General features: G+C 38.0%; 5 protein-coding genes and 1 long non-coding RNA gene across 15 annotated transcripts; 3 read left to right on the top strand and 3 right to left on the bottom strand.

Annotated features, from left to right (window-relative positions):
- The first annotated feature begins 12,931 nt into the window (after nt 1-12,931).
- LOC114281112 (serine/threonine-protein kinase KIPK2) lies at nt 12,932-25,922 on the top strand. Of its 2 annotated transcripts, XM_028223561.2 has the most exons (4): nt 12,932-13,082; nt 14,599-16,774; nt 23,815-24,679; nt 25,344-25,922. In XM_028223561.2, the coding sequence occupies exons 2-3, from the start codon at nt 14,820-14,822 to the stop codon at nt 24,659-24,661; spliced, it is 2,802 nt and encodes a 933-aa protein (XP_028079362.2). In that variant the 5' UTR covers nt 12,932-13,082; nt 14,599-14,819; the 3' UTR covers nt 24,662-24,679; nt 25,344-25,922. The 2 variants fall into 2 exon arrangements, with proteins under 2 accessions (XP_028079362.2, XP_028079354.2); XM_028223553.2 differs by lacking the exon at nt 25,344-25,922 and having other exon boundaries at nt 23,815-24,841.
- LOC145801200 (uncharacterized) lies at nt 23,749-25,943 on the bottom strand. The gene is made up of 2 exons (XR_014342300.1): nt 25,645-25,943; nt 23,749-25,561 (listed from the first exon to the last, which is right to left on the bottom strand). It is a non-coding gene; the product is annotated as an uncharacterized LOC145801200 (long non-coding RNA).
- Nucleotides 25,944-42,250: 16,307 nt separating this feature from the next.
- LOC145800537 (uncharacterized) lies at nt 42,251-47,991 on the top strand. Its single transcript, XM_082890226.1, has 4 exons — nt 42,251-42,467; nt 45,412-45,675; nt 46,421-46,841; nt 47,901-47,991. Exons 1-4 carry the CDS (start codon nt 42,251-42,253, stop codon nt 47,989-47,991), a joined length of 993 nt encoding a protein of 330 aa, XP_082746352.1.
- Nucleotides 47,992-48,420: 429 nt separating this feature from the next.
- Nucleotides 48,421-50,105, bottom strand: LOC145801673 (uncharacterized). Its single transcript, XM_082893409.1, has 6 exons — nt 49,812-50,105; nt 49,632-49,716; nt 49,454-49,543; nt 49,079-49,330; nt 48,824-48,963; nt 48,421-48,743 (listed from the first exon to the last, which is right to left on the bottom strand). The coding sequence occupies exons 1-6, from the start codon at nt 50,093-50,095 to the stop codon at nt 48,557-48,559; spliced, it is 1,038 nt and encodes a 345-aa protein (XP_082749535.1). The 5' UTR covers nt 50,096-50,105; the 3' UTR covers nt 48,421-48,556.
- A 283-nt stretch (nt 50,106-50,388) lies between these two features.
- On the bottom strand, nt 50,389-52,126 carry LOC145801672 (uncharacterized). Its single transcript, XM_082893408.1, has 3 exons — nt 51,956-52,126; nt 51,726-51,866; nt 50,389-51,279 (listed from the first exon to the last, which is right to left on the bottom strand). Exons 1-3 carry the CDS (start codon nt 52,061-52,063, stop codon nt 50,506-50,508), a joined length of 1,023 nt encoding a protein of 340 aa, XP_082749534.1. The 5' UTR covers nt 52,064-52,126; the 3' UTR covers nt 50,389-50,505.
- Nucleotides 52,127-60,452: 8,326 nt separating this feature from the next.
- LOC114281080 (ubiquitin-protein ligase) lies at nt 60,453-128,653 on the top strand. 9 transcript variants are annotated; one of them, XR_014342296.1, is made up of 19 exons: nt 60,454-60,713; nt 60,800-60,850; nt 62,533-62,653; nt 66,123-66,264; nt 66,399-66,448; nt 85,678-85,766; nt 85,849-85,954; nt 91,070-91,106; nt 91,216-91,367; nt 95,657-96,215; nt 98,899-99,180; nt 117,350-117,495; nt 120,878-121,228; nt 121,799-122,042; nt 122,384-122,439; nt 124,408-124,488; nt 127,192-127,314; nt 127,522-127,590; nt 128,099-128,653. XR_014342296.1 is itself a non-coding variant. In XM_082891771.1 (19 exons), exons 1-19 carry the CDS (start codon nt 60,490-60,492, stop codon nt 128,264-128,266), a joined length of 2,973 nt encoding a protein of 990 aa, XP_082747897.1. In that variant the 5' UTR covers nt 60,466-60,489; the 3' UTR covers nt 128,267-128,653. The 9 variants fall into 9 exon arrangements, 6 of the variants coding, with proteins under 6 accessions (XP_082747901.1, XP_082747900.1, XP_082747898.1 ...); XR_014342297.1 differs by having other exon boundaries at nt 122,384-122,464; nt 127,270-127,314; XR_014342298.1 differs by having other exon boundaries at nt 122,384-122,464.
- The last annotated feature ends 15,526 nt before the right edge of the window (nt 128,654-144,179 follow it).

The raw sequence follows: 144,179 nt of genomic DNA, 5'->3' as shown, positions 1-144,179 counted from the left end.
CTGCTTTCTTTGTGCAATCTTCTCGGGGTTACATACTTCGGGTATAACTGCAAAGCTTTTACTTCGGCAAGATACTGACCTGCAAACCTTGTATAAATTTTGATAAGCACAAAACATATACTACTCAATGTATACTTTTGCCATCTTTTTTTTTTTTTTTTGTAAGTTTTCAACAAGTATTTAAATAATGATTTCATTCTAATCTACTTGTAAATTGCTACAAATTTCAACAAGCGTCTAAATAATATACTTAACCTTTGCTTCAACCCGTTAATTTTCTGTATACCTTAGTGGGTGATCATACGTCGGCTTAACATAAACTTGTAAATTGCTACAAATTTCAACAAGTGTTAAGCATCTTCTCTAGGGTTTAAACAACCCACATATTGCTATGAAAACTTAAGCAATAACCTCGGCCTATCTTCGACTTGTAAATTGCTACAAATTTCAACAAGTGAAGATAAGGAATCAGCTTAATTCCAACTTGTAAATTGCTACAAATTTCAACAAGTGAATTAAGGAATAACGTCGGCTTATCTTCAACTTGTAAATTGCTACAAATTTCAACAAGTGAAGATAAGGAATCAGCTTGATTCCAACTTGTAAATTGCTACAAATTTCAACAAGTGGATCAAGGAATAACATCGGCTTATCTTCAACTTGTAAATTGCTACAAATTTCAACAAGTGAAGATAAGGAATCAGCTTGATTCCAACTTGTAAATTGCTACAAATTTCAACAAGTGGATCAAGGAATAACATCGGCTTATCTTCAACTTGTAAATTGCTACAAATTTCAACAAGTGAAGATAAGGAATCAGCTTGATTCCAACTTGTAAATTGCTACAAATTTCAACAAGTGGATCAAGGAATAACATCGGCTTATCTTCAACTTGTAAATTGCTACAAATTTCAACAAGTGAAGATAAGGAATCAGCTTGATTCCAACTTGTAAATTGCTACAAATTTCAACAAGTGGATCAAGGAATAACATCGGCTTATCTTCAACTTGTAAATTGCTACAAATTTCAACAAGTGAAGATAAGGAATCAGCTTAATTCCAACTTGTAAATTGCTACAAATTTCAACAAGTGGATTAAGGAATAATATCGGCTTAACTTTGAGTTTGATATGCCTTCAAAAACATCCATGCATAACTTTATCAATCGATCATGTTGAAAGGATTCTGAAAAGATTTTATTGATAACATCGGCCAAACAATGATGTTTTTCTAATGATAGAAAAATTTCAAATTACAAGTATTCCAAGGTCTGGGCAATGCTTTGCCCTCGTTGTCTTCAAGCCGATATGCTCCATTGCCTAATACTGAAGTAACTCTGTAGGGTCCTTCCCAGTTTGGGCCAAGCTTGCCCTCCCTGGGATCCTTCTTGTTCCCGACGACTTTTCTTAGGACTAAGTCGCCGACTTGAAAATCCCTTGGATTAACTTTCTTGTTGTAAGCTCTGGCAAGCTGTTGCTGGTATACTGCAAGCTGAATTGCAGCCTTCTCTCTTCGTTCTTCTAGTAAATCCAGGTCTCGGGCTAAGAGTATGTCATTGGTGCCATTCTCTACTCCCTGGGTTCTGATCCCTGGGATGCCGATCTCTAATGGGATGACTGCTTCTGTGCCATAGGCCATGGCAAAGGGGGATTCTCCTGTTGATCTTCTCGGCGTAGTCCGATATGCCCAAAGTACGTTGGGTAGCTCGTCCACCCACTTTCCTTTTGCTGCCTGGAGCCTCTTCTTTATTCCATCCAGGATTACTTTGTTGGACGCCTCTGCTTGCCCATTGCTTTGAGGAAAACTTGGTGTTGAGAAATAATTCTTGATCTTGAATTTTGCACAAAAGTTTTTGATGAGTTTGCTGTCGAATTGTGTTCCGTTGTCGGCAACTATAGCTCTTGGAATCCCAAATCTGGTGATTATGTTTTTCCAAATAAAATTCTTGACATCCACATCTCGAATTTTGGCAAGAGGTTCTGCCTCTATCCATTTTGTGAAGTAGTCTGTTGCTACCAACAAGTATTTTCTCTGCCCAGTTGCCTGGGGAAGTTGTCCAACCAGATCCATGCCCCATTGGGCAAACGGCCAAGGGCTGGATACTGGGTTTAGGTCGGCAGCTGGCTGATGTATCAGAGGTGCAAACTTTTGACATTGCTCACACTTCTTTACATAAGCTTCGGCATCCTTTTGCATGTAGGGCCACCAATACCCTTGGGTAATGGCCCTATGAGCTAACGATCTGCCCCCAGTATGGCTTCCACAAATTCCTTCATGAATCTCATAAAGAAAATCTTCAACCTGTAAAGGGTGTACGCACCTTAAAAGTGGTCCAGTGAAGGACCTTCTGTAGAGCTGGCCTTCCGCTGTTAGACTGAATCTGGCCGATTTCAACCTAATTTTATGTGCTTCTTTATGGTCTGCTGGCAGCTTCCCCTCTTTTAGGAATGCAATGATTGCATCCATCCAACTTGGTCCAAAGCCCACGCACATTGCTTCTTGTTCGATGTTCTGTTTATCTATGCTCGGGGCCGACATGTAGTCGATCATAATTGTCCTTGTTTTTCCAGTTTGAATTGAGCTGGCCAGGTTGGCTAACGCGTCGGCGTGGGTGTTGTCATCTCGGCTTACTTGGAGTAATCTGCAGTTCTGGAATAGGGCCGCCAGTCGGATGACTTCCTTTGCATATGCCGACATTCTTTCGTCTCTGGCTGCAAATTCTCCTGTTGACTGGTTAATAATTAATTGTGAATCACAAAAAACAATTACCTCGTCTGCCTCTGCTGCTGCTGCTAGCTTTAGTCCTGCAATTAACGCCTCATATTCCGCTTTATTATTGGAGGCTTTGAACCCCAGCCGGATGGACTGTTCTACAATTTCTCCATCTGGAGATATCAGCAGTACTCCTGCTCCTGCTCCCTGGCGGTTTGAACTTCCACCGACAAATAGTCTGAATGAATCGCCGATGTAGATGCTGCATGGTCTGAGCTTTTCTTTCTCTTGCTGTTTTGTCTTTGACTGGGTTTCTTTTTGTTTGTCGGGGTGATGCTTATCTCGGCTCGACGGAGCCTGAGGTGTGATGGCTTCAGGTGTGAGTTCTGCGACGAAGTCGGCCAAAACTTGGCCTTTTATTGCTGTTCTTGGCCTGAATTCCAGGTCAAACTGGCCCAGTGTTACTGCCCATTTTGCTATCCTTCCTGTTAAGTCTCCTTGATGTAATAAGGACTTCAATGGGTGCTCTGTTAGAATCATAATCTTGTGTGCCTGAAAGTAATGGCTCAATTTCTTTGAGGCCATTACCAAGGCTAGCATTAATTTTTCCAGTGGAAGGTACCTTGTTTCCGCGTTAGCCAAAGTCTTGCTTACATAATAGACAACCTTCTGCTCCCCTTTTTCCTCTCGGATTAGCACTGCACTGACTGCGTGCTCAGAGACTGCTAAGTATAAAAATAATTCCTCCCCTGGGACTGGGTTAGAAAGGACTGGGGTTGTGGTCAGGTACTTTTTCAGGTCGGCTAAGGCAGCTTCACATTCTTCCGTCCACAGGAAGTCTGTGGCTTTTTTCACCAGGTTAAAGAAGGGTCTGCACTTGTCTGCGCTTCTGCTGATGAATCGGTTCAGGGCTGCGGCCCTTCCAGTGAGCACTTGAACATGTTTTGCCGATGTTGGACTCTGTAGTTCCAGGATGGCCTTGATTTGGTCTGGGCTGGCTTCAATGCCCTTTCTTGTTACCAGGTACCCTAGAAATTTACCTGACCCAACTCCGAAGGCACACTTCGAGGCGTTGAGTCGGAGCCGATATCGTTTGAGTATGTCAAAGACTTCTTTTAGGTCGGCAAGATGACCTTCTGATTTCTTGGTCTTTACGACCATGTCATCGATGTAAACTTCCACCGTTTTGCCAATCAGGTGTTTAAACATCTTTGTCACTAACCTCTGATAGGTTGCTCCTGCGTTTTTCAGCCCGAAAGGCATTACCCTGTAACAGTACAGGCCTTTCGGGGTGATGAACGCGGTTTTCTCCTCATCTGGAGGGTACATAGCAATCTGGTGGTACCCTCTGTACGCATCTAAAAAACTCATCCTTTCATGTCCCGAGGTGGCGTCTACCAGTTGGTCGATTTTGGGTAGAGGAAAGCTGTCTTTTGGGCAAGCCTTGTTGAGGCTGGTAAAATCTACACAAACCCTCCACTTGCCATTCTTCTTTTTTACTACTACTGTGTTGGACAGCCATGTCGGGTACTGAACTTCTCGGATGGCCCTTGCTTCAAGGAGTCTGTCTACCTCCTCTTCCACTGCTTCGACGTGCAATAACGTCGGCCTTCTGGCTCGTTGAATCACTGGTTTTGCCGATCTGTCGACGTTCAGACTGTGGCAAGTGACCTCGGGGTCAATGCCAGGCATTTCATAGGGTGTCCAGGCGAACGCCTCTATGTTTGCCCTTAAAAAATCTTCCAGTTCCTTTTCCTCTTCTCTGGCTAAGCCGGAGCCGAGAAGAAAAAATCGTTCTTCGTCGCCCTCCTGGACGAGGATTTTCTTTAGCGCCTCTTCGCTTTTCTCGGCTGGTTCTTTCCCAACATCTTCCAGGACTTCTATGTCCTCATCTTCAACTTCTGCTTTCTTTGGCTCCCGTATACTACAGGTGGACTTTATTGCTGCCATGGAGCAATTTTTGGCTTGTAGTTGGTCCCCTCTGACTTCTTCAATTCCATGCTCTGTTGGGAACCGGAGTAGTTGATGCAACGTCGAGGGAACTGCCCCCATTGCATGCAACCACGGTCTTCCAAGGATGATGTTGTATGGTGAGGGTGTGTCAATGACCAGGAATTCTGTCCTGATCTTCTTAGTGCCGGCTTGTACCTCCAAGTTTGTTGCACCCAGTGGCCATGTCGGCGTTCCATTAAAGCCGACCATCGGGCCGCTGGATTGCTCTAGGTCATCGGGGTGAAGTCCTAGCTCTTTGTAACATCTGACGTACATGATATCACAGGAGCTGCCTTGGTCTATTAGGATGCGTTTTACTTGGCACTCCCCAACCTGGAGGGATACTACCAAGGCATCATTATGCGGATGTTGGACCAATTCTAGGTTGGCTTCGGTAAAGGCTATCATTGGCCCTTGGCATTCTTCTGGCCGATGTCTCTTGTCCCCAACTTGGTAGATATGCTGTAAATGTCTTACCCTCTGGGTTTCTCCTCTGACTTCGTTTTCGTTGACCCTTGAGTGGATCACATTGACCACCCTTGGTTCTCCTGCCTGTGGTAGCTGTGCTGGGGGAGAGGGGGCTGCTGGTGCTTGAGGCAACCTTGCCTGTTCTTCCCTTGTTCTGGCCTCATCGACCAGGTCCCTCAGGAGGCCTTGCCTTACTAGGTCCTCCAAGTGTGCTTTTAAGGCTCTGCAACCTTGAGTTGGATGTCCTTCTTCATTGTGGTAGGCGCAACGTCTGCCGACGTTTCTTCCCATGTATTCCCCTGGTGCTCTTTCCGGAACCCTGAAATATGGTTGATTTCGAATCCGATCCAAGATTTTATGGATTGGGATCCGGAATACCGTGGTTACCGCCTGTTTATTTCTTAATTCTATTTCTTGCCTGGTGGGTCCATTGTTGACTCGGCCACGCTTTGGCGAGCCGTTTCCCTTTTCTTGCTTCACCTCTTTGTTTCCCGACGTATCTTCCTCGGCCCTGGCGTATTTCTCAATTCTTGCCATGAGTTCTTCCATGCTTTTTGGCAATATTTTTGCCAAAGACTTCCGTAGTGGGCAGTCATCTTTCAGGCCGTTCTTGAAGGATACGACTGCTACTTCCTGGTTGCATTCAGGTATTCGGTTGAACACCTCGTAGTACCTCTTCGCATAGGCCCTGAGGCCTTCTTCTTTGGTGATTCGTAGAGCCATCAAAGCATCAACCCTCAGGGGTTGCAGCTTGTTGGTCACGAATCTGGCCACAAACATCTCGGCCAAGCCTTCCCATGTCTTTATACTTCCTTTTGGTAACTTGTGGAACCAATCAGATGCAATTTCCCCAAAGGACGAGGGGAATACTTTGCAGAGTAACGGCTCGTTTCCGCTATATAGTGCCATTGAATTTAGGTACAACCCAACATGAAAGTTCGGATCTGATTTACCGTCATAGATTTGAAACCTCGGCATACTGAATCTTTTGGGTGGTTCAAATTTGTCCAGTTCCGCCGAGAAGGCTGTCTTTGGTTTCACTGGGGAGTTTACCTCGGCTTCTCCATTCTGTTGCCTCCTCTTGAGGTAGTCCCTTAGGTCTTCCTTGCTCCTCCCTGGAGCTCGGCTGTCTCTGGATTTTAATCTTTTTGGCACACTGCTTTCGGCCTCGAGGTGGGTCCGTTTGGGTCTTTCTTCATGGGTTGTGTCAAAGTGGAGTATTTGTCCCTGAACATGTCGATGTTCTTTGGGGTCTGGATTCTTCATGTGTTGCGTCCTTCGGGACTCTTCTTGCCTCGGCTTTTCTCGCCCGACTTCCCTGGAAGGCCGGTGAGAGTGCCTTCCGCTCCTGGTATGCTGAGGAACCTCGGGGATTGTTTTTCTTCCGCCCTTTTGGGTATTGGTCGCTGGTATCGGCGTATCTTGCAGCGGGTATGGTGGCTGCATTACATTGTTTTGCATCATGAAGTTGACGACTGACTGAAGGTCTGCCAACTTGTCCGCCAATTCTTTTACTTCCTCATCCCTCCGTAGGCACCTGTCCCTCCATGTCTGGAGGTTATCTTCATTGTAGTACGTTCCTTGGTTTGTTCTTTTTGACGTGTCGCCTTCCAGGTTTACGTCGTTTTCCCTGTGGCCCTGGCCACAGGCTTCTGAATTGTGGTTGTCTCCTTCAATGTCGAGGCCAATTGGTCTGCCACTCCCAGTGGGAGCGTCATCCCCAATATTTTCCTGTTGTCCGTTAGTGGCCATCTATTCTTCCTTCGTTCCCACAGACGGCGCCAAATTGTGTGGGTAAAAATCTGACCACACTGCCCGTTTAGTGATCAGCAGCAAAGCACCGGCAGAATAGATGGCTCCAACAACCTGTAACAGAAAGGAAAAGCTCCGGCGGTGGTTCTTCCACCCGGGGGCACTCCGACGATCAAGTCAGTATGTTTCTCAAGGATAATCAAGTATTAAACTGAATACTCAAAGTGTGAATTACATACCTTAGACCCACGGGGGTGCCTCTCTTTTATAATATACTTAATCCAAGTCCAACTAGAAATATGATTTCTGTGTACCCCAATCTTAGTACTTACTCTGGACTCTTTAGGAGATAGAGATAAACTCCCTAAGAGGTTTATCCTTATCTTAATTAAGTCCCCTCTTTGCTTCAGGACTCTTGTCCCTTATCTTCGGATTCCGACATCTTCGGAGATGACCTCGGCTCATCCGAGATTACCTCGGCTTAACTACCAGGGCACGTGGCACCTCGGCTGACACGCCGGCGTCACCATGCCACGTGTTGGTATTCAGAAAATATGTCCCCACATGTTCTAATCAAATATTTGCATACAGAAAAATCTCTTTAATAATATTTATGATGGATCTAAAAATATATGTCCTCTTTAAAATATTGTATATATTGTAGAGATTTTAAACTAAATATATCCTACCACTACATTTAGATATATCACTTTTGTCAAAAGAAGACAACTCATTAATATCACATTTGTCAAAATAATACAACCAATCAATCATTTTTGTCAAAATAATATAATTAATCAATTTTAATTTTGTCAAAAAGTGAATAGTGATCAGCTTAAATTTTCAAAAAGTAAATAGTAAAGTTTTCAAAAATATTTTTATTTAAATAATATTTAACAAATATATATATTTTAAAAAGATAATATTTTGTGTCAAATAAATATGTATATTAAAAGAATCTAAATTGTTACAAATAATATTTTAGACATCATCAAAATTAAATAATATGATTAACATTTTTCTTCCATGGTTTGGATTTGTGTATGTGAATTGGGTTTGTATATGATGAAGAAAATTGGGTTTGATATGTATATATGTATATGTATGTATAAAATGTGGGTATGAAGGAATAAGAAGAGAAGGAAGAGAGAGAGAGAGAGAGAAGGGTATAACTGTCAATTTATAATTTCTATTAACAGAAGTTAGTGTGCATTTTAATCCACAAACCACGTTGGGGTTATATGGTGATTTCCAAATGTCAGGGGATAAACCGCACCCGGTCCAAATCACAAGGGGTAAAGTGCAGTTTGCCCTAAGAACAATAACATATAATCAAATCCATAAATATGTAAATTAAGATATGATGTGCACATAGATTAAAAGGTGTGTAGAAATAGAATTTTCCTAACATTAGTGAAATATAATTAACTGATATATGAACCTTATTGGGCAATCTTGATTTTTAGCTAAAAAAATTAAAAGACCTGATTGAGACCCCCACTTCCCCACCGCCCCCAGCACCTCCACACACACGTGGGGATTGGTGATTGGAGAAGAAAGAAGAAAAAAAAATCTGGCTAATCACAGCCCACTAGGGTTCCAGATCATTTTTCAAAAATTAAAAAGCCATTATAAATTATTGAATTTATTTATTTATTTATTGTCTTTTTATAAAAAAATTTACTAAAAGAGTCAATTTTTAAAGGGGGCTTTTTTTAATAAATCCTTTTTCTAAGAGTTTTATTCCATCTAACTCATATTCTTTTTTACTATTCCATTAGGTCCTATTTGAGGTAAGAAGACCAAAACACCCTCTATCTCTCATGCCCCTATTATATTCTGAAATGAAAACCGATCATATTCTATCGTCGTTCTATATTTCACTCCCCAAATCATTCCTTCCCAAAACTGTCGCTGTTGCAGCAAAAACTCCCAAACCCTAACCCTAGGTTTTACATCGCTTCATCACCATCGCCCACAGTCACCGGTGCTGGTATTCTATTTCGATCCACCATTGCGAACGTTTACATTGATTCAATATTACCAACTATGGTTTGTTCATGGCTAGCCACAATGAGAAGCAAATGTAAGCACGCATCCTTCCACTCTTTGTTTTTTTTTTTCCTTTCGATTGAATCTAAATAACTGATATAAGCATTTACATTACCTAGTTATTATTGTTATGTTTTGTTGTCATATGCTATTGTTTTGTAATAAATTCCCTATTTTCCCCCCTTCTTTGAATGTGTTGGAACAATCTTCTGTGTAAATAAAATAAATGAAAACTAAACCAAACAAAATAAATAAATAACGTACCAAATTTATTTATTGAACCAAAATAGAAGAAAATTCAAAGACCAAATCGAGTGTGTGACACTCTGTTCTTAAGACAGATTCGCCTCGCTACGGTGCTTACGGTTGAGTGGCATCTATCTCCCAAGATATAATGATCTTCACAAAATTGTTGTAGCACACCAAACTAATTTGTATGGCGAACCAAACCTTATGTTCTATACTCTTTTTGACTTTTCCTAAAACTAGAATGAAGATTAAAAATGCAAAATAAAATCTGGACAGCAAAGATGGGATTTGCAGACTGATTTTCGGATCCTTAGACTGCTGGAAATGTCAAGTATTTATAGGCAAAAAATGCTAACCCGAACAGGTACCATTTTGAATTGAACATGTGTGTTTTGAATTGAACAAATACAAGTTTAAATTCAAACAAATCTCAACATATGTTTGAATCTGTAACTGCCGTGTTGAAACTGTAACTGCCAGGGCAGTTTCTGTTTGAATCTGTTCAGCAGATTCTGTAAGGAATTTCGGACAGAGGAGATTTAAATGTTGGACAAAAAATTGGAATTCAAATTTGAATTATATTCCTGCAATATTTTTTTTTGAAAAAATTCAAATGAATTTTGTCCAAAAAATTAATACAAGAACCGACCCGACTCCCGACCCACAACCGCGCCCGGACGGACGACCACAGTACGCGTGTGTTGGTTTGAGCTAAGGTTCACTTTGTCCATAATTCCTCCCTTCTACAAATTTGTGGTGCCCCTTGAGGCCCAACCAAAGTGTTGTAGGCTATAGCTTATATACACAAATAAACTCTCTTAAAGTTTCAATGTAGGACAACCATTTCCAAGGAAACCCACATTTACTTCCTTAAATTTCCTATTCCACGAACCCGAAAACGACGTCATGTTCCCATTCACTTATAAATGGTTTTAACGAACCGTCTTCACCGTGTGACTTGCTACGCAGCAAGGAACACTTTACCTCTTCGGACCCGCCCCAAAAGACGTTCGGGGCCCACTCAATTTTGGGCTCAAAGTCGGCCCAAAATAAGCCTATATAAACCATTTTTTCCAACAGAATGTTGGTGTTGTTGATTGTTGATGGTAATCAAATAATTAGAACCCCCAATTTCTATGTTTTCTCCCTCATATTTTGGTCTTTTTGATTTTTGATGGTGATCAAATAATTAGAACCCCCCACTTTCTTATTATTTTTCCCCATATTTTGGTTCAATGTGAATTCTTTTTACATCATATGGTTATATTTGTTATTGTGTAACCCCTAATGTAAACATTCACATCAAGTACCTAACTGATGTAAACATTTACATGATCTGGTTATTGTTATTAGTTTTTTTTTTTTTTTTTTGGTCATTTGCTATTGTTTGGTAATAAGCTCCATATTTTCCCCATTCTATCAATGTTGGATTTGTTGGTCTTGTTAATTGTTGATAGTGATCAAATAATCAGAACCTCTCAATTTTTGATTATTTTCCTCCCTCTTTTGGTTCAATGTGAATTTCTACACAGACGATGTAAATATTTACATCATCTGGTTATCATTGTTGTTGAGTAACAATCTATGTGAATATTTACACCATGTATCTAACTTTGTCCATTGTTGTTTTATCATGTGAAATAATGTGTTTATGTGAACAATCATATTACCCACTATCTTTTGGTTTAATGTGCATTTGGAAAGAAATAATTAGAACCCTCAATTATTGTCCCCCCCTCTATTTGGTTCAATATGAATCAAATTATAATTTGTTACTGTGAATATTCATATTGGACATATATTACGTGAATGTTCACACCATGTACTTGACTTCTTGTTTATCCATAATTTTGTAATGTCTCCATGTAAATACTTGCATCGACTATTCACACCCACATTCACCATAATTATTTCACTATTCACATGACATATAGTTTGTCCTTGTTATCATTTACCATTTGCGACCATTAACAGTAAATTTGTTTTCAATTGAACAAACAGATGTTGCTTATAGATTTCATGGCAAAAGAAAAAGAGAACAGTTCCACGTTAAAGACGAACTTGAACAAATAGCTAGCCCTTCAAAAGGTGAACGTGAAAAAGGTTAACTACCGATCTAACATCATTGGGTTGGTAAAACTAATGACAAGCACCAAGTTCTCAAATCCTCAGTTGGATTGTTTGAAGGAAACGTCATTTTGGCAGTTGTTTGATGTGTTGTGGACCGGTAAAGTTGACCTCGACAAATGCATAAAGTTTAATGATATCATCGTATACGTGATAGGGATGTATAAGGCATCCAAAGACACATTTTACATTGGCAAGAAAAAGATGAATATGAATCTCACATTCTTTGCAATTTTGTCAACATTAGAATACATTTGACAAAAGAATCATAATTAATTATTTTGATTGTGCTTAATAAAATATAATGGTATGTTGCCATAATATTTGCTATTACAAAGTCAATGATAATATTCATATTGATTTATGTTGTTTGATAATTATGACGGTGTTTGGGAACTGTGACTACAAGCTATTTTAGCCTCAAAGTGTGAAAAAAGTTTTTAGCCTCCAAAGTAGCTGCCTAACCCATTGATTTAAAAAAAAAAAAGATGGCTGGGCCGCACAGATAACCTACACTGTCACCAACACAATGTAGGCTGAGCCTATGACTGCCTTCCTACAACAGTTAAATAACCATTTTGCCCTTGTAGATCAATTTTGAAAAAAATAAGGTTACGGGCAAATTTGTCATTTCAATCTTAAATATCATTTCAAACACATTTTTCAATACAACAATCAATCAAAAAATTTAACCCAACTTTCCAAACACAAATTAAAATAGCCTACTAAAATAGCCAAAAAGCCTCTAAAATAGCTACTTCCTAAACACCCACTATGTACACATAACTATTGGCTTAATGTTACTAAATTAATTTATTTGATGTTTTATTCGTGATATTGATATTTACATCAATAATCTATATTCCAGAATCATCTGAACATTCACATTCGTAAGTTTAAGTGTGAACATTCCCATCATATTTGTATTCAAAATGAAAATTGAGGCTTGTGTTTGTATAATTTGATACAATATTGATGTGAATCTTAACATTACCTTTATCACAATAGTAATGAACACAGTGAAAACGTATTCACCATTCAATATTATATGAGTGTGTGAATAATATTAATACCAATTGACAACACAATAACAAAATTTCATTTCAAATTAATGTAAATATAATGACAATCAACATCCAAATATATGATAACTACTAAAATATAATGACAGTCAATATAGAACCATTGTTTATTTTTGTGTGTAATAAATATCAATATTAAATATAAAAATATAAGAGTCTAAGAAATGGTGTAAATCAAAAAAAAAAAAAGACCTTATACAATAAAAATATAAATACATAAAATTAAGTGAATTATAAATTTCCTTTCATAAACTTCATGGATTAAAACACCCATAAATAGAATTTATCACTAAAAATCGCTACCCCATATTTGAACCTTATTTTAATATTTTTTTATTTACTTTTTAGTATTTTAAAAAAAATAAAAAATTTAGAACTAATCTTATCAATTCTAAAAATCAATTCGAATCCCAAATAGGCGCGACCGACAACCATCCGTGGGCCCCGGTGTCGACACGTACACGTACCTATACTGAAAAACGCACCGGGTATAGAGTGAGAAACACTGAAACATTCGTATCTCTCTCCCTCTGTTTCTCTCTCCATCAACCACTGTTCCTGAAACCCCAGCCTACGGTTTTCGAGTTCCATAGCCGACATTGCCTCAAATTCAAAAATAGATCACTGAATCTAAAGCTCTGTTTCGAGGTAACTTTTTCCTGTTTCTATTCTCACGTTACTTGCTTTATATCCTCCTTTTTTCTTTTTTTCTTTCTGATTTTTGTGCTATGTTTGAACTCGTGTCATTGCACTTTTGTTTGTTCAACTCTTTCGAAAATTATGTTCTTGATCTAATTTTGCTTTCTGTTTTAATATATATATATATATATATAAATGCTCAAGCGATTCCGTGGTTAGTGTATTTCCATTCGTGAATTCACTATTTTCGATTTTTTTTTTTTTTTTAATCCGAGTTGGTTGCACAGAAAATGTGGGACAAGGAAAAAAAGAAAATTGTTTGAATTTGGGTATTGAAAAGTGAAAATCTCGGTCTAGGTGCAGTGGGATCGGGGCTTTTGGATTCTTGGTTCTCATTTGATGAAAAATCTGAGCTGCCAATACTATAATATATGTTGTGTTTTCTACACTTTTTTCCTGAGCAACCAAATATGGGTTTCTGATTTTTATTTTTATTTTTTAATGGTTGATCTTGTAATTTGAACTTCTTAACTTGGGTTTGTTTTATTGGTTGGTCGATTTTTAGAAATCCATAATCATCATTTCTTGCCTTCAACAATGAATTGGAACTGAGTAGGATTTGCATCTGGGTTTCTTCTTCTCATTGTATGTCAATGTCATCCTACATCACAAAAGGAAGGATTTATAAAATGTTTCAAATTTATGTTCGTTTTTTGTGTGAATGCATATTTAGGCACCGTTTGGGAAGATGAGTTTGTGGCTTTTTTGGCTATTTTATCCACAAAAAACAAAATAGACTATTTTAACCACAACAAACAAAACATCACATCCAACCCATAATCATTAAATTATTCTCTCACAAAAAAAGCTAAAAAAGTCAAAAAGCCAAAAAACCCTTTCAAAACCAAGCTTTTTAGCCTAGACTAAAATAGCCAAAAAGCCAACCAACTTCCCAGGTTGCTCTATAGTTAATAAAATATGTATCATACTAATAACAAAATGCATATTTGAATAACTGTTGGAAATTTTATTTTTTATTTTTTATTTTTTATAGCAAAAGTGCAACTAGAATACTGTTACCTCACCCTGACTATTGGTAAATGTCAGATGGTAAAGGAACTATCCTTTGAATCATAATTTTTTCATTGGATGCAACTGAAGAACCAAAAAAAGATTGGCATTCTTATTCTATTCAACGTTTTCTTTCCTTTTGTCAGTTTATTACAAGACATAACCAGAGCCCCTAACATCAGTAATATTCATCGTTCATCCTTCTATGACAACTTTGGGCAAAAGCTCATTTTGGTATCAGGAACATATTAATTCAGTCTCTTAATATGCTATAGAGCAACCTCCTTGGCTTAAGAGATTCATGTTCTTGATGAATCAGAGAATTCAATATTGTGAATTTTCGTGAAATATGCTTCCTTGGCTTGGCATGATTTTCCTTTTAATTTTGTTATTGGGTGGTGGGTTTGAGAAGAGATGGTTTTCTCACATTATCTGCACTTCATTGACATTTCAGGATCTTGATGGTGCATGTCAAGTGATTGAAGGTCTTCAAAGGAGTTGATAAATTATGTAAGAATATTGCTTATGTGTGATCAAAGAAAGCTCTGGAATGCATCTGCTGCATTTATATCTAATTCTATACATCAAAATAAGTTTCTGAAAAAAGGAATAATTTGGATTTGATAAGGCTGTATTCGACCATTATGCCTTGAATCATCCCCCAGTAGCCAAGTGATGGGTTCATTTTCCGGCATATGTGAAATCGTAGAAGCAAAGGAAGAGCTGAATTCAGTTCAAAATTCCAATGGAATTCATCAAGCAATATCACAAGACAAAAGTCGAAAGTCTCCTTTTCTGAAATTGGGTTCTGATGATTCTCTAGAAGATGATATCAATAACCTTTTTAAGGCAATTAACATCAAAACTTCGTCCAAGGCTTTGAGTTTGTCAGACCAAGCAGTCACAGGCCCCACAAGGAAAAATGCATTAAAGAAACCAATTGGGGTGGGTTTGCCTCGCTCACCAGGATTTGGTTCCTTGGAACCAGTGTCGCTGAAGCAGGCACTAAGGGGGCTATGTATTTCCCAGGCATCAGAAATGGCTGCCATGAAACGGTTATCAAAGGCAGCATGTTCTCCTAGGGTCTCAGAAGCAGGTAAGATCGCAAGTTTGTACAGGTCCGTTGTAGTTGAAGCTGGTGAATCTAGTGGTTCTCTAAATGAAGTTAACAGGGGAGGGCTTGGAATATCTCTCATGCCAAAAGAAAGTACATCAAAATCCTCCGAAAAATTACGTCAGTACCTGTTAGCACCCAAGACGAAGTCATCCAACCAAAGTGCCCATTCTTCTCCAAGATTTGCAGGGTCTGCTCTAATGAAGAATGAAATTACACCTGTAACAAGAGAAGTTTGGAGTCAAACATCGAAGACAAAATCAGCACAGGACAAAAAACATGCAACAAGTCCTATATCTTGCCAAAATAGTGGTGATTACATACTAGTGCCCAGGATGAAAATGTCAAATCGAAGTGCCAATTCTTCTCCTCGGTTTGCTTTGGCAACAACAGATAACAGTACAAGGTCAACATTGAGAAAAAATGAGGTATCTACATCAACAAAAGTTTCAAGTTCAACACCATCAGAGCTGTTGCATGAGGAAAAGCATTTGGGGATTTCTTCTCTTTCTTGTCGTAGTACTGGTGGTACAGCAGAGCTAGGTAATATTCCTGCCTCAGTTAGGTTAGGGAACAAGGTCCCAGCAACAAAGTTAAGACAGAAAGGCAGGCTGCAGTCTTTACCTTCTTCATCTAATGCAATCAAGAGCAACAAGGGAAGCAAGTCAACAAGAAATGCTCCAGATTTGGCCAAGCCAGGCAAGAACAAACCGATTGTTAAGAATAATTTAAAGAAGGATTCAACTTCTGCTGGCTCCACTTCTAATACCAATAATGAAATTACTAGTCCCTTGGATCTTGCCAATGGCCAATTACTTTGCCAGAGATGCCATTGTACTTTGACCAACATGAGGAACGAGACCAATAGAGATCCTCCAGCGTCCAACTGTGCAAGTGTCTGTGCTGAGGTCAGCTCAAGTAATATGAACTCTGGTGCCAGTAAACCGGAGCTTGCTTCAAATAACTCTAGCAAAAGCAGAGCTATGGTTGAAAAACCTAACAAGAACTCAAAAACTGGGGAAAAGGGACATTTCTCTCAAAGTTCAAAAAGTAGCCTTGGAGAGTATAGTAGTAGCACTAGCATCAGTGAGGAGAGCAACCTAACTGGGTCTAGTTGTGGCAACAGACCTCACATGTCAAAGGACTTGAGGTGGGAAGCCATCCATCACGTTAGGAAACATGATGGATTCATAGGTTTGAGACATTTCAATCTGTTAAAGAAGCTTGGTTTTGGAGATATTGGCACAGTATATCTCGCTGAACTAATTGGAACGAACTGCTTATTTGCCATAAAGGTCATGGACAATGAGTTTTTGGCTAGGAGAAAGAAGATGTCAAGGGCCCAAACTGAAAGAGAAATACTGAGAATTCTGGATCATCCTTTTCTCCCAACGCTATTTGTACAGTTTACATCAGATAACTTATCATGCTTAGTTATGGAGTACTGTCCAGGTGGAGATCTGCACGTCCTCCGGCAGAAGCAGCCTGGAAGATATTTTCATGAACAAACGGCAAGGTAAAAGAATTAATTGAAAGATCCATTTTGGCAGTTTTTTGCTATCTTTTTCAGCTTATGTACAATTGAAAAACATATTTGAAAAAGAAATAGAAAGGAAAAAGATAGAGAAAACAAACCTAATTAGGAATTCATCTTGGACGCACATATTCAACATTAGCTGATTTTGTCTATTAACTCCTGAATTGATCATGCACGGGAAATAAAGATTCATACACTAAAGGGTTGAAACTATAATTATATCTAAAGAGAAAATAATATGTTAAAAGTGCCATTAATAGAGTTACAAAATTTTACTTTATTCCTTCTTTCAAAGCTATAAAATTATTTTATTTAGAATGACAGATAAGACTTTATTAAAACAATGTGTTGCAATGTTGAAGGGTATCTGTCAATGTATATATAGGTTTTATCTAACCTTCATAAACTGTGTGCTCCCATACAGTAGCTCTATCTCTCTCCCTGATTGAAGCTCCTATAGTTCAGTTAATTTTGGTTGATTTCATAATTAGTCATTTTTTTATAAATCTCCAATCAATCATTTTAAGAGTACATATTTTTTATTCAAGATAATTGAATTTGATGGTCCTATTCTTTTATATTTAGTTAGAATGTATAGTATGAGAATTAGGGTTAGGGCAAGAGGAGAGGAAGAAGAGAGACTTAAACGAATAGGTTTAGATTGTCTGACTAACCTACACCTTTACCTCATATTTATATGAAAACAAATAAAGGATGCAAACGACAAGAGTACCTTATCAGTAAAAACAAAACATAACATGGCATATCAACTAAGACTATTTATGAGGCTGTTGCCACATTGTCTGTCAAATTTTGAAGATCTAAAGTCGTAATTTCCCACAATGAGGACATGGTTGAAGGTCATCAAATTTGGAAACTGGCTGGCAACTGTTTGTTTTAGTCACCAAAAATGAAGCTTTGGACACGTGTTGGGTCTGTTAGGTGCATTGTGACGTTGAAAATCTACTAGAGCTTTGTTATCATGAGCCCATGAGGGCTTTGTCCTTTCTCAAACTAAAAGGTTGACATAAACACCACAAATTGTTTGTTAAATCAAACAAACATACAGGGGCTCAATGTTAAAAAGGACAAGCTTTTGAAAGTAGTAATCTAATGAGTGCATGGATCAAATCTCATGTCATTCATGAAAATGATCAGTTAAGTTGTTTCTGGTAAACAACCACCATACTCTTTTCACTTGGCAAAATCACTATTATTGATGCCTCTACCACCACCATGTCCATTGCAACACCAGTCTACCACCACTCCACCCTTGGTAGGTAAACTGTCCATCCTCTATCCATACCACTAAACCATTCATTAATAACTCTGCAATCCGCAATCAGCTAGTAATAAATGTTGAGGTGGGAGAGGGGTGTATACCAGTTGTGTAGATGTATAAAGAGAGGAAATAAATTGAATAAACACTCATTTTATTCAAACTCAAACAAATTATACAAAACAAAGTTATCTCTCTGTTAACTCTCAAACTCTCTACTCTCTAGAAATCTCTCACTCTTGGAGATGTTATTTTTCTCCCACTCTATCTAAAACAATCTCACAACTCTTTATTTATAGACTCCACAATCATGTACAAACCGTGTGTGCACAATGTTTCTTCATCCTTAAGCTTTTGACCATGGCAACCTTATGGAAGCTTTCTCTTTGTTCTCTCATCTTCTAGTAACTTCAAGTCTTCATCAACTTGGACTCTTCTCCTTTATTCTTTAATCTTCTGGTAGTTTCTTCTTCAAACTCAAATTGAGTTTGCACTTCCAATATCCCCCTCAAACTCAATTTGTTGGATTCTGTACACGATGCCTCATATCTGCTGACCTCTTCACGGTCTTTGTAATCATTCCTCTATTGACTTCTATCTCTTTTTGAACAACCTCTTGTTGTTCGGTGCTGTCAACCTCCTGTTGATGTCTTCTCTCTTGCCCATGACCTCTTCCTTGCAGTACATGTCCTTTGTCAAGATCTCTTCCTCGCAATATGTCCTATTTTAGGACCTTTTCCATGTGGAACAACCGTCTATTGTCCTCTCTTGTCAATCCTTTGTTGATGTATGTCTCTTAGAACAACCACCTGTTGTTCTTTGTCTCTAGAAACAACCATCTGTTGTTTATCTTGCGGAACAACCACATGTTGTCCATTTCTGTCAACTGTCTGTTGACTCATCTCTCTTCAATGTCTTAGAGCAACCACATCTTTGCTTGTCTCATCTACGATATCTAGGACGTCTTTTATCACCTTTCTGTGATGTCTTCTTTGTTGTATTCTTCGAATCCCGCTTTGAAGAATATTTTTCTTACTTTATCTCTTACCTTTTTGTGATGCCTAATTTGTTGTAATCTTTGACTCCCGCTTCGAAGAATATTTTTCTTACTTCATCTCTTCAAATAAAATTTGCAAATTTTTGATATGGAATTTGCAACATATGACCATACAGATGTGTCCAGAATGCTCCAAATAGTTGAAAAATACTATTGGATCATCAAAATCGGACCTCATATGGCTCAAATCTAGCCAAAACAACCTGGACGGTTCAAATTGACGATTGCAACTTAACTACGAAACACTGGATAATTTCTTTTATTTTGTTGCCACTCTGGTTCGTCTTCTTCGGCACGCCTTTTTTCCGACAAACTTTGATTCGGCAATTGTGGCTTCGTTTTAGCTCTGATTTCAACGCGATTTTTTGCGTTAGAATCCTCTTGATGAGTGCTTCAATCTTCTATACTCAAAAATGGATTTCAAAAACTTCGAAAAGTTTTGTTTCCGGATGTCGCGTTTATCGACGAACTTCAGATACTTCTTGGCTCTTCTGGTTAATGGTTCTGGACTCCTCTAATCGACACGAACCCTCTTGTATATTCAGAAATTGATTTCGACACCTTCGAAAGCTAGGAAAATTTGAAAACTCTCTGTTTCTCCTCTGTTTCTTCGAAATTTTGGCCCAAACTGGCTCTTCTAGTCTGATACCACTGTTGAGGTAAGAGAGGGGTGTATACTTGTTGTGTAGATATACAAAGAGAGGAACTAAATTGAATATACACTCCTTTTATTCAAACTCAAACAAATTATACAAAACAGAGCTCTCTCTCTGTTAACTCTTAAACGCTCTACTCTTTAGAAATCTCCCACCCTTTGTTCTCTCATCTTCTAGCAACTTCAGGTCTTCATCAACTTGGACTCTTCTTCTTTATTCTTTAATCTTCTGGCAGCTTCTTCTTCAAACTCAAATTGAGTTTGTACTTCCAACAATAAACCACTATATGAGTTAAACCATTGTCACTATGGATATCTCTGATCTCTTCACATGAGTTGCACATATGGCCTATTAAGTTTGTGTGCTTATCAGATTAAAGATTAACATCTGGCCCACTCGTGTCCATACTTTATGAAGACACTTGTCTAAGTGACTTACTTAGGAAAGAAGACTTGTCCCACCAGGGAATCTATGATGGCTGGAATGATGCTCAAACTATGCGATCCGGACGACTTGTTTAACTATAACTCACCACAGCGTGTTTATACTGTGGGATCTCCATGCCTGCAGTAGGATTAACTGCGCTAGTCTATAAAGCACGGACACGTCTCTGGAGGCAGCGTATGGGTGTCGGACACGTGTCGGACACGGACACGCGTCGGACACGCGGTAGACACATGTCCAACACTCGACCTAACGTGTCCCTGTTTTTTTTTTGAATTTTTGCAGGCGAACACTCTTTCAGACACGTTTGACACGTCGTGGACACGTTGGAAACAGAAATAAACCCTAACCAGGAGACAGAGAAACCCTAACCATTGAAGATAGAGAGATAGAGAGAGAGAGAGAAAGAGAAAGAGAGAAAGAGGAAGAACCTGTTGAAGCCTAGATCGAGGCCTCTTCGTCTCTGATCGAGGTATTGCTTTCGCGTCTCTGTTCGTCTCCTCTCTCTCTGTGTTCGTCTCTCATCGTCATCTCCTCTCTCTCTGTTCTCGCCTCTCGCTCTCTGATCATCGTCTCTGATCGAGTCCTCTTCCTCTCGTCTCCCATCTCCTCGCTCTCTGTTCTCGCCTCTTCCTCTCTCCCATTTTTTTTGTTTGACTCTCTTCACTTTTTCTCCCCTCTTCCTTTATTACCGTCACTCCCTCTTTTATTCTTTTTTCTTTTTTATACCTTTTTTTTTTGTAAATAAATAATATAAATAAATACAAATAATATATTTATTTTTTAATTTTACATATAATAAATAAAATAAATGAATAAAAATAGTATATATTTTTTAATTTCACATATAATAAATAAATAAAAATAAATAAATATAGTATATATTTTTTAATTTTACATATAATATATATAAAAAATTATATATATTAAACGTGGCCCTAGCGTGTCGTGTCTCCTAGTTTTTAAAAATTTGCGTTTTTACGTGTCTGTGTCGTGTCCCGTGTCCGTGTCCGTGCTACATAGGCGCTGGTCTTTCAATACCTAAGTTGAAAAGGTATGAAGGACTATGGTATGCTGTGCTCTTCAGCATAATGCTGCAAAACTCTGGAATCACGTGGCTTGGTGGCTAGAGACAAAGGTGTCGCTTGTTATGTTGCGGGAGACATTGCCTTTGGCCAGTCCATTTGAGAGAGACCACAGCATGAAGTTTCTTGTTTCAATGCTAGGAGTAAATCCTAACAGATTGATATGCACTGATACATTAGTTGACATATGCTAACAGAATTCCAGAATAAATAAATCCGTTACGGACATAATTAAGAGGTAATCTAAGCTCCAAAGTCTTGCATTTAAAGGGAGAAAAGCCAAAAAAAACAAGTTCTCATTTGGAAAGAATGACTTGTAAGTTCAAGAGAGGGAAGTTGAATTTACTTCTTTTTATAGCTTTCCAATCTCTAAGTACAGGACTTTAGATTTGATTTTGGGATATGTCTTTCAATTTAGGATTTTTCTGCGAACTGGAGGCGAAGTAATTTCACAGATTAATGCTGCTAGCCAATTCTCTAAACACCCACCCCCCCCCCCCCCCTCTCTCTCTCTAATAGTTAGACTTGACTTTATGGGTTCCTAGAATACCTGGTTGAGAGCAAGTCTGATCCAATTGATCTCAATGATTTTATTAACGGAAAATTGCTTTCATAAAAAAAGGTCTCTCACCCGAACATTCCGTTTTTCCTTGACATTTGTGACCTGTGGTTCTACTTCTTAATAACCCTTTTGACCTCTGGTCAAGTATTACCTACAGTTAACCCCATCATAAGCTCATCAAATGTGTTCACCATCAGTTTCAAATGTTGTATTGATGCTCATTACCAGTTTCAAATGTTTCCTTGTTTTTTAAATTAGCTTCCTAACTTGAAATGATAGGAACATCTAACATGAGATACGCCCAAATGGCCATAGAGTGGACTCTGTTATTAAATTTAAGGATGAATTACACTATTAGTCCTTGTAGTTTCAATTTGAACCTTACCCTTGCAATTTTGTTGCATTGTGGTCTCTCCATTATGTGTCGTTAACGTTTTAAACAGAAAAAGACCACCTGCAAAACTAGAAGGACCAAAGTGCAATTCAAAAGAAACTATAGGGACTACTGTTGTAATGAATAAATTACACCAGAGGTCCCTATAGTTTCTTTTGAATACCGCTTTGGTCCCTTTAATTTTGAACGTAATCTTTTTCCATTCAAAATTCTAACAGTAAATGATAGAAGGACCACATTGCGATAAAACTAAAAGTGTAAGGTTCAAATTGTTTAAATTGAAACCACAAGAACCAAAGTAAAACTTTGCTCAGGTTACCCTAAATTTAATTGATGAAAGGGGTTGGTTAAGATTAGAAAAAGGGTAAATTTCACAAATGGTCTCTAAAGTATAGCACCTATTTCATTTTGGTCCCTAATCTTTAATTTATATCAATTGTATCCTTGAACTTCACACATTAATTCAATGTAGTCCTTCCCCTAATTGTTGTCTAAAACACATACGAAAAATGCTTACATCTGTCTCACACCAAGTATTTGAAGGGTGTTAGGAGAAATCTATCTCATTTCCCGCCTAAATGAACTGTGAAACGTTGTGAAAGGCACTCCAGGCCTTTCATAGTGTGTCTGGTTCTTTAATTGATAGTATTTTGCATAAGTAGATGTGTTAAAATGTCCTTACTGCATTTCGATACTTGATGTAAGGCTGATGCAAGCATTTTTCATATGTTTTTTAGACGACAATTAGTGGGAGTGACTATGTTGAATTAATGTGTAAAGTTTAAGAATGCAATTGATACAAATTAAAAATTAGGGACTAAAATGAAATAGATGCTATACTTTTGGGACCATTTGTGCAATCTACCCTTAAAAAAAGGATCCTCTTAGACAGGAGAAGCTTATGAGAGATGGACTTTCTAGATCTATAATTAGCACTGATTTATTTTTATTTTTGTAAAGGGCCATCATGGATGTTGAATTCATGGCTCAATCAAACCGAGGCCTATATATGATTATTCCTAGCTTCTTTTTACTTCTGGTTATGAAGTACAACTATTTGGCTATTTTTTGGTGGTGTTCATTGATTGCATGACCTAGGTTCATGTACAGAAATTCTAGCCGTGAAATCTTTGACAGTTGTCTTTTTAGTAATTTGCATTGCATTAAACCATTTTTAGTATTTATAATTTGTTGTATCAATCTTATTTTGTGTAATCTTATTCAAATTTAATAATCAAATAGATGGGTTCAAAGTGGTCAATGGTTACTCAGTTTTAATTATCTCTAAAACAAAAACAAATCTGATCAAACTATTACAGATAACCATTACATGCTCAAGCATAGCATTTAAACTTCTGCCCTGAAATCAATTTTGTCCCCCTTTCTCCAACACAAATGATCTCTTCATTCTTGTTTCATAATTAAAATAGGTGATGGGATCTAAATCTAAATAAATTTAAGCATTCATAGGAATTCTTTTCTTTTCATTTGTTTTGCTTATTGATTAATCTTTAAACTGATTAATCCACATTGCATTTTCAGGTTTTATGTAGCAGAAGTCCTCCTTGCTTTGGAGTATTTGCATATGCTTGGAGTTATCTATCGCGATTTGAAACCAGAAAACATTCTGGTCCGAGAAGATGGTCACATCATGCTTACAGATTTTGACCTGTCGCTTAGGTGCACTGTAAGCCCAACGCTTCTGAAATCATCTTCATTGAGTATGGATCCCCCAAAGATGTCAGGTCCATGCACAGGGTCCAGCTGCATCGATCCTTTCTGCATGGAACCATCCTATCAAGTTGCATGCTTCAGCCCTAGGCTTTTACCTGCCGCTGCAAAAGCAAGGAAAGTAAAAGCCGAACATGCAGCCAAGGTCAGATCATTGCCACAGCTTGTGGCTGAGCCGACAGATGCTCGATCTAACTCCTTTGTTGGGACCCATGAGTACTTGGCTCCTGAGATCATCAAAGGAGAGGGTCATGGGAGTGCTGTTGATTGGTGGACGTTTGGTATCTTTCTTTATGAGCTTTTATATGGTAGAACACCCTTTAAAGGTTCTGGGAACGAAGAGACGTTAGCTAATGTGGTGTTGCAGACACTCATGTTTCCAGAAAGCCCACTGGTTAGTTTCCAGGCTAGGGATCTCATCCAAGGGCTGTTAGTAAAGGAGCCAGAGAATCGGTTGGGATCAGAGAGAGGGGCAGCTGAGATCAAGCAACACCCCTTCTTTGATGGCTTGAATTGGGCGCTGATACGTTGTGCCATTCCACCTCAACTGCCTGATTTCTGTGATGTTGGAATTGTAAATGTGGCATCTCAGGAGATGTGGGGGAAGTATCTGGAGTGTGGGGCTGCAGGGGAGCACCTAGAATTCGATTTGTTCTAGGAAAAAAGTCTACTTCAGGTATTTACCTTCATATCCTCCCTTCTTGTAAGTTGTAACTGATATTTAGCCTATAATGTAAATTTGGTATGAAGAATGTTGTGGGAGGGCTGTTGTGTACGATATCTGAAAATTACATTGGTCGCTATGACCTTAATAAAATGTACTGAAAGATTGGTCCAATGGTGAGAGGTGACTGTTTAAACATGGGTTCGAGCTTGTCTGTTGCGTTGTGTTTTAAGTCAAATTTATAAGCTCATGAGAACTGGATTTTGTAATTTGGATATATCCTTTGTCCTGGAAGAAGAAACTGTAGGAATGGATATTCCATTTTTGAATTATTGTATATATGAATGAGTAACTGTAGATTCTGTTTGGATAAATGGATTTGAAATGAGAATATTTGAGGTTTAACTTCATGAAAATATAGGAGATTGGCTATTATTATAGATAGAGAAACTAAAGGTGAAAATAGAGTAGAGTTCGAAGAGAAATATTTTAATATTATCTTTGTTCATCAATAATCTTTAAGATGAAGGATTTCGAATAACTACTTTTTCATTGTTATTTCAAATTCATCATAATTTATCATGTTAAAATTCTCAAATCAATCTTGAAATCCATAGTTCAAGTATGATATCTAAATTCAAATTATTCCTTTTTTTTAATTAATTTTTTTTTTTAGGTACGAAGCTGATCATATATTAGATAGTAAAGGTTTTAGGGTAAGAAATACTCCTAGCATCATCATACAATTGGGATGCAGTACAAGAAGGAAAAGCGATAAAAAAATGCAGTCCCTCCATGGCAACACTGCCTTGATTTGCTAATATATCCGCGCACTTGTTGGTTTCTCGGTAGATATGCTCAACAGCCGCTACCTCCAGTTGACTCATAAGGTACCTGAAATCAGAGATAAGATTGCTAAGATGATGATTTTCGGATGAGTTTTGCATGATAGTAATTATTTGAGCATCAGTTTCTACTTGAATTCCTTTAAGATCCAGCTCCGAGGCCAATCGCCATCCCGTAGAGCCCAAAATTTTGCTTCTACAGCCGATGCAGTCCCAATATTCCTGAAAAAGCATTTGATCCAGTTTTGTTTTCTTTTAACTAGTTTGGAGAATAAAATGAAAAAATTAGTTTAAAAGACTCATAATTTTCTTTTTTCAAGAAAATTATATAATTCTGTTTTCTCTTTTTTCAAGAAAAAAATAATTTTTGAAAATTTTAAATATATTTTTGTTTGTTTATTTTGATCAAACTTGTTTCTATTCACCCACCCAAAAGAAACTTGTTTCTATTCTTTGAATTTTTATTTTATTTTTATTTTTTTGTTGAAGACATCGGGGTATGCCCAATGGTCTAATAGTTACACCTTAGAGTATAGTGAATGGAAGGTCAAGGGTTCAAGTTGATAGAGCAACGGCGGCCCTTTAGTTGTAATCTAACTATACTGACTTATTTTTATAAGGCCTTACTTTTTTCCAAGAGAGTCACGCCAGCATGTATTTTCTTAATTAAATATAGAATTTTACACAAACTCAAATTTAATTTAAATTATACTAATTTTACCTATTTTATATGGACTCTATTTGACAAATAATTTTTTTTATATATTTTTCATGATAAATTGAGATAATCTACAAACTCAATATCAATTTTGCGTTTCCCGTTTTTATTCTTATTTCTTTCAAGGGTATTAGGATTTTTTTTTAATGCTAAATTTCCTTTCTTTTTTCTTTTATTTTTCCGTGCATTATTCTGTATCCAATACCAATTTTGTATTATGGATTTATCGTTTAAATTATATAGTAATTCTATATATGAAATTATACTTCATTTCTTACATTATTTTATATAATCACAACTCACTGGAGGAAAAATCTGCATAACAATTGTGGGAGCCGAATAAATAGAAGAGTCGGAGGATGCGCGCTCCAGAAATTAGATACTATCCGGCTTCATATTGCGTGACCAGGACGCCAAATACGTGAGTAAAGCCGAATAGACGGAGATCAGTAGCTCCGAATGAAAGAAAGGGCAATGATAAAAAAGTACGCCCTGGCCCCGAGGATCAAAAAGAACAGGTATAAATACAGGAACAACGGTTATAGAAAGATATGTAAGAATCACTTCACAAGACTTAGAAAGTAAGCTATCCTGAGTGTCTGAACTAACTTGTCCGTCGGAGTGCTAATTCCGGCACCCCCGACCGGAGTGCTTGTATCTTTTCAGGTGACTAGCTGAGGATCACTAGCGTCTCCCAAGATCCGAAGAGTATTTCCAAACCACTTCTCCACAATTGGCGCCGTCTGTGGGAATACTCAAACATATCCATGGCAGGCGTGACTGCAGATCCTCCGCTAGCCACTGATGAGACCGCACAGAGAATTGACCTCATTCCAGCAAACTCGCTTGGACCAAAAACCATCGTGGCAAGACTTGCCTCGGACCTCTGCTCATCTTCAAACCCAACGTAAACGACAATACAAGCGACCATGGCACAAGCTAGGCAAACCCAACAGAGGTTGGCCAACATCATCGCTGAGAACGAACGCCTTCGTCGCGATCTAGCCTCGGAAATCGTAAAATCCAAACAAACGGTGCCCAAGGCTTCTGAGCGACCCCTGAGGGCAGATCATCTCGAGGAGTTGGCAAAGGACGAACGTCTCCACCAATGCGTGCGGAGGAGTATGGTCGAAACACCTGCCCGTCCGGATGATGCATCTCCGCTCAACACCCTTCACATGATATACAGCTTTCCAGCAGCCCCAGCCGTGCATGCGATCCAATCACATCCAGGCCCAACAGCAACTCACGCCAGCAAAGCGGCCCCGAGAAACGCCAAGTATCACCTTCGACGATTCTGACTTGATCGGTGTAACACTCCCCCACATCGATCCGCTAGTTGTTGAGCTGCGCGTAAATCGGTTCACCGTCGAACGCGTTCTTATCGACCAGGGCAGTACCTCGGAGGTTATGTATTATAAAACCTTCACCAAACTCGGATTCAACGAGTCAGACCTGATTCCGTCTCCTTATCCACTATTCGGCTTCAATGCCACTCCAAAGTACCCATTGGGAAAAATCAGCTTACCTGTTCGAGCAGGTTCCAGAATGGTGGACGTGGAATTCTTGGTCGTCAGGCTGCCATCGCCGTACAATCTCATCATGGGGCGATCGTGGTTGTATAGCTTACAGGCCGTCCCAAGCAGCTATCATCAACTGCTATGTTTCCCAACAGAACACGGCATTGAGCAAATTCGCGGATCCCAGAAATCGGCACAAGCATGTTATCTCCTTGCCGCCAGAACGCCAAAGGAACTGCAAGTAAACTCCATTGAGGTGCCGAATCAAGAGATCCTGGATGATGTTGGGCGGTATCCAAATGAGAAGGCCACGGAAGATTTGGACTGAGTTGACATTGATGGCAGCCCAGAAAAGTTCTTCATGATCGGCGCCTCTCTGAATCAGGCCGACAGGCAGCAGCTGATCTCTTTCTTGCACAACAACCTTGATGTCTTTGCGTGGACTCCGTATGAAATGTCGGGAATAGATCCGTTAGTTTCACAACACCATTTGAATGTCGATCCGAAATGTAAGCCGATCGTTCAAAAAGGCCGACGGTCAGCCGCGAAGCACACTGCCGCCGTTGTTGAGGAGGTAGACAGACTGCTTGACGCCAGGGCAATTAGAGAAGTCACTTACCCTACGTGGCTCTCCAATACAGTGGTGATGAAGAAGAAAAATGGGACTTGGCGAGTGTGCGTCGACTTCACGGATTTGAACAAAGCTTGCCCCAAAGACTGTTTTTCTCTACCCAGAATCGACCAGCTCGTCGATGCGACAGCACGCCACCAACGCATGAGCTTCATTGATGCTTACAGAGGATACCATCAAATCGCCATGCATCCAGATGACCAGGATAAAACTACCTTCCTCACCCCAAGAGGAACCTATTGCTACAAAGTTATGCCCTTTGGGCTGAAGAATGCAGGGGCAACCTACCAAAGATTGGTCACCGCCATGTTCAAAGAGCAACTCGGCCACACTATGGAAGTATACATCGACGATATGGTGGTCAAGTCCAAAGAAGAACAGAGTCATATAGCCGATCTAGAAAAGACATTCAGCATCTTACGCAAATACAGAATGAAACTGAACGCTTTCAAGGGTGCGTTCGGAATCGGCTCTGGCAAATTCCTAGGTTACATCGTCAATCGCCGAGGAATCGAAGCCAACCCAAGGCAAATCACAGCAATCTTGGAACTCGGCTCCCCCTGCTCAGTAAAAGAAGTCCAAAAGTTGATGGAGATGGCCGCTGCACTCAACAGGTTTATCAGCCGGTCTACAGATCGCTGCCGAAAAAATTCTTTCAGACACTACGGCAGGGTAAGGCTTTTGAATGGTCCGCCGAATGCGAAACAGCTTTCAACGGACTCAAGACCTACCTCCGCTCAGTACCTCTCTTGACAACACCCGCTGCTGGTGACCCGCTCATCCTATATCTGGTAGTTTTCGATAGGGCTGTCAGCGTCGTACTGTTAAAAGAAGAGGAGGGGGAGCAACGGCCAGTGTATTATGTGAGCAAGGCAATGGTTGACGCCGAAACTCGCTACCTTCCGCTGAAAAAACTCATCTCAGCCCTAGTCATGGCGGCAAGAAAACTGATGCATTACTTCCAGAGACATAGCATTGCGGTGCCAACAGATTATCCCCTCCGATCAGTACTACGAAGTGCAGAAGCATTAGGACGTGTTTCAAAATGGGCTCTTGAACTCGGCCAATGTGACATTCAATTTTTACCTAAAACTGCAATCAAGGGGCAGGTGTTGGCCGACTTCATTGCCGAATTCACCAGCGAGCTCGCCAACCTCAAACCTGATGAAGCTCGACCAAAGGCTGAAGTTCTACCAAAGCCGAACTGGAGAATTTATGTCGGGGATATTTGGCAATTGTACTGTGATGGATCATCTAACCAAAGGGGCAGTGGCGCCGGAGTTGTAATCATGTCTCCAGACGGCGTAGTAATTGAGTAGGCCGTCAAGCTTGGCTTCGAAGCATCAAATAACGAAGCCGAATACGAAGCCCTTCTAGCCGGTCTGCGGAATGCGCACCTTCTCGGCGCTCGGCGTCTGCTTGTGTTTTGTGATTCAAAATTGGTAATCAATCAGCTAAAGGGGGAATACGCGGCAAGAAACGACCGTATGGCGACCTACATGAAAACGGCCAATTTCTTGCTGGCAAAATTTGACCATCACGAACTGAACCAAATAACACGTGACCAGAACACACACGCGGATGCCTTGGCGTGCCTAGCCTTCGCCATCAATTCTGAGATCAAGCAGACCATCGAAGTAGGTTTCGTCCCGGAGCCGAGTATTGGCCCTCCGAATGAAATCCATGTCAACGTTATAGAATCCGCACCAAGCTGGATAGACCCCATTGCTGCATTCCTCTCCTCTGAACAACTCCCAGAGGACAAAAAAGAAGCACACAAGCTGCGAAATAAAGCCCTGCGATACTATCTGGATCCACAAGGAGGGCTTTACAAAAAGTCCCTCTCTGGTCCATATTTGGAATGCGTGCACCCCGACAAAGTGGAGGGGCTTCTGACAGAGATACATGAAGGCAGTTGTGGTGCCCATTCTGGCGGACGCTCCCTGGCCCATCGAGCTATAACGCAGGGATACTATGGGCCGACAATGAGAGCTGACGCGGAGAGTTATGTAAAAAAATGCGAACAGTGCCAAAAGTTCTCCCTATTAACACATCTGCCTGCCGAAGAGTTGAATTCTATCACCAGCCCCTGGCCGTTTGCTCAGTGGGGACTTGATATCGTAGGACCATTGCCCAGGGCCCCAGGGAACAAGCGAATCTTAATTGTCGCGACAGACTACTTCACAAAATAGGTCGAAGCGAAGGCTTTGACACATATACGAGATGCCGACATTAAACGCTTTGTATGGAGAAACATCATAACACGATTCGGCATTCCAAGAGCTCTCATCTCAGACAATGGCACCCAGTTCGATTGTGGCGTATATCGAGAGCTATGCAGCAAATATTGCATTCGGCCTTACTTCTCGACAACGGCCTACCCCCAAAGCAATGGTCAAGCAGAAGCCTCTAACAAATCCATCTTGGACGGCATCAAAAGAGGCTGGAAAAAGCTAAAGGCAAATGGGTGGAAGAATTGCCGAGTGTATTGTGGGCTCATCGTACTACGCCGAGGAGATCCACTGGAGAAACGCCGTTTGCTCTATGCTTCGGAACCCAGGCAATCTTACCCCTAGAAATCGGCCTCCCAACTCTAAAATCGCAAGTTTTTGACACGGGCCGAAACGACATGATGCTTGCCCTGGATCTGATCCTCATTGAGGAACGAAGGGACCGCGCCCTGGCATCCATGGCACGGTACCAGCAGCAGCTCGCCAAGTCATATAATCAGCGAGTTCAGTTGCGCCGATACATTCCAGGAGAGCTTGTCCTGAAGAAGGTACTTCCAGCCGACCAGAGACCGGCCGATGGAAAATTGGGTCCAAACTGGGACGGCCCCTATCAGATAGAATCCATCGCAGGAACAGAGGCATATCGGTTCTCAGGCATGTCAGGAAGAAGCCTGCCACGGCCTTGGAATTCAACACATTTACGTAAATTCTATCATTGACCCGACTTGTGGGCTTGATACTTGTACATGTTCCACCTTTGCAATACAAAGTTTCTTACTTTCGCCAGTCCGCTCCCAAGCCTAAATTAAAGTCTCCGAATTCGGAGCGTCCTTCGTGGATATCACGATTGGCCAAATTAAAGTCTTTGAATTCGGAGCCCCTTTCGGTGCATGACACCTTAGGGCCGATTAAGTCTCCAGATTCGGAGCCCCTTTCGGTGCATGACACCTTAGGGCCGATTAAGTCTCCGGATTCGGCGCCCCTTTCGGTGCATGACACCTTAGGGCCGATTAAGTCTCCGGATTCGGAGCGCCCTTCGTGAATATCACGATTGGCTAAATTAAAGTCTTCGGATTCAGAGCCCCTTTCGGTGCATGACACCTTAGGGCCGATTAAGTCTCCGGACTCGGAGCCCCTTTCGGTGCATGACACCTTAGGGCCGATTAAAGTCTCCGGATTCGGAGCGCCCTTCGTGGATATCACGATTGGCCAAATTAAAGTCTCCGGATTTGGAGCCCCTTTCGGTGCATGACACCTTAGGGTCGATTAAGTCTCCGAATTCGGAGCCCCTTTCGGTGCATGACACCTTAGGGCCGATTAAGTCTCTGGATTCGGTGCCCCTTTCGGTGCATGACACCTTAAGGCCGATTAAGTCTCCGGATTCGGAGCCCCTTTCGGTGCATAACACCTTAGGGCCGATTAAGTCTCTGGATTCGGAGCGCCCTTCGTGGATATCACGATTGGCCAAATTAAAGTCTCCGGATTCGGAGCCCCTTTCTGTGCATGACACCTTAGGGCCGATTAAGTCTCCAGACTCGGAGCCCCTTTCTGTGCATGACACCTTAGGGCTGATTAAAGTCTCCAGATTCGGAGCGCCCTTCGTGGATATCACGATTGGCCAAATTAAAGTCTCCGAATTCGGAGCGCCCTTCGTGGATGTCACGATTGGCCAAATTAAAGTCTCCGGATTCGGAGCCCCTTTCGGTGCATGACACCTTAGGGCCGATTAAGTCTCCGGATTCGGAGCCCCTTCCGGTGCATGACACCTTAGGGCCGATTAAGTCTCGGGATTCGGAGCCCCTTTCGATGCATGACACCTTAGGGCCGATTAAGTCTCCGAATTCGGAGCGCCCTTCGTGGATATCACGATTGGCCAAATTAAAGTCTCCGAATTCGGAGCCCCTTTCGGTGCATGACACCTTAGGGCCGAATACATATTCACAGAATTATTTTTAATTCAAGCCGGTCAATACATGTTTAAATATTTACGCCACGCAACATAAACCTTGGCAGAAAGTTGAAATAATACGATTAATTAAACACAACATTTCAAGACCAAATACAAACGTTGAAAATAAAAGAAATTCTATTTATTCGGCGCGAAGTCTATTCATTCGGCACCCTCATCGTCGCTCTTCTTAATTTCAAAATCGGAATAAGGAAAGTAGTGGTGATGATACAGGGGCGAGGCCAAATCAATGCCCACGGCTTCGAGAGCTTCCTCGGTTTGAAGGGCCTTGATCCAGCCGTGCTTGAATCCACGATTTTCACATCGGCAGACCTCCTCGGCAAGGTCTCGTTTGCTCTTCTCTATCCCGACCTTCAGGCTGTCCTGAAACCCCTTTTCATAACCCGAGGTCCGTTGGGTCACTCTCTCAACGACCAATTTAGATTGACCGACCGTCACCGACGCGCTCGTTTGAACATTCTTCAGCTCTCGAAGCTCACACTCAGCCTTTTCCGCACGAATCTCCAGACTGTGATTCCTTTCGTCCCTTTTCTCACTCTCACGTCGCGCTTCCCGTAGACGCATGCCGACTTCGTGAGTAATATATAGTCCTTTCACGGCCCCATGTATGCCGTCTCGAAATACTTCGAAATCTTGACGTCCGACCATCGATTGTTGGACTTCCGGCGGGAAGATCTGTCGAGCGAACTCAACTGCTACACCTGGGTCTTTAATGATAGAATCCGCCTCCGTCATTGGTCTATTCCTCACAAAAATCGCAAAACTCAGCGGTCATGGCGTCGCATCAGGCTCGATTCTCGGTCGTAGGCGCGGAGAATTTCCCCGTTGTTGCCTGTCCTTTCGGGGCGATACGCTTCGACGACTAAGGGGCTGCTGTGTTTCCCGATCCTTAGACGTTCTTCTTCCCGTACGTATAGGCTCGCTACTGCGACTCATTGCGGCGTCTAATTCAGCTAATCTTCGTCCCTCCCAAGTTGCCTGAATGGAAATAAGTAGGGCCTCTGGCGTGCACCCGCGCCACTTATCCTTCAATGTATGCCGCTCTCCCGAGACAACGTTAGTAATCCCAAACGTCAAAAGTCGGATGACAATTGTCCAGCCCACGAGTTCCGCCATTCGGCTTCCCAACTCCAAAAGCTCTCGCCCGGGCTAAGGCAAGGCCAGATTCACTAATCTGGTCGGCCATGTTTTCAAGCACAAGCGCCGATCAATGTGTGCCTCAGCCAGCCCACGAGTTACGCCATTCGGCTTCTCAAGCTCGCGCCCTGGTTAAGGCAAGGGCAGATTTACTAATCTGGTCCGCCATGTTTTCAAGCGCAAGCGCCGATCAATGTGTGCGTCAGCCAGCCCACGAGTTCCGCCATTCGACTTCCCAACTCCAAAAGCTCGCGCCCGGGCTAAGGCGAGGCCAGATTCACTAATCTGGTCGGCCATGTTTTCAAGCGCAAGCCCCGATCAATGTGTGCCTCAGCCAGCCCACGAGTTACGCCATTCGGCTTCTCAAGCTCGCGCCCTGGCTAAGGCAAGGGCAGATTTACTAATCTGGTCCACCATGTTTTCAAGCGCAAGCGCCGATCAATGTGTGCCTCAGCCAGCCCACGAGTTCCGCCATTCGACTTCCCAACTCCAAAAGCTCGCGCCCGGGCTAAGGAGAGGGCAAATTCACTAATCTGGTCGGCCCTGTTTTCAAGCGCAAGCGCCGATCAATGTGTGCCTCAGCCAGCCCACGAGTTACGCCATTCGGCTTCTTAAGCTCGCGCCCTGGCTAAGGCAAGGGCAGATTCACTAATCTGGTCGGCCATGTTTTCAAGCGCAAACGCCGATCAATGTGTGCCTCAGCCAGCCCATGAGTTACGCCATTCGACTTCCCAAACTCGCGCCCTGGCAAAGGCGAGGGCAGATCTGATCGGCCAAATACCTAAGCTAAGCAGTCGATCTAACCATAACCGAAAGCAATAACATTCATCAACAACATCTTCCTTAGCCAGTTGAGCACAACTCTAGAAATTTTATATACTCAAGTTACCAAACAGAAAGCTACAAGATGAAAAATATTAAATTAAAACCGTAAAAATACATTCAAAAAACAAACACTGACTGTTGCAAAAGATGAAAAATACTAAATTAAAACTGTAAAAATACATGCGACATCCTAAAAACTGTCAGTCGGCCGGATCAGCCATCGGAATCAGACTCCAATGGCTCAACATCCACTTACTCATATGGTATTGGCACAATCAATGAAGCGTTAGCAGCAGCAAGGGCTTTGTGCCAGCCGTGTTTGAATCCCCGATTTTCAAACTTGGGGACTTGGTCCACGTACTCGGTGAGTCCAGCATTTTTCCCAGCCTCGAATACTTTGGAAGACTCCGAGTTGGCTAATTCCTTCGCCGCCTTCATTTCAGCCAACTCAGCCTCCAGTTTGGAGATCGCCTTCTGGGCTAACTTGAGCACATCTTCACTCGCGTCCGCCTTCTTCTCGGCATCTGACCTCAATTGGTCCGCGCAACAAGCCTTCTCCATCTCGGCGTCGGCCCTTGAGGCTTCCTTGTTCGCTCTCAAAGCTTCGACCTCGGCCCTTCTCCTCTGGCCTTCAACTTCCTCGCGTAAATGACCAATCTGTTTAACGGCGTTGCGATGGCGACGGCCCATATCGGCTATCCATCCGACGGTCTGTAAAACAAGAATTTAGAACCATAACTTCAACAATATTTGGATTAAGTGAAGCTAAGTTCGAATATGTACCAAAAGTGCCGATTGGGCGACCAGTGCTGTCGCATCTAGATCTGTTTCCACCCGGAAAGCCTCCTTGTCAGACGGTAAAGACACAGACGTAGCCAAGCTAAATGCGACTTCTGGATCTTTAAGCGCCGAAGCATCAGAAGAAATCGGCACGTTTTTTATCATCGGCTGAATGACAAAAGGAACGATCACGTCCGATCTCTCTAATTGAGGACGTTTGCTATGTTCTTCTACGCCGGCTTCAAACTCGGCGGAGCGTTTCTCTGCCTCGACTTCTTGACCGGCCTGCACAATCAAGGTAGATTCGGTATCCCGATTTTCCGCCGTCTCCACCTCAATAACGCGGAAGGACTCTGATTCCCTAGCAGGCAGGGAAAATTGAGATGTGGTGGCGGGTGGTGCTTCAGACGGAAGGGCCTCCGCTCTTCGCCGCGTGGCCAACCTTTCCGCATTCGCCTTCCTGGCAAGTTTTGTCAGGCTTAACCCGGTTATGTCTTCGGGGTTTGCAGCGGGAATATCCTCTAAACCGTGAAAAACGCCGTCAAGCGAAAGATCACCTCGGCCCGAAGCAGATGGGGGATCGGCCGAATTCAATACCGCGTCAGATTCGGTTTCGGACTGATCTGATTCGGTAACATTAGCTACACCCCCCTCCGAATCCGACCTTTCAAAACCAACCTGCCTCAAGTTTTTTAAGTCGGACAAAATGAGAGCGGTGAGAGAATCTTCACCCTCCGGAACCGGGATACTTTCCACTGCCGAGAAGGTCGTATATGTCGGCTCGTAACGAAGCAGAATGTGGGCCGCCCTGCCTTGTTTCTGAAGACTTCGACAGCCGAAATATTTGAGCGCGACTTCGACATCCGAAAGAATGGCGCCGTCAGCTGAAGACAGAACTTTTTTCAAATTTCTCCCTACACAAGCCAAGCCGTAACATTTCAAAAAAGAGGCTTTACAACAAAAACGAACAAATAATAAAAGCGAGAAAGCAATCAGCCACCTGGCTCGCCCCTCCGTCTAGGAATAGGGTCGGCGTGATCCTCCCCTTCGCCAAATTCCCAGTTACCCTGGACAACGACCATGACATCATCAACTCGTTTTCCAGAACTGGAAAGCATAGTTATCAGCTGATGGTCGACATCCTTGGCCCTAAGGAAGAAACGCCCGTGCCGACCAGAAGACTTAGCCAAGGCATAACAATGCCGGATGGCTGGAATGCCAAGGTTAATTCTTAGGCGACGGTTGAGCCCTATAACCCCCATTATGACTCTAAAAAAATTCACATTAGGTTGGGAAGGGATTAAACCCCAATGGCGAAGCACAACCCTAAGAAACGGGTGAAGGGGGACGGACTCCACCCTCTGCAATTGACAAAATAGGAAAGACAATCGCGGTTTCATCCTCCCTCTTCATATCAAGAGTGTCGTCTGCCACAAGCGACAAACGGACATCATCGGGAATGGAGAAATAGCGTTTAAAGCCAGCAATACGATCTGACGAAAGAAGGTCTTTTAAATGTTTCGCCATATCCTAGTCTATGAGAATATGCCGAGGAAGGAATAAACCAGAAAGAGTCCTCCAAGCAAGGGAGGAGAGAACTTACAAAGGACAAAGAGGATATCGGAGAAGAGTTTCGGGGATGATCCAGAAGGCAATCCAGCGATGAGCATCATAAAATATATACTGTAAAGGACCTCGAAATTTTAAATCACAATAAATAGACACGTACGAGGGGGCGAGGAGTCGACACGACAATCGAAAGGGGTGCGCTTAGATGTCCGTGGGAGGATGAGCCCAACCACCGAATTTTGGCTCCGACTTTTAGGAATTCAAAACCAAGCACTCCAGCCAACTGTCGTCGATGAAATGCTTGGGGGGCAATTGTGGGAGCCGAATAAATAGAAGAGTCGGAGGATGCGCGCTCTAGAAATTAGATATTATCCGGCTTCATATTGCGTGACTAGGACGCCGAATACGTGAGTAAAGCCGAATAGACGGAGATCAATAGCTCCGAATGAAAGAAAGGGCAATGATCAAAAAGTAGGCCCTGGCCCCGAGGATAAAAAAGAACAGGTATAAATACAGGAACAACGGTTATAGAAAGGTATGTAAGAATCACTTCACAAGACTTAGAAAGTAAGCTATCCTGAGTGTCTGAACTAACTTGTCCGTCGGAGTGCTAATTCCGGCACCCCCGACCGGAGTGCTTGTATCTTTTCAGGTGACTAGCTGAGGATCACTAGCGTCTCCCAGGATCCGAAGAGTATTTCCAAACCACTTCCCCACAACAATGATACTTTTGAGGAACCTCTAAAGTCTGAATTTACTACTTAAGTTATTTTTTCAATTGTTGAAGAGTAAGTTCTTTTATGTCTTGACATTATATTACAGATGATTAATCACTTTACACACTGAGATATATCTATTGTTTGGATATTTTCATTATTTTTTCTTTTTGGGTTTAAATGTTGTTATGTGATTCTTTTTTGGTTAGTCGTTATTAAATTTCTTTTATATAGTTGATATTTTAATTTAATTAAGAGTGTTTATTTTACAATTTTATAATTTAATATATATATATATATATATCATATAAAATCATTATATGATAATCCAACATATTTATATTTAATTTTTTAATAAATTTTATATAATTTCTATTTTTACATATTTTTATTTTCTAAATGAATATAAATGAAAACTAAATAGTTATAATTACTTTTAATTTTATATTACTAATTCTTCTTCTAATTTAACTATTATTTTTAATATCAAAAAGAGTATTTATTTTACTATTTTATAATTTAATATATATCATATAAAATTATTATATGATAATTACACTTTTATAGTACGATAAAATTAAAATTATCAAAATACACAAATAGCTTAACTAAAATTAATATATATTAGTATTCAAGTAATAATTTGATAGAACAATAGCTTCAATATTATCAAAATAAATAATTAAAATCATATTATAATTTTAATTTTAAATTAAAATTAAAATTGTTCTTTTATAATATATATTGTTTCATTAAATATTTTTTTTTAAAAAAATAACACATATACAACTAATTAACTATTTAGGCCTCGTGTGGAAATCTTTTCTTTTAGTTAAAAAGTCAAAAAATTATTAAATTGGCTAAAAAGTCAACAATCCATATCAAAAAGTCAAAGATTCTTTTTTCTTTATACTTTTTTACACATCTTTTCGTAAAAAGTTAAAAAGTCATTTCAAACATATTATTTTTTTTTAACTCATATTTTAACTAAATAATTAAAAAATTACTAAATTAGTATGTTAGTAAACGAGGTCTTAGGATTGGAACTCCAACAACATATGATTACATCTTCTTGCCTGCTGACCATCCCTGTTTGGAAAATATCCCTTCTGAAAATTGATTGGTCTGTCTGCTTGTAAGATTATTTATATTTGTCTCCCTTTCTGAAGCATGCATTTTTATGTTTGGATCAAAAATTTAAAACAGATATAAAATGAAAGAGAGGAGAAAAGTAATCAAAAAAAAAAAAAAAAAACTTCTATTTCATTCACTTTTTTCTTGTTCTTTCACAAATTTCTGTTCAATTCCTTAATCCAAACCACAAGCAATACAAAATGAGGAAACACTTATGTACCTTATAATTTTAAAAAAATGATATAATTTTAATTTTCTAAATCATAACTAAAAAAAAATATTGTAACTAAATAACACAATATGAGACATAATTTAAAAACTTATGAATCACAAATTAAAAAATAAAATTGATCGTAATTATAAAAAAATAACATAATTAAATATATATATTTTTTAAAAGGCTGTATGTTAGAATTTCTCACAAAAAGGCAAATTTCAAATTATGGCTAGCTTGTCCTTATGTCCTTTGGTTAAGGGCCACATGACTTGATGTTGATCCAAACCGCAAGCGATACAAAATGGCAAATATCAAATTATGGCTAGCTTGTCCTTATATCCTTGAGTTAAGGGGCAAGAGACTAATGAATTGAGATTAATTTGAAAAGATTATCCAAATTATTTATTTTATAAGATATTTACGTCTCGTTTATGGAGTAATTATTTTAATTAAAAAGTCAAAAAATAACTTTAAGTTATCACATCATTCTCTCTACTTTTCTATTCATTTTTTCGTAAAAAGTCAAAAAATTATTAAAATAGTCTATTCCCAAACGAGGTTTTAGTGTAAATTACTTATAAAAAAAATTAAATTGATTCAATAATTATAATTTTTCTATTTTATCATGTTTATCTCAAAAAAAAAAATAAAAAATGAACCTTGTTTTTAAAAATAGATAGAAACACAATAAAATGAAGGGTTATTTACATACAAGTCTCATTTTGTGAACTTATAATCCACTAAGTTCTAGATAAAATTATTTGCTCCTTCAGGTCCCATTAATTTTTAATAGACCAATTTACCCTTCCAACAAACTCTAGGCAAACTGTTCAAGTCCTCCATCGACGTCCTCGACGGAGCTCTGTTGTTAGAAATCTAGCTCTGCCACTAGAACCACCGCCTCCTTCCCCTACTCAGATCTGCCGTGTCGTCGTCGTCGATGAAGATGAAGAACTCAAATCCGCGAGTGGCTTATGCATGAGGTTAAGGTTGTTGTTGATCTGTCTCTGAACAGATCTACCTCCACTGTCGTATTTTTGGGTCGATCACTGTCGTAACACGATCTTTGTTTTTCGAGTCTTCAAGCTCACGGTTACGATGAAGTTGACATCGACGAAAGGGTCTACAATGCATTCCATCGCAGAGTTGAGATCGTCGGAATGTGCAACGTCGACGAGTCGTTACGAGACCTCCGCTTGGTAATCTACCGGAAGTACTTGCTTGCCGCCACCGATAAATCCCTCACCGGTGTTCCCAAATACCGTCATTCCCTCTCTCTCTCTGTCTCTATGGAATTGTAATGGAGTGACACGGAATGGAAGGCATCAAGACTAAACAGGAGAGAAAAAACCAGTTTTATTTGGTACAACAATGGTGACCAAATCATGGAGAAAGGAAGCTTTGACATAGAAGAAACTTTTCTCAGCGTTTGGCTTTTGAGAGACAGAACAACAAGGTGCTCTGTCTATAGGTGTGATCTAGGGTTTTTTGAAATTGAGAACCTTCTCAGTTTATAATATTTTCAATTTTAATCATGAAAAAAATTGAGAAATTTATCAAAATTGATAATTATAAATTTCCTAATTTTGATAATATTTTCAGTTCATACCAGAAAAAAAATTGAGAAATTTCTTAGTTTTTGATAATTATAAATTGAGAACATTCTTAGTTTTGAAATTGAGAACATTCTCAGTTTTGGGATTAAAGACAAAACGTCTTTTTACCTCTAAATGGGACTTATTGGTTCAAATTTTTTTTGATAGGACCTAAGCTACCACTAAATATGTAAATAGGACTTTTAGGTAATTAATCCTAAAATGAAAAAGTTATTATTATTCGATTGATTTAATTTTTTTTTATGGATAGTATATATGGAGGGCTTACAAAACAAACCGTTTTAATTATTGAAACGGAAACCTCTAATAGAGCCCCTTAAGTTCTCTTATATGAACTTGAGCCTCTAATCTTTTTTTGGAGCAAGTGCAATTCCATAAATTTTATATTTTTGTGTTTTTGCTTTAGACTTTTGTGTTATGTTTGGATTATAAATTTGTAAATGAAAGGAAAAGGAGAAGATAAAAAGAAAATGAAAGGAAAGAAGTTAAATTTATTTTTTTCATTTTTTCTCCTTATAAATCTAAGATCCAAATATATACAGGTTATTGAACTTTTCCTAAAATTGTGTTTGAATTTTAGAATTGGGTAGGACTCGGAAAAGACAAGAAAAAAAATTGTAAGAGAAATATGAATGAAATACAAGTTAAATTTTTTGTTCATTTTTCTCTCATTTTTCTATTCTTTGGAAAATTCTTTCTCAAATTTATAATCCAAACATAGTTAAGGGTTTCTTGAGATTATATATTATTTACAACTGGTATCACTTGCAGAAGCAATTTTCATTTTTTCTTTTAGAATTGTTTACAATATCCAAATGCTTCCTTTGATGGCAATCTGTATCTCAGATTTATCTAGGGAAATTCTAAGACTGCCAATCACCTGCTTACTTCACTGTTATTATAGATTATGGTGGGTTTGGTCCAAGTGTTTGAAGTTGTGGAGTTTATGTTGGGTAGCACATCTCTACTAGATCTCCTCTTGGTGGTACAGTTTCAAAGTTAAGCAAACAGCCAAACTCAGAAGTGATGTCATTCTCAATGTTTGGTTCATAAATTTAGAGAGAAATTTAAAAAGAAAAAAAAATGTGTAAAATATATATGAAATGTAATTATATTTCATTAACATTTTGTCTTTCTTTTCCCTTCTCCTTTTTAAATCTTGGAAAATTTACCAATAAATCCCATTTCACAAACTATTAAACCAATTAGTCCCAACTTTATTCTTTTGTTCGGATAAGTCCTATCAGTGGAAAAGTTTATTTCTTGTTGATCCTATTTTTCATATTTAGTGTAACTGATGTGATTTGATTACATTTGTTTTTACACCAATACCCTTTTCATGATTGTTTAACATTATTTCATTGATTAACATTATTTCATTATTACTGATTAACATTATTTCATTGTTCTCTTCTCCTCCTTCATGTTCTCTCTCCGCCGGCGATACAATCTCCATTTTCAAACTCAGATTTCGACAGCCGAAACCCCAAAGAGTTCGCCGGAATCTGACATCAACGCCGGTGGCATCCATGTTTTCTGAAAACCCGATCGAGATCATCGGAGATCCAACAGATCTGAGATAGATGCAGCGCTGATCTGATATACACAGAGGCGCCGAAGAAGACGTCGGAGAAGACCCATCCGCCATTGCAAAAATGATCCTCACCCATCCGCCATGTTGATGATGTCTACCACTGATGTTGATGATGGATCAGTGTGGATCTGCGCTGATGTTGACGATGTTGAGCATAGCGTTGATATCGCTGATGTTGATGATGGAACCAATGTTGATGATGTTGATCATGGCCCTGATGTTGATGAAGATCCGGAAGAAGACTATCTTCCTCCTCCTCCTCAGGCGCTGGACCGGTGGGGTAGAAGGGGAGGATGTTGTTAGCCACCCAGGTCACGGCGTCTGCCCCTCGTAATGTATGTGTGTATCTCTGTGTGTGTGTGTGTGTGTGTATCTGTGTGTGTATCTGTGTGTGTGTATCTGTGTGTGTGTGTGTGTATGTATCTGTGTGTGTATCTCTGTGTGTGTGTGTGTGTATCTGTGTGTGTGTGTATGTATCTGTGTGTGTATCTCTCTGTGTGTGTGGGTGTATCTGTGTGTGTGTACTTGTGTGTGTGTATCTGTGAGCAACGGTTAGATGAGGGTAGTTACGTCCCTCACAATTAAATGGGACTAAACGGTTTACTAGAATAAAAATGGGACTAATTGGTTCATAAGTTTACATTTTGGGATTTATTGGTAAATCTCCCTTAAATCTTTACCAAAATTCTTGTACTAAACAAAACTTCAATTTAAAGATTTTGTAGAGCTGGTGCTAACATTAAGGTTTATGCTGTGGATGTTTTTAGGGGCAATTACAGAAGATTTTTAAAAAGTAATCACATATTAATAAAAAAAATTATCATTAATTTGTAATTACGTTTCGAAAAAATCACTTGTTTGATATTTTCCAATGTTTTTATCTTCAACCTGGATGTAATTGCTGGTGCTGTTTTTTTTTTTTTTTTTTTTTTTTTTCGTTTTCGTTTTTTGGGTGGCTGATTGTTTGCCAACTACTTCTCTACCGTTTTGCTTCCTACTTTGGGGATGCATATGGTTTGCTTTTTATGGGTCAATCTAATTGGGATGTGAGTTTTAGGTCTTGATGCGATCCACCTTAACTTTCTTTTTCATTGGGTCCGTTTGCTGCAATTTATTATAAATTAAAAATTAATAATTAAAAAGTAGAAATTAAAAGGAAAAATTGGCCTAAGGTCCCTCCTCTACTTTTGATATGAGGAGAGGTCCTTTATAATATGTTTTGATGGCTAAGGTCCCTCAAATTTATTTTAGGTTATAAAGTACCTAAATTACCCTTCCTTTATAACATAAATTTGTTTGAATATTTTATGGTTGACTTAACTGATACATTTTGGAAACCGAATTTGAAGTGGAGATTTTGTCGGAGTTTTCGTCGGAGATTTCAGTGGAGATTTTATGGTGGAGATTTCGTCGGAGATTTCAGCGGAGTTGACGAGAAAGATTGCTACGATCGTGTAGATTTTGTTAGAGATTTCGTCGGAGATTTCAGTGGTGTGATAGTGTATTGATCGCGTAGATTTTCAGTGGAGTTGAATCAGGTTTGTTTTCGATGGAGATAGCACATGCATTTTGATATTTGTTTTGAATTTTTGTGTAGAGAGAGGCCAGCTTGATAGAGTTGATTTTTATTTTTGGAATTAATTTTTTATTATTTGTTTTTTAATCAATTTGAAAGAGTGTTGACAGTGTGTTGATCGCGTAGGTTTTTGAGTTGAGTTGAATTAGGTTTGTTTTCGATTTAGATTCCAAATGGATTTTGATTTTTGTTTAGAGAGAGGCCAGCTTGATAGAGTTGATTTTTATTTTTGGAATTAATTTTTCATTCTTTGTTTTTTGATCAATTTCAGATAGTGTTGACAGTGTAGGTGATTTTGATGTTTAGAGTTCATTTTTGGTGCTCTGTTTTTTATCAACATGCTGATGAATTATAGTTGTGTTCTATGTTTTTTCAAACCAGAGAAATTTCATTTTCTGCACTATTGTTTGTGTAGTCCAAAGGAAATTATAAGTGCATATGGACATATTATTAGAAGTTTGTAATGGAGATAGAATATGAGAAAGTGAATGTAAGTTCATAAATTTCTCTATACTTGTATTTGTAGTTCAGAGAAAATTGTAAGTTTGTTACTCACTTTCAGTTTGTAGTTCAGAGAAAAGTATTTCTCTGGACTTGTATTATATGTGATTTTTTTCTATAATTGTGTTTAATTGTTAGCAGTAAATTTCTCTGTGATTCATTAAGTTTCTGTGATTTTGTTTTTTATCATCTTGAAGGTGAATATCAGTTTGTAGATGTCTTTGGAGTTTTATTTTAAGTTCAGAGAAAATTATAATTTTTAGAAATTTCTCTGGACATTTATGTTGTTCTTGTGAAGTGTTTCTGTGATTTTTTTTGTTGTTTTTTGTTTCAGTTTCAATGGACAGTGCAGTGTTGTTGCTGTGCAAATATGGGAATGATACTATTGTCATTAATGTTTCATGCGAATTGAATTTTGAGGAATTGGTTGGCATTTTGTATAAAACATGGGAGAATTTGAAACCTGAGACTATGTGTATTTCATATTCTATTTTGGGCCATCCGAATTGTATGGTTCGAAATAATATTGATTTTCTGAATATGTTGAGGGTTGTTTGTGCACGCGGTGTTGATATAGTTGATGTTTCAGTTAGTAGATGTAGTACTTCTGATGAAGAGGATGAAGTGGGGTCTAATTGGGTAGATGTTGTGGATGGTGAGTGTGATAGGCTGGTGGATGTTGAAAGGAATTCACTCTCTAAGTTTTGTTCTCACCAAGAAAAGGTGTTATTGTCGGCTAGTTGGCGGAATAATATTACGAGTGTTGGACAAAAGTTTGAGGGTGGTGTGGTTGAGTTCCGTACTTTTTTATGCAAGTATGCTATTGAGGTTGGTTTTCAGTTTACGTATGTTAAAAATGACAAGCTGAGGGTTACGGCAGAATGTGCATATAAGGAATCAAGGGGATGTATGTGGCGTGTACATGCTTCTGTTAAAAAAACAAATGGGTTCTTCTACATAAGGACTTTGAACAATGAACATACGTGTGGTGTGGCGGTTCGTACGAGTAAACATTCGAGGATGACTTCCAGCTTGGTTTCTGGGCTGATACTTGAAGAGGTAAGTGCAAAACCTTTAACTCGTCCAGTGGATGTTGTGAAAGAAATGAAAGACAAGTATGGGGTCTCAATTAGTTATAACTGTGGTTGGTTGAGTGTTGAAAAAGCAAAATGTAGTACATATGGGGATTCTTGTTTGTCATTTGATCAATTACGATGGTATTTTAATGAGGCATTGAAGAACAATCCAGGGAGTCGTTTTGAGTTAGATTTTGAAGATAACAAGCGTTTCAAAAGAGTGTTTGTGGCTTTTCATGCATGCATTGCTGGTTTCAAATATTGTCGGTCATTGCTTTTTCTTGATGGAACATTTTTGAAAGGACGATACAAAGGAGTTATGCTTGCTGCAACGGGGAAAGATGGGAATGAAGGTAATTGTAAATATATCTATTTTTATCTAAGTATGTGAATTTTCTATACATGTAGGAATTGAGTGAATGTGAATTTTCTCTGGTTTTGGCCACTCTGAATTTTCTATTGTTGTGGCCACTGTGAGAATTTTCAATGGATTTTTGTCAGTGTATGAATTTTCTCTGGATGTTGTCATTGTGTGAATTGTATCTGTAGGTGGTCACTAAGTGAATTTTCTCTGTATATTATGATTGTGTGAATTTTCTCTGTAGCTGGTCACTAAGTCAATTTTCTCTGGATGTTGCCAATGTGTGAATTTTCTCTGGATGTTGGCAGTGTCAAACTTCTCTGGTTGTTTTATTGTTCTATTTTTCTCTGTTGTTTTGTAGGTGGTCACTAAGTGAATTTTCTCTGTATATTATGATTGTGTGAATTTTCTCTGTAGCTGGTCACTTATTCAATTTTCTCTGGATGTTGCCAATGTGTGAATTTTCTCTGGATGTTGGCAGTGTCAAACTTCTCTGGTTGTTTTATTGTTCTATTTTTCTCTGTTGTTTTGTAGGTGGTCACTAAGTGAATTTTCTCTGTATATTATGATTGTGTGAATTTTCTCTGTAGCTGGTCACTTATTCAATTTTCTCTGGATGTTGCCAATGTGTGAATTTTCTCTGGATGTTGGCAGTGTCAAACTTTTCTGGTTGTTTTATTGTTCTATTTTTCTCTGCATGTGTGTACCTAATATGCTTGTTCCTATTTGTTTTGTAGGTTTTTTTCCTGTAGCTTTTGCTGTTGTTGATGCTGAGAATAAAGACAATTGGTGTTGGTTTCTTGAACATTTATATGGAGTATTAGGATCAGAAAGGGTGATAAGTTTCATATCAGATCGACATTGTGGAATTGTGGAGGGAATTGCTAGGTTTTTCCCTAACTGCTTTCATGGATTTTGTCTGGAACATCTAAAGAGAAATTTGAGGGATAAGTTGTCATGTGGAAACACAAATTTAGTTAGGGAGACGATTGTGTCCAAGTTTTCAGAATGTGCTTATGCTCCAACAAAGGCATCATTTCATTTCAAGTTAAATGAGTTAAAAAGTGAGGGAGGAGACATTGTGAGTGTTTTCTTGAGAAGTTTACCATATGAAAATTGGAGTGATGCATATTTTGCAGGGAAACGTTATGGCGAGATGTATTCAAATGTTGCTGAGTCATTCAATTCATGGATACGAGAAGCTCGGCACTTGCCAATAACAAATTTGGTGGACATGATACGGTTGCAAATCATGAATATGAGGTCTGATAGGAGGCTGCTCTCTAGTAAATGGAATAAAATTTTGTGTCCTCGTATGGATAGTGTGTTGGAGAAGTCTTTTTTGGACGGGAGGACATGGAATGTGAGTTTATCATCTGATAATGTCTTTGAAGTGCATTGTTTTCCTTCGGTTATGGTTGATCTTGGGTTGAGAACTTGTTCATGTCGAAAATGGGAAATAAATGGGTATCCATGTCAACATGCTGTTGCTGCAATTTTTAGGAGTGGAAAGAATTTGAATTTATTTGTTGAACCATTTTTTCATGCTGATATGTATCGTCAAGCATACTCCTTTTCGATTGGCCCAGTTCCAACTGTTGAAAAACCTGTGTGTAGCATTGAAGATGCTATGATTTTACCTCCATTGAGCAAGAGACCTGCTGGGAGGCCGAAGAAGAACAGAATTGCTTCTACTGGAGAGTTTAAAAGGGTGATTAAGTGTAGTCGTTGTGAGAGTATTGGTCACCATAATAAGAGGACATGCAAGGAACCTTTGTTAAATAGTTGAGGATTATACATTTTATTGATGGAATAATACATTTGATGATTACTTTGTGTATTTTGTTTTGTGAAATTTATTTTTTGGACAGTGTATATAATAATATCAATCAAATTCATCCAGAGAAATTTTTCAATATCAGTTAAAGTGTGTTTGTTGATATATACTATAGGCGGTGGGTTTGTAGTACCTGTCAAATTCATCCAGAGAAATTTTTCTATGGCAGAGAAAATTCTGTGTGTTGTGTTTTGAAGCTTCATATTCATCCACATAAATTTGACAATGGCAGACTAAAGTACTGTGTGGATTGTGTTTTTTCAATTTGATAATTGTTTTGTACTAACACAGTGCATTAGAGATTGAATGATCATATAGGCACCTTCTTTGGTGAGATATGAGTTAAATTTATCTGTAAATTTTTGGTAGCTTCATATCAGTCATTTCAAGAAATGTGCACAGCAGACAGAGCATTCAAAAAATTATTGTACAACCAAGAAACAAAATCAAGCTCTTTTGGAATTTCTCTGAGTTGAGAATTTCTCTGAGTTGAGAATTTCTCTGGACCAGGGAAGAATTTCTCTGGACTCACTTGAACTCAGAAATTTGTGTCAAAGCCAGAGAAATTTTCATCCAGAGAAATTTTTCACCATCAGAGAAAACTATATGGGCATTGTGTTCTGAAATTTGAAATTCATGCAATGAAATTTTCCAGTGGCAGATAAAATTACTGTGTGCTTTGTGTTTTGTTGAGTTTGATGATTGTTTTGTACCAACACAAAGTTTTACAGATTACATGATCATATAGGCATCCCCTTGGGACGATACAAGTTAAATTACTCTGTGAATTTCTGGTAGTTTATACCAGAGAAATTTCTGCAGACAATTTTCTCTGGCAGACAATTGTTGAAATTTACATTAGTCGAAATAAAAAATAAAATAAAATAAAATTTAGATTAGTCAAGAAAGGATATATACATATACGTCAAGGATCATCATTCCTTCAATGTATCAACAAGAAAGGATATATACATATATGTGAGACAATTTTCTCTGTGTGGATATGTACATTGTCTTCCTTTCACTAGTTTCACTATTACATTTGTGGTTCTTCTGGGGGTATTTCAATTGGTTCAGTCCATGACCGGCCAACTTCGGTCACAAATCTCTCTATGAGTTCTGCCCTCATCAACCTTATCTCTTGTGTGGACAATTTGGAGCTGATAGGTTCATGCTTGCTATATTGTTTCATTATATAGCAGACAAAGAGGCCACAATCCAGACTGCATACAAATTATAGGTATGGTTAGTTTTAAGAAACATGCAACTGAAATTATCTTATTTATAGATGTATGAAACTTACGAATCGCTTTCTTGTTGTGGAGCATTGTTGACATACTCAAAGTCATAACTTGTGTTTTGTGAGTTAATTAATTTGAAAGAGGGTTGTGATTGAGCGTCTCTTTCAAGACAAGCTTTCAAAAAATTCTCCACGTAATCTTGCTGCAAAAAAATAATTTTTATATAACAGAGAAATTTACGGACAAGTCAATGGGATTCTATGAAAATTATCATCACATAAAGATGATGATGGATCAGAGAAATTTGCACTCGTTACCAATTGTTTTGCATCTTTGACATATTTGTCTTCTGCATCATCCTTCCTTGGCCTCAGTGAGTTGTAGAACCTCCATAAATTGTCTTGTTTGTCCAGGACAAGCAAGGTCCAGTGATTTCCATGTGTGGACTTCTCATTACCTCCAGCATTTATTGGGAAATGGAGGAACCTATAGTTCCTCCATGCTGTTTCAATATGCTTGTCAAATAAGGACACTCGAAAACTTTGATTTTCTGTCATGTTGATGAAATTCTGTGCTCAGAGAAAATCAAAAAATGGTTTTGTTAGTGACACAACTGATTTCAAGAAGTATATTAAGAAGAGAAAGTAGAAAGTAAATTCCAGAGAAAATCAAATAAAATAGTAGTAACATACTAAGCACATGGATGTGAAAAAAAATGAGGTTGGTTGTTGTTTCTCTCTGATTTGGTCAGCCAAAAGGATCTCTCCATAGCCATCAATGACCTGAAAAATATGATTTATAATTGTAATATTGTTTTATAAAGGCTGATGGAACATTGCAGAGAAATGTTGATGAAAGGGAAAGACTTACATTGTTGGCAATTTCTTTTTGCTTTATGAGGTTTCCAATGTCTTCAAAGGTAATGATATTCAACTCACTTGTCCAAATTAAAGCTCTACAAGATGACAAAGAAGGGATTGAATTGTTGTTAATGCAACATAAGTTTGTAATTTGTTGTTTGTTATGTTCTATTTTGTTTGTTGTACTTACTCAAGCCCAGACACATTTGATATGTGCTGCAAGATGTCTTTTATATGATCTTTTATCAATCTTGAAATGGGAAGAGTTTGTGGAAAGACCCAAGATTTTGTGATGTTTATAGGTTGAGGCAAGACGTATGCATCAGCATCAAGCACTTCTTTGTCCTTCGTGCTTTGCTCAACTTGTTTTGCAGCTTGTTTTGAAGCTCTAGTCACTTTCGCAACTTTCGGATATTGGAATTCTGGATCATGCTGCTTTTCCTTCCTTTCTTTTGCCTTTAAATTTTTTATCATTGAGGTTGGATCTTTTTTTACTGTAGGCAGTGAAAATATTAGGAAAAGTGAAATTTCTCTGAAGCAACAGATGATATTTGAATATGTAAATTTATTTAATTCAATATTTTGCAGTTACCATAGAGTTTCTTCTTTTGTTTCGGTTGTTGTTTGTGTGGCATTTGCTCTTGTTGTGTTGTTGGTTGTTGTTCCAGTTGCATTCCAACTATACACAGTGAAAATCAAACAAGCCCCAAAAATGAAATAAGAAAATATACAGAGAAATGAAATGAGCAGTAGAAATATAACTAATGTGTTGAGAGAGATATAACTTCCAGAGAAAATTACCAATGACAGAGAAAATTATAATAAATAGAAATTTCTCTGAGTTATGATGGCACAAGGACATAACTTTTTGTGGCTCAAGATTTTCACTGACCTTGTGGTTGAAGTTGTGTTGGTGTTCGGTATGGTTGTGTTGCTAGTTGGACAGATAGTTCTTGAACTTGTTCATGCAATTTGGCATTTTCAGTTTCAAGCTCCGAATTTGAACACATCAACTGTTGAATTGTTTTTGCATCGTCTGCTTTTTCAACCTCCAACATCCTTAGTTTCATTCGGATTGTGCTTTCTTTTTCTTGAAGTTCTGAGTTATGTGATGTCAGGATTCTTATTGAAATATCTTTTTCAGCAAGTAATTCCATCCAATTTCTGTCTTCTTCTTTTTTAGATTGAGACAGTGCCTTCAGTCTTTGACGTAGATCAGCAATTTGGGCATCCTTTGATTCCTCAAATTCTTCAGGCTGATGCATTGTTGAGCCACAAATGCCATCATGTTGTTGGTCCATCGGCTCATTATTTTCTTCTTCATCACTTTCATCATTGTTCTCTTCTTCTTGTTCATCTTCATCTTCATCTTCTTGTTCACTGTCTTCTTCTTTCTGTTCATTTTGTTCTTTGTCTTCTGGTTCTATTTCTTCACTTTCTTTGATGGTTTCTTCTTCTGTGCTGCTTGCTTGATGTTCTTGTCCATTGCTGGCTTCGTATTCTTCTGTGTTGCCTTCTTTTTGTTGATTCCCTCCATCTTCAAATGGATCTTGTAATGTCTCCTTGAATATGACAATTGCCTTTTTTAATTCTTTCTTCATTTTTTTGCCAAGACAGAACTCCTCAGATGGGTTTTTGACTAGCTGCTTGTTATCAATCTGTAACAGGAGACTCTTTTATTAGAGAAATGTTACAAAATTCACTGAGAGAAAAAATTCAAATAAGGAAAATAAAATTCATCTAAATGATACTAATTGGAAACAAACTTCAGAAAAAATTGTATTGGGCCAGAGAAAATTAGAGACATGGAGTTAATTTGATGGGCCAGAGAAAATTATGTAACAAAGAACATAATTCAGATATTAGAGAAAATGAATCAGGGCATATAAGTTAATGTGTTACAATTGTGGTCAGAGAAATTTGGATGGCAGAGAAAATTGATTACAATGGCAGAAATAGACCAGTGGTTAACAAAGAAGAAAACAGAAATTGATATTTCAGAGAAAATTAATCTTAATCAATCAATGCACAAGGAGGGAAACAAAGCAGTGGTCAGAGAAATTTTGAAATTTCACTGAGATTTCGGTAGCAATAGGAATCTAACCTGTCGAGGTGCAAGAGAGTGGACTGGTGTCTTCTGTAGCTGTTTCGTCAAGGTTTGAAGGTTCCACTTGGCACATCTTGGGAAGTCTGTTGTGTTACTGTCTTCTGAGTCAATGATAGTTGCATGTTCACATAGCCAATACTGTGATGAAAATGAAAGTAAATAAAATTTTGTAAACGCACAAATTTGTAAGTATGATAACTGCAAATTTGAATGGATATTATACTTACCAGCAATGCAATGACACACCCCGTAACTTTTTCTGGAGTTCTGTGCAATGCCATGATAGAATCAATCAATGTTGATGTGATTGCTTCCGGCCAATCATACTGTTTCATTGATTCAAGAGGTTCCACATACTTTATAAAAACCCAACCTATTGAATTCCCACTTGTTGCAAAAAATAGGGCCAGACACAAGTACAATGTAACAATGATTGCTACATCTTTGAAGTTAGTTGGTTGTTTGCCTTTCATTGCTTTGACCAAGGCATTTTTAAGAACAGGACCAGTGAGCCTTGTGTCCTTTTAGAATCTTCTCCTGAGGAATGCAGATTTTGGCTTTTTAGAGTATCTTAATGACATGGCTCCTTTACCTCCTTCCAAACCAAAAATCAAGGTCATGTCATTTGTTGTAAAGGTCAGGTTCTTCTTCCCAACTGTGAATGCTTTTGCTTTTTCATTGTAACATTGGATTATGGCAACTACATCATCATCGGATTTCCTAGATTTCTTTGGATCCATCCTTCCAGTGGTTAGAGCTTGGATCAAATACCAGAATGGGGTCTTTTGAAGCTCTAGAAGATGTTTTGAACTGAATTTAAGTGTTTGAAAGAAGGAGACGACAGATGAGAGGTTGGATCGAAATTGAATGCTGTAGTGAGCTCTCTTTCTGTGGAGTTTAACAGGTTTTTTCCCCCTTGAGCTTGAGTCTTTTGAAGTTGGGGTACTCATCTGGATGCTAGTTGCTTCATCAGCTTGGACTTGTGTGTTTTGGAAAGGAGTTTGTGGTGTTTTAGTGCTGGTTTTTTATCTTAGATGATAAGAGGACTGAGAGAGTTGTTCTTTCTTCCTTGGTGTTTCTAGTGTTTTGCTGCTGGTTTTTGATCCTAGTCCATAAGAAGACTGAGACAGTTTCTATTTTTTGCTTGGTGTTTCCGGTGTTTCGCTGCCTTTACGTTTTGCCATTTCTAGACAATGATTAAAGCATAGAGATGTCAACATTAAATCCCAGAGAAAAATGGACATGTCAGAGAAAATTACAGATAAGGGAGAAAATTGGAGATGCCAGAGAAAATTACAGATAAGGGAAAATTACAGAAAATTTGACATGTCAGAGAAAATCAACACAGCATCATAAACATGGGAGAGAAATTTTCAATAATTGTTTAAATTACAGATAGAAGTAAACATACCAGAGAAAATGAATGATAGAAAAAAGTAAACATGGCAAGTGAAAGAAAATTTGCATTCCACAATTAGCAAAGATAAAATAAACAAAGTAATGTAAACATGGCACTGAGAAGTACACCATATTGAAATCAAGAATTGAATAAAATAAACATACCAGAGAAAAATGCACATTCTGGAGAAAATTACACATTCTTGAGGAAATTTCCATTCCAGAGAAAATTTCAATTCATAATATTAAAATGCAAGAAAAATTTACATACAGAAGCAGAGAAAATTAACCATGATAGAGACACTCAATGGAGGAAAGTGGTGCGATGTGGTCAGAGAAAATTATAAATACCAGAGAAACTTAGACAGGGGCAAGAGTGTAATTGACATTGCAGAGAAGGATACATATTCCAGAGAAATTTACAAAGCAGAGAAATTCAGAGACAAAATGACAGAAACATATTCAATAATAAGATCAAAATTCAGAGAAATAACTTTTTCTCAAAGTACATATGGCAGAGAAAATTCCAAGAAGAAACATTCATTCCAGTCCACAATATTAAAATTCCAGAGAAAATTTAAAATGACAAAGACACAAGGGAGGAAAGTGATGTGATGTGGTCAGAGAAAATTATAAATACCAGAGAAACTTAGACAGGGGCAAGAGTGTAATTGACATTGCAGAGAAGGATACATATTCCAGAGAAATTTACAAAGCAGAGAAATTCAGAGACAAAATGACAGAAACATATTCAAGAAAAAGATCAAAATTCAGAGAAATAACTTTTTCTCAAAGTACATATGGCAGAGAAAATTCCAAGAAGAAACATTCATTCCAGTCCACAATATTAAAATTCCAGAGAAAATTTAAAATGACAAAGACACAAGGGAGGAAAGTGATGTGATGTGGTCAGAGAAAATTATAAATACCAGAGAAACTTAAGACAGAGGCAAGAAAGCAATAGACATTCTAGATTAAGATAGACATTGCAATTAAAAATACATATTACAGAGAAATTTACGGAGCAGGAAAATTTATAGACAGAATTACAGAAACATGTTCAAGAATAATATAAAAACACAAAAAATTGTTGTGAAAATAAACATGCCAGAGAAAATTGAAAGAAGAAAATTACATTAATAAAAAATCAGAGAAATTCAAATGCCAGAGAAATTTACAGATAAAATCACACAAACATGTTGAAGAATAAGTTCAAAATACACAGAAATAAATTTTTTCAAATTCAGGTAGCTTTTTATTACGAAATTGAAACCCTATTTTATGAAAGGTTATTATAAAATGTTATTAACTGTGTTTCCAGAGAAAATCTAGTTGTATTGAAGAAAAACTGACCAGAGTTAGGATGAAACTTGAATGATGAGCTGATATGGCCCGCGATGAAGATGCGACGTGACGAAGATGGACTGAGATGATGATGAGCAGTGAAAACGAAGCTTTAACCTAGGTAAGAGAAATTTGTGAGGAAGGAATGAGAATGATTTTTGGAGAAGATAACGAAGCTGTAATGTCGATGGTGCAGATGATGTTGAAACCCTAATTCTGCTGTTCTCCTGTTCGTGAAGATGCTGGATGTTTGGAATGTAACTGAGACGTCGGAATGAGTTTGGTTCTGTGTTGATTTTGGCGAGGGTATTTTGGTCCACAAAATAATTAAAAACGCGCGCCAAGTTGTTTCAGGGACGTGAGGTATCACTATCTTTTTGTGTGTCCTTTATCCTCTAAATTGTTATTATTAGGGACCTTAAAAAAAAATCCCCAAATTAAAAATATCTTTTACCCAAGATTCAAATATTTATTTTTTTAGAAGTTTATTTGAATTTTTTCCTAATAAGTTAAAGGCAAAATCTGTATCAAACATTTGACACCGACTTTCAAAATATATATATATATATAAGTGATTCATATAAGTTGCATCAGACAACCCCATTATTCTCCTTTGTCATGTTTTCTTTTTTGGAATTTTTATTGATAAATCTCATTTAGAAATGATCTAACCTAAAAAGTCCATGAAGAAATTTTTTAACTCACTTAGTCCCACGTGTTTATACTTTTATTCCATAAAATATTTTTTTCTTGATTTACACTATTTTCTTAGACTCTTATGCCCTTATATTTAATATTAATATTTAATGTTGGGGGAAGGAGAGAGAAGAGAAAAGACCAAGGCATAGGAAATTTCATACACAAATTAAATAATATTGACATTATTATTTTATATTATTATATAATGTGAATATATTTTTAATTGACAACAAATGAAAAATAATGTGAACATTCTCTCTCATTTTATGTGAATATATTTTTAATTGATAATACATTAAAAATAATTTGAACATTTTCTCTCATTTGATGTGAACGTTCACAACATCTTTCCGAAAAATTCTTTCTCATCTAATGTAGTAATGTGAACATTCACAACACGTGAGCTTTCTTATTTTTAATTGATAACATATTCTTATTCACACCATGTAGTGATATAAACATTCACAGCATTTGAACATTCTCTCTCATCTAATGTAGTGATGTGATCGTTCACATTTATATAATTTATTATAAATATTCATATTATGTAATTGACAACACAATGACAAAAATTCATTTCAAATTAATATGAATATAATAACAACATTTTAATGTATGTGAACTATCAAAATATAACGATAATCAACATCAACATTAATAGGGGGCATGAGAGATTAAGGGTGTTTAGTCTTCTTACCTCAAATAGAACCTAATGGAATAGTAAAAAAGAATATGGATTTGATAGAATAAAACTCTTATGATCTGTTTGGTAACGTTTACGTTTTCAGTTTATATTTACAAAAATTTTATAAACTGATTTTTATTTAGTTTTTGTTTATTTTTAGAAAAACATAAACTACAAACGCGTTTGGTAATTGACAAAATATTTAAAAAAATTTAAAAATATAAAAAAGAGTGAGAAATGGCAAGTGGCGGCAAAAGACAGTGGTGGAAAGTGGTGACGGTGGGTGGTGGTGGGTGGGTGGGTGACGGTGGCGAGTGGTGGTGGGTGGCGGTGGCAGGTGGGTGGTGGCGGTGTGTGGGTGGGTGATGATGGCGGGTGGTGGGTGGTAGCGAGCGGGTGGTGATGGCAGGTGGTGATAGGTGGGTGGCGGATAGCGAGTGGTGAATGGTGATGGTGGGTGGCTGAGTGCGTGACGGTGGCGGGTGGTGGGTTGGTAGCGAGTGGGTGGTGGTGGTGGTGGTAGCGGGTGGTGGGTGGTGGTGGCAGGTGGGTGGCAGATGGCGGGTGGTGGTGGCGGGTGGGTGGTAGGTGGTGATAGTGGGTGGGTGGGTGGGTGACGGTGGCGGGTGGTAGTAAGTAGGTGGTGGTGGTGGTGGTGGTGGTGGCGGCGAGTAGTGGGTGGTGGTAGCAGGTGGGTGGGAGATGGCGGGTGGTGGTGGTGGTGGATGGGTGGGTGACGGTGGCGGGTGGTAGGTGGTAGCAAGTGGGTGGTGGTGGTGATGGTAGGTGGGTGGTAGGTGATGGTGGTGAAGGCGGTGGGTGGTGGTGGTGGGTGGGTGGCAGATGGCTGGTGGTGGTGGGTGGCTGGTGGTGGATGGTGGTGGCAAGTAGGTGGCGGGTGGTGGTGGCGGGCGGTGGATGGTAGTGGCGGGTGGATGGTAGGTGGGTGGTGGTGATGGTGGTGGTGGCGAGGGATGGGTGGTGGTGGCGAGTAAGTGGCAGGTGGGTGGTGGCTAGTGGGTGGTGGTGGCGGGTGGTGGTGGCGGAAGACGGTGGTGGAAAATGGTGGCGGGTGGTGGCTATTATTGGGTGGTAAAAAAAAAAACTGAAAACTCAAAATGAAAACACATTTTTTGTGTTTTCATTTTTTGACCAAATTTATAAACTGAGATCACTGATTTATAAATCAAAAATTTTACTAAACAAGTTTTTATTTGAGTTTTTTAAATTTTTGTAAATATAAACAGAAAACTGAAAACGTAAGTGTTACCAAACGGCACCTTAGAAAGAGAATTTATCAAAAAAAGCTCTTTTTTTTTATATTTATTTAACAAATTCTTCTTTCTGCCAATTGTAGGTACTTGTATCACGACTAATACGTAGCAAGCTCTACGGGTGTCACATCATCAAAGCCCCACTCATGTGGTAAACCAATAAGGCACTACGGGGATATATTACATGCTTGATACATGGTGAGCCCTATGGGCGCTATGTTACCAACACCCTCACCTGCATGATAGAGTGCCAATGCACCATGTAAAAACCAAGATTGCATGCTTAGCCTAAGCCGGAGCATGCATACAAGTCCAAGTACGAAGAACCCTACAACAAACAGTACCATGGTCTCCGCAGGCCCATGGTCCTTCATAATGCATGCATGATATGTTCCTCTCTCGCCTATCATCAAACCACAAACGATAGTAGGGTTTATATCAGCTCCTGGCAAAGTTAGGAAGAACAAACCACATGTCCAACAAATTGTTTGGGCTCCAATGCTTCAAAAGCTTATATAACATATCATATATGCAGTAGGCAAACACACTACAACACAGATTCACAACACATAAGTCTTGCACTTGAACTCACGTTCATACTTTCATCTTTAGACACTCATATACTTACACTTGAATACACACTTATACACAAGTGTTCAAGGTCCATCATTGCCAATCTCTTATTCTCTAAGCTTGCCTTGGCCTTATTCTCTCACCTCCAATGATCTTAGGCCATTGAAGTGCCCACCATCTTCCCAGAGGTCAACGACTAAATACCTCTACACACACCTTACTATATTATACTCCACTAAGGAAGAGTGGTGCTTACTCCATATGGCGCCAAAAAAGAACATTAGAACTATTTCGACAACATCCCAATGAGGCAATAGAGAGACTTTGGTAGAGACTTCGAAACACAACCCCAACATCTTTTTAGGACATCAATCCTCTCAATCTACTATAACAGAACAGCTATGTGCATTGGCTAAGAGTGTCACCTTTCTCCAACAGAACCAACAACTCCTAATGGATGCCCTACTAGCTTTACAAAGGGCACTTACCCTTCCATCTTTATTTAACCCTCTTTCGTCATCACAAGATGGAGCTTCGCCATTAGCTTAAACTAGCTCAAACGCCAACCCCACTTCGCCAAACAACTTACAAGTAGAAAAAGGACAAGCAGTTGTCCCATCTCCTCCGTTGGTCCCAAACCAAGTACCTTCCTTGCAAGTTGCTTCGGTTGGTGGAGCTCACACCGCAGTAGCTTCAACTTGCTCTCCTGCTCCTCTGCCGACCTAAGCTTCGTTAACTCAATCATTGACGCTGGATACAGTGAAAGAACACATACATAGTCTACTTCGGACAAACAAGGGTTACATCTCTACTTCTCCAGAACTGGACCTTCGTCCCCTTTACCCTTTTTCACATCGCAAGTCTCTCATATTCGGTAGGATACACTGTTCCTAAGTTTGTCTATTTTTATGGATGAAAGGGGAATAGTAAAGAGCACACACGCTTTCTTGATGCTTTTGGTGCACACCGAGAAGATCTTAACCCCTGTATGAGAGAGTTCTCCAAACCCCTCACAGATTGGGCATTCTCTTGGTATGCCAATCTCGCCGCTGGTTCCATCTTCTCATGGGAGGACTTGGTAAAGAAGTTTTACATCAAGTTCTTTTATGTTGAAAAACGACTGACCACTCTTCACCTCATGAAATAAACATAGTGGTAGAGAGAAAATATCTTGGTTTATGTTTGCCATTTCAGAGAAAATGCAGTAGATGTTCAAGACTCGATAGAAAACATCGACTGGTATCAATATGTATTGAAAGTATGCTCACAACTTACAAACTCTAGTTGGTCAACCACCACTTCCTCGACTTCTCCGCCCTACGTGCCACTGCTCAGAACATTAGTGAAACAATAAGATCAGGGGCACAAGTGGCAACACTGTAATCCCACTCGTGGCAACCAACGACATATCTACCCTCCTATAACATACTCGGGGGTGACTCGTGAGCGTTAAACAGTTTGGACCCTTAACTTCTTTGATTTAATCTCACGAGTGTAATGTGAAATATAGATGAGAGTCCAGATTTGGCAACTTTATGGAAAATCTGTTTTATTATAAAATCTTTACCAAAAATGGACCGTATCACTAGATCTTAGAGTCGCTACCTAATATTTTGGAAAAATTAGGAAACCCATGACTCGTGCCAAGGCCACTGTTCGTCATAACCAAAGATGCTTGGCTCGGAACCTTAGTAATAAGAGGGGAATGTCATTAATTGAGCACCCCCGTTCACCCGATCAAAGATTGGCCTCTACTAAACCATGATATGAGTTTTATTGACTTTACATGTTCATATTTCGGTTATTAAATAAATCATGCAATTTATTATGTGAAATGAACAAGTATAGACTATGCCATTCATTTTAGAACAATTTGATTTCATGTATTTTGAAATAGTTTTGATGAAGTATAATTCAAATAAATTGAGTTTACAAATATGAAAATCAACGTCATTCCAAATTAAGCAACATAACATCCATTTACCGGTATTCATACAGTTATATCAAGTAAGCAAGTAGTCCATGGTATGATGCTTAAATATAGTAAGAAAAACACACACAATCGGGGTGCTAAAATATAAAAACTTACATATTTATTGATGTTCTGCGAACAGTTACAAAACAAAGTTAGCAAAATATGCATGATTTAGTAGAGGCTGATCTTTGATCGGGGTGACTGGGATGCTTAATTCACGACCTTCCCCTCTCATACTTAAGTTTTCGAGTCAAGACAACTTTGGTTATGACGGACAAGTGGCCTTTGGCACGAGTCATGAGTTTCATAATTTTTTCAAAAATATTAGGTGGCGACTCTGAAATTTGGCAATGTAGTTCATTTTTGGCATTTCTAATGATTAATAGATTTTTTAAGATTTGCTGGATTTAAACTTTCATTTGTTTTTCTGTTTCACATTGCACTTGTGAAACCAGATTTATAACTACGGGAGTCTGAATTATAAGGAATCGCATTTGAGGATACTAAATCCCTCCGAAGAGCGTGAAAAACCAGCTACAATATCATAGTAAGTCCATGTCATCATAAAATTGTATTTTTAATATGAGATTTCAAATTGAAATTATATGTTAAAAATGCGATTTCAATTTAAAATTACATTTCAAAATATAATTTCAAAAAACAAGCTAATTTTTTAAATAATTTGAAAATTAGGTCAATTCTCTAAATTATTTTTTTATTAGGATGTTAAAAAAAAAGCAAAAAAACTCAAGATCTAAACCGGTGCCAAATAAAAAATGCAAAAAAAAGAAAATCGATTTTTCTTACCTCCTGATGCTTAAATATGTTTCTTGTGGGAACAAAGTGAGTTCACTCATGGCGTTGAACTCAGACGACGACGATGACTGGGTGCTTCTGAGATGCACCGACCCTCATCAGACAGACCCGCCAGAGTCCGATCACACAGAGATTCTCATTTCAACCGCAGACATCTCCACGTGGGACTTTCCCACAATCCTCACTCACCAATTCTTCATAGTCAAGTCCAAACGAAGCAGGCAAGTCCAAAAGAACTCTTCCAAACTCCAATTCAAGCAACCAATGCTTGCTTCTCACCTTTCTTCAATGTCTTCATCTTTGACAGGCTCATCCAACACTCCTCGTATTTTCGTGGCCTTCTCTGCGGCACCTTTAGGTTTGTTTGATGAATCTTTTGCTTGTTATTAATGTTTGATCAAATTTAAAGGATTTGGATTTTGTATTTTTCGATTCTGAAAATGGGTTTTCATACTTGCGCAAAAATTGTGGGAACTCTTTTCTATGATTGATTTGTTTTGCTTCGGCTGCATTTGTTTTGGGCAAAGGGAGAGTTTGAATAGCAGAAGGTGATTTGAAATTGAATGTTATGTAAATGTTTGATTCTGTATTGCACAAGTAGAGATTTTGGTCATTGTCAATGGTGCCATTAACAAATATATGTTTGGGGAGCAACTTTGGGCTAAAATAAAATAAGTTATTTTAGCCAAATAGGACAAAATGTCACCTCTAACCCATAATTATTTTATTTTTTCTCTCAAAAAAATAAAAAAAAACCAAAAACCTATCTAAACGAGGCTTTTTAAGCCCCAGGCTAAGGCCAAGTTTGGCATATTGCAAAAAAATTAAAAAGTCAAAAAGTTACTTAAAAAGTTAAAAAATTAACACTATTCACCAAAAGTCAACAATTACTGCTGCACAACTCCCAATCCTAATTTTTTCCTACAAATCAATTTTTACAATTTTTTATTACACATTTTTTCATAAAAAGTCAAAAAGTTAACCCAAACATCCATATTTTCTTCCTCAATTTTTTAGTCCAAAAAGACAAAAAATGCACTTATTTAGGACACCCCAAACAACCTCTAAAATAGTTAAAAAGTTAAAAAGTCAAAAAGTCAAAAAGGCGACCCACATCCCAAACGAAGGCATAATGATGCCTAATGGCTATGATAGTAAGTGTCTGTTTGGTGCATCTTATTGAGTTGCTTATAGGTTTTCTATTTTGGAAATATGTGGCAGAGTGTTTGGTGCAGTTTTTGCTTACAAAATATGAAGCAAAAATAGCTTAAATAAGCTGAAAAATCTAATTATTGGGAAGGAGGAGGAGAGGTGTTTTTAACTTCTGCTTTTTGATTATCAACTTTTAATTTGCTAGAAGCTGCGTCAAATAGGCCCTAAGTCAAGGACACCTAAAATTTATGAACTGTTAAGTGCTCTTCCTAGTTGGTGGCTTCAATTTCTTGCAATGGCTTTAATTTAGAAGATACATGGCTGATAATTGAGCATATAGCCCTTGAAATAGTAGAATGGCATAAAAGGATTCTTGTGGCTTACCTTACTTAGGGGTTGTTTGGGATGACCTAAATAAGTGTACTTTTTGTCTTTTTACGAAAAGATGTGCAGAAAAGTAGAGAGGTGATGTGATGGAAAAAAGATAAAAAGTGCGTACTTATTTTGAGTAGTCAAACTTGGCCAGTTGGGACACAAAGTTTGGTTTGGTTTAGTTTCATGCTCATGTAAAAGCAGGACAGCCCTTCCGATTGCATGGACATCTAAACCACAAAATTGTTTCTCCTTTGAAAGTTGCTGGTTTAGTTCAATTCTTTCTTAAACCCATCACCCTTTCCCTCTACACATACACACGTGTTTATGTAAAGTTTTAGAAGGCTTGTAACGAGAAAATAATTGCAAATTAGGCCTGGTGAATGAATGAAGCAAAATTGAATCCAATGCTTATTCAGTTCATCCTTATGCTGATGTAAGCAGCAGATTTTTGAATTACTGCCTTTCTACATACCAACAATTTCTGATATCCTATTCTCTTTTATATTCATGCAGTGACTCAGGCCTAAATTGTATATCAATCAAGTGGAACCTAGAAACGTTCATGAGTATTCTAAAGATTATATTTGACTTTCCTGTGGATGTTACATCAAACAATTTTCTGCTTCTGTTTGAGGTAAAAATTGCACTGGCTCTTGTTTAAGTTGTTACCCCTTGTGCTAAATTCTCACCTACCTCAAACTTTATTTTGTAAGTTATGAGTAGGCTTCGTTTGGCAACTGAACTTTTTAGTCAAAAAGTCAAAAAGCTACTAAATTAGCCAAAAAGCCAACAACCCATACCAAAAAGTCAAAGATTCTCTTTTCTCTCTACTTTTTGCACATCTTTTCGTAAAAAGTCAAAAAGTCTTCCCAAACATACTAGTTTTTTTTAGCTCATATTTTAGTCAAATAGCCAAAAAGTTACTAAATTAGCCTGTTCCCAAACGAGGACCATGGGTGATTATACTTCGTTTTAGGCAATAAAACTTTTATTTTTTTAACTTTGATAATAATAATATCTGTAAACTTTCTTTATAGGCCAGGGCATAAGTACAACGTTTTTTTTAAATTTTATTTTTAATCTGCGTTTCCTTTTCAGAATCTAGAGATGGGCTCAAATGATGTTATGTTCCCAGTTAATGTAGCACCAAGCTTTACAAAACAAATTAGGTGGTATTTACCAAATAAGATTGGGTTGAAGTGGTATTTAAATTTGAAGTTTTATGGGCTTCGGATGAAGAATTGAGATATACATGGGCCAAACAACAATCAAAACGACAATAACATACACACACACAGTGGCGGATGCATGAATTTTAACTAGAGGGGGGGCCCAAACTATATGTGTAAAAAATTGGCAACAAAATTTTAATTATTTCATTCATAGTGACCACATCATACAAAAGTTATACTAAAAAATACACCTATTTAAGTATAAAAATTGTAAAATACCTTTAAATTCTCAAATAAAAGATAATTATAATGGTACTTTTTCCATATTGTACATAATAAAAGAAAACATTCATCTTGGTGTTTTATAGAAACTTATCCAATAGATGCAAGTGATCATCTCATAAATGTTACAAATATTATCATTGATGAGAGTCTATTGGGAGCAAATTTCAACATTAATACTACAATGACCACATTTGTGTATATCATCTCATTTATCACTATTGTATTGGTTTAATTGGTCTTAATTGTCATGACTCATATATATTATCAATGTAGTGCTAACATATGAATGATAAATAAATCGTACTACATGATCATCATAATAGTAATAAAATTTTATTGGCATTAAAAAAATTTAACATTTTGGGGTCTTAATTGTTGCATGACTCATATATATAACATATGAATCATAAATAAATTTTACTACATGATCATCATAATAGTAATAAAATTTAATGAGCATTAAAAAAATTTAACATAAAATAATTTTTGGGGTCTTAATTGTTGTATGACTCAGATATATAACGGCGGTGTTTGGGAACCTTTTAGACAGGCTATTTTAGCCTCAAATTGCAAAAAAACCTTTTAGCCTCAAATTGCTCCGCCTAACCCATTGATTTAAAAAAAAAAGAAAAAAAGAAAAGAAAAGCAGTGGCTATCAGTAGCACAGACAACCTACACTGTCACCAACACAGTGTAGGCTGAGGCTACCACTGCCATCCCACAGACAGTTAAATGACCATTTTACCCTATAGATCAATTTTGGAAAAAATAAGGTTAGGGGCAAATTTGTCATTTTAACTTTAAAGATGATTTCAAATACATTTTTCAATACAACAATCAACCCAAAAATTTAACCCAATTTCCCAAACACAAAAACTAAAATAGTCTACTAAAATAGCCAAAAAGCCTAAAAAAAGCCACTTCCCAAACACCCACAACATATGAATGATAAATAATTTTTACTACATGATTATCATAATGGTAATAAAATGTTGTCAGTATTAAAAAAATTTAACATAAAATAATTTTTGGTAGCCACATCTTTCATGGGTAATGTGAGAAGCCTTGGGTTGGGGGGGCCACCCCTTGGTAATATACCATCCAAAGAACAAACTACAAAATGTATGAGATTTTGTGAAGGTTAGCAGGGGTAATAAAATTTTGTCAGTATTAAAAAAATTTAACATAAAATAATTTTTGGCAGCCACATCTTTCATAGGTAATGTGAGAAGCCTTCGGTTGGGGGGGCCACCCCTTGATAATGTACCATCCAAAGAACAAACAAATTACAAAGGGTATGTTTGGTTTGGTTTTGGAAGAGTAGTTTTTAAAAATTGTTTTGGGGAGAGAGTTTGGAATTTTTTTTGGTTTGTTTGGTTTTATATTTTGAAAGTAGTTTTGGAGTTTGGGAGTTTGGAATGATTTGATATTTTGTTATAATTGAGTAGATGTGTGTGAGAGAAAAAATGATTGAGAAGGAGAGAGGAGAGAGAAAAAGTGATTGATTGATAGGTAAGAGAGAGAAAGTGATTTTGGAAATTGTTTTGGAAAATTTACAAACCAAACAAATTTTTTAGAAATTTTTTCCCAAAATCGCTCTACAAATCCAAACCAAACATACCCAAAATGTACGAGATTTTGTGAAGGTTGGCCCCCCCTCTTGCTGCCACTGCACACACACACACACACACACAAGCAGAAACTTTGTACCTAGCTTGAACAAAAGATTTAGGGTCAAGGAAGAGAAAGAGAGAGGGAAGCCTAGATATTCATATTTCAAACGATTACACCTAAATGCTGTATGGAATCTCACACAATAACACCAAAAGGATTGTGACAATCTTCTTTCATTTACTTATTTAAAGCTCATTGCATTATTATTCGTATGCTTGGAAAATGTGTAAGCTTGTCTCACACAAGGGCACTGAAAGGACCACGATAATCTTCTTATGCATTTAGTTATTTCAAGTCCATCATACACCGCTGTTTATATGCCAACCTGAAAATTATGGAAGTGTAAGCCAAGTAAAGCTGGAGAACTACTCAAGCCAAGATTTGCTCCTGCATTACCAGACCCAACAAATTAAATCGTACATAACAAATTAATGAAATACCCATTGTATAAGAAACCTACTTATAACAATGTAACTGTAGGACCATTACTTTATTGTGTCATATGACTCCAAAATTTTTGTCGATAACTGCTGGAAATGACAACTGAATATTAGTTCAACTGGGATCAAGATGCTGAGATAGACAAGTAAATAAAGCAGGAAATCAAAATCAGAAAGTAAAGTGCGTTGAAAAAATATTTGAAGTAGTCTTGGCGTGATTGACTAGGATAGTGTCTATAGCTACTTTCAAGTTGTTAATCTAGGCTAGATGAAGATGGCATTTGTGCTGAGTTCCATGTCTTTGACTACATTTCCCGCTGAGAACCTTTCTTGCTCTTTGACCTTCTGCTTGTCATTTGTTAGAGTTATTTAGGCTCTGAACTTTATGATCTGTGATATCTTTTTTTGACTCTCTATTGTATTTTTTTTGTTACACTTAACTATCAGCATAAAAGGGTAAATTATTTATGTTTTCAATCAACTTGAAATGCTTTACATTATTTATTTTTGTCTGTTTGCATAACGTTTTCAGGGTGCATTATTTTTTGGAGTGGAGTTGCTTCTTTTGAAATGTAAGGCTTGGTTAATTGATGTAACATCATTGAAAGACCTTTGCTCATTGCAAATACAATTGGATGATTTAATCAATATTTGGAAGTTTGGTATAGAACATGGTGAGTATTCTTTATAATTCTTTGAGCCTATTATAAAGGATTGAAAAAGAAAAGTTATTTTTTTTGTTTCAGTTTCTTGTTTGATGGCAATATTATGGTATCAGTCTGATAGATGGAACTTGAATATGTTGCAGCAAGTGATTTCATTCCAGAACTCTGTACAAGCTATCTTGCGAGGAACTTTGTATGTGCTTAACTACTACATAGCTTTTTGAATAGCCACCATTTACTCTAATATTCTTCCTGGTTACATCTGTGATTGGAAAGTTGGTTTCAGTAGATGCACATTTTATGATGTAGGACCAAGGTTTTAAAAAGCGGCCGCAACCGTTACGTAACGCCGTTACGTAACGGTTTTGGTGGTTACCGCCACCCGTTACGGCCGCTTTTGCAGTGTGATTGAGATTCACAGGTGTGTCGGTCGTAGCGGCTACTGTAGCGATCGTAATGGTGCCGTAACATCCGTAACGGCTTATTACGCACCATTACGTAACAGTTTCAAACTGTTTCTTTCGAAAACACACACAAAAAAAAGCTAAAAATGGGGGAAGAGGGATAGAGAGAAGAGGGAAGATAAAGAGAGAAAATGGAGGAGTAAGAGATAGAGAGAGAAGAGGGAAGATGAAGAACGTGTTATTGATTCGTTGAAGCTGTAAGACCTATGCTATTCTATTCAGCTGCTATCACTCAACCATTTTGTTTGTGTGTCTATCTATCTATTGTTTGATAATAATAATAATAATAATAATAATAATAATAGTAAGTGTGATCATTATCTATTTGGCTTGGTTAATATATATATATATATATTTAGGCTCTTTATTTATTCTCTTACTTTTGTCATTGGTTATCTTATATATAATAGTTAGTGATTGATTTTTTAGATAATATAAAGTCATTAATTATTAAAATAAAATGTAAAAAACTCAGTTTATAGTGATTTAAAAATATAAAATATATTGGATAATACTTAAAAATTTACAAAAATTGATCAATATTTATTTTAAACCCAATAAATATGATTATGGAAAAAAAATATGCGTATCGGTAAGTTTTTTTTCAAATTGTGTGAAAAATAAAAAAATTCACGGTTCCGATTACCGCAACCGTTACGCTACGGCCTTTACGCCCCGCAACCGCAACCACAACCGCTCTACCGCCACCGTTACAGTGACCGCAACCGCTTTTCAGAACCTTGTGTAGGACAGAATTTTTAACGTTTTTATTTTTTTAGTTTTAATATTTTTGATATAGTATTTGACTAGGAAACTTGTAATATCCTAGAATTATTAGGTTTTGAATTTGCATTGATTTTGTTTTCTAAATTTTAGGTTACTTATTTCCAAGACTTAGGCCAGTTGATTGCTTCCTAACTTTTAGACTGCTTGCTGTCTAAGATTACTCTGTTTCCAAGACTTGGTTTATTTTAGATACCCATGTAAGCCTTAGCGAATTCAACTTATTATTAATAATATTCAGAGATTTTCTCTTCTTTGTGGATTCAAGGTTCTTTCTTGTAGATTTGAGAGTCCCCCCCCCCCCCCCCCCCCCCCCGGCGGCCCCCGAGGCCTTTTTGTCTACTAGAACGATATCTAATTTGGTGTGATAATTCTTCTGCGTTATTTTAGTATATTGGAGTATTACTGGTTTACTGAATTTGGATTCAAGAGATGCTATCATTTATCTAAAGACATTTTAATCAAGAATAAAAGAAGGAATCCAAGCATGGGCTCATCCCAAATAAAACTTGGTTTTATGGAATTTGTTTTCTTTACATAAATTTAAAAGTGTTTTGTTGAGTAGACTTATTTGAGCCCAAAAATATACAAAGAAACTCTAATGTTATATTGTCAATCAAATACTCGTACTCAAACAAATATAGATAACAGATACATGAGACAATTATGAATACAATACACTAACAGCACTTCACCATCACCGCATACACTATTTGAATTGGTGAGTTTCTCACCACACTACCCTTTTGGTTGCTCTCTACTACACTACTCTATTTCCGTTGCTATACCTCTAACATGAGGTATTTCGCCCTTCAATAGCCATCCACCTCCTCAATAGATGGCTAGGAACAATTTTTTTAAGAGTTTTTATTAAGCTTCTAGAATATTCTAGGATACTTTCTTCATTCCACTATACTCTATAATTGTTTACTCTACTCTAGTACTGTAGAGTTTTCTACATTTCTTTAGAATATTTTAGAAGCTTTCAGAACCTTCTAGATTTCTCTAGGTTTCTTTAGGATTCTCTCATGTTCTGGATTCTTGTAGGATGTTCTAGAACCTTCCAGATTTCTCTAGGACTTTCTAGAGTCTTCTAGGTTTTTCCAATATCATAGAATGTAGTAGAAAATTGTAGTGTGTTGAATCTCAACATGTTTTATGCTACATTTTACCTTCCTAGAAGTATAAGCAATACTATCTTTTTTACTTACAAGACACGGTTAATGGTTAGAGGGCTATGATTTTTCTAGTTGTTGATAACTTCACTCAAGCCTTACATAGGTTTTGTAAGCTTTTTGACTAAGGCAATAGATTAGAAGTCAAAGTCTGTAAATGGGTCAAATTCTGTGCAAATCTCACTGAACCTGTTTGACATTGATACATATATCCTAATCTGAATTCAAATTTGAGTCTGGCTGATCCTAAGTGATTGTAATCAATTGCATAAGTAATTAGGATTTTAATCTTAAAAGTATTATCGTCTACATTATTAGATTAATTGAGGCTTTAGTTACTTAGAAGACATTGAATGCCTTTAATTGATATCATGATGAAATCAGTATAAACTAGCAAACTGAAAATTTCACACCCATAAACTCACTGCACATTTGATTTTCTCTCTCTAACCTGCCCCTTTTGACAAATATAAACTAACTGTATATCATCAATCCAGAGATTGAGGCTACATCAAGTCAAATCTGATTCTAATTAGTTTTATCAAGCTGGGTTTATGTTCAAACTGGTAAATCTTAACTGGTAAATTGGTAAATCTATAAATTAGCATGCGTCTTTACTTCAATGAACTAATGCTATGCAATTTTTAAATACTTTACTTTGGTTAGTTCTTTGATTGTATTATAATGCTATATCATCAATCCATTGTTCTTTGCTTTGTTCTTTTTTCGCAATCAGTAGTAGATGAGAAGGCAACCGGTAGGGGAAGAGCCTTGTAACACGAATAGACTAACAATGAAAGAGGAGACAGAGCAGGAAGAGGAATAGGAGGAGGTGAAGATGTGGGAATAAACTCAGGAGGGGACAATAGAGGTGCTCATCAGAAGGACCTCATAAGGAAATGGATCAGTGTGAACCAAATCCTTTTTGGAAATAGAGGTAGTGGTAGGGAGTTGAAAGTAAGCCAGGTGTTCAAGCAAGGCAACGTGGCTGGAGACATAAAGGTGACTGGAAATAGGGTCATAACATCGATAACTCTTTTGAGTAAGACTGTGATCCAAAAAGACACACAGGACAGACCGGACACTTAGTTTGGTCCTATCTTTCTAAGAAAGAAGAACAAAACAGGCAAAACCAAAGACGCGAAGGAGGGAATAGTTCAAAACTTGGGAAACTAAAGCCTAAAAAAGGGAATGACTAGAGAGAAGGGGAGTAGGCATATGGTTGAGAAGAAACGCAATAGTAAGAATTGCCTCACCCCAAAACGAGGCCAGAATAGAGGCAGAGAGAGGAAGAGACCGAGCAATCTTAAGCAGATGACGATGTTTACGTTCAGCATTGCTATTCTGGGCAGGTGGATCAGAATAGGAAGATTGGTGAATGGTACCTAAATTAGCTAAATACTCACAGAACTCAATTTTAAAATATTCCTTACCTAAGTTAGATCGTAACATTTTAACAGTAGACCCAAACTGTGTGGTGATCATAGATTGAAGGTATAGTATATCTGGTAGAAGTTAGACTTATGAGTCATAAGATAAACTCAAGTATAACGGATGCAATTATCAACAAACGATACATAGTACGTAGAACACCCTTTGGTGAGACATCAGTATGCATGAGAGAAAAATGTGTAACAGAAATAGAAGTATTTTTATTAAAAGTTAATGCTGTCATTTTGTCAAGAGTACACCCCCGACATTCGGTAAGTTGACTAGAAGAAACTTTACCTAACAATCATGACTAAGCTAAAGACTGCAAGCAATTAACAGACAAATGGCCTAATCAGAATGCCATAAATAAAATGGACTTGAAAGAAAATCTAACTGAAAAGATGAAAAAGCAGCCAAAGAGGTAGTCAAAAGTAGATGCAAGCTCTCCACGAGTGGTCTCCAACTCTACAATTGGTCCTAATCTGTTGCTTGGACATTTGATCTTGCACATTACAGACATAAGAAGAAAAGATAACCTTAAGATCTGAAGCATTAAGCTAACTGATAGATAATTGAGGTACATAAAAGACAGAGGGAATAATAGCAGCAGACATGGCAGAAGGTAAGATAGACCCAAAAGATAAAACATACGTACTAGACCTATTGGTAACATTAACAATAATAGGGAAGGGAGGGGGAATACAATTGTGGAGTAAGGAGAGATAAGAAGTAACAAGAATGGTGTCTTTGTTGAGATGTCAAAATGGGAGGCTGGGGTCAAAAGAAGTAACATCATCATTCCAAAAGGGGCTGAGGGTCAGAGGTGGATGTCATTGGCCAAGATGCTTGAACGAGTTATCCATGGAGACTTTAGGGTTAAGAATGATGAAAGAGAGATAAGGACTAAAGACAAGAGAGGACAACATCGAAGTAACCAAGATTTATTAAGGAATCGCTGAGGAAACACAGATGAGAACATGATTCCTTATTAGAAAACAAGGGCAAACAGAGGAGCTTTATATGTTGATGTGCTTAAGTCTAAATCAGGTAGTTTGGGAGGTAATCACTCTGTTTTGGAGATGCGCAATGGGGTGGTATGCACCAGAGTTGACTTCTTCAATGAGTGGGCACAGATTTAGAAGGAATTAAATCGATCTTTTAAAGCTTCAATTGTTCTACGGCCTTTTCAATTAAACAAGGCTCTGTTTTTTGCAAAAAGTATTGAGGAGGCTGATTACTATGGTGCTCAAGGAGTATGTTTCTTTAATAAGAGCATTGTAGTGAGGTTGGAACAATGGTCGAAGGAGAAGCACAGTAGGGCCGATGTCATCGCTTCAAATGGAGGTTGGGTCTCTGTCTGTGACTTGCCTTTCAATCTCTGGAATGATAGGGTTTTTGAATGAATTGGGTTGAAGTGTGGTGGTTTGATAGAGGTGGATCGTATAACCAGAACTCTCGGAAGTCTCTTTGAAGCTAGATTGGGTTCTTACCTGCAACTATTAATGTTCAGTTTGATGATATTTCTGTTGTTGTTCGATTGAAGGCTCTATCAAAGCCTGTCGGAAGACGGGAGGTTCACTGACAATGAAGGTTTTCAGGCGACTTCAACGTCAGAGAAAAGGAATGTGAGGAGTCTCAAGGGACAACCTCTACACGTGGCAAAATGGAGAGGAGAAGGCAGTTGGGTGATTTGATCAAGGTGGGTGCTGGTAGTGGATGAAGAAGAACAGACGAAAGGGGTAGTCAGTCTGGGGGATTAAATTTTCATAGGCTTGGCCAAGGAGTGGGCTTAGCCCAAGATTTGATAGTTTCTAGTAAGAATAATTATGGTGGTGGGCTGGAGTTGTTAGGCCCAAATGATATTCAAATTTACAATGTTCTGAGCCCAGTCCTTAATGGGGCTCCAATTAATGTTATTACTCATAACGAGAGGGGCCCAAGTGTTGTTGAAGACCCAACAATTGTTCTTCCTAACCCACTGGAGGTTTCAGGGTTGGGTTCGGGTCGTTAGGCAGATCAGGTTATTTTGGGCAAACGGGTTACAAATTATGAGTTAGTAGGAGATGAAGAACTCCGATGAAGCTCAGTGATTGAGGAGAGGAGTCAATTCTACCCCTGTGATGCATCAGATCCAGATGATCGTGCTCTACATGTATCGTCGCACCTTCGTGGAAATCTGAATACAGAGGAAGCACAATTAGGGCTGGCAGACTTGGTTGACAGGTCAGTTAAGGATTTTCAAAGATTACATGGAATGCCAGAGGCAGGGGCTGAGGATTTGTTGGAGGTTATTAGGGCCTCGGAAAAGCAGATTCATGAGGTGAATGAGGGTCATTTTGAAATACATGAGGTGTTGCAACATCTGGAGTACGGATCATCTGAAAACTCGAAGTCAAAATCTGAAGTGGAAATCAGTGAGGATGAGCAAGTTGATATTGAGTGGGACCTTAATAGTTTTTTTAATGTAGATTGTACTACTGAGGGAGAGGATATCGAAAAGGTTTCTGAATCTATGAATCAGGTCAGTCCTTCCTTTAACCAAGATTTAACATTTTCATCTTCTCATAAGGGGGTACAAGCTATTCCAAACTCTTCTTGTTCTGAGGAAGGGGCTAGGGGTGGGGTTTCTTTGCTTCATCTATCCAATTCTTATTGCCTTGTTCGTGAAGTCTCATTAGTTGATTCTGTTGTACAAGGGGTTACTGCTGAAATTCCGAGGGCCACTGTGAATGAGTATCATAGTGTCGGAGTCCTTACATGCTATTATCTCTCAAGGTCAAGTGAATGACAATTAAGGTGGAATCTTGGGTAATCATTTTGACAAGGGGGGTCAGGTTTTTAGTGAAGGGAAGGAGGAAACGGAGAGATGGCTGAAGGAGTTGAGCAAGTATGAGACTTGCCCAATCGAGGAGAATGAGGTACCTCATTTTATGCAATTACTTCAGGTCATAGGATTGTCACTAGTTAAAATTAAGGATACTTTTGGGTCTTTTAGGATGCGTAATAGGTCCACGAGGGAGAAAACTGTTAGAAAGGAAGGTGAGAATAGTAAAAAGGGGGTAAGGGAATTAAGGAATTTAGCAAGTTCAGTTAACTATGAGAGGAGACGAGAGGTGGTTAGGGGCGAAAATGTTTACCTATGAAGATTATTAGTTGGAATGTGAGGGGTTTGGGTTCTCAGAAAAAGAGGAGTGTTATTAAGGATTTTCTAAGGAGTCATCAACCTGATATAGTTGTTTTGCAGGAATCTAAAGTGCAAGTATGTGATAGGAGGTTCATGCAAAGTCTTTGGGGTGTTAGACATAGGAGATGGGTGTGTTTGCTTTCAGTTGGTAGATCAGGGGGAGTCTTGTTATTGTGCGATGAGAGTCGTTTCTGAGTGTGAAACTATATTGGGGGGAGTTTTCACTATCAGTTAGGTTTAGGAACTTGGACAATACGGAGTGGTGGTTAACTGGGGTTTATGGACCTAACTGTCCTTCTAGGAAAAAGGATTTTTGGGTGGAGCTATATGGTTTATTTGGGTTGTGTTCACCAAAGTGGTGTTTAGGGGGGGATTTTAATGTGGTTAGGAAGATCTCAAAAAAACTTAACGGGATTAGAACGACTAGTGGGATAAGGGACTTTGACTTGTTTATAAGAGTGTGGGCTGGTAGATCCTCCTTTGTGTAATACAAGATTTACTTGGTCTAATCTTCAAGAGAATTTGGTGTGTTGTAGACTGGATAGATTTTTATATTCCTTGGGATGGGAAGGGGTAGGGGTTTTTCCCAATTTAAGATAGGAATCGCTTTAGTTTTAGATCATTATCCTATTGTGATAGAAATTTGTCCACTAAAATAGGGATCGATGCCTTTTAGATTTGAGAATATGTGGCTGGAGCATACATCTTTTAAACGAAATTTTGAGGAATGGTGGACCAATGCTAGTTGTCATGGATGGGAAGATTTTAAATTTATGAGAAAGTTGAAGATGGCCAAGGAAAAGGTGAAGTGTTGGAATATGGAGGTTTTTGGGATTTTGGAGTTTTCAAAAAAGGAGGTGATGAGTAGATTAGAAGAGTTAGATGCCTTGGAGTTGCAAGGGGGTTTAGTTGAGTCATTTAGAAGGGAAAGATCTGAGTTGAGATTGAAATTGGAAGAGTTGTCTTTTAGGGAGCAAATTTCTTGGGCTCAAAAAACAAAAATCAAATGGTTGAAGGAAGGGAATGTTAATTCAAAATTTTTTCACAAGGTTGCAAACGGGAAAAGGAAGAAAAAGTTCATCAAGAGATAAGAACTAAGTTCAGGGGTAGTGGAGGAAAGGGAGAATCAGATTGTTAGTGGCATTTATGATTTTTATTCTAAACTTTATTCGAAGGAAAAGGGGAATAGACCGGGGATTGAAGGGCTTGAGTGGGGATCCATTGATCAGGCAACTGCAACATGGCTTGAAAGGCCTTTTGATGAAATGGAAATTCGAGAGGCGGTCTTTGATTGTGAGAGACAAAGCTCCAGGTCCGGATGGTTTTTCGATAGCCGTCTTTCAGGATTGTTGGGAGGTGGTGAAAGGGGATTTGTTGAGAGTGTTTTTGGAATTTCATGAGTCGGGGGTTGTTAATTTCACCTCAAATGGTACATTCATCTGTTTAATTCCTAAGAAAGTGAATGCTGTAAGAATTGGAGATTTTAGGCCTATCAATTTGGTAACATCACTCTATAAGATTTTGGAAAAGGTTTTATCAAAATGACTAAGGGTGTCTTTAGCGGATACTGTGTCTAGGGCGCAAGGGGCTTTTGTGAAAGGTAGACAAATCTTAGATGTTGCCTTAGTGGCAAATGAAGTAGTGGAGGAATATAGAAGTTTGGGGGGAGAGGGGGAGGGACTTATTTTTAAGGTAGATTGTGAGAAGGCATACGATCATGTGGATTGACAGTTTTTGGATTTTGTAATGGACAAGAAAAGGATATGGTGGGCGGTGGAGATCTTGGATTAGGGGATGTGTGGCGACTTGTAATATGTCAGTCATAGTTAATGGTAAACCAGGGGATTGCTTTAGTGCTTCATGGAGGCTTTGACAAGGGGACCCATTATTTCCTTTTCTTTTTATTTTGGTGGCTGATGGACTTGGAAGGATAGTCGATATAGCTAAAGAAGTAGGTCTTTTTGCGGGGTTGGAGGTGGGGAGGGATAGAGTTAGTGTGACACATTTACAATATGCAAATGATACCATATTTTTCTTTTCAGTGGATGAAAGATAGTTAATCTTTATTCGATTTTGAGACTTTTTGGGGTTATTTCAGGGCTTAAGATTAATTTGGGAAAAAGTAGTGTGGTGGGCATTAATATGCAGTAAGATCAGCTTCAGCTCAGGGCGACACTTCTAGGATGTGGTATAGAGTCACTTCCGTTTAAGTATTTGGGTCTTCCATTAGGGGGTAATCCCAGGAGTGAAGTTTTTTGGAATCCAGTTGTGGAAAGATTGGTAAGAGACTGGAAGGGTGGAGTAAGGCTTTATTATCACGTGGGGGTAGATACACTTTGGTTAAGACTGTTTTGAGTGGTGTTCCTATTTATTATTTATCTTTGTTCAAGGTTTCAGTTAAGGTGGCAAGGTTATTAGAAAAGTTGATGAGGGATTTTCTTTGGGAAGGCAAGGATGAGGGGAAAAAGGATCACTTGGTGAATTGGGAGTTAGTGTCGCTACCTAAGGAGAAAGGGGGTTTGGCTATCGGTAATATCTTGGCTAGGAACTTGGCCTTTCTTGGCAAGTGGTTATGGAGATTTCCACTTGAGACTGATTCACGTTGGCATGCGGTTATAAGAAGCAAATATGGGACTCATGACAATGGTAGGGATTCACGGGTGGTTCTGAGGGGTAACTGTTGTGCTCCTTAGAAGTCAATTTCTCAAATTTTCACATGTTGGTCTCGTCATCTTTCTGTAAGGGTGGGCAATGGGGAACTAGTTCAATTTTGGAAGGATGTTTGGATGGGTCAATCTTCTTTTGCTGCTGACTTCCCACATTTTTATAGAGTGGCTCGATCTCATAATTCTTCAATTGCTTCCATGACTTGTTCACTTTTGGCTCCAATTTCTTGGAATTTTGATTTTTCTAAGAATCTTAATGATAGGGAGGCCTCACAGTTGACCTCTTTATTGTCTAGAATTGATCATTTTTCTTTATCTCCTCTTTTGGAGGACAAGAGGGTTTGGACTCTTCATTCGTCCAGGATATTTTCTTTTAAGTCTTTTTTTGATTATATCATTGATAATCCTCATGTTCCTCATTTTCCTTTTTGCAAAAAAGTTTGGAAGGCTTGTGCTCCCCTAAAGGTAAAGGTGTTTATGTAGGCCTTGGTTCATGGAGGCATTTTGACAAATGATACATTGCAGAAACGGAGACCTAATCATTTTCTAAATCCTCAGCGGTGCATTCTGTGTTGTCAGAATGGGGAATTCGTGGATTATCTATTCTTGCTTTGTCTAACCGCTTTGAATTTATGGCATAGGTTGTTTTCTTTGGGAAATGTTATGTGGGTAGCCCCAAAAGGAGGTGCGTATATGCTCCTAGTTGATTTTCGCACTTTCGGAGGATCAAAGAGAGCCAAAGTGCTATGGTCTTGTGCCGTCTTCGCAACTTTTTGGGTTCTATGGATGGAGAGAAATGCGAGGTTGTTTGAAGATAAATTCCGGGACGTGGGCTGTTTGTGGGATAATGTCACTTAACTTCCTTTTGGGTGTTAGGGAGCTCTTTATTTAAGGGAGTCCCATTTTTTTTTGTTAATTAGGGATTGGTTGGCGGTGTGTGATATGTAGGCTTTTGCTTGGGTTTAGCTTGCTACGGGTTTCATTTTTTTGTATGTTTTTGTATTACCATTGTCCTTTTGTAAGAGGATGCCTCATCCTCGCTTGCTTTTTTTGAACTATTAATAAAGTTTTTGTTGCTGATTATCAAAAAAAAAAAAACAGAGATAAGAAGTCATATGATAAGAAGCATCAGAGTAAAAAATCCAGACAAAAGGAGAGATACTTGAAGAAGACCCAAACAAACCTGAATGAAGAGAGATAAGAGAGCCGGAACAGATGTAGTATAAGCAGTGGGAGGTTGAAAAGTACTCTGCCTCGTTTGGGAACAGGCTAATTTAGTAACTTTTTGGCTATTTGGCTAAAATATGAGCTAAAAAAAACTAGTATGATTGGGATGATTTTTTTACTTTTTACGAAAAGATGTGCAAAAAGTAGAGAGAAAAGAGAATCTTTGACCTTTTGGTATGGGTTGTTGGCTTTTTGGCTAATTTAGTAACTTTTTGGCTTTTTGGCTAAAACGTTCGGTTGCCAAACGAGGCCTGAGCAGGATCTCGGAATTGAGGCTAAGAAGCCAGAGCAGATGAACGTCCCTTCTTGGGATAGTTGTACTTCTAATGGCCTCTCTAATGGCAAAAGGCACACTCATCTTATGCTAATGGCCTCTTTTTGGGCTTGGCAATGGCCTGAAGTTGATAAGTAGATAGGGTCGACAATAAGGGAGGCTGGGTAAGAGCTAGGAAGACGGGAGATTTTATTTACACCAAAAATATCAATTAGTACGCCTGATTTCTCAATACTTCCCATTAAATTATTTAAATATATAATTTATTCTCAATACATCCTATTAATTTTCCCAAATTGCCCTTGAATAATATAATATTTTAATTTTGTGGTACACCCAAATAATTATCTTAATATAAAATCAATTCAAAAAAAATCTCCCTCTTCTCTTCTCAGCTATTCTTAGCCACAACATCTTCATCTTAGCCATTCTCAGGCACGTCTCAGCCATGTCATCCTTTTCTTAGTCTTTTCATTGTCAATTATTGAAGAAAAAGAACATTGGGTCCAAGTTGAAGAAGGAGAAGGACGGAATGAAGATTTGGTCCAAGTCAGCTTGTTCGGCCTTCCAGTGCCGAGCAAGATTGTTTTGTTCAGACTTTCACTTGTTCGGATCCGAAAGTTTGAATAGTATTGACATAAAACATGCTGAATATTCGTTTTTACGTTAAAAAAACACACATAAATCAAGAATTGTACTATGATATTTATGTGCATACTTAACGCCTCTTTGATGGGTTGTTTCAATCCACAGTTTTGATTATTATTTTCATCCATTGTGTGATTTTGTTCAAACTTTCTTCTATTTGCAAGTAACAACGCAATAAGAAACATTGATGTTGATGATAATGGTGAGTTTTAGTGGAATGAATTGGAGTTTTGGAGTGAGGAAGAAGAAGAGAGAATAATTGAAACTTGGAGAAGAAGATGAAGAGACCTGAATGTGAAGAATACGTATAAGTGATTAGGGTGTATCATGAGAATTTTTTATTTTTTATTTTTATTTTAGGGTTTAATATGTGTTGTCCTTATTATTAAATTTACATTGGGCGTACTAAATTATTTTTTGGGTGCAAATAGAATCACCCTAAAAAGATAGATGGAGACAGAATCTGACTGGCTATCTTGAGACGGGTTTCCATGAAGAGAAGCTCTCGAATAATTGAAGCTTGGGTAACCAGCTTGGGGAATGATAGAATATCACCCCCTATTTATAGATTAAGATTAGGGTTTACAAGAAATGCAATTACAAGATGATCCCCCTGAGTGCTATCCCTGAGTGCATAAAATGATTACAGACAGACCCTAGTGTATCTTTCGGCTACCTTTCGGCTAATATAATATCACTTAATATAATATGCTAACACTCCCCCTCAAGCTGGTGCGAAGATATCTCTCATGCCCAGCTTGACTAATATGTCATGAAATGGTTTAGTGCCAATCCCCTTGGTGAGAATGTCAGCAAGTTGTTCACCAGACTGGACAAAGGGAGTACAAATGATACCACTAGTGAGTTTCTCCTTAATGAAGTGGCGATCAATCTCAACATGTTTTGTCCTGTCATGTTGAACTGGATTGTGAGCGATGTTGATGGCGGCCTTATTATCACAGTATAACCGCATGGAGTCCGTTTGATCAATACCTAGATCACGCAACAATAATTTGATCCATAAAAGTTCACACACACCTTGTGCCATAGCTCTAAACTCAGCTTCTGCGCTGGACCTGGCAACCACATTCTGTTTCTTACTCCTCCAAGTAACTAGGTTGCCGCCAACAAATGTGCAATACCCTGAAGTTGATCTCCTATCAGATATTGATCCAGCCCAGTCAGCATCTGTATAGGCTTCTACACGAAGATGATCATACTTTGAAAAATACAGACCCTTACCAGGAGCAGACTTCAAATACCTCAAGATTCTCATGACAGCCTCAAGGTGAATCTGATGAGGAGCATGCATAAACTGACTAACTATACTGACAGCAACAGCAATATCAGGACGGGAGTGAGATAGGTAAATGAGCTTACCCACTAGTCGTTGATAGCTCCCCCTATCCACAACTTCTCCTCCTTCATCATCCCCTAATTTCTGATTGGGTTCCAGGGGGGTGGCACATGCCTTGCAGCCAAGCATCCCAGTTTCCTTCAACAGGTCAAGCACATATTTTCTCTGTGAGATAAATATCCCATCCTTAGAGCGAGCAACTTCAATTCCCAGAAAATACTTCAAGCTGCCCAAGTCTTTGATTTCAAACTCTTTAGCTAAATATTTCTTCAACAGAGGTATTTCCCCACTATCATTGCCTGTAAGAACTATGTCATCTACATAAACAATAAGTGCTGTAGTCTTACCGTGTGAGGAATGTTTCACAAACAATGTGTGATCTGCCTGACTTTGTTTGAAGCCATATTTAAACATAGCCTGAGTAAATCTCTCAAACCAAGCCCTTGGAGACTGTTTGAGACCATATAATGACTTTCGAAGTTTGCATACTTTGCCTTCTGTTTGATGATCCTCAAAACCCGGAGGGATGTCCATATATACTTCTTCTTCGAGGTCACCATGAAGAAAAGCATTCTTGACATCAAACTGATAAAGCGGCCAATCCAGATTAGCTGCTAGAGAGAGAAGTATTCTGACTGAATTCATTTTAGCCACGGGTGCGAAGGTCTCCTGATAATCAATGCCATATGTCTGAGTAAACCCTTTTGCCACAAGTCTTGCCTTGTAACGCTCAATAGACCCATCTGCTTTGTGTTTCACAGTATATACCCATTTACATCCCACTGGTCGTTTGCCCGGAGGTAACTCAGTCAATTCCCAAGTGCCATTCTTCCTAAGTGCTTTCATTTCCTCAATCATGGCTAGTTTCCATTCAGAGGTAGCAAGAGCATCCTGAAAATGGTTAGGAATGCTAACAGAGGAAATATTGGACACAAACGCTCTGTATGAGGATGACAAATGAGAGTATGATACAAACTGTGAGATAGGATGTTGAGTACAAGATCTCACACCCTTCCTCTTGGCAATAGGAATATCAAGATCAATGGACTCGAGAGATTCAAAGTTACCTCGACTCTCATCAGAAGCAGGAGATGGCAGTGGGGTAGCAGAAACGGTCCCGTGTATCCAGTTAACTTGTTTTCTGTCTATGTCCCGGACATAAACATGCCCATCCGTATTCTTGGTGACAGTGGGTTCTAGAGTCCCAGTAGAAGAGGGTGGTGCAAGAACAACTGGTTCCTCCATAGGAAGCACAGTAGTAGCGGGTGGTGCAAGAACAACTGGTTCTTCCATAGGAGGCACAGGACTCACTTCACACCAAGGCGCCCCCGGAAATGAGGACGGTGACACCGGAGAGGACAAGAAATAGGACTGGGATTCAAAGAAAGTGACATCCATGGACACAAACCACTTACGAGAAGAAGGGTGGTAACATTTATACCCCTTTTGAGTAGGAGAGTAACCAAGGAAAACACACTTGAGGGAGCGAGGGTCCAACTTACCACGAGAGGGAGAGTGATTATGGACAAAACAGACACAACCAAATATTTTGGGAGGAATAGAAAACAAGGACGAAGAACCAAGGAGGACATGAAGCGGAGCCTGTTTGTCCAAGACCTGGGTAGGGAGACGATTAATAAGATGGGCAGCGGTGAGAACAGCGTCACCCCAATAGGGCCGAGGGACATTCATAAAAAAACACATACACCGAGCCATGTCAAGAAGGTGCCGATTCTTGCGTTCGGCCACCCCATTTTGTTGAGGGGTATTGGTGCAAGAGGTCTGATGGATAATGCCATGAGTAGAGAAATATTGTCCTAACCCAGAATCTATGTATTCCCCGCCATTATCAGAACGAAATATTTTGATAGTGGCCCCAAACTGAGTACAAATCATCTTATGAAAAGTGCGAAACACAGAGAAAACTTCACTCTTATCTTTCATGAGATACACCCAAGTAGCACGAGAAAAATCATCAATAAATGTAACAAACCAGCGATGACCTTTCACAGACAGAACACGAGAGGGACCCCAAACATCAGAATGTATTAATGAAAAAGGAACGGAGCTTTTATTCAAACTGGGAGCAAAAGAAGCTCTATGTTGTTTTCCAAGTTGACAAGACTCACAAAGAAATTCAGACACATGATGTTTTGCAAAACTAGAAGGAAATAAATGCTTAAGTAAATGAAAGGAGGGATGCCCAAGACGCCGATGCCACAGCCATAAATCAGCGGGGGTAGTAGAAGACGTGGTGGAAGAATAAGCAAGTTTGTCCGGTTGATCTAGGAAGTAGAGACCATTTTCTACACTACCACTGCCAATCGTCCTCCCCGTGACAAGGTCCTGAAAAAGACAATGATCATGAAAAAACGTCACGCTACAATTCAAATCTTGGGTAAGACGACTTAAAGATAACAGATTAACAGAAAACTTGGGAACATGGAGAACAGAAGATAGATGTATGGTAGGAGTGACTTGGACTAAACCTTTTCCAGAAATGGAAGAAACAGTACCATCGGCAATCCTAACTTTGTCCTGACCTGAAGAGGGCTTATAGACAGAGAAAAGATCAGAGGAGCCAGACATATGATCTGAGGCACCAGAATCAATAATCCAAGGCAATGATGTATGACACAGGAAAGCACAAGGAGAAGATGCTAAGTTACCTGTGCGGGCAAAGGACGAGGAAGCGGTACTGAGAGTAGTAGAAGATCGGCGGTCCAACAATTGGCGCAAAGCATCCTCTAGTTCAGTATCAGAAGTTGGGGTAACAGAAGTAGATTTAGACTCAAGGGTATCAACGGTACTTGACTGATGAGCCCGGGAATATGAACCACGTCCTCTAGATTGGCCTGACCGACCTCCTCGAGAACCAGACCGATCACCTCGACCCCCGGATGGAGTCCCATGAAGCTTCCAACACGTCTCACGAGTATGCCGCGGCTTCTTGCAATAATCACAGAATACAGACTCCTTATTAGCAGACGAAAGAGGCAGGCTGAGGCCATCTCGAGGAGTAGACAGTAATGCGGAACGGTCAGTAGAGACAGGGGACATCATGGCAGACCGGCGACTCTCCTCATTTTGTACATAGGCAAATGCCTCCTGAAGTGAAGGAAGAGTATCCATACTCAAAACTCGACCCCTAACTGGATCATATTCCACATTTAAGCCGGCCAAAAATTTAAAGACCCGTTCCCGGGCGATGAACTTTTTGTACCCAATAGAATCAGTAGGGCAAACGGGCTTATAGTCTTCCAGGTGGTCAAGGCGTTTCCAGCCGTTGGTAAGGAAAGTGAAGTATTGAAGAACAGTTTGCTCCCCCTGAAGTGAGCTCTCAATAGAGCGGCGCAACTCAAATGCCTGTGAAAAATTTCCTTTGCGGGAATAGGTAACAGCCACAGCCTCCCAAATGTCCTGGGCGGTTTCCATAGACAAGTAGCCCTCACCAAGTTCTGGAACCATCGAATGGATAAGCCAATTCATAATCAAAGAGTTGGTAATCTCCCATTGGTCATATCCTGAGTCAGTGGTACTAGGTGCCTGTATCCTGCCATCAATATACCCCATCTTTCCTCTGCTTTTCAAAAACAAAGTCAAACTTTGAGACCATGCTAGGTAGTTTTGACCATTAAATAGAGAGGTGGTGATTTTCAGACTAGGGTTGGGGTTCTCAGTCATGGTAGTAGGTAGAATGGGACTCTCACTCTTTGGTGTTTGAGAAGAAGGAGACACACTGGTGGAATCTGTCATGGATACAATACTACCGAACCCGCAACAAAACTAGTGATAATCACAAACCCGGAAGGTGGTAGTGAGATAACAGGCACAATGACTACTATAAAGACATAACAAAACAAAAAAAAAAAAAAAAAAATTAAGAAACCATTCTTCTTCTTTTTTTTTTTTTTTTTTTTTCTTCTTTTTTTTTTTTTGTTTTTTTTTTTTTGTGTGTTTTTTTTTTTTTTGTTTTTTTTTTTTTTTTGGGTTATATATATATATATTGATTTATTTATATAAACATGTATTTATATATATAAATATATATGATCAGGTTATATTAATATATATCAGCATATATATACATATATTTATATATATCAAGGGTGTGAGATACCAGAGTGACGAAGGCGAGGGAGATGAGGACGACGAGGGCGATGGCGGAAGGCGAGGGAGATGAGGACGACGAGCAGACGAGCAGACGAAGCAGACGAAGCAGACGAGCAGACGAGCAGACGAAGCAGAGACGAAGCAGACGAGCAGACGAAGATGAAGACGAAGCAGACGAGCGGAGGGACGAAGATGAAGAGGAGGACGGCTGAAGGAGATCAACCCAGTAGATGATCCAACTAGGTACGTTTTGAACCCTAACCCTAGAGGTGTAGCTTTGATACCATGAAGCTTGGGTAACCAGCTTGGGGAATGATAGAATATCACCCCCTATTTATAGATTAAGATTAGGGTTTACAAGAAATGCAATTACAAGATGATCCCCCTGAGTGCTATCCCTGAGTGCATAAAATGATTACAGACAGACCCTAGTGTATCTTTCGGCTACCTTTCGGCTAATATAATATCACTTAATATAATATGCTAACAATAATAACATCCACAGAAGGGAGAGGAGAACCGTGAAGGATGCCGCAACAAATAGCCTCAAACTAAGGAGAAAGAGTCATTAAAAATTGCACTAAACGACCTTCCTTCCAAAACTGTACATAAGCATCTAGTATCTTAATGCTAGATGGTTCCATGAGGGCAAGTTGATCCCAGAGACCTGTCATCTCAATATAGAAATTGTGAATAAACACGTCTCGTTGAAAAGCACTTTGAATCGCTGATTCCAACTTATATCACTTGGCAAAGTTGGACTGTTGATAAACTTCAAGTAAATGGTCCCACACCTATTTGGCAGTAGCGTACTTGGAAAATATCATCCTAATACGATTTTTCACAGAGTTGTGAAACCAAGTCAGAACTTGGACATTGTCACAATCCCAAGTGTCACAAGCAACCCGACACCCTTCCTTTTTTGATTTCGATAGATGAGGAACAAAACTAAAAACATATCCCTATTTTTTTGGACCAAGTAGAAAATTTTTCATAACACTAATAAGCATAGTTGGCACCAGTGAGTCTTCAACAGATGGTATGAATTTTCTCATTCGACATCGTGAGTGTACTAGTCAAACAAGTGTAAGAACCCACAATATTGGAAGTAAAAAAACTATGGTCAAAACGTAAAAAGCAAGAAATTGCGTAAAGTGAACAAAGAAGTATGTAGGGTATGTGGGTCGCAAATCAAAGAGGCCGAGAGGTGGAGAGAATGACGAACTAGAGAGGTAGAGAAATTGAACTAGACAGAGCAGACCCAAGCTTAGATGGGTCGATTCGAACTAGATGGGTCACCGACTCAAACTAGAAGGGTCGACTCGAACTAGAGAATCACGATCTGGGTCTTCTCGAACCAAATGCGTCGCGATTGACGGGTTGCGATTCAAACTCAGATGGATTCGAACTTAGATGGGTCTCACGAACCTGATGAAGTAGAGGATGAAGAACTCGATGATGACTAGAGAACTTGATCAAGCGAGAGATTAGAACCATAGATGGTTTTGCGATGGTTGCTATGGTTTTGAGCCTTGCTTTGATATCATGTAAGATTTCTGAATAACTTGTATATTCAATTTGGGTTAAAATACAAAGAGTACATATGATTATATAGCAATCCTAACCCAAAGACTAAAAAGGAAATAAGAATATTGCTAAGTATACAGAATATTTACACAATATTCACTAATATTCTCACATCGCCAACCTGAAGCAGTTGAAGTTTGAGTTAACCTACCTGATAGTTGCTATTCAAATTTTTATTTTTTATTTTTTATCTTGAGAAATTTGAGTGACAAATTCTTGTGGTCTCATCATGTGTCATATTGTAGGTTGAAGTTTTGCAGACAAAATTTGTAAATTTCCACTGGTTAAATTAAAGCAGTGTACACATAATCTTGATGTCTGAATTATATTTTTCCTGTTCATTTACTATGAAATATATAATTGCTCTGCTAAAATAATTTACTTCTTCTTTGGATAATGTCTTGTGATCTTCCCCAATTGGTCATGCCTTGTGTTCTGTGCAAGTATTTTGTTTTCACAGAGCCTTACCATGTTTCTGCTAGTGGAACCTCATGACTCATTTTTGTTCTGCAGATGTGGGCAACACATTGCAACTCTTTTCTTCATATACCCTGCAATTTATTAGTTTCTTGCATAAAGCATCCCGATTTGACCGTAGACAGGTTGGTTTATTTTTAAAAAAAGCATGATATAATTTATATAATATTACCTGTAATTGCGATGTTCTTTTGTCCCCCCCAACAGTGAATGGCATCTTGCTGATGCTTTTATAGTTTGGCTCGCTGCTAACACGGAACAGTTTGAGAGCTCAAGCAGCACCAGAGATGATTGCAATGGCATCCTAAAGGAGGTAAGGATGAGATGTTTCAATCCTTTTTGTTGAGGAACAATATACTTTTGGTGGAAGAGTTCCCCTTTCTTTTTGATGTAGAACATCTTTAGGAAATTTGGACGAAGTTTGCTTCCAGTTGGAAATGTTGTGGGCCTTGGTTATGAAAAATTTCCAAGGTTAGGTTTCTCTTAGGTATTAAGTTTCTAAAGTTTGTAGAATAAAAGGTGTGAGATTTGGGTGGATTTCCAAAAGGCAGGTTGCTGGAAGTTCTGGACAGCAGCCTTTTATGGTTTTTGTATTAAATCAAAGGACAAAACTAGGGGAAGAGTTTTGGTTGGTTGGGCATCAATAGGTTAGTGTTTTGGGGTTCAAAGTACTTTTAGGGGGGTTGTGATACTCCAAAATAGTTTTTGTAATAGTTTTTGGCATTTTGCAGTTTTTGTAAGACTGCGTAGCGCATCTCACTTAGAATTTCTTAGGAATTATCCCCTGAGGTAAGATTGTATAATGCATCACACAGCTACGAAGATTAGCATAATCTCAAAATTCTCACTGAAGGAATAATATTTGACTATAACATGATCCATGGCTGACTATTGAAGTACTCTTGACACAATCCTAATGAAACTGATCCAATAGCATTCTAACATAGAAGAAACATAGAACTAATACTAAAAGTAAGCTTAAACTCCATTAAATAATATCTTGTACAAGCTTTAATAAAAGATGCTGATTTGGCGGTTGTCTTCTTTCCATGCTTTACACCATTTTCTTTCTTTTTTCTTTTATATTTCTGAGAAGACTTTAGATGACAGAAAGAAAAATAAAGAATCTTATGATCAAGGTGTAACACTAAACAAAGAAGTCCACCTTAGATAGGGCTTTAGTACCCCAAATCCCTTTACATGTGAAGGAAGACCCCCTAACACCCACAAGAGTAGTATAGTAAGACTTCACACTAAACTAGCCAGAGGAGGACTTTAATAATCGAACCAAATCACCACTATCACTATTATGGGTAAAATAAAGGCCCCCAAAGAGATCCATCAACTCCGTCACCTCCCAATCATTAAGCTATCTCCGAAGGTGAACATTCCAGAAAACTTGACCATCAAACAATTGAAGGTAGTCATTGACTGAGACGTCTCTGTGAATAGCAATGCGATCAAGATTTGGAAATGCATCCTTCAAGCAAATGTCTCTGCACCAATAATGGTTCTAGAACCTAACTTGCTTCCCATTCTGCCCCACCATAAACTAAATATGATCATAAAAAGTCTTACACCCACTACTAATCCCAACCCCATAGGACAAGGAAATCTCCACTAATGTTCACCCCCTCAAACATTCCCTACTTGCAAGCCACTAGTCTTCTCCAACACCTCTTCTTTTTGCAGGGAAACCTCCACAACCACTTCCCCAACTCTCGTTTCTTCAAGGAAGAGCAAACTGCGTCCAATCCAACAAATGATATTTAAACTTCTCCCCATCCCCTCGCCAAAGGAAATCATGTTGTACCTTCTCTAACTGCTTCACAACTGAAGCCGAGATAGTAAACAATAACATGAAATAAGTTGGGAGGCTAGATGAAGTGCTATTAATCAAGATCAACCTTGCCCCTTTGGATAGATACTAGCTCTTCCATCGTGCCAAACGCCTTTGGAACCTCTCTATCACCAAATCCCAGACCAATTTTGCCTTGATAGATGTTCCAAGAGGAAGGGAAAAAAAAAGTTGTTATACGTAAAAGCAATATACAACGGATTAATTGACAGCATATGCTTAAATGAGGACGATTATGTTTTCATTTTCGTACATGTATTATTAAGTGTTACTCGTGCCATGTTTTTATGCTTAAAAGGTAGAGATTTTATAATAGGAAAATGCTTTACCACTAGACAAAACAATGGGTCCCACACGTATTGATTAATGTGGGCTCCACTACCTTTTTGTGTATAGTGGTAAGAAAATTTGGTAAGAAATTTGTGTATGTATAGCATTACTCTTTATAATCTGCTAAGAAAAATTACCCTTTGTGGATGCATCACAACTCTATAGAATGCTAATGATGTCATGCATCTTGAGCCTCAACATTGACGTAACCATAATTCAATGTTAATGGATGGTTCTAAAAAAATTGTGAAATGATTTTATTTATTGTGACAAGATTTAGAGTGATTTCAAAGAATATTTGGGAATCGTGTGATTGGAGGGTAGCATATTCCCAAATATTCTACTTGTATATTTATCATGTAATATATAAGTAAATTTGTGTCTTTCAATAACATGTTCTAAGAATTTGCCACATGGCAATATTAAAAGTTGCCTCATGTCCTCAATTAAATGTGCTCACAAAATATCTTTCATATTTAATTTTTTTTTCTTTCCGTTATCTACTTTTTATTTTCTCTTTTAATATCTCTAAAAATTTATTAAGTCATGTGCCTTTTTATTTTCTTTTATTATTCTCTTCTTTTTATTTCCTCTTCTCTTAAAATCCTCATATTTAATTTAACTAATAAAAATAACTTTGTATTATTTATTTATTTTTTATAGAAGGAAGATTATTTTTTGCACCTGTTCTTTTATCTTTTTCTATTGGTACTCTTCCTCTTCTATTAGTATGATAATCTTTCTTCACTTTTCTTCTCTTAATTTATTTTTCTTTCATTGTTTTCTACTGGTAGGAATTGCAAAATTTCAATCACCAATTAGTCTTCATACCAGTGCTTGCATAAATTGTTGTCTTAATTTGGTTTTCATATATATATATATATATATTAAAACATAGATGATTGTGTATGTTGAATTTAAATTTTGATTTTATTATCTGTGTCTTTATTTTGTATCCCGCATTTTGACAGTCTTGATATTCCGGGGTATAGGAAACCTTCAAAATAGTGTTTGTTCATGAGAAAACAGACAGTAAGCGACTTGCGTGAATATTAATTTCTTATGTTTTAACATTAATATTGTATATACAAAAATTTAGGAGATAGAGACAAATGTAAAAGTATTTGAAATCAAGTTTTTAAACCAATCTCATTTTGTTACATTTTTTTTATGCTACTAAAAATTTGGGTTTATGAAATCTAATCATACATTTCTTTTTTATATTTTTAGTTATTTAGGATCGATTATCACAACGGTTGGAGAGATTGGAGCGGATGTGGTCTATAGAATTAAGGTGGGGTGCCTTATGTGGCGGAGTGCGTTTAGGGTACTGTGCGATAAACGAGTACCCACTAGACTAGAAGAGAAGCTCTATAGAACAGCTATTAGACCAATGATGTTATATGAGTCGGAATGTTAGGCAACTAAGAAATAACATATAGATAAGATGAGTGTTGCTGAAATGAGGATGCTAGGGTGGATGTGGGCAAGACTAGAAAAGATAGAGTTAGGAATGAGTATATTCGAGAATGGGTAGGAGTAGTACCGATAAAAGATAAGTTGAGAGAAAATAGATTGAGATGGTTTGGTCATATACAACGGAGACCAACAGTGGCAGTAGTGAAGAGATGCGATACAGTGATGGTAGATGCAAGCGTTAGGGGAAAGGACAGACCTAGATTGACGTGGACTAGTGTAATAAATAGAGATATGAACCTCCTTAATCTGACTAACGAAATGGTCTTGGACTTAGTTACAGGATTTGCGCAACCAGGCCGCGATTCTTACTCAGAATTGCGATTCCGCGCTTCCTAGAAAGAAACACGTAAGAATCGCGTTTCTGTGGAGAGAGAAACGCGATTCAAATAAAGATGGGATCATAAAGGGGAGAGAGAGAGAGAGAGAGAGAGAGAAACCTGGTGCGTCTGCCTTCGATCTGCTCGATCTGCCTTCGATCTCAGTCTCTCGCCTTCGATCTGCCTTCCGATCTGCCGTAGAGACTCGTTAGCTCCTCCGATCTGGCTTCGATCTGTGTCGCCATGTCCTCGCCTTCGATCTACCTTCCTCTCTCTCTCTCTCTCTCTCTCTCTTGTCGTGCGTCTCTGTCCCTCCCGTTTTCAACCTATAACAATATAATTGGTTATATATAAAATATATATATCTAATTTATTATATAAAATATATTTAATAAATTATATTAACATATTTGTGTCTAATAAAAAAAAAAAAATATATATATATAATACATATAATAAATCTAATAAATAATATAATTTGTGTCTATCTCACCCCTCTCCAATTTTAATTTTTTATTTATTTTAATATATTTTAACACATTATTTAAAAAATATAATAAATAAATAAAATAATTAATATGTATTAAAAAAAATATTTATAAAAAAAACTTTTAATGTGTATTAAAACATATATATATATATATATTTATTTATTACCGCTCCCCGAGGCGCTCTCAACCTAAGAAACTTCTATTGACTCACGCTTCCCCGCCCCGGCCCCCGCCCCCGCCCCCGCCCCCGCTCCCGCTCCCGCTTCGTGCAACTAAGGTCTTGGATAGAGTTGAGTGGAGAAGGATTCATAAAGTCGACCCTATTTGATGGGACTTATGGCTTAGTTTGGTTTGATTTGGTTTATGTTTTTCAGAAGTTTACAGGATTGAAAATTATTAATGTTAATTGTGTGAACTTTTCTATAATATCTAAAACAGACTCTTTATTAGAAAATACATTACAAAGATTTCAAAAATGAAACCATATAAAATTTGAATTAAAATGAGTTCAAAATTTCAAAAAATATATTTTTTCACTTTGAATTTTGCCCAACTGTCAAAAAGCATATTAAATTGTTCACAAGATACAATACTATGATTGTTTTAAAAAATGAGTTGGAATCAATTATATTATTGTACAATATTTTAAAACTCAATTATTTAACTTTATCATCAAATTTTTAAGTGATTTGCACAAAATAATATGATATGTTAAAAAATATTTATATAAAATAAAATTTCATACACTACCTGTGCATAGCACGGTTTGAAAACTAGTTTATTCTATTTAATATTCTTGAACTCGGGGAATGTATTTAATGTTTATACTTATATGAATTTTTTGAATATGTAATCCTCACTTTACATGTATATTATTCATTGCATTTATACTGGTGTAATTGTACAATAAATTATTGTTTTTTCCCCATGTACTTGTTGTTTGTGTTGAGCAGATCCGCATTAGCCTCTTACCATTGTGGTTTGCTGCAGGTATGCTAAACTTTCTGAATGAATTATCTAAAGCACTGAAATGATATATTTATGTGCATTCGCTCTTAAATCATTCTACTTTATCAATAAAAATTGGTCCATGTTTCAGGGAAAAGAAGATGCTGCTACTTTTCGAAATTTGCTAACCAGAGCATTGAAGCTATCCTTAATCTAACAGCACATTCATCTACTAGCATGATGAATGTCTTGGGAGACATTGGCTCACACCACCTCAAGATCAGATTGACACAATATACCAAGGTTTTCCCCTTATGATTCTCCTTTTGTCTTCTGCACTTCAATTTGTGTGACCTTGGATGTTTTTCTTTTTCTTACCTTTTTGACATTCTTCTCAAGGGTTGATTTAATTGGGAGAAAACAACTATCACATTCAATTTAGTTACCTGGGAAACGAAAATGTTTCAACTGTTTTGATGGAACAAATGGAATTTTTGTTCCTTTCGTCAATTGTGAAAGAAATATTAATTCGTTGATTTGGATTTGCTTTCGTATTGTTTGGTTGATTAATTTAATCACACAATCAATATTGCAAGCACAAAAAGTAAATCAATCACCCAAAATGATACTCTCGATTTTTAACGCGGAAAACCCAAATGGGAAAAACCACGGGACCTTGTATAGCCAATCAATCCACTATCACAAAGAACAAAATACAACTTACAGATCAACTCTAATCGAATCCACAGTGTTGAACTCTTGAGCTAGTTGATATGCTCCATGTACCGACGAAATCCACGATATGTCTTCAATGGTGTTGAGTACTAAATCCATGATACTTCTAGAATCCACCACAACTAAATACAATCCACCATTTTCTTTTATTTTTAGTTTAACCCCTCTTTATATCTTTTATCTGTAAAAAAAAAAAAAAAAAAAAAAAAACAAAAAAACAAAAAAACAAAACAACAAAAATAAAAAATAAAAACCATTTCCCAACACCATTGCTGTTTGTTCACCAATCCGTCCAGACCCACTCTTTCGTTTTGATTTCAATTTTTTTCTTATTTTTCTTTCACATTTTTTTTCTTATTCTTTTTCAAAATTCCATTCATACCATATAGATTTACATTCCACAACCTTGTCCTTTTATTCATCTCAGGGATCAACCCCGATCACACTTACACACCAAAAAAAAAAAAAAAAAAAAAAAACCCAAAACACACAGCACTGACCACCATCACCCCAACAAAGGTTTACTCTGCCGCCGGTCTCTTCTTCTTGCCTCCGTCCTGCGCGGCCCTTGACGGTGCTGCCTCCGTGTTTTCCACGCTGCCGAGCACGTTCACTCCCCCATACTCCTCCACTGCAGCATATGGCGGACCACCAAATCGGAACATCACGGTGGCCTTCCGCTTCAGCTCCTTGTTTTTTGCCTTTAGCACACTTATCTCTGCTCGTGCATCCTTATACATGCGTTGGAGCAGAGCCAGCTGGGAGTTTAACTGTTGCACCTCATTTGTCCTGCTCTGCAGCCGGTGCGACAAGTTTGTGACCGCAGTCATGGTTTCCACACATGACTTCAGAGTATACTGATTGGCCTCAATATCAGTTTGCACCGCCATTTTTTGCTCCACCGACCGCATCGGAAAGTTCAAAGGAGCAAACCCAGAAGTGTTTGGTTGGGGTTCACTGGCCACTACACCAGTTATTTCTCTTGTGGACTCGTTCAGTTCTGGAAAGAGCGTAAGCAGACCACGGGAAGAGGAGGCCATGTTCTGGGTAGCTGGACGGGAAGAAGAGGCCATGTTATGGTTGCTGAGTGTTTCAGAGATGGGTTGGTTACAGAGTGTTTACAGAGTGTTACCAGTGTATCTCTCTCAGCCCACGAAGCGTTTTTCAGAGGTTTCAGACTGGTTTGATCTCCACATGTTCTCTCAGCCTCCGCCTTCATTTATATAGCACATGACGAAGAGGCCGACACGCGCACTGTCGATCACGTGCATCGCCGCGTGTCTGGCGCGCCTTTTGATGGCACGTCTTTTTATGGATTGGGCACGCCTTTTGATGGCACGCCTTTTTATGGATTGGACACGCCTTTTGATGGCACGCCTTTTGAAAGATCGGGCGCGCCTTTTGAGGGCGCGACTTTTGAGGGCTCACTATATATATCCATATATATATATATTTGGACAGCCTATATACACCATCATACAATGTATTTTTTAAGGGTCCGACAAGACTCTGTAAACTGTCCCGACATTGATTCCGGTTAGCTCCTTCATGGGTCCGACAAGACTCAGTAAACTGTCCCGACATTGATTCCGGTTAGCTCCTTCATGGGTCCGACAAGACTCTGTAAACTGTCCCGACATTGATTCCGGTTAGTTTCTACAAGGGTCCAGCAAGACTCCGTAAACTGTCACAACATTGTCTGCTACAACGGTCCGACATGACCCCATAAACTGTCTTCTACATCGGTCTGACACCGCCATCCAGTGTCCTCTACACCGTTATGACACCACCATACAGTGTCCTCTACAACGTTATGACACCCCCATACAGTGTCCTCTACAACGTTATGACACCACCATACAGTGTCTTCACCAATGGTCTGATACGACCATACAGTGTCTCCTATCCTCTTTTCTTTTATGTATTCGTGTATTTTCTTGTTTTGTTCCTCTCTTCAAACTCAAGTTGGTTAGTTTCTATCCTCCTTGAGTTTGCGGGGGGCTGTTAGAATTTACCATAAACCTACTCTCCACCTACTCCACTAAACCTACCACCACTACCACCTCACCTACTCCACTAAACCTAACCCACTACACCACTACCACCTCCACTTCACCTACTCTCCACCTACTCCCAAACACACTCCTATATAATAGGAATCCTTGTAATTGTAATATACACATCAATAAACATCAATCAATAATACATAAATTTTTACAAACAATGATGTAGAACACGTGGAGAATGAATGATATTCAACACTATGTACTCTGAATGTTGAGAATATAATTTAATATATTAATAATGTTGTCCCTCTCTCTAATAGCTTAAGTTTTTAGATGAGTTCTTGGTCAACAATTCAATATGGTATTAGAGTAGACAATAAATCTTGTGTTTGAATTTTACGCCAACTCAATAATTAAAATACTTGCACGCATTTGGCCCACCTATGAAGAAAAGCCCGGCCACGCTTGAGGGAATATGTTGAGAATATAATTTGATATAAATAATAATGTTGTCCCTCTCTCTAATAGCTTAAGCTTTTAGATGAGTTGGTGGTCAACTATTTAATACTGAAGTACTCCAAGCATGTTTTGGTCTTCACCCTAGGCCCCTATTTATAATTAGGGCGTCCTGAGATGTTTTCAAGATAACTTTTTGGCGTCTCCAACTCATAAACCAACTCATGTCTCCCAAAATCGGTGCCTCCCACCTGAGCCTACAAATGTTTTTGGCTGTACACATATCTTGTTCTTCTAAGGTTTTTCTATGTCACCATATCCATTTCCCATATCCATAGCCGTGCTTCATAGTACATAAAGAGGGAGAGGTAAGTGATGATGTTACTCATAGGATTGAGATGGGTAGACAAAGTGTAGATGTCTTGTGGAGAGATAAGTGATGATGTCTTGTATGATTGACATATGCCCATGCTATTAAAAGAAAAGTTCTACAAGGCGACTACAAGATCAACCGTGCTTTATAGTAGAGAAATGTTGAACAATCAATAAAAAAACAAAAGTTCAAAAGATTAAGCATAGCTGAGATAAGAATATTGAGGTGGATGTGTGGAAAACTAAGAAAGATGAGAATAGGACTGAACAAATTCTGGATATGGTAGAGATAGCACCTGTTGAAGATAAAATAAGGGAAAAATTTAAGATGGTTTGATCACATATAATGAAGACCAATTAGTGCATCAATTAGGAAGAATGACACTATCCATATTGGGGGTAATGCTAGGAGATGAGGGAGACCAAAATTAACATGGATTGAGATAATAAAGAAATACATCTTAGTTTGTGGTTTAATTGAAATCATGGCCCCTTGATCAAGCGGAATGGAAGATTCTTGTAGACGAGTCCAAATAGTTGGGACAAGGCTTAGTTGAGTTGAGTATTAGTATGGCTTGGAGTTTGAAGCAGCCATTTTGTGCAATAAAGCTGAACACGAGATTTGTACACAATCTGCTCTTTGCAGCACTCCATAGTCATAGGAACAACTTTTCATATTGGTCTACTATGTATGCTTATTTCTTTTATTTGAAGCTATTCTCTTCCCAATTTTTGTATGTTCTGCTCACCTACATCCCGAAACTCATGGCTCTGAGTTTGATAAAAAAATTTGAAAAAATCTATGATTTTATTAGCATCTTCTTCTTTTACTTTTTTTTCTTCTTCTTCTTTCTTTCTTATTTATTTATTTATTATATATATATGTATGTATTTTAGTCGTAGAAATACATTAGATTCTGTGGCAACATCTTCCTGCCTAAATTACAGTTGATTGCTGGACTTCCATGTAACTGATTCACTGATCATAGACCTGTATGACATAAATTTTCCTCTTCAGTGCAGAAAGTGGACCTTTCAGGTTGCCCACAAATGAAGTTCGCAATTCTACTCGTGTCAATGCTTCTTTGTTCACACAGTACTGACCCCATGCCGAGCAAGGTTATTAAACAGTTTTCGATAAACCTTGAACGGCTTGATAAGAATCAATGGCAGAATGCATGGGCTTTACTGCCAACATTGTCTTTTGAAGTAGTAGAGGAAGTGGATATTTCCAACTGTCCAGGGCTATACCTTGAAGCTGCTATTGAGTGCTTCTGCAAGTCATTTCCATGCTTGAGAGTATTGAAGGCAGCCCACTCTTTGAACTTCAGGATGATGAAGTTGTGTCAACTGGTGCAAAAATGTCCCCTCCTTAGTGAAGTTGACTTAACGGTGGATGTCAGTCCAGTTATACCATCACAAGTCTCAGTTGTATCTTCAAGTCCAGCATTAACATCGCGAGGTTCAACAGTATCTTTAGAAATTGATGCTTATCCTTCGGGTGCTTCACAGTTATATATGTCCAAATCATTGCTATCAAATATTACAAAACTCACATTGGAAGGTCGAGTGGATGTGAGTGGTATGATATTTACTCTCTCTCTCTCTCTCTCTCTCTCTCTCTCTCTCCACATTGGGTACTAGCTTTCCTTTGCATGTAAAGATCAAATTATTGCTTAGATAGTAGTTAGCATAAGTGTGGGGTGGAGACCATGGAATGGTGGGTAGTATACTTGGTGGCTAAGAAGCACGGACACGGATTTGGACATGGGACACGGTGATTTCAAAGAAATGTGGACACGGACACGGTGGGGATATGACAATACAATATTTTTTTGCTATGTAGATTAATATTATATCCACAAACAATCAAATTTAACAAAAACTAATACTAGTTCAATATTAAAAACAATAAAAAATCACTTTTAAATTAACACTAATCGTCTATATCTTTTTTATGGATAAACTATTAAGTATTCAAATCCATCAAAAGCACTACAGAAAGAGGGTGGGTGGGGCAAGGAAGCACGGGTGCGGGTGCGGGTACGAGTGCCGGTACGCCGATTTGGCAAAACTCAAAAAAAAGTATGATACGGGTACGACTGCGGTACGCCGATATATATATATTTTTTATATAATTATGGTTAAAGGATCCAACCTACAAATTAAAATTAAATATCAAAACTAAAAAGAGAACTACTCATTTTCCTATAATTTAAAACCATTAAGCGTTAAAAATAATATTTGTGAAATCTCTCACTTTGACATGTTATGCACTGTGAATTTGTGATCATAATTTATTTTTAAAATCTTTTTTTGCTCATCAATTTGCTATTTTTATAGGGTGAGACCAAAGAAATAACGGGAGACCAAAGAAAAATTTAAAGTTAATTGCCAACAGTAAAGGAAAAAAAATTCTCAATTGAGGCAGGTTGTCAATTGTAATTTGCATAATACATAAAATTGCATCATTCCCAACCACTACTAATCAACTAATACCGTATCAATTTTTAATGTTTTGTGCATAAACTTTAAAAGTTTGTTATGATTAAAGATTTTATAAGAAATTCTAGGAAGATCTGAAGCAAAAGCATAATGCATAGTCATACACAGAACTGTCCTTTATAGGCCTTGTTATTTTTTTTGTTCAAATTGCTTTTGAAAAACATCAAAATCATTTGCTGATATGCTTATACAATTCATACAAATAGACAGGACAGCAGAGAAACATCAAAATTGCTGATCTGCAAGGGCACCCAAAAAAAAAAAAAAGGCCCCGGCGTACCCATGGTGTACCCATGCCGTACCCGAATGAACCAAACATACCGGACCTCTTTTGCCGTACCCGGTACGTGTACCCATGGCGTACCCATGCCGTACTCGAATAAACCAAACGAACCGGACCCCCTTTTGCCGTACCCTGTACCCGTGCAGTAGTACCGGTACGTGTACCCGCACCCGGTAAGTACCCGGTACTCGTACGGCACTATTTTTGGAGTACCCGTGCTTCATAGGGGTGGGGGGAACTACTTGGCGTGCCCCCTAAAAAAAAATTAACCATACGTGTCCCCATGTCCGACATGGTTATGACACTTATTTTGAAGGGTCAATGCTTCATAGCTTGGTGGCAAATATTCTTAGGATTCTATGTTTGGTGTGAAATTTGTAGCCTGCCATTTCTTTTATGATTTCTATGCAAATTAATAGTGAGAATCATTAGCAACTTATGTTTGTTGGTTTGGAATTGAATTGGCTGAGGTGTTATACTTCAAATGTTGGGGTGGGAAAAAGTCAATTTTCTGTACATGCTTTCCTGCACATTATACCCATGTTCCTTTTGCATTTCTTTTATGATTCGAGTTGTCTTTTCCAATTTTCTGTTAACACTAGCCTAAGTAGCACAAACATGGACATGCAACATGGTGACACAACAATTTTCAAAAAACGTAGGACACGATACACATGTGGCACGTTAAAAAATTATATTTTTATAAATTTATTATATGCCAAATATATGAATAGTTTATTTAAAGGTAATAAAAAAAGTAATATAACACTAATTAAAATTAAAAACCGTATGCTTAATAATTTAATCATTCACATAACAATTGCATTGTAAAGAATGCAAAAATAATTGTAGACATTGAAATACATGTGATATATTCGTTTTATAAATGTTTCAAAACATATTTAGACTGCACAAATTGCATTATGAAGAATGCAACACAATGTTATTATGAAGAGATTCATCATATAGCTTGTGTTCGGAAGGGTTCAAGAAATGTTGCTGAAGTGTCTATAAAGTGTTTGATATTATGAATTTTAGGTGTTGTTTGGGATGACCTAAATAAGTGTACTTTTTGTCTTTTTACGAAAAGATGTGCAGAAAAGTAGAGAGGTGATGTGATGAAAAAAAGATAAAAAGATGGTTTATTTGAAGTATGCCAAACTTGGCCTTAATTTTAATTATGACATATTGAAGAAGTGTCAAACACACTTTTAGGAGTGTCAACAGAGTGTTGATGCCTTTTCCATAGAAGTGTCCATGCTTAGACGCCAGCCATGTTTTCACTGTAGTCTGGAGTTCATGGGGTGTAAGTCTAAAGTTGAGGGGATGCATATGTTTTTGGGACAAATGCAAGGGGTGAAGTGAATATACCCCTTTTTTTCTAAATATTAGTGCAAAGTTTTTGTTAATAATTTCTGCATAGGTTTCTATTGTGTTGCTTCAACATAGTAACCTCTCTCTCTCTCTCTCTCGGCAGATTATGAGCTAAAAAATATCTCAGAATTATGTGCTTCCTTATGTTACCTGAACCTTAGAGGGTGTACTTCAGTGACAGATGCTGGCATCTCAATTCTTGTACTCAGATGTATAAAGCTGCATTCACTTGTTGTCTGTGATACTTCTTTTGGACAAAACTCTATTCTGGCTCTGACATCTGGCCTTCCTAATTTAAACCGCTTTCCTACTCGGCAAATTGAAGACAACAATGCCAAATCATTGGCTTTTAAGCTTCAAGTGCTGCATATGGGTGGCTGCAATGGTGAGTTATTTTTCCTTCATATCATCATGTCCTTTATTTTGTAAACATTTTTTTGGTATATAGGAGGCTGTAGCTTGGGGGAGAGGAGTCTCGAACCCCTGACCTCCTATTTTTTAATACAAAAAATTATATTTTATCCTTTATTCTTGGACCCTTTACATCTGTATTTCCTCATCTCCATGTATCTTCTAATACGCTACCCTTTATATGTTTATGTTATACATGATTTTTCTCCCTATAACACTTTTACCTTCAAAATCTCATGTTATGATTATTATATGGATTTTGAGAATCATGGAGTAGCATACTTTCATAGGAGCCGGATTCATGTTTCACAAACCCTGTTAGACTGCGATATGCTCATTAGTTAAGTTTTATGATTATTAGGTTCTAGTTTTATGCTGCATATGATATTGTAAAGAGAACTCAAATCACAGGATTATACTTCTAGGTTTTGCAGGGAAAAAAAGAAAAAGAAAAAGAAAAAAAAACCCCAAACTCAAGTTGACTCAACAAAGCTTTATCCCAACTACTTGGGTGGTTATACTATCCACTTTGGTTCACTTTTTTTGAGACAACTTTTATGGAAATTATAGGCAATCATCTGTTGTAGACCTACAAAATTTATTTGTGGGGCTGAGAGAGTTGAGTCATTAGATGTTTGTATTGTGAGACTCATACAATTTGAACAAAAATTTAGTGAAGTTTTGGATATTGTTTGGAATTGCATACAAAAAAGAAAAATAAAAAGAGAATAGTTCTAATGCTATATTGTTACATTGTATAAGAGCTTGAACAAAATAACTTAAGGTAGGTTCATTTGTTATCTGTATAGGATTAATTACACCAAAACCCTCCCTTAACTATTATTGAATATCATTTTACCCCCTCATCTATGAACCCGTACGGATTGACCCCCTCAACTATTATGGGTGATAGAGGTTAGATGCGATTGGTCGTTGACCTCTGGGAAGATGGTGGGCACTTTAATGGCCTAAGATCACGGAGGTGGAAGAGGAGAAGACCAAGGCAAGCTTCGAGAGGAAAGGGGTGGCAGTGAGAGACCTTGAACACTTAGTGTATGTTATGGGATTCTTGTTGCTTTTGTTGTGTGATTGTGGCTGCATTTATGATGCCCTACTAGCTGTGTCTTATGATTCAGGTCCCTGGGAAGGTTGCATCACAGGAGCTGCATGTGTAGGTGTGATATCTTGAGAGGCGTATCATATGTGCATCAGATGTAAGTATAAGGTCAAAGTCCCTTTCTCTTAGCCAGGTTAAAAGGGGAGCTATCACTGTAGGGAGACAACTACACGACCTTGACGATCCCGAGGTCTTAGCCTCCAATCCACAATCCTCCAATGATCCCAAGTGGGAGTGCATAAGTCCTGCTCCTAACCTAGGCAGCCAAGGGGGTGAGTGCATGGGTGAGTCAAGGGCTTATCTTGAGCAGCTAGGTAAACATAGGTGAGTCAAGAGTCCAGCTATGTTGCTATGGGTCTGGGAAAAGGGCCATGAAGAGCTCTAGGTGAGCTAGCTCTATCAAAGTGAGTTGTGGCCTTGTTTTATATTTGGTGGTGTGCATGCTCTCGCCTCGGCTAGGCATATGACCCCAACTCATCGTGGTGCCTTAGGGGGCTGCCACGTGGATGTGTGATGGTGATGAAGTGACGATCGTAGGGCTTGCCACATGCCAAGCATAATATAGATGCCCACATTTATGCCCCCTGTACAGATATTCTCATAAGAGTGTCTGTGCATGTATGATAAAGATGTCGAAAATATAACTCATGCAATTAATAAAATTTGATTTCTTTTGAATAAAACGAAGATTTTTATTTTTATTTTTATTACCCATAGAGAATTCACATTTTAATTTCATCTAGCATGAACGGGCCGGAAGAAAATGTGGGCTTGTTGGGCGATGACCTCATTCCACAGGATCTCTACTATTTCACATAAGATTTCAGTTTCATTCTATAGGCACCAAATCCCGCCCTTCACTCTTTCCATGCCGTTGGGAGGCAGGTTCATGTCTTGGTGTTGGAGTAGCCCATGATTTGACTCATAAACCAGACTTCGCTTTCTCCTTTTTTTGTGTTTGTAATGATGACGAGATGGAAGCTTCCATAAGAGTGTAGGTGCATGTAGTGCTGGAGGACATTAGGGCGAACGACACCCTCAGTGTTGAAGAAGAGGATGTTGAGCGGAGTGTTGTGGGGAATGCTTGGCGGAGTACTACAGGGAGCGCTCTTTTCCCCCAAGTTGAGGTCTGCGAAGTTCTCTATGTCCCATCTAAGTCCCAAATCTTCATTTGGGTTTCCAACGGTGCTGATATGATGGAGATGTAGTGGTCTAGATCCTTCTCTGTCGGTCTTTGCGAGAGGATGTTGATTCGAATCCTCTCGAAATGTGGGGTCAACATTTGCATTGCCTGGTAGGTGGATCATTGGAGAGTGAGGTTGCCTTCTTGGTTTAGCAAGAACCATGTGTAGGATGGTGATATTGTGTAGAGATCTGGAAGCATTAATGCCTTGTAGCATCTCCTTATTTTATTTCGGAATTCTTTCAGCACCTCTACGACCGTATATGGGGAGGTTGGGTACTAGATCCAAGGGGATTCGAATAGCAAACCTTGGAATTGCCATGGAGGCATGGAGAGCATTCTTCGAAAGAACTCACACACCAGGCGACGGTAGTGAGTGGGAGTGGAGCTCGAAGCTCTAGAGTTGGAGTTCGAAACTATGTAGTATGAACCTCTGCAGTTTGGAGCCGCCTTGTTCACTGGCTGGTGGTGAGTGGGAGTGGAGCTTGAAGCTCTAGAGTTGGAGTTCAAAGCTATGTAGTTTGAACCTCTCTAGTTTGGAGCCTTATTGTTCACTAGCCGCCAAACGATGTTATCTCGGTGGTCCTCTCCTCCGGAAGCCATTTTTAGGGAGAATGGGTCGTTGAAGCTGATAGGAGAGTGTTAGTGTAACGCCCTCAAAAATAACGCTAAACCCATCAATAGAGACATGCATTGATATATAAAAGCTCCACTTTCTTCTATTCATCAGAGTTTCATTATCAAAAGTATTACATGTTAACAACAAAAGCAAATGCCCTAAAGGCTTACAGCTTTCCAAGTTAACACTTGGTTACAACAAAAGAGTGCTAACTCATTTACACTTTAAGCCCTTGGCTTGAATATACATGTAATACATCAAAGAAATAAAACAACAAAAGCCCGCCTGCCTCTAGCCTCCCAAGCTACGTCCTTGGAGGTGGCATGCTACCTGTACCTGAAAATGATATTCCCATATAGGGTGAGCCACGGCCCAGTAGAAATATACTAAACCAAATATGAACAATGACTAAAAGATTAGCAGTTGATAGATGGCCAACGCTGACACTTTTCCTTATCACACTTTACAGTTTCATGACTTACAAGTCCATATTACAATTCATTTTCCAATTCCTTTCAGATTCTCAATTTATAACCATGGCTCAGAACCTGGCCAAACAACTCATATGAGACAACAACTCATATTAAGCACTTTCCCATTTCATAATAGATAAGCATACTAGCTATATCACACACCAACAGGTAAGCATACAAGCTATATCATCACTTCCACAGATATGCATATGAGCACTATCACACTTCCAATGACAAGCATATGAGCTCTGTCAACACATTAATAGATAAACATATGAGCTCTATCTATGGAGTCCATCCCCTATCTCCTCCCAACAACATCCGGTTTAGAGGTCCATCTCCTATCTTCCCCTAAACCGTGGAGTACATCCCCTATCTCCTCCAACACAACACAATGCATATAAACAATAATTATACACATCATCACACAATACATAAATTTAATGTATTCTTTCAACCGTCATACTCAATGACACATATCAGTGATTAGTTCCAGTTTGCCTAATCATCATGCATTGTCTATAACAATCAAGACTATCCTCCACTGACAGCCCAAAGCAGTTATTTCTATACAGAAAATAAATGCAACAATGGATGTATAATCAACATTTCAACTAGGTGAGTGATAAATGATCCAACTACACCCTTTAACCCCTTCCCTTTCCAAATTTCCACATTTCCTTTCCAAATTTCCACATTTTCAAGTCAATCCCTCATTTCCAACAATTAATTATACAAATTAATCAATCAATGTAATTAGGGCATTTTCCATAATTAACATTATAACCCTTAGGTTCCATTTTCATTAATGTTTCAACATTAATTTCACTTTTCCATGCCAAACATGCATCTAGGTTTTATATGGCTAAAATCCTAACTTTTGTAAATTTGCACAAAAGCCCCAAACTTTTCACAAAATTACTAAACTAACCCCAACATCTCAAAATACTAAAATTTAAAGACAAAGCCCATAGTGAGGAGTAGGTTATCCCTACCTTGAAGTTAGAGCTCGGATGGAGAAGAGACCCAAAACCAAAGTGTTCCAAAGACCAAGATTCTCGGATCAAAATGACGCCCTCGACGATCAACACAACTTTTACAAAGGCTGAAGGTGAGGAACTCACCCTAACTAGATCAAAATCTAGAGAAAAGGCAAGATTTTAGAGAGAGGAGCTCTCAAAATGGCTTTTAGAAAAAGTAGGAGAGAGAAGGGAAAGTAAAAAGTGATTTAAAATCACCCAGCGAATAACTCATATACGTATGACCTGCTCGAGCGGAGAACACAACGCTCGAGCGCCAAGAACAAAATTTGGACACGCTCGAGCGCAATAAGGCCCGCTCGAGCGCCAAGACACAAGAATAAAGCACTTCCGCTCGAGCGCGCAAACCAGTCCGCTCGAGCGTAGATTTTCATCTCCCAGAACTTATACCCAGAAGGTACTACCCGCTCGAGCGCCAACAGACCCGCTCGAGCGCCACCGCTCGAGCGTAAACAAACCCGCTCGAGCGTAAAAATCACATCTGCAGAAGTTTTGCAAGAACATGAAAATACCTGAAGTGTGCAATCCTCGCTCGAGCGCAAGAAGACCCGCTCAAGCGGATCGCCTAAAAACTGGACAACAAGGAATTGACACCAAGGCCTAACCAATCTGTAACAACCTTGCTCAAAACATCATAAAACTCAATCAAGTGGAATTAAAGGACGACAACAAGATAGATACCACTACCAACATCACGGAACCGAGTCCGAAATACAACAGAACAGTAAAGGGACAACCGGGATCGCTATAACCTAGCAATTGAATATGAATTTGTTTGAGTTTTTGTTGTGCTGTTGTTTTGTATTTGCTCTCTTATAGAGAGATTGCATCAGGAAGGTTGACGTTAGTTTACTAATTTTGCAGCTTTATGAAGACATTGGGAATTAGTGATCCATGGAGAGGACAACTCACTAGACATTGGGAATGAGCGATCCATGGAGAGGACCACTCACCAATTGAAGTCGTAGCTATTGGTTTAGAGTGGACCATTAATAGCTATTGATTTGGAGCTGCTCATGGTAGCTTGTGATATCTTTTATAGTTGTTAGTAGCTGCAACAAAGTGGCTTTTTGAAGAGTTTAAGGTTTCTGCACTAATTTGAAGCTGCTCATGGTAGCTTGTGATAGCTTTTGTAGCTGTCAGTAGCTGCAACAAAGTGACTTTTTAGAGAGTTTAAGGTTTCTGCAGTCATAAGCCATGAATGGTCACGTCTATTTTTAATGTTTCCACCGAGCATGGGGAGTTTTTGATTGATTTAAGGATTCTACCTTGGAAGGTACAACCTCAATATGTGTATATATTATTATTGTTATTATTAATATATATATATATATATATATTTTGTGGGAGCTCGTCGTTCCGCTTGAACATTGCATTTTTGCAGCTATATACTCTGTTTGAATTCATAAGAGTTTGTATATATTCTGGGTATAGTTTGAACCAGCTCGAATAGGGAGCTCACCTTTTTACAGAAATATGTATTCTGTATATTTTGAATTTGACTAGAGCTTTGTGTATTCCGGTCACTTCTTCCGTCTTCTCCTTTTATCCATTGTACAAAGGGGTGTTTTGTTGACTTGGTTATCCGCATCTTGGTTTCTTGGATAAATGTACCACTAAGAAAGCTGTTTAGCAGTTCTGGATTTTTTATACTTCTCTCTCCCAATTTGATTATGGGTTTTCTATAGTCTTTCACTCTAAGTTGGGTTCTGGGTTTTTTCATTCTCTCTCCAAATTGGGTTCTGGGTTCTGGGTTCTGTATACTCTCTCCCTCTATAAGTTTTTTGGAGAGAGAAAGGAAAGAAGAAGGGTGCCGACAACCGTGAGGGAGGGGAAAAAGGTTGCCATCGACAAGCTATCAGGTAGGATCTGTCAGAGCAAAAGGCGCTGCATAGTGAGAAGGAACTGCGGTTTTTCTCACGCAGTTTCAGCTGAATCTGATCTGGGTTTAGTTTGGAACTGTTTTTGTGTTTTTGTATCGCCGATCAACTTTTTTGATTCGAGTTAGGGAAGTGGGTCGAGCAATGGTCGATCTGTGTAAAGCTTTGCAAAATCGGGGCTGCTGAATTGAAGGTATGTGTTCCGAAACAAGGGTAGAGCTAGGTTTGTGGTTCCTTTGATTTGTTGATCTGATAGAGGGGAGGAGAGGTACTACTATTGTCGATTCTTGGGAGAGAAGAGGCAAGATCTGGGCAGGGCAGCTAGGGAGTCGTGAGCTGTTGGGAGAGAACTTTGTGTTTTTGAAGGTGAGCCATAGTTGCGGGTTTTGCCTGCTTGGAGTTCGTCTGCCGTGGCTTGTGCAATTGGAGATCAACTTTGTTGATGTATGCTTCCAATCAACCTCTGAAAAATGTAGATTTTTGTTGTAGAGCCTAAAAATTGGTGAGCCATTATATGGGAGCCTTAGCCAAAACTATGATGAGGCACTTTGATAGCCGAAATTAGAGGGTTGTATTTTGGAAAGCCAAAGAATTGGAGGGTGCTATAATAATAAAATATTATTTTGGTAGAGCGCCAAAGAACTATGATGAGGCACTTTGATAGCTGAAATTAGAGGGTTGTATTTTGGAAAGCCGAAGAATTGGAGGGTGCTATAATAATGAAATATTATTTTGGTAGAGAGCCAAAGGATTAGAGAGGGTTCTAAAATTAATAATAAAATATTGGAGAGCTGTGAAATTATAGAGCTCTAAGAATAATAATAAAATATTGGAGAGTTATGAAATTGGAGACCTCTAAAAATAATAATAAAATATTAAAGAGCTATGAAATTGGAGAGCTCTCAAAATAATAATAAAATATTAGAGAGTTAGGAAATTGAAGAGCTCTAAGGATTAATGGTAAAATATTGGAGAGCTATCACCATGTGAACTCTAGCCCTTTTGCTGACTTCGGACACTTGTCAAGTTTTATGAAAAAATTGGGAGCCAGCTTTATTTAAGGAGAGCTCTTTGTGGGCGAGCTATGAAATTGGAGAGTTCTAAAAATAATAATAAAATATTAGAGAGCTATGAAATTGGAGAGCTCTACGAATAATCTATCTATCTATACTATTATAAAGTGAACACATAACTCTTATGGTGTCCTGAAGCTTTACTCTCCTCATGCCACGTGGCAGTATTTTTTATTTTTGAAAAAAAAGTTAAACAAAGAGATGGGCAAAACTTGAACCCATGGCCATGGGTTTAACTACGAGGACTCATACCACTTAAGCTAAATACACATTATAATATTAATTTCATTATTATTGTTTTTTTATTCCTACTTATTTAAATTGCACACACATCGTGTGTGCCACCCACTAGTACTATTATAAAGTGAACACATAATATGGTGTCCTGAAGCTTGCTTTACTCTCCTCATGCCATGTGGCAGTGTTTTTTATTTTTTTAAAAAAAGTTATAAAAAGAGATGGGCAAGGCTTGAACCCATGACCATGGGTTTAAGTATGAGGACTCATACCACTTAAACTAAGTACACATTATAATATTAATTTCATTATTATTTTCTTTTATTCCTATTTATTTAATTTGCACACACATCGTGTGTGCCCAACCGCTAGTAATAAAATATTAGAGAGTTAGAAAATTGGAGAGCTCTAAGGATTAATAGTAAAATATTGGAGAGCTATCACCATGTGAATTCCAGCTCTTTTGCTGACTTTGGACACTTGGCAAGTTCTATGAGAAAATTGGGAGCCAGCTCTATTAAAGGAGAGCTCTATGTGGGAGAGCTGTGAAATTGAAGAGCCCTAAGAATTAATAATAAAATATTGGATAGTTATGAAATTGGAGAGTTTTAAAAATAATAATAAAATATTAGAGAGTTATGCAATTGGAGAGCTCTAAGAATAATGATAAAATATTGGAGAGCTGTGAAATTAGAGAGTTCTAGGAATAATAATAAAATATTGGAGAGTTATAAAATTGGAGAGTTGTAAAAATATTAAAGAGCTGTGAAATTGGAGAGTAAGAATAATAAGAAAATATTGCAGAGCTGTCACCATGTGAACTCCAGCTACTTCGGACACTTGGCAAGTTTTATTGGAAAATTGGGGCCAACTTTAGAGCTCTACTTTGTGGGAGAGCTATAAAATTGGAGAGCTCTAAGAATTAATAATAAAATATTGGAGAGCTATGAAATTGGAGAGCTCTAAGAATTAATAATAAAATATTGTAGAACTATAAAATTGGAGAACTCTAAAATAATAATAAAATATTAGAGAGCTCTTAAAAAAAATAATAATATATTAGAGAGCTATGAAATTGGAGAGTTCTCACATGTGGGCTGTCATCCAAGCTCTACTAAAGAGAGCTCTTCTTCGTCGACCTCTAATATTTTGGAGAGCCAAAATTGGAGAGCTTTAAAAATAAATGATAATATATTTGGAGCTATCATCATGTAGAGAGCCGAAAAATAATAATATATTTAGAACTATACACATTGGTGAGCCAAGAGATTGGAGAGCTTCACTTTGGAGAGCTAAGAATTAGGAGCCAGCTGGAGTTCTGCTTCATTGGTAATCTTGGAGAGCCATGAAATTGGAGAGCTCTACTTGGAGAGCCAAGGAATTGGAGAACACTACTTTGTTACTTCACCGTTTTGGAGTCTTAACCAAATTTTGATGAGAAAATTGGGAGCCAGCTTTACTAAGGAGAGCTCTACTTCTTTGGCCTCCGCCATCTTGGAGAGCCAAGAAATTTGAGAGCTCTGCTTTGTTGGAGAGCTAGGAATTAAGAGCCAACTCTTCTAAGGAGAGCTCTACTTCATTGGTCTCCTCTGGAGAGCCAGGTAATTAGTGAGCCCAAAAATTAATAAAAGTATATTTGGAGTTATCACTGCATGGGCTCCACTTCTTGTTGGCTTCACCGCTTTGGGGTCTTCGTCAAATTTGATGATGAGAAAATTAGGAGCCAACTCTGCTGAGGAGAACTTTACTTCGTTGTTCTCCGCCATCTTGGAGAGCTAAGAAATTAGAGAGCTCTATTTCATTGGAGACTTTGCTGAAAAAAATTGATAAAACTGATAAAAATGTGTTTGGAGATAACTCTACCAAGGAGAGCTTTACCACCTTGGAGTTGGTTCTACCATTACATGGGCTCTACTTTTGTTGGCTCTACTCTTTTGGAAACTTAGCCAAAAATTGATGAAAGTATTTGGAGCTAGCTCTATCAAAGAGAGCTCTATCATCTTGGAGCTCTACTTCATTAGGGCTCTCCGGTAAGTGGGTTTTTCTTTAGGAAAGATAGTTGTTACTGAGCATGGCATGGTGCGTTTCAGGAACTCTATCTTGGTTAATTCTTCTGAGAATTCTACCTTAGAAGTCAAGGTAGCGAGGGCACCTAGGTGTCGATTGTTGGAGTGAGGAGCGTGCCCTATCCTTATTGTGTCGAATTCGTCTGTCAGCTTTCGGACGATGGTTTTATATGAAGCCAAGGGGGCTCTTTGATAGCGTAATCTCCATTGGTCTGCTTGACCACTAGATTAGATACATAGGAGACTTACCCCTAGATGGAGTGCTGCCATAAACCCCAATATCAGAGCTTCATACTCTGCCTCGTTGTTGGAACATCTAAACTCTGGTTTGTATGACAAATTGACTTAAGTTTTATTTGGAGAAGGACTATTCCAGCTCCTCTTCCTTTGGAAGTAGATGATCCGTCGAAGCTCAAGCTCCATTCTCCTTCAGTGTTCACTTCAGTAGCTTAGAATTCATCACCTGGAAGTTCGTTTGAGGGTGGCTCATGTTTCCATTTGGGAAATGAGCTAGGAGGTTAGCTGAAGCTTGGCTCTTGATGGCCTTAGGGGCTTTGCAAATGATATCATATTCTGCCCACGAAAGAAGCCAGTGAGCCAGCCTATCAGAGAGGGCTGGTCTTGTAAGCTGTGAGCATCCCTTCAATACACATTGACACCAACTGATGTTCTTCCATCGAATCTTGAATGTCTAATGCTCTTTCTCTGAAGTGGGGGACATAAACCAAGATATTTTCTCGTCGCTGTGTCTCTCTCATGAGGTGGAGAGTAGTTTATTTCTCTCCAATATAAAAGAACTTGATATAAAACTTCTTCACCAAGTCTTCCTACGAAGAGATGGAACCAGCGGCGAGGTTGGCATACTAAGAAAATGCTCGGTCTGTGAGGGATTTGGAGAACTCTCTCATGCAGAGGTTTCGGTCTTCTTAGTGAGCATTAAGAAAGCGCGAAACGTGCTCCCTAGCATTCCCCTTTCGTCTGTTAAAGCAGACAAACTTGGGTACAGTATACCCTACCAGATATGGGAGACTTGCAATGTGAATAAGGTAAGGAGGACGGAGGTCCAGTTCTAGAGAAGCAGGGATGTGAGAATGTATATGTGTTCTTTCACCACATGTAATGTCAATGGTTGGGCTGAAGGAGTCTAGTTTGGCGGAAGAGTCGGAGAGTAAGTTGAAGCCACTGTGGTGGGAGTTCCACCGATCAAACCAACTTGTGGTGGAGGTATTTTGCTTGGAGTTGATGGAGGGAGCGGTGCGACTGTTTGTCCTTTTGCTTGGTTTTGCAAGTTGTTTTATGGAGTGGGGTTAGCCTTTGAGCCATTCTGAGCTGATGGCGAAAAGCCATTTTGTGATGAAGAAAGGGGCTAGATGATGATGGAAGTGTACGTGCCCTTTGTAAGGCTAGCAGGGCATCCATCAAGAGTAGCTGGTTCTGTTGGAGAGAGGAGACACTCTCAATCCATACACGTAGTTGCTCCGCTATGGCCGGTTGAGAGGATTGTTCCTCCGAAAGGCCGTCAGGGTTGTGTTGGGGTCTCTACCAGAGTCTTCCTATCGCCACCTTGGGATGTCAATGTGTTGGTTTCGGTGTTCTTTTTAGGTGCCATGTGAAGTGAGCACCACTCTTCCCCAGTGGAGTATAATGTGGGTGATAGAGGTTAGAGGCAATGGGTCGTTGACCTCTGGGAAGATAGTGGGCATTGCAATGGCCTGATATCACCGGAGGTGGAAGAGGAGAAGACCAAGGCAAGCTCAGAGAGGAAATGGGTGGCAGTGAGAGACCTTGAACACTTAGTGTATGTTATGTGATTCTTGTTGCTCTTGTTGTGTGATTGTGGCTGCACTTATGATGCCCTATGAGCTATGTCCTATGATTCAGGTCTTTGGGAAGGTTGCATAATAGGTGCTGGAAGTGTAGGTATGATACCTTGAGAGGCGTATCATATGTGCATTAGATGTAAGTGTAAGGTCAACGTCTCTTTCTTTAAGCCAGGTCAAAGGGGGAGCTATCACTGCAGGGAGATAGCTACACAACCTTGATGCTCTCGAGGTCTTAGCTTCTAATCCATAATCCTCCAATGATCCTTCCAAATCAATGTAGAAACCTTAAACTCTCCAAAAAGCCACTTTGTTGTAGCTACTAACAACTACAAAAGCAATTACAAGCTACCATGAGCAGTTACAAATCAACAGCTATTAATGGTCCGCTTTAAACTAATAGCTACGACTTCAATTGGTGAGTTGTCCTCTCCATGGATTGCTCATTCTCAACATCTTCATAAAGCTGCAAAATTAGTAAACTCATCTCCTCCTTCCCGACGCAATCTCTTTATAAGAAAGCAAATACAAAACAATAGCACAACAAAAACTCAAGCAAATTCATATTCAATTGCTAACATTCTTCTCTCAACTTTGACAACTTATTCTCTCTAACAATGGCTTCTGAAGGAGAGGACCACTGAGATAACATTGTTTGGTGGCTAGTGAACAAGGCTCCAAACTGGAGAGGTTCAAACTATATAGCTTCAAACTCCAACTCTAGAGCTTCGAGCTCCACTTCCACTCACTGCTGGTCAGTGAACAACAATGCTCTAAACTGGAAAGGTTCAAACTCCAACTTTAGAGCTTCGAGCTCACTCCTACTCACCGCCGCCGCCCCGTGTGTGAGTTCTTTCGAAGAATGTTCTCCATGCCTCCATGGCAATTCCAAGGTCTACTATTCGAATCCCCTTGGGTCCAGTATCTAACATCCCCATATACGGTCATAGAGGTGCCAGAAGAATTCCGGGGTAAAATAAGGGGATGGTACAAGGCATTAACGCTTCCAAATCTCCACACAGTATCACCATCCTACACTTGGTTTTTGCCAAGCCAAGAAGGCAACCTAACTCTCCAGGGATCCACCTGCCAGACAATGCAAGTGCTGATCCCACATTTTGAGAGGATCCGAATCAACATCCTCTTGCAAAGAGGGATCTGGACCACCATATCTCCATGATGTCAGCACTGTTGGAAAACCCAATGAAGATTTGGGACTTGGATGAGACATAGAGAACTTCGCAGCCCTCAACTTGGGGGAAGAGAGCGCAACTTGCAGCTCTCTGCCAAGCATTCCCCACAACACTATGCTTAACATCCTCTTTTTCAACACTGAGGGCGCTGCTCGCCCTAACTTCCTCCAGCACTGCATGCACCTACACTCTTAAGGACACTTCCATCTCGTCATCATTAGAAACACCAAAAAAGGAGAAAGCTAAGCCCAGTTTATGAGTCAAATCATGGGTTACTCCAACACCAAGACTATGAACCCGCCTCGGAGCGGCATGGAAAGAGTGACGGGCGGGATTTAGTGTCTATAGAACGAAGCTGAAATCTCATGTGAAGTAATTGAGATCCCGTGGAATGAGGCCATCGCTCAACAAGCCCACATTTTCGTCCGGCCCATTCGTGCCAGATGAAATTAAAATGTGAATTCTCTATGGGCAATAAAAAAATCTCCCTTTAATTCAAAAGAAATCAAAATTTATTAATTGCATGAGTTGTATTTTTGACATCTTTGTCATACATGTACAGACACTCTCATGAGAATATCAGTACAGAAGGGGCATGTGGGTATCTATATTATGCTTGGCACGTGGTGAGCCCTACGGGCGTCACGTCAACACCATCACACATCCACGTGGCAGACCCCTGAGGCACCATGATGAGTTGGGATCATATGCCTAGCCTAAGCGGGGGCATGCACACCACCAATTATGAAAACAGGGCCACAACTCACTTTGATACAGCTGGCTCACTTAGAGCTCTCCATGGCCCTTCATAACTCATGAAATATATTTTCTACCCACTCACCTCAACTCCGTAGCAACATAGTTGGACTCTTGGCTCATCTATGTTTACTTGGTTGCTCAGGATGAGCCTTTGGCTCACTTATGCACTCACCCCCTTAGTTGCCTAGGTTGGGAGCAAGACCTAGGCACTCCCGCTTGGGATCATTAGAGGATTGTGGATTGGAGGCTAAGACCTCGGAATCATCAAGGTCGTGTAGCTGTCTTCCTGCAGTGGCAGCTCCCCCTTTGACCTAGCTTAGAGAAAGGGACATTGACCTTACACTTACATATGATACGTCTCTCAAGATATCGTACCTACACTAGTAGCTCCTTTGATGCAACCTTTCCAAGGACCTGAATCATAGGACATAGTTAGTAGGGCTGATATCACCCTCCTATCAAGTCAAGACGAACTTGCCACCTATCTTGAGGTTGCTTGGGCTCCAATACTCTTGGAGTTTATATAATGGCATCATAAGTGCAACCACAATGACACAACAAGAGCAATAAGAATCACTTAACATATACTAAGTGTTCAAGGTCTCTCACTGTCACCCCTTTTCTCTCTAAGCCTGCCTTGCTCTTCTCCTCTTCCACCTCCTGTGATCTCAGGCCATTGAAGTGCCCACCATCTTCTGGAGGTCAATGACCGATCGCCTCTGATCTCTGTCACCCACAACTATAAACACGAATCATTTTTACTGCCTCCGGCCTACCTTCAAAGGGGGGGGGGGGATATTTGAATAGTTTTTATTGTTGAAAGGGTCAATATGTATGTACGGGTTCATTTCATAGACGAGGGGGGTAAAGTCATATTCACTAATTGTTGTGGGGTCTTGGTGTAGTTAACCCATCTCTATATTTATGTGACTAAGGATATGGATGCAGTTGTGACTATTCTACAAATACTAGGAGGAGCAACAAGTGAACTTTCAAAAACAATAGGCTTACATCTAGCATGGGCACTACAATCCTCTTATATTGAGCTTTGAATGAACATACTATGCATTTTCAATAGGATGTATTTTGATTTACGCAAATCTTGTAGTGGAGTAGGGTTGTTACCAAGTTGAAGCCATAGAGAGATATCATCTAGAATCTAAAGTTTCGTACTAAGCACTATATAATGTATGGAATTCAATTTTAGCATATATAGTACCTGAATTGAAGATATATGAAACTTTATATCCAAAATGTTCTTAAGATTGATCATTTATGATATCTTAGGTCAATTATCTGTAAGGAAATGGAGATTGAGTAAAGCATTGTCTATAGACATAGAGCAATATACTTGATAAAGATCCTCTTGGTCTATTGCGTGATCTGATCTCATAACTCTTCATTCTTGTGAAGTTGACGGGAAAGTTTTGTAAGATAACTATTATGACCATATATGCTATACTCTATGGTGCAAAATGTTGGCAATTGACAAAACATTTAAAAAGAATGAATGTACTTGAAATGAGGATGTTGAGATAGATGAATGGTGCTACAACAAAATGAATAAGAAAAGAGCTTGATGAATGATGCCATTTGCAGTTGTCAAAAACAAGAAAAATGAAAATAACACCAAAAAGACATACGAAGTTTATTTGAAATTTGTTTTCAAAAAAAGTATATAAAATAGCCCATTTTTAGAAAAAATATTTTAAACTATTTTGTGATTTTGTAAAAATTAGTGTTAATAAAGAAAATGAAAATGATTATAACTTTAAGAATGATTAATGGTTTTTTTAAACAATAAGTATTGTGTGTAATTGTACGTAGATTGTTGAAGGTTGGAGATTGTTGTCATGATAACATGGGAGACTACCTTGAAGATTGGAGACACGTTGAAAATAAAGTTGTGAATTTTTCATAAGGTCCATTATAATAAAGTCCTTATAGAATGTTAATTCTAGTTTCCTCCTTAGATGATGGCATGGATATATTGTTATTAAATGAAAAAATTATGGTTTTTGAAGAAATATGTCTTAAAAGAAATAATATTGCTAATTAATGGATTGGGATATGTTATATTTGGTGTAATACCAAGTGATTTACAAAATAAAGAAATATTAATCTTATCTCATCTGACAAACAAAGGAAGAAGCATGGATCCTTTTAAATTACAACTTGTTTCCCTCAAATATTGTTTGTTCCATACGGTCCACATCACAATCAATGACCATCTCTCTCTCTCTCTCTCTCTCTCTCTCTTCCCTAATTTATCTGCCTTTCCATTTCTAAATTCTTCTCCTCTCACTTGCTTTCTCTCTCCTCTCTCGTGAAAATTTTCTTCCCTCTATATTTTACCATGTTCTCTACTCTTATCTTATTTTCCTTACTTTTGTTATGACTATATTTTTTTCAATCAACAACAAAAGAAATTGTACTAAAGAACATGTTGAACGGGTACAACCCTTATATAATCGAATGAAAGGAAAGAAAGAAAAGAAAAAAAAAAAAAAGAAAGAACAAAAGAGAGACCTGACAATCCCAATACAAGCACAAAAATTATCCCCATCAACTGAAATAAATATAATTTTTTTCCCACTTCATGTAAGGACTGCTTTCATCATATGACATAGATTTCCATTTATCACCACAAAATTTACCAATAACAAGTGTAATTTCCGGTTGTTGGAGCCTTTTCCACCTTGAGCAAATATCACCCATTCTGTCCACCATAAGAAACCGAACATTGGAGCATTTTCCGCTTCCTTTCCATCTTAGAAGATGTTTTTTCCCTTTTTGTTTAACCTTCAAGATTCACGAAACTCTGCACACTCAATGCTCTTTTCTTCTACTTTTTTTATTAACATAAACCAATTCTTTCACCTTTGTAACCAAATCTTCAACGTGTTCTTTCCTCGGATGACCACTTTATCATTAGGTAAAATGAAAATTTCAACCTAACAAGTGCTCTTATCAATCTTTTAAAGAAGTTAAAAACCATTAACACCATTGTCGAAATAAATCTTAAAATGTTTTGAGTTGAACCCCTTGGATTTTAATCCATTGCTAAACCAGACCCCTTCTCAAGCCGAAAAGTCCCTTTAACCTTTTGTGAATAAGTAACCGCAACCATGACATGCCCACCATCTCACCATGATTGACACTCTTTTTCTTCCACTAGACCTCTCTCCACAACATTCCCAAAGCTACCTACCTATCTCCACCACAGGAACCTTGTGGAGATACCCCTAATTGATGACCAACACTTTTGTGCCCAACACTACCAATCTCAGCCTTGTACTGATCACAATCAGATGCCATGTCTCCCTTGGCTACCCCTAATTGATGACCAACACTTCCGTGCCCAACACGACCAATCTCTGCCTTATATTGACCACCATCAGAAGCCACCTCTCCCTCAGCTCCATCATTGTCCCTTGCAGCTTCAAATCCCTTTCCTCGACCTTTGAAAGTTCAACATTGACCCCATCACCCATTCTTCCTGCTTTGAACCCCCTCCATGAAGCACATATACTTAAAAAAGATAATGTATTCATGTTGGGTACTAACGACTGGTACTTCGTATGATATGTCTGCATGTGTACTTGATAAGCGAAACAAATATCCATTTACTTTTATTTTTATTTTTGTTCGTGAGGGTACAACTTGGATTCTTACTAGGTACCTCGGGAGCACGACAGGTTCCAGATGTAATCTTGTTTTGAAGTGTACAAGTGCCAAAATAGGATGTTCTTTTATTTAGAGATAGAGTTAATATGTTGTAAAATTAAGTTTTGGTTTGTAGGTTTTCTGATGTAATGACATTAAAATCTGTTTTTTATTTATAATTTTTTAAAGCACATTAAATCTTGCTTGAACCTTGTTTTTAGTACTAAACTGTGTTTTGTAGGTTGGATCCCTAATCAACTAAGTCATTTAATTAATTCTTGCATTTGGTTTTCTAATTGTATATATAATGCACCCTTCAAATTTTAAAACTATATTTTTACTGTAGTATCTTGGTCATATCCGTATTTTCTTCTTCTTCTTCTTCTTCTTCTTCTTCTTTTAAACGTTTCCCTGTATTGACGTTCCTGTATCATACCCATACTTGTATCAGTGCTACATGGAACCCCCTCAATTCCAATTTTAGTGACCTTTGGGACAGCCTCATCCTTCTTCACCATTCTTAAATAAAAAATGATTTCTAAACAAGTTAGGGATCTAGTTGAAGGATCGAATGAGGTAGTAGGTAGGGGTAATGATGGTTTGTAATTCCTATTTTTATGCAAAAAATTGGAGCAATGGTATGGTAAGATTTGAAAAATTGACTAATTTGTACAATACTATTTTATTTGGTTTAGCAGAGTTCTAATGCTAAAATTGTGCGAGTACTTTTCCTTTTTTCATTTCTTTTTTGATATAATTCTGAACTTTGAGGGGACCACTGCTCCTGCCAACCAGCCTCTGGTCTACCTTTTGGCCTTTGATTGTCCTACCAGCTTTGACTACATGCTGTTTGGGCTTTGCCTTGGCTTTTAATGCCTTAACCTTGAACCAACTTATTGGAGAAATGACATGATACAAATAGTGTAGTCGTTGAAATTGATTCACACAGTAATTGGGACAAGACTTGGCGAGTTTAGTTTCTTTCGCTCTCATTTTTTTTTTTTTTTTTGTGTGCAGGTATTGATGAAACATCTCTTTCAAAGCTTATGTCTGAAACAACCATGCTAAAGAGTCTTTGTTTGAGGGAGACTCAAATTATTGATAGCACTCTTTATAGTTTCCTTGGGTCTTTCCTGGAAATGCTTGATGTTTCTGATACTAAGGTATGACGACATTCTAATGGAGCATTATTCCCGTCTCCCAAAAGAGAGTTTCTGAGATTGTAATAATTTTTGTTTACAAATCATATATTGTAATTATTTCTGGGAGTAGCAGATTTGAAGGCAAAAATAACTTGGGCACATGTAACTTAGCTTGGACATCATATTTATATTTACTGACCTGCATATTGGGACAAATACTACAATCAAGTTATCTACTGCATTGCCCTTTAGACTTCTTGTGGCAAAGCCCCCACCTAAAAGATGGACCTTGTCAGATGGTTACATCAATTTGTTAGGTCAAACTTGCATTCAAAAGGTGTATAAGGTAGTGGCAGTTACCCATCAAGTGGAGAGTTCCTACCTCCATGTATGCCTTGTAGGTCATAAATGTCAGGAGGGCAGAGTGTCTTCTTCTTGTCCTAAACTGGTTTTCCTGATTAGGAACAAATGTCTTTTCTACTTTTTATAGCCATCTAATGCGTCCAGAAACACCTAGGCATTTAACTTGGTCTTGGTGAGCCCTAAAAACTCAAAGCTAATATAGCTTATGGATATAGACTATGAAGCAAAGACATGGACATGGGACACAATGATTTCAAAAAAATGGAGACATGGACACGGATACGGTAGAGGACACGATAAATAATTTTTTTTTATATATAGATTTATTATGTAGATTAATATTATGTTACCAAGCAATCAAAATTGATAAAAACTAACATTAATTCAATATATATAAACCACTACATTTAAACAAATTAATAGATCATTCATATTTGGACATGCATGTCCTCGGCGTGTCCCTGCTGTGTCCCCTTGTTGTGTCCCCGGCATGTTCCTGTGTCCCTTGATTTGTCTAAATTTGGACACACGTATCCCCGGCATGTCCTCGCCATATCCCTTTCCAAAAAATAATAAAATTAAAGGGACATGCCACCAGCTTGTCCGACATTGGTACGGAGCCTATTTTGAAGTGTCTGTGCTTCATAGGATATAGATTTTTGATAGAGTGCAACATAACCAATCAATTATTAAAGGATAAATTACACTAAACTCCCTTGAAGTTTGAGAAAAATATAATGAGCGCCATAGTTTTAATATAATTACATTGACCTCCCCTTCACTAATGGTAGGCTGAATGGAGCTAACAGAAAATGTCAAAATACTTTTTTACCCTTGTATATTTGGATCAAAATACTTTTCTACCCTCTCTCTCTCTCTCTCTCTCTCTCTCTCTCTCTCTCTCTCTCTCTCTCCAGCCAAATCCGCAGGCATGTCTCTCCTTGACCTTAGCCACACCTCAACTCTAGTCGCCATGTCCTTGCGCTTCATCTCTGTTCAACCCTAAGTCAATTCTTCTATATACACATTACTGCATGATCCACCCCTCCTCTTACCCTAACATCCCACAACTACCTATCACCATAGCCTTCATAGCCACACTATGCTCTTTCCACCACGAACATCCATCCCACTTGCACTCTCCTTCCATCCCTCCCAGTTGTCTCATTCGGTAGCACCAGCGGCAGAACAACTTATAAATCGATGGTTGAACAACACAAAATCAGATCCAAGACACACCCCATTACGATCGAAGATCACCCACCACAACCCGCCTAACATCGCCTCAAAAATTGATCTACATTGCATGCCCTACTGCTACAACAATGTATACTGCCCACCGATCTACACTGCTACAAACCATCCCAATTGCCCAACCCATCCCGATCCCCTCTCCAGCACTTTGCTTCCCATTCATGTGAATTTTCTTCACAAATCAAAGAACATGGAGACTTATCCAATTTCGTAGAGAGACACAAAGGGGAGAAGGCGTTGAGAAGCCCATCGTTGGCAATTCTGTTGTTTCAGAAATCAGAGAGAGAGAGAGAGAGAGAGAGAGAGGAAGGCAGGGAGACATCAGAAAAGGGGCAGTTGGTGGTTGCAAATGGTGGCATTCGCATTCGTGTAGGCAGAGATACATGGTGGTGTTCACGTTTATGTTGGTGGAGATAAATGGTGGTGTTGGTGTTGGCATTGGTAGTGATAGACGGTGGCTTTGGCGATGACAAACGGTGGCAGTACTAAGCGATAGAAAGAGGGTGCAGCAAACTCATAGTGGCATGGTAGTGTTGGTTCATTATGTATAATTTTGTTTCTCACTAAAGGGTAAAATAGGTAGTCATATAATTCTTGTTGATATCATGATTTATCTGTACAAAACTAACAGTCAACTGATGGAAAGGGGTACAATCAAGGTTTTAAAAAGTGGCCGCAACTGTTACGTAACGCCGTTACGTAACGGTTTTGGCGGTTACCGCCACCCGTTACGGCCGCTTTTGCAGTGTGATTGAGATTCACAGGTGTGTCGCTCGTAGCGACTACCGTAACGGTCGTAACGGTGCCGTAACAGCCGTAACGGCCTGTTACGCTCTATTACATAACAGTTCCAAACTGTTTCTTTCGAAAAAACACAAAAAAAAAAACTGAAAATGGGGGAAGAGGGATAGAGAGAAGAGGGAAGATAAAGAGAGAAAATGGAGGAGCAAGAGATAGAGAGAGAGAAGAGGGAAGATGAAGAACATGTTATTGATTTGTTGAAGTTGTAAGACCTATGTTATTCTATTCAACTGCTATCACTCAACCATTTTGTTTGTGTGTGTCTATCTATATATTGTTTGAAAATAATAATAATAATGAGTATGGTCATTATCTATTTGGGTTAGTTAAAATATGTATATATATATATATATATTTAGGCTCTTATTTATTCTCTTACTTTTGTCATTGTTTATCTTATATATAATAGTTAGTGATTGATTTTTTGTATAATATAAAGTCATTAATTATTAAAATAAAATGAAAAAAACTCAGTTTATAGTGATTTAAAAATATGAAATATATTGGATCATACTTAAAAATTTACAAAAATTGATCAATATTTATTTTTAATCCAATAAATATGATCATGGAAAAAAATCTGCATATCGGTAAAGTTTGTTTCAAATTGTGCAAAAAATAAAAAAATTCACGGTTCCGGTTACCACAACCGTTACACTGCGGCCTTTACACCCCGCAACCGCAACCGTGCCACCGCCACCGTTACGGCAACCGCAACCGCAACCGCTTTTTAGAACCTTGGGTACAATTGATATGCAACAAGGAGTTTGAGGGTTGAAAGTGTAATTATTGAAAAACTGTTGGGCTAGCTGTAATTTTGCCATACCTCAAGGGGTGGAATATTGTAATTTACCCATTAAACAATTAAAGAGGAATGTCCTTATGTATTTTCTTGTCATTTTTAGCAAGTTTAAGTTATGTTATGGTGCCAGATGGATAATACTGGTGCATCTTAGCCAGTAATATTGTGCTTGTGGAATTGCAGGTCTCCAGTGCTGCTTTAGCTCACATTATCTCTAGAAATCCTGGTCTGAAATGTTTGAAGGCAAAGGGATGCAGGAATCTGTTTCACCAGAAAAGCAAGACAGAAGGGGGAGTTTTTTCTTCTTTCAAATATTCATGCAGAGAATGGTATATTGAGCTAGGAGAAACCTGCAAATTGGAAGAAATTGCACTTGGATGGGGTTTTTCTTGCTTTTCTCTAGAAGCTTTGAAACCTGCAATTACAACACTAAGAGCAATAACTGTGGGTTTAGGTGCATCGTTAGGTCAAGATTCACTAGAACTCCTACCCACTACTTGCCCTTTGCTAGAGACGGTGATCCTTTATTTTCAGGTACCATTCATTCATGAGATGTAGCTGTACCCATTGTTTTGCCAACCGTTGCCATACACAAGCAATTCAAAATTAAGAAAAGTGAAAATCATCATATGATGCGTGTTTTGGATAAGTATTGTGATCATCCTTTAAACGCTTTTGGATCATTGTTCAGTATGGCTCTCCGTGGAGGAGAAAAATTGAAACAATATTAACGACAACAATAAAGCAAGAAACATAAGAAATGAAAACAAAGAGAAAGCAGATGGTTTCATTTGTTTGATAAAATAAATAATAAATAAGGGTTCAACTTTCAAGAAAGTTCTTTGGCAAGTAAGACCAGTGGAGGTGGTAAGATGAATACACTCTTCCGCTAAAACAACCACGAGGTGTCGATATCTCTGCTTGGAGAAACCTGTAGAATGTATGGTCTCTTCTTCATGTATACAATTCATGCTGGTGCTATTGCCTGGTGGTCCTTCATTATCTGGCATTTCTATTTCATTTTCTGACATTTCTTTCATATTATGATGATACTACATTTAGAAAAGCATTGTCATTCACAGGTATGTTCACTGTTTTTAACAGGTGATCTCTGATTGTGTCTTAATAAACATTATGGAATCATTGAGACACTTGCAAGTTTTGGCTCTCTGCCACTGTCTTGGTGATATATCCCCTGTAAGCTTTAAGTACAGTGTGCCAAATTTGAGGAAATTGAAGCTTGAAAGGGTAACTCCATGGATGACCAATGATGATTTGGTTATTCTGACTCAGAACTGTGCAAATTTGATTGAGCTTTCGTTGCTAGGATGCAGACTTCTCAATTCAGGTGAGTGATCATTGTTGATGTGTCCCATTTGCAATTGGATATACAGATCGAACTCCATTAATATTTCCTTCCATATCTCTTTCATTCACTACAAGATGATGCAATTGACAGAGTTCACCTTTGGATTCACAAGAAGACTTCTGCTCTTTTATTTTTACGTTACGTGTGTGCACACCCATGCTGACCCACCTAATTGGGACACAAGGCTTAGTTTGGTTTGGTTTGTGTGTGCACACCTTTTGTAGAGCAAGTACAATCATGTGCCAACGTTCTTCAGATTATGGGGGCTGCATACAAGTAATCTGATCTTTTTCCTCTTACTATTTTATATTCTTTTGTAGATTCGCAACAGATCATTTCAAGTGGCTGGCCAGGCTTGATTTCTATTCATCTAGAGGTTTGCCACTGCCCTTTTTATCTAGGTTTGTCTATACACTTGACAATAATATGTGATTGCTTCAGGAAAAGGCTTTGAAATGATGATGCTGTTGTTTTTCTATACACTTTTATGTCTATTTGATATACGAGGGACGCACTATTTTGGGTGGTTCCAGTAGTTTTCCATTTGTTACTAATGGATACCATAGGTAATTGATGCATATCTGGATGTGATATTGCCACTGGTCGACAAAGTATGAAGATACATAGCATTTTTCCTTTGATAAGGAGGAAGATACATACATGTATACACACATACTTAAAGTGGTTGAGAGAATACAGATATTTTGATCTTCTGCTTGGGTAAGTAGTGTGGCTAAATAGTAGAAATCTCCTAGTGAAACGAATAGTACTTAGCAATACAAGATAGATTATTGAACAAACTTGTTACAGGTATTTCTATTATTTGACATTATCATCTAACTACTGTAGGCAGCCAAAACCCAATATATTCGAAAGTCCCTAATGCTGAAATATACTAGGAGATTCTTCTTGAAGTAAAAGGTCTTAAGAACTGGCTAAAGTCCTGTGTATCCAAAAGGGCTAAGCAGGCACGAGTGAAGCCTACAGGCAGGAAAGAGCCCTTCAGGAATTATAGAAGTCAGGAGATGACCTCAATGAAGTCCATAAAAGCCAAGAAACTGATACCTCGTCACAAAAATGTGACAAGTATTCCTGCAGGAGGAAAAAGAATCACCTCTCATTTCATTAGGAGAAGTAAAGAAAAATTTGACTTATCCTAATGATAAGCCAATGGAAGGGAAATAAGTAGGGTATTCCATCAAAAGGGAACAAAGTAGCACAGGAACTTTCATAGAGGAGCCATGTTCATATAGGGCGTGCTGGACACCCCCAAACACAAATTACAGATCCTAGATGTATTCACAATTAAGATATAAATCATATAACTTCGGGCACTTGGCTGACACTTCTCAGGCATCATTTGACACCCAATTAAGACGTGTGGGATACTATACACCTGGAGGTGCCCAGCTGTCCTTAAGAAAAAATAAAAATTGAAGAAGAAACTTGGTCTTTGTCCATACAGCGCCACGCTTTAAATGGGAAATGCACGCACTTCAATATGTGAGAGTGAGATTAATATAACCTATAAGGCTATACTAAGACATGAATTGTAGGATACTCAGTCAACTAATAACATGATTTTTTTTTTAGAGATATCTTCCTCACTATGCACTTGTTAATGAAGGAAAAATAGAAAAAATAATGAAAAGTATATATTTGTCTGTATAAAATATGTTTAAGCATAAACCTATCAAAAAATAATTCTATCCATGAATACAAAATATTTTTATCCTTGCAATTTGGCTGTCCTTTTTTTATATTTTTATTTTACTATTAAAAAAAAAAAAAATCATCATCTCAATGTTTTTGTGTCATGTCTTGCCTGGGTCCTGATTTGGTGTCTATGCTAAAGGCTGCTAAGCGTAATACATCTAATGACAATAGACATTTGAGAAAAATTATGTTCTGGGGGAACATTTCTCACTTTTGTGCTGCAAAATATAATGTAAATAATAGTGTAACCTGTGTGTGAGCATGTGTGGGCTTGGGTGTCAGTTTGTGAATGCCTTGGCACCCCACACGGTGTTTTCAGGCACTAGTGACTTGTACTTTTTTCATCTTCTTTACATATTACCTGTTGAATATGCAATTTCCTATATCCTTTGTATCAGTAACATTTGCTTGAGCTTAATTTAGTGCCTTCTTTTCTTTCACTTGTGAACCATTTACCTGAGCAAAATTATTCAGGACACCTTTTATATGCCCTTTTCTCGAGTTGTCTGAACTACTTCTTCCATAAAAACACACCTAATCAGGTTCTAGTGCTCATATAAACTTTTATATGAATTTCTCATTTTGACTTCTCACATATGTTTCCATGTATGCTGATTTTGAAATTTAGGACTGTGGAGAAGTAACTAGAAACGGTGTTGCTTCTCTTTTTGACTGCAAAGCTGTTGAAGATATCATGCTGCGTCATAATGTGAGTCTTCTACTGCTGCCCTTGTCCTTGTGTCTTGAATGTATATGTGATTTCGGTTGGATTACTGGTCAATGATATACTAGTTCCATTTATCTTCCATTTGGCACAAATTACACCTACATATCAGTTATCAATTTATTCCAACCCGTAGTTGCACAAAGTGGAAGCAGGAGCGGGAGCGTGGAATGCTACCCCCTAAGAGAGTCATAGGTTGGGAGCATTTATATATATTATATAAAGTATATATATATTAAATAATATATATATATTGCGAGATATATATATTTTTTTCTCCAATTAATATTTGAATATATTATAACTATCATAAATTGTATTTTATTTTATGTTGTTGGATTTTACTTAGAATTAAAATCTATTTATTTTGTAGATGGATTTTTTGTAGATATAAAAATTAACATTAATTCAATATATATATAGCACATTACATTTATATTTACAAAGGTAAAATAAATAAATAGAAAATTAAAAAATATATTGGAATAATTATAAATACAGAAAATTTTTATAATTTCAACTATTATACATCACAGGAAAAACAACCATTGCATCAGCCCACATCATTATTATAATATAAGCACTACACAAAAAGTAACCATTAATATTGACTTCTTGACTTCTTCCCCATTTTCTTTATTTAATATTTATATTATAATCAAAAGAAATTAAAAAAAAAAAAAAGAAAGAGAGAAGAGAGAAGAGAGACTCGGACAAAATAAATTTTAAAAAAAAAAAAAAAAAGAAATAGAGAAGAGAGACGCGAGAGAGAACAACGAAGCAAGAGGCGAGAGAGCAGACAGAGAGAAGAGGAGGAGGCGATCAATCGAGAGAAGGAAGAGTAGATCGAGAGACAAGACAAGATCAATCGAGGGAGAGAGGAGACGAGATTGATCGATCTAGAGAAGACTAGTCAAGAGATCGAGATCCAGAGAAGAGGGACTGACAGATCGAGGGGAAGAGAAGAATACAGATCCACGATTAGATTCGCGTTTCTCTCGCATCAAACTCGCGATTCTTCTACAAATCTAAGTTAGAAGCACAGAATCGTGAGCAAGTTGAACGATTCCTGCTACTAAATTCCAACCAACATATGGGATTCATATTTCCATAAAGAATACAACACAGAAAACTCCTTACCTTAGGAGCAGTTATTTTTGATCGGTTATCGATTTATTTATCCATGCCTTGTTTTTTCAGGCACTTCTTAGCCTGTAAATCAAATCCATTTAGATGGCCTCAACTTTTTGTGTTACCTTGGAACACCAGGAATAATTTGTGAGGATTGTAATAATCAGTTTGATTTGAATAAGGTGAGGCTTTTGTTTTCCCAAGACAACCTAGGGAGGCCACAAAAATAACAAACTGTGTTGAATTTGTCCAGGATATGGATTTGTAAAATTTATGATGTTATAGATGATTTCATGACATTCCCTGGTGCATCTCAAATCCAATTGTAAGAAAGTAAGCCTTTAGAGCTTATTTTTAACTTTTTCCGCTTAAAAAGAAAATAAGCTGAAGCCTGAAATATTTTAACAAACAACTTAACTTTTTAAAGTACAACTGTAAACATCTAATTTCAAATTTTAAGCTAAATAAGCTGCAAATAAGCTTTTTTTCCTAACAGAGAAAATTCTAATTTTAAATAAAATAGTATGAATATATAAACATAGAAATTCTATACATAAAGTGTATATATATATTTTCCATGGTATGCTATTTTTATGTTATTTTTATTTTTCGGTGTTGTTCATATAAATATATGCTGCTGATGGAGGGTTTTATTAACAACCCAAAACCCTATTTGTCTAAGTATCTTTTCTCTTCCTTCTTTCGTCTCTTTCTCTCTAACCTAACCCTGGTTGCACGTATTTTACACTAATTATATTGATTTGTAAACAATTGAGGGTTGGAATCTAGAAGGGAAGGCAGTAAAATCGTCATCACCAACACACTGGGAGAATTCATGGCTGTTAAGCACTTAGAAAAAGTCATGGTTCCCTTCCAAGCTATGAAGCATGGGTACTTCAATAAATATGCCATACTCGTATTGGGTACTTATTGGGTACTGGTACTTTGTATGGTTACTTTTGCATATGTACCAGATACATGAAACGTGTACTCAAATTTTTTCTTTCTAATTTTACCGTACCCTAGAGGTATCAAGTATATACTCAATCCATACGTTAGCTCTATATAGAGGTGAAGCAAGTTTCATTGTACTTTTTTTTATACAGCGTGGTTCTAAAAATAAGCTTTGGTTTGTAATTTATTTAATATAATGACATTTAATTTTGGTGTATACCTTACTTTTGCATTAAATGTGAATTGTAGGTTGGATCTTAACCAACTAAACCATTTTACTATTTTTACATTACTCCAAATTAAAAATAAATATTTTTTAAGAACGTATCCTGCATTACCCATACCCTACTTTTTAAAAATTTCATCGTATCGATGTATCTGTACCATACCAATACTTGTATCAGTACCCGTACACGTGCTTCATGGCTTTTGAGCTTATTATAGGAATCAGGTAGTTCCTTATCCAACCTAGTGAGGGGTATGTTGAAACTTTATGATCATTCAGTAGTTGAGTATGTTTACCAAATTTTTAGTACTGCACAAGAGAGAAATAAATGGTTCTTTCCTGATTTTTTCTATTTTTCTTTCACATTCTGTTTCCAGTATCATTTGTCCTTTGGCCTTTATATCGGACCTTGCTACTTTTGACTGCTGAACCAAAGTTGAACCTTCACATTTCAGGGCACTGGAATCCAGAAAAATTTTATTCTTGATGCTGCTTCAATGGTAAGCATGTTTATGAGCTGCAGTTTAATTAGCTTTTTTCAAAGTTAACAAAGTCTCAAGAATGAATGTTGGGAATTCTTCATTGTCATGTTCCTTTGAGTGCATGATTTCTTAGCTGTGCCTCTTTGGTACCGAGCTAACAACCTATGTACCCGCTGAAGAGGTCTTACCTTGTATCTTTCGTTGTGCCTTTTGTTATGACTACAGATGCCAATGCTTCGGAAAGTGTCTCTTGATGTGTGCGATGCAAGTGAAGGTGACTTTGAAATTCCAAATGTAAGTTACAGGACTATATCTCCCTTTATCTGTTAGATTACACCAATAATAAAATTTGAAATAGCTATGTCTATCCATAAAATAAAAAAATTATTTAACAGAAAAAAATATGAATAGATGAGATTGTTACACGTCATGACAATGAATGGTACGCAATTGGTCAAAGAGAAGGAACTGGGGGTTGGCTCTTATGTGAGTGGTTGCTTGCAAATAGGTCTTTTTGAGTTTGAGAACATTTTGAACTCTCCTGAAGAGAAACCTCAGATAATTCATTGTTTATGATATCTTCACCAAGTGTACTTTTTGTCCTGTTTAATTCCTAGTGTACTTATCCTTTGGTGCATTGAGTTGGAGCTACACACATTAAAAAGTTAAATTTCCCCTTGTTATGGGCCTTAATATTGAATCCATGAAGATATAAATAAAAATATAGACACAAAATGACTGAAAATAGAAAGTTTCAAGCCTGTTCAGTGTTAATTTTCTGACTGTTGTGGATCTGTCTCAGTTTGCTGACAGGTACTTCTTGAGCGTTGTTAAAATAGCAAGATGCAAGCTTCAAAGATGCGGTTTAGACCTTCAAAAGTTTTGCAGAACACCAGTGCACAAGGAGACCTTGGTACTAGTATGGGACAGCAAAAATCTCACTAGAACAGTAATCAAAGAAAGAGTGTGAGCGGAGCGGTTAAAGGAGTGCCATGCTTATTCTTGTAATTTGAAGGTGGGAGACTTCAATGCATGAAACCAATTCTTTCCAAGAGGTGAAATAAAATAACCCGGTTGGAGTGTGATGTCTGTAATGCGTGTGCGCTCAATGAGTCTCATTTTTATACCCTTTTCTAGAAGTCGATGACTATTCATAGCTATTACCTTGACACCAAAGAAGTGTTTGACCCAATGTTTTATTTCTGTCCTAGTTGATCTTAATTCGACATTTGAAGTATGTTGATTTTTCCCCACCTAATAACAGAATATTTTTGTTTGTAAATTCTCCGTATTTGATTCATAAATCTATTTCCTTCTGTACAAGTTCTAGTCTCAATAAGAAATGCTAGTTCTTACAGTTGATATGTTATGACATGAATGTCGTTATGGATGGATGATGATATTCCATTGACTTTGAGGATTGTGTTGTGTGTTGTTGGAATTTTCTTTCTAGCTATTTTGTATTTCTTCTGATATTCATTTGTAAATTTTCAGGTGAAGGTGTTCTTCAACAGTTGGTTCTTGAAATATCAATCATGTATGATAATGTTATTACAATTCCTCCAAGAATTAAAAAGAAAATTGAATAAAATGATTGTGTCACATAGTTTTACTAATTATTGTTTATGATTTATATTACTAGTTCAATTGATTTGCAAGAATTATCATTTGCCACGTTTTGTAATGTTGCTATAAAACACTTATCTTATTCTCAATTCCATCTGTACGTTCTGTTAGTATTATGCGACTTCCAAGCAAATAATACATTTCAAGCAACTGATTGGAAAAGACGAACATGAAAAGGAATTGAGAAGGAAACAAAAATTTGTGAATTTTATACAACAAACATGATTCAAAAATAATATTAAAAAAAAAAAAAGAAATTTATGAATTTGCAACATGTGATTTGATGCATTACATGCTACATGCGGTCATGGATTTTAAAATAATATATATATATATATATTTTAAATTAAGAAATAAAAATAAAAATTTAAAATTAAAATATATATATATATATATATATATATGAAGAGGGAATTAATAATGAATTTTTAAGGTGTGTAACAAGACTTCTTGCATTTCAGTTCATGAAATTTGACTCAATCACCATTTGAATCAAGAAATCAAATCACTCCACAAGAATACCTCAAGTATTAAACAAACAAACAAACAACAAACAAAAATTTAAGCAACTATAGATTAAGAAAATCATAGAGGGATGTTTCCAATTATTCAAGTCTTGTTTTCTTCATGGCCTGGTGGATAATTATTGACACCGTTGCAAGGTTTAACAATCATTGTTCTGGCAAAAGATGAGACACTACAACAAAAGTTGCCTATAACTGCGTTTGTTAGACAATGTTTTTTGAAAATGGCTGTGGAAGTGAAATTAAAAGACACACGTTATCCTCTCTTATAAACATTCCACTTTATAACGGTGCTCTGTCGTCCTCAGTCTCCATTTCTCTTTCCATCATTTTGTTTTCTCTCTTCATTTCTGTCACGATCCGAACCCGCCCCTATGGGTTAAGGCCATAACCGGCCAATAACCGGCCAGTAATCACGAGATTACCTACGGCCTCAAATCAAATAAGACAAGACTTATCAGAGTAAAAAGGGCTAAACGGAAGCAAATTTAAAACTTTGTCCATAGAGCCGTGCTTATATGCACACCATAACATTCCATATGTACATATGTTAATAACTCACAACAGAAAGTGTAATGACATAAGATTCTATACAGATAGGATCATTCAAACTAAGTCAACCCATGAAAGCCATATACAGACGTATTCAAAAGTTTGCCAACCCGACAAAATGTAAATACATAACAAAAGGGCGAAGACGAGTCTTGTGCGTGAGACACAAGGGCTGACTCTCTCAAAACCTTAGTTGTTCCATACAAACTTCACTGAGGCTGGGTCTAGACTTCTCTTGGCTCACCTACAAACACATGAATGAGCGTGAGCGAAAGCCCAGTGAATAATATCAAATCAAATACAGAAGTTACATAACAATGTAGAACAACATGCTCCAAACGGCTTTGGGCACAATTCATATTTCTATTTAACAGATATATAACTATACGAAATTCAAATCAGGTGACTGTAGTTCCAAACATTCTAGCCTTTGGCCATTCAGATTTTCATTCATGTCAAAACGGCGTTCGGCCCATTTATTTATGTCAAAACGGCCTTCGGCCCATTCATTTATATCAAAATGGCCTTCGGCCCATTCGTTTACGTCAAAACGACCTTCGGCCCATACATTCGTGTCAAAACAGCCTTCGGCCCACTCATTCATGTCAAAACGACCTTAGGTCCATTCATACATGTCCAAACGACCTTCGGTCCGCTCATTTCTATCAAAACGACCTTCGGTCCATTCATTTATGTCAAAACGACCTTCGGTTCATTCGTTTACGTCAAAACGGCCTTCGGCCCACTCATTTGTGTCAAAACGACCTTAGGTCCATTTATTTCTATCAAAACGACCTTAGGTCCATTTATTCATATCGAAACGACCTTCGGTCCATTCATTCGTTCATGTCAGACTTTTGTCCACAATTCCAATTAGCAACTCATAAAGCTTATAAGGGAATAAATAGTTGAACATTGCTAAGTTTTCAAATATCGATATTACTCACAGTGATCGGCTTGTGGATTTGCCCTGGAGCTTGACCCTACACATTTAATGAACACAAAAGGGTCACTAACAGTTCAATCCGTTCTTTAATTCACATATTCCTCTTTAGGCTTTATTCTTATCTCGTTAACTCATTTACAATGCTCAATGCATGCCTAAGAGTGCTTACAAGTGAAAGAGGACGGAAAATAGAACACAGAATGCAATTTCAGAATTTCAGAAAATAAGGTCCCAGCTCGAGCGTGGACTTACATCAAAATCACGCTCGAGCGTGAACTCTGCCGCTCGAGCGGATGGCCTGTCTACATAGCTCCTCGCTTGAGCGTCAACTTCCCCGCTCGAGCGGGAACCATGTTTGCAAAAAGTGCCGGGAGCACGATTTTCCCACTCAAGCAGCATTTCACCTGCTCGAGCGGACATAAAAAATCTGGGTTTTCCAGATTGAGTTCTTGAGCTCCAATTCGACCTACCAACCTCATTTCCTGCATAATATGGCTCCAACTTCACATATATTTGCACTAACATGATATAAACACCAAAACACAACATCATGGAGCCCAATTTCATGAATTAACCACATGCATGTCCCAAATTGGCACTAAACTCAACTCCAACACACATTCATGCATTCAAAGCTCCCATCTTCATAAATTGTACATGCATGTGATGAATTAGCCACATTCTCAACTTAGATAACACAAATGGTGATCATTCTCATGGAACACAACAAAAACATGCTTGATTATGCAAAATCATGGTGATCCTACACATGCATGTGCACATTAGCTTCAAATTCATCAATTATAGCACAACTCTTGTTCTTGATCACCAATTAATCTTTAATTCACAAAATCATAAGTTAAGTCTCATGAATTCAAAGATCAGAGCTTACCTAGAGGCTCAATTCTTCTAATTATGGCAATTTCTTGAGTTTAATCCCTCTATTCTTCACAATTTGAGCCAAACACCCAACTCTCCTCTTTCCCTCTCTCTAGCCGACCCCCTCCTCCTTCTCTTGAGTTAGATTCAGTCAAAATAAACTAAAGAGGGAAGTTTGAGTGTATAAAGCCTTTACAACAAAACCCACTAAGGCCAATATGATAGTAATAAAGTAGTTGGGTTCTAATTCATCAATTTAATCAATTTAATCTGGCCCGAATATATTTTCAATTAAATTTCACCGTAGGTTCTAAAAATTATGCCAATCACAATGGTGTAATCAATTTCGGGTTCTATGGCCGATAAGGCCTCCAATTTAATTTCCAAAGCAGGTTATTCAAACAGATATTCCTACGGTGAACAGATAGAACTTCGAAATCACATATATTTACAAAATAGCACATAAAATCATATTAAACACATCATCATACTCATATTAAGGACCAATTAGCATGCTACAGAACAGGGGTATTACAGTCTCCCCCCCTTTAGGAAGTTTGGTCCTCCAAACTTATTTCACATTTAGTCGAACACAATTCGGAATACTTCTCATTCAATAGTCCCAATCTTTATTGATAGCCATTTACTTTAGTCTCAAAATCAAGCGACACTCTGTTCTCAATCAGTCAGAGACTTACCTTTTCCTTCATGTGGTTTGGATTTTATACGAATTTCGGGTTGCGGGCGGGTTGCGGGTTTGAACCGCACTCGCCCAACCCGCCCGCATTTAATAATAATATATTTTTTTTCAAACCAAATCTAACCGTCCATCTTTTCTTTGACTTACCAACAAAAGAAAAAAAAAAACCCTAATAATCTAATCGGCTTCTCCTCACTCACTCACTCTCTCTGAGTCTCATCTCACTCTCTTTCTCACTCTCTTCTCCTCGTTTTTGCACAGTGTGCACACACTGATCGATCACTCTCTTTCTCAGCCGATCTACTTCATTCACAGGTGAACTCTCTTTCTCTCAATCTCTGTCTCTCCCTCTCTCCCGATCGTTGATTTGTTGTGGATGAACAATAGAACTGATTTTTTTCATCTCTGACTCCGATCTACTTCACAGGTGATCTCGCAGGTGATCTCTGATTTTTTTTTATCATCGCACAGCCGATCTGCTTCAAAGGTGAGCTCTCTCTCTCAATCTCTGTCTCTCTCTCTCTCCCGATCGTAGATGAACAACAGAAAGAACTGATTTTTTTCATCTCTGATTTTTTTCATCTCCGATCTACTCTTCGCAGGTGATCTCTGATTTTTTTCATCATCACACAGCCGATTTTTTTCATTGCACAACCGATCTACTTCACATCACAGGTGATATCTCATCTGTGATTTTTTGTGGACGAACAGATCTGATTTTTTGTGGACCAAAACAGATATGATTTTTGTTGTGGACCAACAGATCTGATTTTAGTTGTGCCTTACTTGAATTTGTTTTGATCTTAGTTTATTAATTTTTGGAATTCAGATTATTTAATTTTTGGAATCTGTTTGTTTTATTTAAATCTGTTGAATCTGCTTGTTTTTGGAATTCAGTTGAATCTGTTTGTTTTATTTAATTTTTGGAATTCAAATTATCTAATTGAATCTGTTTGTTTGAATCTGTCTGTTTGAATCTGTTTAATTTTGTTTAATTTTTGTTTTTGTTTTTGTGTTTAATTTCTGTTTGAATTTGATTATTTAATTATTTAATTTCTGTTTGAGTCAGCCATATAATTTTTGTTTAATTTTTGGAATTCAGATTATTTAATTCAGATTATTTAATTTTTTTTAGAATGGATTATTTTATCTGTCTGTGTCTTAGTTGAATCTGTTTCTTTTATTTAATCAATCAGTAGAATCTGTTTATTTAATGGAGGATAGGATAGTTTTTTTGTAATCCTCTCTTAGTCTGTCTGTCTGTAAAATTGATTATAGAATAATCTGTTTGTTCTATCTGTTTATTTAATCTGTCTGTAAAATTGATTCTGTGATTGTATTTTTGTAATTCAGTTTAAATGGAGGATAGTGTTCAATCTCCCGCAATCAATTTTGTACCTCCAGAATCCTCTAATTCTCAAATGAATCCTCTCTTAGTCGAACCCGAACTTGAACCTAAGCCTCCTAGACCCCCAAAGAGAAAGAGTGAGAGTGGAGGGGGGAGAGCACCATCCACAGTTTGGGATTATTTTGACAAGGTTATAGGGACCGATGGGAAGCGTAGAGCCGTATGTAAATATTGTAAGAAAGAGTATATGGCTGACTCTAGAACTCATGGGACTAGTAATTTGAGGAGTCATACACCCAATTGTAAAGAATATCCAAATAGGGATACAGATGGTCAACAAACACTAAATCTTAAACCGAAGCAAAATGAAGAGGGTGTTGAGGTTGTAGCAATAATTTTTAATTTTGATACTTGTAAAAGGGCTCTTGCAGAGATGGTGGTCATCGATGCGTTGCCATTTATATTTGTGGAGGGTGTTGGGTTTAGAAGATTTTGTAATGTCATGCAACCCAAATTCACACCAATTCCCTCTCGTCAAACCATATTTAGAGAAGTGCTCAATATATTCAAGAATGAAAGGGATAAGTTAAAGAAGGCCATGAAGGGTCGTAGAATTTGTTTTACTACGGACACTTGGACATTTATTCAGAATTTGTGTTACATGTGTTTGACTGCTCATTTCATTGATGATAACTGGAAACTTCAAAAAAGAATCATAAATTTTCAACAAGTTGAGGATCACAAAGGAGAAACATTGGGTCGAAAAATTGAGTCGTGTTTGATTGAGTGGAACATTGATAGCATATTCACCTTAACAGTTGATAATGCTAGTTCAAATAATCTTACCATTCAATATTTGAAAACGATAACCAAAGATTGGAAGGGGACTATTTTGCAACATGAGTTTATTCATATGCGTTGTTGTGCACATATTCTTAATCTCGTTGTGAGTGATGGGTTGAAAGAAATGGATGATTCTATTGCCAACATTAGACTTGCGGTGAGATATGTGAGGTCTTCTCCTCATAGGCATGATGTTTTTAAGAAGTGTGCGGCCACACTCAAACTTGATTCAAAAGCTCTTGTATGCCTAGATGTACCAACTAGGTGGAACTCTACCTATTTGATGTTAGAGGCCGCCGAAAAGTATGAGAAGGCTTTTAACCAATTGAAGTTTGTGGATTCCAACTTTGAACCTTATTTCAAGGATGTTGATGGTGGCATAAGAAGAAGTCCGAATGAGTTGGATTGGAAAAAGTGTAGAATTTTTTTGAGGTTTCTAAAATTATTTTATGTTGCAACTAAGAAATTTTCGGGGTCTCTCTTTGTTACTTCCAATGCTTTTTACAAAGAGATGTTTGTTATTGAAAGCAAAATTAATCAATTAATTTTGGAGGAGGATGATACTTTGAGCACAATGGCAAAGACTATGAAGCTAAAGTTTAGCAAGTATTGGGGGGATGGAAGTAAAATCAATTTGTTGTTGTATGTTGCGGTGGTTCTTGATCCTACCAAAAAAATGACATACTTGGAGTTTTGTTTTTCCAATTTATTTCTTGGAGATAATAGGAAGGTGGAAGAGATGGTAGACAAGGTTAAGAGTTGCTTGAGTCGTTTGTATAGCCATTATGTTACACTTTATCCTTCAAATGAGAAACTTCCAAGTGTGAGTGAAGTTGTGAATATGGTGGAAGATGATGATGATGATGATCCATATTCTTTAGTTAACTCCCAATTTAGTTCCTATTTGGAGGGGCGATGCACTAGTGGATCTAAGTCGGAATTGGAACAACATTTATCCGAGGTTGAACATTTTGCAAAGAATCAAACATTTGAGATTTTGGATTATTGGAAGGTGAATGCAACCAAATATAGGGTGTTATCACAACTTGCTAGGGATGTGTTGGCCATGCCTATATCTACCGTTGCATCGGAGTCGGCTTTTAGTACGGGAGGGCGTATTCTTGACCCATTTCGTAGTTCACTCTCACCTTCTATGGTTGAAGCTCTTGTATGTACTCAAAATTGGCTTCGAAGCAACCTTCCAATTTCTCTTCAAAAAGCGATGGATGATGTGGAAGAATTTGAGCAATATGACTTGGGTAAATGATAATTTATTTATCTTTATTTTAATTTGTATTATTATTCATTTTCTAATGTAAGTTTTATTAATCTTCCCTTGTTGACTTCTAATTAGGTACTTTGGAGTCAAGCTCATCTTCAACTTCAACCTATAATGTTGATGCTATAATTGATGTCTAATATCCATTTGTTCATTGGTAATTTTTTCATATAATCAACACATTTTCTTACTATATTGAGATGCAATATATAGACATTTGTTTATTTTTTTCATTTCTTACTATTTATAATTGAAGATTAAAGTTTATATTTTTTCAATTTGTTTGTGTAGGGTTCATCAACCAAATGCATGGAATTAGAATTGGAATTTGTTAAAGTTGAATTGGATGTGATTCATGAAGATGAAGTTTGATATTTTAGAAGTGTTTCAATTTTATTTCATGGGTTTGTATTGAATGAAGTTTAAGTTTGACAACAAATTTTTTTTTTTTTAATTGCGTTTTGGTTTTGGATGAATGTAACTTAATGAATTTTTATTTTTTTTGCATTTTGGATGAATGTAAGTTAATGAAGAATTACTCCTTTTTTTTTTTTTTTTTTTTTTTTTTTTTTTTTTTTGGGTTAGGAAGGATGAACGTTGAATTTTTAATGTAGGATTTGCTTATTTGGATTATGAATGATGAATGTAGGATAGGATGAATGCAAGTTAATGATAGAATGTACATTTTGAATGATTTGTTTAGGTTATGAATTGAATTTGTTGTGTTTTTTATTTTATAAGTTTTAGTTCATTAATTATTAATGTTGGAGCATTTTAGAAAATATGAGAAAAAAGGTTCAAAATAAAGATTGACAAAATGAGAGAAAAAAAAGGTTTAAAAATATTTTTTTGGAAAAAAAGTTCAATCCGCAAACCGCCCGCAACCGCCCGCACATGCCCGCACACCCGCGAACCCTATCTGCACAAACCGCAAACCGCATTTCGGGCGGTTGCAGGTTGATTTTTCCCCAAACCGCATAGATGCGGGCGGGTCCAAACCGAACCGCAAACCGTCCTAAACCGAACCGCGAACACCCCTAGGAGATAGGTTGATTCACGGAGTAATAGAGAAGATGGTGGTGAGGACAGTTCAGAGGAGAGTGTGAATGACAAGGAGGATGATGACAATGACGATGGAGTCGCCACCATAGTTGACGGTGGTGCGGTGAGGATGTTGCCGCCTAACCCAACGACGTTGATGTCGTCTTCATTGCTGAACCACCACCATCAGCATTGGAAGAGCTTTCCTTTACAACTACAAAATTGTTCTCACTAGTACCTGGCTGGAAACTAGCCGATGAAATGATAGGCTTTTCTGTTCCAAGAAAACTCGAACAGGTGTGGATTAGACTATTCTGAATCGCATATTTTGTATTGAGAGATTGGAAAATTTTGCTAATCTGTTGTTGTTGTTGTTGTTTTTATTTATTTATAAACTGGTATAGCAGTATAGCGGCATCTTGGTAAGTGAATTTATCATTCACTAATGATAATCTAGTATATCCTAAGACTAGCTACATTAAATGTCAATCATTAGATCGAGTGGGTTATTATCTCTTAATATGTACCTACTCTGTCATGGTCTAATACATTTCATCTTTTTACTTTTTGTTTTTCAATCTATCCTTTGTCCTCACTCTGTCATGATTGATTATTTACTACAAACATCTATTTGGTCTTTATATGTTCATGTTCTGATTATTAATATATTAACATTACTATATGAAGTGAACAAGTATAGACCATGTCATTTACTTTGGTATGCTTTGATTTCATGCTTCCTTGGAAAGAGTTTTTTGAACATGCGCAACTCAAAGAAAGAGCGTGCTCATATGTACAATAATCAAAGTCATCCCAACTTAAGCAAAATAGCCTTCATCCCCAGGCATTCAAAGAGGTATTTCAAATAAGCACGTAGCCTCATGGTAATATGCTTGACATGGCAGCACAAACACACATGTAATATGCTAAAGCAAAAAATCTCACCTAGTACTCAACCGAGGCAAGTCGAAAAAAAGAATATAGTTAGAAAAATGCATGACCCTAATATGCAAAATGGTTAATGCGGCGCATAGAAAAATGTAATTACTAGATTCGGCTACTAATATGATATGTGAATCAACTCAAAACATGAGATAGTGTACATAATCATGTAGGAAATGTTTAACGACATCAAGTATGATGAACCGAACCTTAATGCATACAAAAATGGATATAGAGCATGGAAATGATAAAAGAAAATATGATGCTATATACAACCACGGTAAGCATGTAAATAGAAGGGGGAAAGAAATGGGGGTTGGAAAACGTACATCAACTATTGCAAATTTTCCCTCGCACAAGAGGGTCCGAATGTCCTAATTAACTAATTATTACAAACATAATTGAACTAATTAATTAATTATTACAAATTCGAATGAAGGCAACTAATTAATTACAAATATGAATCAAAGCGGCTAATCTAAAGGAATTAAATGAAAGGCGGGCAATCATATACGCACAGGCAAGAACATCCTCCAGAAACCCCTTCTGCTTATTGTCAGAAGCTGCTCTGTTTATAGTCTGAAAATAGCTCTGTTTTGAGCCTCGGGATCTGCTCTGTTTCATTGGAAAGACACAATAGCCGTACAAACCAGATGGTTGGCCGGCCTAGAGAACTGGTTGGCCGTACAGGGGACTAGCCGGCTGGCCACTACTTCTGGAAAAGGTTTTGCTGCAATAGAACTGGAATAGAGCAAAACAGAAGGCTTCCGAAGGATGTTCATCCTTCCTGCTCTCTCCTGTCATGAAGATTTTCAAAGCGAGAGTAGGTTTACTTCACAAATCACCAAACATCGCAACGGTATTTAGATGATGATTAGTGAGGCCACAGGACAGAAATCAATGGATACAAAACTAACTAAGGCTAATTATGAAACAAGCAATCAAAGAGATGGCTAAAAACCTACTAAATCTCATGGAAAACAAAAGAAAGTAAGTACTCAAGTTTTAGAAAGAATAGGTTTGGAAGGAGCCATTAGTGAAGACAAAGCTTATACTCAAAAGATTTCATCATTGAGGATAACAAAGAGACTCTTCTTCCTACTCATGAAACATGGATTGAAATCCATTTCCATGCTACAAAAGGAACTAGAAGAGAATCCCTAATGATTCTGATAGCTTCAAAGCAAAGTTAGAATAGGACTAAGTAAGAGCAAGAAATGAAAGCTATGAAGAGATGGTTGTAAGAATATGGATGAAACATCCATTTCCATGCTACGGAGATGGAACTAGAAGAGAACTTTACAATATCTTCGAAGAAGAGAAATAGAGGACAAGAATTAAACTATCTATTTAAACTTTAAACACATATATACAGTTCATATTCAATCAAAACCTACCTAAAATAGTGCTGAAATTGAAAGAAAAGAAGCAAGAACATGAAGAACAATAAGAGAGCAATACTAAGGAATAAGCCTATGGAAGGGTGGCTAACCCTTCCCTCTTCAACAAGGTTCAAATCACATTGTAAAGCCTAAAATAACTTTGAAAATCAATTTTTAAAACAGAGGATAAAGCACAAGAGAGTAAAAAAAAAAAAAAAAAAGTGATGAAAGAGAGTTCAAAGATCAACCTCTTAAAAAGAGGAAGAGCTTTTTGATTCACAAACTTCAATCTAAACACTCTCAAGTATCTGAAATTATATTCAAAACTTCAGCAAAAAGCTTCAAGTTTGAGCTTCAATGGTGTATCTATAGTGTATCTATATTCAAGAGGGTATATAGATGCTTTAAGGGAACTCCTAGGCTTGTCCAACAATTCTCTAACCCTAAATTCAGAGGGAATGTGCTGTATTTATAGAGTTTCAACCACCTTTCAACGGAAATATCTTCAAAAGATAGCAGCTGGCCAAATCCTGTGCATGGAAGCAGCCTGCTGTTGCACTATATCTATTTCGCTAAACATGGCCAGCCAGCCAAAAGAATGTGGCTTGCCGGTCATTTTTTGGTCTTGCCACTTTTTGAATGATCAGGCTAGAAAAATAGGTTTTGGTCTAAATGGGGGTGCAAGGTTTGGGTTTGAAGCTCAAAACTAAATTCTTTTATTGAAGATTCAAAAGATTACACAGTATAACATTTCATCATCAAGTGTTCGGAATGAAGCGCCTAAGTCTTAAGGGCAGTCAAATTGGGGTGTCTACACATCCTCGCACATGTGACCAGGGTTCCGCATGTGTGACTCTGTTCCACTGCATGTGTAGATTCCAAGGGCATTGTCCGTTTTGTTTTCTTTTTATTTTCCTCTTCTTTTGTTTCTTTTGCTCTTTTGGAAAGGAAGTTTTTGAGAGATGAGTTTTTTGTTTGAGAAAGTTTTGTACTTATGGATGTTATGTTACACTTTTCTTTTTGTATATGTAAATGATATAAATTATACAGGAACTAAGCAATAAAGATATGTGTGTTCTTTCATATTACTTATGCACTGCTCTTTGGACTTATGACTAAAGAATGGAAGTTTCACTGTTTAGCCCTAAATATATATTAGTCCTTTGTGGTTTTGTTAAAGCAAGCCTTTGGTAATCAAGGATCACTAGCTGATCACCACTCCAGTCTTTAGCAGCAGGTTCGGGTCGTGACAGAGTGGTGTCAGAGCACAAGTTAAACCTTACTTACACTTGTCCATATGAGCATTAGGATTCCTTAGAATGAATTCTAGGAATTGCATTCATTTATAAATGTGAATGACAAGGTATGCATTCATGAGGCATGCATTGAGCATCATATATGCGTATATACTTGTGCATTTATTTGATAATTGTCTATAACATATGTTCATATGCATAGAGCAATGGTGAAGACAAGGTCAAATAAAGGGGTAGAGTCTTCCACGGCCCGCATTGATCAGTTAGAAAGGATGTTTGAGGGGTTAGTGGAAACTTTGAGGCAATAGCAACAACAACAACAAGAACAACAACCCCCATCGCCACCACCACAGCCAAAACCACTAGTACCACTAAGGCAAGAACCTGAGCAATTACCAGTTCAAGATAATCAAGTAGATGATCAGACCATAGCTCTCACAAAGAAGCTCAAAAAGATGAAGCCTCCAACATTCAAAGGTGGACTTGATCCGTTAAAGACTGAAACGCGGGTTTTGGGAATAGAAAGGTTATTTGAGGTCTTTCCGTGTACTGAGGCATAGAAAGTCTTGCTTGCCGCCTTCATGTTAGATTAGGAAACTTGGAGATGGTAGATGCTTGTTAGGGATGAGAATGGAGTCATTGGTTGGGCCCTCTTAGAGATCTTCTATGAGGAATATTTTCTAGAGTATGTTTGGCACCAGAAAGTGTCGGAATTTGAGAGATTAAGGCAAAGGCAACAGAATTGTAGCAGAGTATGAGGCTCAGTTTACTAAGCTAGCTAGATTCTTGCCACACGTGGTGGATACTGACTACAAAAAGGCAAGGAAGTTCGAAAGGGGACTCTGGGAATTTTTTTTGAAAGGATAAATTTTCTGAAGCTGCCCAAATATGTTGATGTTCTTGATCGAGTTTTGATGTCTGAGTCCAACCTTGCAGCGCAAAATAGATTCACAAGGTGGAAAGGAAAAAGGCCAGTATTTGAAGTAAATAAGGGACCGGCAACTACAGTTAATAAGAGACCGAATATGAAGGCAAGCAATTTTAATCGAGGATGCAATGTATTGCCAATTTGGCCAGACTGTGGAAGAAAGCATTGAGGAGAATGCCGCTAGATTTCAAGAGCATGTTATCAATGTGAAAAGATGGGCCATTTGGTAAGAGATTGTCCGCAAGCCTATCAAAATAGTAATAGAACCATTAATAGCTCATTTGGTTCAGCTTTAACATTAGTTTTGGCACCAAAGTCAAATGCAAAGCCTGCAGTAGGATGTGAGAACATCCGACAAGGAAGGGTATTTGCTCTAGTACCAAAAGACACCTAGAATACCCAATTAGTCGTCTCAAGTATTCTCTCAATTTGTGATGAAAATGCTTATGCCCTAATCGATTCTAGATTTATGCATTCATTTGTCTCGAAATTGTTTGCTAGCAAACTCAATAGACCATTGGAATCACTAGAATACTTATTGACTGTCTCTTCACTTACTAGAGGGTCCATGTTTTGTGCATTTGTTTATACTGCATGTGAGATTTTGATTGTAACGCCCCAAAAATTACAAAATGCCTATCTCATAACAACCAATGAATAGCAAAATAATTGAATTGAGAAGCTTTCATTAATCAGAGTTTAACATGCAAAAGGTGACACATGTGATATATATTCATAAACAGTATATCTTGAATCTACAGCATGTGTTACGAGATAGTGAAAAGATATGAAAGCTAAACAAATAATCATATGTCCTAAAGGCTTACATCTTTCCAAATCAATGCTTGGGTACATCAAAAGTAAGTCTTAAGCTCAATACAAATAAAGTCCTAGGCTTATACAAAATTAAATACAAAATAGCAAAAAATGAAGCTCTTGCTCCAATCCTCCCAAGCTACTGCCTTGGCGGAGGCATCTCATCAACACCTAAAAATGGTTTTCCTATATAGGGTGAGCCAAAGCCCAGTAGAAATAATCTATTACAATATATGAATCTTAACAAAGATATAAGGGTGAAATGTATATGCAATGCTCGTGTTAAAATGTTTTAAAATGTTTTACATTTCCTTTCCAAAGACTATGCCATGCTTAGGTTATATCACAATTCTCAATTTATGTCTTTTACAACAAAAAAACAGAAGGATTATCAATCAGTACAACCTTTCATAGATATTTCGTCCACGGAAAATCGTCAAACGACACCCATGTAAACGTAGCCTATACAAGCGCTACTATTGCCATTTTACGGATATTTTGTTCTTGGGAACCGACACCCATGTATACGTACGTTTTTCGGGACTTTTACCCTGGACACACAAGCCAACTTAATTTGGTGGTACACATTCCTTTCCAATATCCACCATCTTTTTCTCAAAATCATATACATTTGCAATGTATTTAAAGGAGCAACAATGTTCAATGCACACGGATGATAAATTAGTTTCAATTCACCTAATTCTCATGCAATTTCTACAACATTCATAGCTACCTTCCACCGATAGTTCAAAACAGATATTTCTAAACAGATATAAAATCTCCAATACAGAAAAACTTTCCAAAATTTAAGATGGGAGCGATAATACATATCCAACTCCACGATCCATGAAAATATCCATCCAATTTCACATTTCCAACAACAATTTCATTTATTTATACAAAATAAATATTTGAAACAATTAGGTCTAACCCCTTTTCTCCCAAATCTTACGCCAAGTATCAAAATCAATCAGTTAATCTCAACTCAACCTCATTCCCACTCCCACAACCATTTTCAACACAACCATTTGAAAACCCCTATTTTGATTTTAAATTAAACCCTAGATTTGTCAAAAACCTCCAAAATCACAAGATTATTTTATAAAAATAAATAGCTAAGTTAAAAATCATAAAATAGTGTAGAGAATCCCTACCTCAAAGCTAGAAGACTAAGGAGAGAATGGAGAAACCTCAAAAAAGCCGAAATCTAACTTTGCTCGGATGAAAATGAAGCTCGAAGTGAACTCTACCTTTTTAACAAAGGGAGTAGGATGGAGAAATAGGTAGATCTTGGTGTATTTGTAGAGAGAGAGAGAATAAGTTCTAGAGAGAGAAGCTCTAGATTTAGGATTTTGAAATGTTTTAGAGAGAAAGTGAGATAAAAAAGTGATGTAAAAAGTGACTTTTATGAATTGATATACGCACAGTCCGCTCGATCGGAAGAAGTGAAACTCAAACGCCCAAATATAATAAGTTGTTCCACTCGAGCGCAGAATACATACCCCAATAGTTTTGCAGACAGAAGACCAACGCTCGAGTACAAGAAGGGTCACTCGAGTAAAGCCTACTCGAGCACAAGAAGCACTGCTCTAGCGCAGAATACACTCTCTCAGTATTTTTGTAGACTTGCAAAAGTATTGAGAGTTTTCAAAGATAGCTCAAGCACAAGAAGCTACGCTCGAGCATAGAGGCCAAAATCTGGGCAAACAAAGTTTAAAAAAAAAAACGGCCAACACGTTCCAAATGCAACCAATACATCCCAAAAGTGAAAATTCAAGGAGGGATAGGAGGAATAAGACATGAACAACAATACAAAATAAT

The sequence above is a fragment of the Camellia sinensis genome, chromosome 10 (assembly GCF_055761805.1).
Source record: "Camellia sinensis isolate YWXY chromosome 10, ASM5576180v1, whole genome shotgun sequence".
Taxonomy (NCBI): domain Eukaryota; kingdom Viridiplantae; phylum Streptophyta; class Magnoliopsida; order Ericales; family Theaceae; genus Camellia; species Camellia sinensis.
This window is presented reverse-complemented; position numbering and strand designations above follow the sequence as displayed.

Bases quoted from the DNA above. Each gene is read 5' to 3' on its own strand.
- LOC114281112 (XM_028223561.2), top strand. From the start codon at position 14,820: ATGGGTTCATTTTCCGGCATATGTGAAATCGTAGAAGCAAAGGAAGAG. The intron at 16,775-23,814 runs GTAAAAGAATTA...TTGCATTTTCAG, and splicing joins TTTCATGAACAAACGGCAAG to GTTTTATGTAGCAGAAGTCC.
- LOC145800537 (XM_082890226.1), top strand. From the start codon at position 42,251: ATGTTGATGATGTCTACCACTGATGTTGATGATGGATCAGTGTGGATC. The intron at 42,468-45,411 runs GTTAGCCACCCA...GTGTTGAAAAAG, and splicing joins GGGTAGAAGGGGAGGATGTT to CAAAATGTAGTACATATGGG. The intron at 45,676-46,420 runs GTAATTGTAAAT...TTTGTTTTGTAG, and splicing joins GGGGAAAGATGGGAATGAAG to GTTTTTTTCCTGTAGCTTTT.
- LOC145801673 (XM_082893409.1), bottom strand. From the start codon at position 50,095: ATGATAAAAAATTTAAAGGCAAAAGAAAGGAAGGAAAAGCAGCATGAT. The intron at 49,717-49,811 runs GTAAGTACAACA...GTCATCTTGTAG, and splicing joins TCAAATGTGTCTGGGCTTGA to AGCTTTAATTTGGACAAGTG. The intron at 48,744-48,823 runs GTAAGTTTCATA...ATTTGTATGCAG, and splicing joins CCACAACAAGAAAGCGATTC to TCTGGATTGTGGCCTCTTTG.
- LOC145801672 (XM_082893408.1), bottom strand. From the start codon at position 52,063: ATGAAACAGTATGATTGGCCGGAAGCAATCACATCAACATTGATTGAT. The intron at 51,867-51,955 runs GTAAGTATAATA...TTTTCATCACAG, and splicing joins GGTGTGTCATTGCATTGCTG to TATTGGCTATGTGAACATGC. The intron at 51,280-51,725 runs GTTAGATTCCTA...CTCCTGTTACAG, and splicing joins ACTCTCTTGCACCTCGACAG to ATTGATAACAAGCAGCTAGT.
- LOC114281080 (XM_082891771.1), top strand. From the start codon at position 60,490: ATGCTTAAATATGTTTCTTGTGGGAACAAAGTGAGTTCACTCATGGCG. The intron at 91,368-95,656 runs GTTTTCCCCTTA...TCTTCAGTGCAG, and splicing joins GATTGACACAATATACCAAG to AAAGTGGACCTTTCAGGTTG. The intron at 127,591-128,098 runs GTAAGTTACAGG...GATCTGTCTCAG, and splicing joins GTGACTTTGAAATTCCAAAT to TTTGCTGACAGGTACTTCTT.